The sequence below is a fragment of the Echiichthys vipera genome (genome assembly GCF_963691815.1).
Source record: "Echiichthys vipera genome assembly, chromosome: 6".
In the NCBI taxonomy this organism is placed as follows: domain Eukaryota; kingdom Metazoa; phylum Chordata; class Actinopteri; order Perciformes; family Trachinidae; genus Echiichthys; species Echiichthys vipera.
The window spans coordinates 13,100,576-13,244,754 of record NC_139831.1 but is presented as its reverse complement, the minus strand read 5'-3'; positions in this window follow the sequence as shown (position 1 = coordinate 13,244,754).

The following is a 144,179-nucleotide window of genomic DNA, read 5'->3' as shown; positions in this document are numbered from 1 at the left end:
ACATGGATTGTCCTCTGTAAGTGGTGTGGCTCCAGGGATGGGCAGTTGGTTTACTGCTTTGGTCCAGACTGAAATATCTCAAACATGGCTTTAGACTCTTGTTTGTCACAGGCCCAGTCACAAACAACAAACATGATCATAATGATGATTCATAACTTAACAAACCAATCACAGGCTAATTAATTCCAAGGTCCCTGAATGACCGCTGTGTTTTGTTTCTTTTTAATGAATACTTTTTTTTATACTGACTTGTAGGAATTAGGTTTGTCACGACACTAGAATTTCAAAGTCAATACCGATAACCTGGAAAATACTCAATACTATTTTCAATACCACAGGGAGAAAATTTCATTAAAATGTAGGCAGACTTTTAAAAATAAAGATAAGAAGATGAATATAAATATGACAAATATTTTCAAATTCTCTTGTTTCTTTTATTGTGTTGTATAGCTCAGGGATTTCTGTGTACATACAATTATTCCATGAAGGAGGTTAAACCTTGGATTCAGTTGGTGAATACGTTGTTGTAAGTCAGAGGGCTGTTGCAGGAAACGTAGATAAGGGATTAAACCGGGATATTGCGGTTATCCTGGCTTACTTTATCCATGATCCATTTGCCCGAAAGCACAGGCACCCAAGTTACCATGGCGATTTATTCTGTGCTGTTAGCGTGGTCCAGACCAGCTGCTTTATCTGCTCAGTCAGCTGTCACCCCGATCACAAATCAAACATGTTTCACAATTATTCCATGATTTTTTAGCCTAACTCTATTTTAATTAGCAATATAATGCATAATTGCATTTTGTGCTCCTTTAGACTTCTACTCCACGACATTACCGAGAAAATATTGTACTTTTTACTCCACTACATCAATTTGTTAACTTTAGTTATTTTACAGATTCAGGTTATTAATAGAAAATATTATCAACAAATTAAGTACCATATTTTGTTATAGATTATGCTATTGAGTAGTATTTAAAGTAAATAAAATTAGCCCACCTTTATCAGCATAGAGTTCATGAGAGGTAATTAAAATGACGTGACTTGTTCATTCAGTTGGTCCGATATTGCCTGTCACCCTTTTTCGCATTGTTCAATAATAGCAATACATTAGCGATAGCTCTGCTATTTTTCTGTATCCGTCTTTTTTTCACACAATCACTTTCACCTGATTACATTCATTCTCACATGAAAGCTACACGGCACGGTTACAAATAAATTTCATCCTGCTCAAACCTGATGAAAATGTCATTCATTGAGATCACATTGGGACATTTATTAGTAAATCCCTCTCTGGCCTTTTTTTTGTTATTGAAACACAGCGAGTGAGTGGCCATTTGAGAGGGCGTGCCCTGAAACTATCCAAGCTGCCACTTTATAGGGCGACTGGAAACGAATATTACTTTGCTTGTCTACACCTGAACCCAAATGACTCTCACGCATCTCCTGTTTCCCTCTTTTTTTCACTTGCGTGCATTTTGATGAATTGCATCCAGAGTAATCACAATCACATTAAGAGTCTGACGACTTCTTTATCTGGCGGTGATGTCTGGATAATCAACGTGAGCAAAATCCAACCTTTGTGAATGTACCGTCACTACTGATGTGATAATTGCGTGACAAATGTACATTGAGGCTCCTGTCAGTGCAGAAGCAAGGCACCGATTCCCAATCTGTCTCTATTGTTCTGCGCCCACATCCACAAACACACATACACATGAAGGTCAGTGTCAGCGCTCTATGCTTTCGGCGTGTCTGCACCCAGGGCCAGAGGGCTGTAGTTTTAAAACCAGCAACACAACAGAAGGAGACTTTGAAATGAAAAAGGATTGAGGGGTATTGAAAGATGGTCCTCCACAAACAAGTGTTTCAGGTTGTTAGTGTCAACTCGGTCAACATAAGACTTTGCTTTGCTTCTTTTCATGTTAGTTCAAGTATGGCGTGTTGCCTCCATGCTCTCGACCTGTGACCTCAATCTCCTCTCTTCAACGCACACGCACGCACACGCACACGCACACACACACACACACACAAACACACACACACACACACACACACACACACACACACACACACACACACACACACACACACACACACACACACACACACACACACGCACATACACATACGCACATACACACACACACTCCCTCACAGCCATGAATTTCTGCTCGCTGCATCCTGTTTAAGGGGAGTTTTTTCTGTTGTCTAGAATTCTTGTAATGGTCACTGAAAGTCTCCTGGGGGAAGGGTGGTAGTAGAGGTACATCCTGCTGAACCATCAGGTGATAATCCTCACATATAGTACTGTAACAGGCAATAAATGACATGGTGTACTAAGTTGCACTGTAGCCAGAGACTAGAGGGATTTTTTTAAAGTCACAAAGTTTGAGATGTTGCAGAGGCTTCTCCATAGTTCTCCCCCTTGAAAAGAGGTTTGAAATGTAAGTGAAAATACTCAGCATGTCTCACACCCTATGGCGTTTATTCCGAGCCATCGTTTCAGTGCATGACAGAATTTAAACATGATTGAGTAAGCCGAGTAAATTAGCCAGACAGAAACTGCTGTGTCCACACTCAATGCTTTGTTCAGAGGAAGTCGTGCTCAGCGGATCTGTCTGTGGTTTGGCTGTCATCACACCAGGGCTAAGACCAGAAACCATCTGTGGGTTGGAGAATAATCACATACTTCCATCTGTCTGCCTGTCCATTTCCTCCTTCCATCCATCCATCCATCCATTCATCTGCTTATCATGTTTCCATTAATGTGCTCATCTGAATCGTATTAGTTTGTGTCAGCTGACTTGTGAGCATTCATAATGTTTCTTCTTAGACAACAATCCTTTAGGAATTCATGATGAATCATCGACTTGAAACACTTCATGCAAGCACATTCCAGTGTTTCAATTCTTTTGAATAAAACAGATTATTCACCTGAAATTCTAATGGAGGGACTTTCAGATGAGCCATTTAAACTCTCGCTACCGCCTGACAGTTAGAGATCAGAGGCCACTTGACTAATTAATTTCTAAATGAATTATGACAGGAGTGATGCAGGTTTGTGTTGATACTAGTGTAAAGCCCCTGGAGGTTAGCGCTGTGTGTCATCACCAGCGTAAACAAAAAACAAACAAATGACAAACTTTCTGGTCACATCACATTAGCAATGATCCACAGGCTGTGTACTGAAACATGCTTGGGTCACAAACAATCTGCATTTATCTATTCATGAGTATTTTGAGTGAAACAATTTGGTAAGTTTTAAGAGTCTGTCATACAAATATCCTAGATTCCACGATTCGGTCAGTGTTATTTTTCAGCATGCAAATGTTAATAACGTACACATGAGAAAAACACACATTTCATATTCACGACTCTTACTCCTCTTGACTATCTTCAGTACAGGAACAGATGTGATTTCTACATTAATAAAAATGATACGCACAACATTAATAATCTGATAATTAGATACAGATATGGGGATACCAAAATATCATGGCTAATTTGTTAACAAAATTATGCTCCATTAAAAAATGCATCTTTCTCTTTATTTATGCCTCTTGTCCACAGTAGATAGCCATGGTTCTGTTTACAGATTTCCTCATTTACAATATCAGGTTACCATTAAGCATAGGGTTTAAATCCAAAATTTTGCAGCTTTTGTGTTTTTGCATTGATACCTAATCCTAAACCATCGTCTTTTCAGTAAACTTCTCTATCCTGTGCTGCATGACTCTGCTGCTGATGTACAAAGCAGACGCTTTCAGTTTAACTGAACGGGGTGTGAATTAAAGTTATGATAGATCACCCTCGTGTTCAGAACTGTCAAAATGACAGATGGCTTTCAGATTTTTCCATCATTGTCAAAAAATAAAATATTGTGCATACACCCCACACCACTACAGTCAGTCTTATCAGTTAGGTAGGCTGACATCCCTTTTGTGATTTCATCCTCGTGTGTGGGTACTCCTTTCCCTTTTCCATGGCTTCCTCTTGCGATGGATGATGCACCAAGTAGCGCTTTAATATGTTTCCATGTTTGCTTTGCAATGACTCCCAAACTATGTTTCCATCGCCGTTATCACCTTAAACTCATTTTCAGTTCCAGCCCATTGCCAGTCCAAGCAAATAAGTCTCTGGTCTTAATTTTCACTATTCCTGTTTTTCTTGCGGGGTATCTTCTGTATTTTCAAATTATACATCCATAATTTTCAACTGCAGACTGACTTTAGCAGCTTTCTGTTTATATCGGAGATTATTTCCGATACAAAGCTAAAACAATAGTGTGGACGGAGATCATTTTGTTTCGAGACGTTGTTTTTCAAAAATGAAAGCATACCGTAGTAGTGTGGATGTAGCTTCAGAGCAGCACATTGAAAAATGTGTATGTGAATGTAGTATATTATTACCAGCTATATTGAATACTGTGTAATCTAAATAAGTCTCAGTAGACAAATGGCCATACTTATTATGAAATTCCACAACAGTATTAACAATAGTTGTCAGTCTCCTTTGAATAAATGTTGTTTGAATGCCATAATCATGTACAGACACTGTATTACACCCCAGAGGTAGAGACCTGCTCAACATGTTTCCATAACCTACAGAATTATCCTTTCACAAATACCTTACCGTACGATACAGCACATGAAAGGCTGAGATAGGGGAGGAAAGAGATAAGGGGAGCCTATTTTTAAGTTTAAAGCCCCCGGTGGTTTATTCTGGGTAGGATCCTTTCTTCCTAAACTTCCCATGTCAAGTATACAATCCCTTTATCTCCAAACCATCACACTGATGGGAAATTGATTCTGTAAGAATGTGCAGCAAACACATGCAGCACTGGAATTGCAACTACCAAATGAAAGACCTCTTAAAAAAGGGTTTTCCACTCTTACAATTTAACATACCCAATGCTTTGATACGAAATCAACTAGTGGACCTTTTGCATTTCATAGAAATGTCCACATGAATTTATATTATTAGCTCATTTGCTGATTTGTTCAATGATTAATTGTTTAGTCTATAAAATAACATGATTAACACACTCTGGTGTTAAGGTTAGGAAAATATCATGATTATGGAGAATAAACTATGTTTAATGTATGGTTAAGGTTAAGCAATTAAAACAGTTAAGATGAATCAAGGGGAAACATCAATTTAATCTACTGTAGGATTGGGCGATACAAGATTATCACATGATATGCCTTGTTCAAAGCAATCATCGGCAAGTTATTATAGTTGTTTTAATTTTAACATTGTTTTAATGTTTATAAGGAAGCCTTGTGTGTTAAAATACACCTTTCTTAAGATTTGCGTTCATAAGATTATAATGAAATAGTTTCACTGTTTACCTGTTTGTTTTTAGAAACTGTTCATTTCTACATCCTGTGTTTTTGTCAGTGTTGTGAGAAAACTGGGATGACACTGAGAGCATCCTTGTTTGATCATATGCTCCCACAGTCATTAAAGACCACAGTGGGGACGCAATCATCTTCCTCAGCCGAGGAAAACGACGGTGGGCTAAAACATAATGGCTCCTCTATATTAGGGTTTGTACCACAGCTATGCTATTATGTAATAAGGAGTGTGTTTGTGTGTGTGTGCGCTTGTGCATGTGCCTCTGCGTTTGTGTGTGTGTGTGTGTGTGTGTGTGCGCGTGCGTGTGTGTATATCTTTGGCATAAATTAGGGAAGCCCTAGCAATTTCCGAGGCAGATAATTGGACATGGATTCGTGCCAAGGGTTGGTCAAAGCCCCTGGAGCTTCCAACTTATTCGTTAGGATGCAGAGCATCTTGCCCAGGTCACAATGTTAAAAAATACCCTTCTCCCAACACACATAAACATGCATTAGGCCTTAGATGACTACTTGAGTTCTATCTGATATGAGTTAATTTTTACAAATGTACATTAAATTAACTTCGTTGTTGCAGACATGCATTTTTATTTTCTTGGACAAAGTTTCTGTTGTCACGGTTGTTTAATATTGAGGATATTGAGGAAATATAAGATGTTGAAATACCCAAACTGGAAATTGATCAATTCAAAACAACTGCTGAATAAACATTTAAGTTAAATTAAACACAATATTAAATGCAGAAATACAGTTAATTTTTATTAAAATGTTGTACTTATTCTTTCTTTATTACATCAATTTTAGATGAACATACACATACTACTGTTCATTCAGCCAGCTCACGTGGATTATTATGTATGTCAAATTATTAGCCAAGCTTTCACTGACAGCGTATTTTAACCATTTGTGAATCTCTTTCAAAACATTATCCATCCACAGTAACTGAAGCATGATGGGCATTATAGTTTTACTTAAGTTATAGATCGTGGTCTTGGTTAAGTATTTACCTGACATTAACCAAAGTGCTTTTGTTGCCCAACCCCAGTCTACAGTGTCAAAGTTTGATATATTTGTGAAAGGCAAAATATCTGCAAAAATACCAGTCTAAATGAAGTATTAAATGTAAATTAAGTATAAATTGTATTCTACAGACAAAAAAAATAATACAAAATCACATCCTGGTAACTTTGATATATGTTTCAATGAGTATTATGATGACAGTTATCATTCCGTCAAATATCATGAATCATATTGCACTTGAAATATTAGTAAAAAAAAAGAAGAGATTTTTCATATTGTGCAGCCCTGCACCATTACGATCACAACACAATCTTCCTCTATATCAACTGAATGGTTTTAGTTGCCTAGTTTAGTTGATTTTAGTTTAAACCATAATTGAGTTTCACAAACATATTGGTGGAATAAGCAACTGAAACATGCTGGCAGACAGTGAAAATTTTGCAGTTATGCAATACATTCATGGTTAATATGGCTGCAAGGTTACAGTACAGTAAGCTTAGTCAATTTGATCGGCTACTGTGTGGCTCATAAATTGACAGGGAAAGTTATTTTTAGTGCATCAAAAGACATGTTTTCATCACATATTGGCAGCGTCTCTTATAGATTGTTCTTCCTTTTAATAGCACCACTCAAACCTTTGCATCTTAGCGTAAGTAGTAGATTGAGTGACCCTGCTCCACCCTTTGTGTTGAGCTTTAAAGGTAATGCAGAGGTAGCCCTCTGAGAGTTCTGCCTTGACCGTTGGTTTATGTAACCGCCATTTGTAGAAATATCACTCTGTGGGTTTAGTGAGGCTGAGCCTTTGTAATCCTTAGCACAGATACTTTTACAAATCCTGTATTTAATTAGATTTCCTCATTTAGTCATTTGCATTCCAGGCAAGTCCGTAGATTGGGTTCTGTGTTCTACTTCGGTGTGTTATGGTCCAAGGAGTTCAATTTCACCTAACATAGTTTTTTTGGGTTCAAAGGAACAGCAACTGTCTTACCAAATATTTTCTTTATCAGGATATCAGTGTTAAACAAAGACATTAGCATCCTTTGTATTACTACTACCACTACCTCTGATGCGGATTAGGAAATTACGACAAATGGTTTAAGTCTGTGGACAACTGGAGAGAATGAAACATGTCCAGCTGTTAAATGTAATATAAATAGCCCTGCGATACATGCTACTTTTCTGAAGGTTACCACTCAATATATTGTGACTCTGTAAGGAAGGTGATGTATTAACAATTTTAAAATCTAATTTTAATATAAAGAACATACCACCTTGCATACATTGTTACTTTGGAGCAGTCGGGGGTTAAAACATCACAAAATGAACCACTGTCTGCCACAATTGTTTGCATGTAAACTATTAATTTAAAAGCAATTGGGTTTTACAGAATGATTACAATATCACAAAACATCATACTGCTAAACTGAAGTGTACCCATATTGTCTTACATCTATTGTAAAATGTGATTCAGAAAAGTCTGAAATATAATAGTGACACCTACTTTGTAGGACTGTATTATTTATTCTAAAATAAATTATTGAATATCATAAATCACATTTTGTTTTCTAAAATCAAATATTAACCACCAGTAAAATAATGCAGTCCATGATGGATATACCAGGATGCGTATAAATAAACCTCATTCAACATCTCTGATGTATTTGGCCAGAAATGTGCTCTGTTGCAGCTGTAACTGTCAATTCAATGCAATTTCAATTCAATTTTATTTATAGTGCCAAATCAAACAAAACATCTCAGGACACTTTACAGAGTAGGTAAAGACCACACTCTATGACTTATTTATGATTTACAAAGACCCTACAATTCCTCCATAGAGTACGGTGGCAACGAAAACCTTCCCTATAACAGGCCGAAACGTCGGACAGACCAAGCTCTATGGAAGACAGCAACCTGTCTTGACAAAATCAGCTTTAAATTAACAACATAGCTAAGGGCTCGTAAGCCCTAGCTGTAAGCTTTATCAAAGAGAAAAGTTTTGAGTTTACTCTTAAATATGGGGACAGTGTCTGCCTCCCAATAACACTTGGGAGTTGGTTCCATGGGAGAGGAGCTTGGTAGCTGAAGGCTCTGCCTCCCATTCTACTTTTGGAGACTCTAGGAACAACAAGTAGCCCTGCATTCTCAGAGCGCAGCGATCTAGTAGGGTAATACGGTACTATAAGCTCTTTAAGATACGACGGAGCCTGACCAATAAGAGCTTGGTAGGTAAGAAGAAGGATTTTAAATTCTAATTCCGGCATAATGCTCAAAGTCATAATGCTAAAAGTCAGAGTACATTCCTTGCAAGTCCGTAGATTGGGTTCTGTGTTCTACTTCAGTGTGTTATGGTCCAAGGAATTCAATTTCACCTAACATAGACCTTTGGGTTTTTTGGGTTCAAAAGAACAGCAACTGTCTTACCAAATATTTTCTTTATCAGGATATCAGTGTTAAACAAAGACATTAGCATCCTTTGTATTACTACTACCACTACCTCTGATTGCGGAAGATACGACGGAGCCTGACCAATATGAGCTTCGTAGGTAAGAAGAAGGATTTTAAATTCTATTCTAGATTTTACAGGGAGCCAGTGCAAAGAAGCTAATACAGGAGAAATGTGTTCTCTTCGATTTGTTTTAGTTAGTACACGAGCTGCAGCAATTTTGACCAACTGGAGACTCTTAAGCAGACTTATTGGAGCAGCCTCATAATAAGGAGTTGCAATAGTCCAGCCTATAAGTAACAAATGCATGGACTAGTTTTTCTGCATCTTTCTGAGACACAAAGTTCCTAATTTTTGCGATATTACGCAGGTGAAAATATGAAGTCCTTGTCGTTAGTTTTATGTGAGAATCGAAGGACATATCCTGATCAAAAATAACACCCAGATTCCTTCCTGTGGTGCTGGAGGACAACACAACATCATCCGGAGTAACAATATCTTTAGCTATTGAGTTTCGGAGGCCTTCGGGGCCAAGTACAATAACTTCAGTTTTATCTGAGTTTAACATCAGAAATTTGCAGGTCATCCAGCTTTTTATTTTCTTAATGCACATTTGAAGTTTATCTAACTTATTTTCTTCTGGTTTGATCGACAAATACAATTGTGTATCATCAGCATAATAATGAAAATGTATTGAGTGCTTCCTAAGGAAAGCATATATAATGTGAATTAAATCGGTCTAAGGACAGAACCCTGTGGAAATCCGTGACTAACTTTAGTGTGCATGTAGTATTTGTCGTTAACATGTACAAACTGAGATCTATCTGATAAATAAGACTTAAACCAGCTTAATGCGGTTCCTTTAATGAGCCGGAAGGCACAGCTTTAGATGGCAGAGATCTGATGTTTAAAAGTCCACATTTTATTTTACAATTTTTTTGCAGATTTGGTGTTGATTTGTCTCAAGTTTTTCTGTATAGCTCCTCTTTTCGTGAGGCACACAGCTTTTGTATAGGATACTGACCTGGAAAGTGATCCACAGGGAGCCCGGAGAGGTGTGTAAGACTGCAACTCTGCTTAGTGTCCGTCTGTGGCCTGCAGGACCAGCATGGAGGCCGAGCTGTGCTGTGAACACAGCTGGAGGGCGAAGGACTCAACCTTCCTGACGCGGGCTCCAGGGCGACAGAAGGTCTGGCCGCTGCATACCCTCACGTGCCTGACCACCAAGGTCCCGACAACTAGCACGGAGGGAATGCGCTGTTCCACGGGCTGCCTGGAGGTGCGCCGGCCCGCGGCTGCTCCTTTACCGAGACGAAGGGGAGTGATCGGGTTGGGCGAGTGGACCCCGGCTCCTGGGTTGGCGAGAGCCAAGACCGGCTGTATTGACAGAACTCCCGGGATGAGATACCTTTTATCCAGTGGTAGATCCGGAGGTAGAGGAGGGAGAGATGGCGAGCCCCAGTGCCCCTTTTCACCACTAACCAAGGTTCACTCGGCTTGAGTGCAGTTGAGCCCACCAGAACCGGAGCCACCGCTCTGTTCTCCCTGGTGGAGCACTGCCACTCTTCGGGGCGAAGGCAGGAGGTGGAAGGTGCCGTTGACTTTGGCTTGGCTCCCTGGTGGTGCTATCGGGACTCGGTGAGTGCTGGTGCCGGAGATCTTGTGGTGATGGAACCAGTCCACCGCAGCGTGGTGTTGTTGGCGGCCGTCATGGTTCGGTCACCAGCGCCGGAAGCCTTAAAATGGGCGAGGAGCTTCGCCTGGGTCGTGGCAACGGTGGAGAAATCCAGGAGGATTTTGTCCCTCTCCTCGCACACGGCCATCATATCGCAGCCTGTGCTGGGGAGTCGTCACCCCGGGACACAGAGCCACCACAGGGAGGTGAGTTTAATTCCGGCACTGGAGCCGAAAGTCCAGGGAGACCTTCTTCACTCCTGGGCAGGCAGCCCACTTCACCAGTTGCTTTTAGATCCCACTGAGTTAAAGAAGTTCTTTAAAAATTGGCGCCTCACTAGTACGATTCGGCGTCACGACTTCCGTGTTTTACTTCTCAGGTGTAAACAGAGGCAAACAAAGGCCCGATGGTTAAAAGCTTCAGTCCATGGTTTAAAGAAATAAATACAATAAAAGCTGGGCACGAGTGATTCCAAATATAGAAACGTTAAACTATGTTAAAAACAATATTATCCGGAGCCAAAGTGGCGGGAAATCCAGTAAAATCAAGTAACAGTCACATGTGAGGATGTACTGACATACTGGAGTTCATCTTCTACATCACTGCAGAAAGGAGAGAAGTTAAACAACCTAACAACATTTTTAGCTGTTGTTAAGCTTCTCTTTAGACGAATGTCTGCCAGGTCATTTGGGGACTGCTGAGGGGATGGCTAAACAATGTTGACACATTACTTAAATCCTGCCCCCAAGCAGAGTCCAGTGTTTTTTGAAGAAATGACTGGGAGGCTTTTAAAGCTATTTTCAGGAATCCAAATGTGGCCAATATTACAATGTCAGTGATGGAATCAGAACCACAGGCCTTGTTGTACTCTAGCTTTAGGATGGCATGGTGAACTTCTTCCGGACTTACATACATGTCCTCAGTGGGAGACACATCTTCTACCACAAATATTTCAGTTTTTAAACAGTTAAATAAGTCGAAATAATGCTGTTTCCATAATTCAGCAATATTGTCTGTGCCACTGACCCCATCCATATTAGATGGTAAAGGTGCTTTACTGTTATTCATAACCTGTATCTCCTTCCAAAAGTCACTGTAACTATGACTGCTCAGCTTATTAGCAAGGGAGTCAGACCTCATCCTATCCTCATTCCTGCTGATGAACCGGAGAGCATATTTAAATCTAGCATTAGCATGCTTTTTCTTTTCAAACAGCGACCCCTGTCTCATTCTGCCTGACTCTGACTGTTCTTTGAAAGCTTGCCTGGCCTATGCATGTAGTTCTGAAACATGTGCATTCCATCCTGGTTTTACATGATTTGATACATTATTAAACTTATAAAAAAGCTTACTGGACGCAGACAAATATTCAACAATGAGATCATACATAAGACACAGGTCATTGCAGTGAGATTCATTTTTACAGTTGACATCACAGCACAGCAAAGCATCCTTTGGCAAATCAATGGTACTCAAGAGTAAATCTGTTTTAGTGGAATAATAACAAATGTCATCAGCTGTTAACGCCGACCAGACAAGCTTGCCCTTATGTAGGCCTACATGGTTTGCATCCACAGATGCCATGGGTATGCACTCAATATTTAAGGTAATTATAAAGGGAATATGGTCTGAGGTAGCTAGCTCATAATATATCTTCATATTGGCCAGCGACGCCTGCGCATCCGCTGTTGATATACAGTGATCAAGCCATGACACAGTGTGCCATGCTTCACTTATATATGTATAGCTTCGTGAGGGCAAACACATTTTGCTAGATATTTACAAATTGTTGGCATGACAGAACTGATGGAGTTCTTTTGCAAAGAGGGAGTTACTTTTGGAGATGTCCGCATTAAAGTCCCCCACCACATACACACACGTTGAGCCCGAGTCCTCAATGAATGTTTTTATACACGCCAGCCTGCTACAGTATTCGTCCAGATTGTCATGTATATGTATATATTAAGAATAACAAATGATCGGTTATTAAGCTTAACTTCAATAGCAATAGCCCAGTCACATTTCAGTCTTACCGCAGTCACGGCCGGGTCAAGTTTGCAATTCCACAGTATCGCCACTCCACCTGAAATCCTACCACGAAGCATCTTATCTCGTAGATCAGTGGTGGACTCGCCCACACCGTGAAAATCCGGGTGCAGTGTATTCAGGTCATCAAGGTCTTGCTTAGCCAGCCAAGTCTCTTGAAGGCACAGGATTTCACACTGCTCCAACAGTTTGTCGACCACAAGTCGCCTCGACTTATTCACAGCACTGTGTTAAAGGACAGTACTTTGTGTGAGCGCTTCCGCGGCATCTTGCCCATCGGTACTGGCACTTACTTCCTCAGAAAGTTTGTCAGTCAGGAGAGACATATCTCCCAGGTCCTACGCCTGTATGTTATCTTAAGGGTTTTCAATGGCCGAGATCCAGCTATCAAACACCACTGCGTCTTCCTTAAGCTTCTCGCAAATATGCGTTTGTGTCTCCAAAGCACTCTTCACTCCACACATATCCAAGCTCAGCTGTTGCAGTCGCCCCAACAAGGTAGACACATCAATGTGATCAAAACTGATAGGAGGTAATGCATCCAGGAAATGCGAAACAAACCATGGGATTTCCTCGCCACATTCGTTGAGAATCTTCAGACAAGCTTTCACGTTGTTTGAGTCCTTCTGCGGCCCTTTGTGGGAGACGCTTCATTGTGTGGTGTTTGGACACAACTCAAACAGGAGCTTTTTTGAAGACTCAATCCACTCTGAACTGAAGTTGTTTGTCGCCAACAAAACAATGTCATCGTGACCAAGAGTTCGCATTTTAATGACAAGGAAATTTAGCAATTCATCCTCTACTATGACTTTGCCGTCAGTCGTTCTATAAACTTCAGATTTTGCTCGAGAGGCAGCAGTACGCATGCCTGCTGCCGTCGCCGCCATTACTCCAATATTCTCACTGTTAATAACAAGATTCTATACCAGGATATTGCCGCTGTTATAATCATATTAAGTAATACTCCAATATTCTCCTGCTATTTAAAATTAAATGTTACTTGTTTATACTAGTTTTTGTTAAAACATCGTACATTTTAACAATATGAATATGAATGTATTTTTAGTACAAGTATTTCTTGAAATTATGCAAATAAGTGTTTTAAGGGTGAATTAACTTATGCGTATGATGGGAGAAGCAGTATTTCCAAGTAATTTGCAATACTTTCATTTGTAACAGTTTGTAACAAATCAAAGTATTTAATGTGGGTGTTGGATAAGTATTGTTTTTATTAATTGTCTTTGATTCAGGCACATTTGTGTGAAGGATTAGCACATTGTTTTGTAGTTGATAAAGGGTTGCCATATCTGGTGGAATCTGTCTTCATCTCTGAATGACAATGTATTTATTTACCGAATGCAGGTGCTGCATGACAGCTTTCATAAGGGCAGAGCGGGTAAGAGCCTGTGCTTGCTTGCAATTGAGCAATATCAGCCTGTGTGCTAGAAGCACTGCAAATGTTATCATGTTATTTTGAAAGGCGGATAGTGAACTCGCAAGATCAGATCCTTTGACTCCAGAGACAGCTGTCAGTGGATATGGGTCAACAGGTCTTTCCAAGATATCTGATAGGCCCCAAATGATTGAAAAATGTTATGGCAATATGTTCTTATTCTTGGACAATGCCAGAACATAAGAGCCAATGAAGTTGGTGCCTGTCCACAATGGTTGATGCAGGATTTATATTAGGATACGTTTTGCAGAGCATGTCCAGCATAATACTGAGGAGGAAAGTATTAGTGTAAAGGGATATTCGTGGCTCAGTTATATTTGCTTAGGTTGAGTAATATTTTAAGGTTAGGACATGTGACACCCTACTGTTCATGTGTAGCAAGTGCCCAATTTTACATAGTTTAAAGTCATCAGCAGCATGATAATCATCATCAGATTCACATTTGTTTTTGACAATGTCATTGGCTGTCACATGGAGCACCATAGCCCTGCCATTCAATGACAAGAGAGTCTCAGATGTCATATTACACACACATTTTATGCAGACAGTTAAATTGGTTTTATTGATTTTCTGACAAACTGTATAGTTTAATTATATCTTGCAGTCCTAAAGGGACTGCTGATCACACAATTGCACTAAGGATTCAGAGAGTCAACAACTATTGGGGCTCTATTTAAAAAATCTGACATCATCTGACACATCAACTGTGTTGCTACAATTCAATTGGTTTAACATGAGCTGCAGTAAATATTTCTAGTAAAGAATTTAATTTGTGTTTCTAGTTACACAGGACTTGGATATGGGACAGTTTTTTATATTCACAGACTTCATGTTTTATGTTTTCAAGACAAGTGTACATCTGCTGTGACCCATCATGCACATTTACATTAAAATGCCACCAATGACTGTATCTCATCATCTTAGGATTTTATTAGCTTTGATTTTTATTATTGATTTGGGGATTTTTAGCTTCCTCTTTCTTCAAATCCATGACATTTTTGAAAGAAAATTAATTGAAAGATTAAGCTCAGGGTGCAGCTCCGTCGATACTGCCCTGCAGAAATCAGTGAAACAACAGTGGAAATTTACCCAGTCAATGCAGGAGATGAACATGTCTCTTAATACAGCACCTTGGCATACTTGAACACTGATTTGTAGCTCAAGGCGCCTTATGATAGTTTCCTCATTCAAACCAGCAGTGTGAATGGAAAGTCATTGCTGCTCTGTAAATAATGAAGAGAAGAAAATCCAACAATATTGGATGCACCTGCTTAAAGGGCAACTTGACTCTTTCAGTCAGCTAATAGACATGAACATTTCTGATTTTGAAGGCTGTTGAGAGATAACCTTTAAGCTTGGTGAGTTGCTGCTGCTGACAGACTTTGCAGGAAAAGTTAAAGGTACATACGTCGACTCTTTTGTTAATTGAATTTGCACTGCCGGCTGAAGAAACAATGTGCGTGGGACAACAGGCCCTTCTGTATTCTAAAGATAAGTAAAGAAGAGAATGGATTAATTTACTGCTTTATATTTAGAGTGGACTTCAATTCCCCGTATGGTAAAGGTCATTTCATTATCTCTTACTTCTCTTAATTTATCTGCAGTCCATTGTTTGAAGGTTGGTATCTGAAACATACATTACAAGCAAACCTCAACGACAGAACCAGAGCATTGTTTGCAAAACATTCAGCACAGACACCAATTTCCTTTCACATTTTCTTCAGCTGATTCATCCTTATGTTCCTAAAATGTTTATCTCAAACAATCAATACAACACAATGATTCATAACTGAAGAGGGGAAATAAGTACATCACAGCAGTGTATTGAGTTTGGCAGGAAGTAAGATTTTCTAGAAAGAACCGCATATAATTTACAAAAAAAGAAAAACAGCTGCCAGAATTATGGAAGATCGAAGTTTTCAAAAATGTCTCACAACCGTAAAATCTATGTGTCTAAATGTTCCATCTGAACAGTGTTTGTCTTTAAGTCTTAGTCAAAAGATAGTCTATCAAAGAATCACTGCTGGAACAAGGAAAAAACACTAATTTGGTGAAGTTAGGGGTAATCCCTCTTGACAGGGTATTTTGTCACTGCTGCATGCTTTTGGTTGAGGTGGAAGAAACCTCTGTTGGTGCATACTGCAGTAAACGGCTCTGACTAATCCAGAATAAGTTGAAATCTTTTTCTTTGTTGAGATTAACATAAACTACACAAAAAGTTTCACACACTTGGTCATTAGAGGCAATTAATTGGGCTCTCAGTACTAGTAATATTGAAAATAACTTTTCTGTAAAAGAAAACTAAAATGTGATGCTGTGAGTTTCTTGATGTACAGTAGGTTGATAAAATGTGTGCTATATATACTACACGGTTCATTCAGGCAACTTTATCTCATCAACAGGTTTGTACGATGTCTTGTGAAAAGTTATGCCTACATGCACCCACAGAGAGAGAGAGAGAGAGAGAGGGAGAGAGAGAGAGAGAGAGAGAATATTGATTGTCTATATACTTGTTTATAACTTTAACTGTATGGTGAGGGGAGGAACAATGCTGCTTAGTTAAGTGCAAGGGCATTGAGAGAGGTTAATAAGAAGAGTGCTTGATTAGATGCTGTATAATTTGTAACTCCCTCTTTCTCTTTACAGGGGAAAAGGCATTCATTTTAAGGAGGAAAAAAAAATGTTACCCATGAAATCCTTTTCCAGGCATTCAAGTATACATCATGCATTCATTCATCTTCAACCGCTTATCCCGGGGTCGGGGTCGCGGGGGGTGCTGGAGTCGATACCAGCTGACATCGGGCGTGAGGCGGGGTCCCTGGACAGGATGCCAGTCTATCTGAGGGCACATAGAGACGAACAGAGACAGACAACCATTCACACCTACGGGTGATTTTAGAGTCATCAATTAACCTAACATGCATTTCTTTGGATTGTGGCAGGAAACCGGAGTACCCGGAGAAAACCCCACAGACACGGGGAGAACATGCAAACTCCGCACAAAAAGGCCCAGGCCGGGCTGCGAACAGTGCTAACCACCGTGTAGCCCTCAAGTATACATCCACAGGCTAATACATAATAAAAATACATTATTGGCACACTCATCTTTCTCGGGATTCCTTGACACATAATGAACCCGAACCAATAAGCACTAGTTGCACATACCTTGGCAAAGGTTAAGCCATTACATGCAAATGCATTTGACCAAGAGGGATGATTTTGACCGAGGAAACAATATGGAATTCTTGCTTCAATAGGGTCAAAACTTTAAAATACATTTGTTTATATGCTTATGCTAATTAATGTAAACTAGAGCTGCAACAATTAGTCATTAAATCGATTCATTGGCAACTATTAAATTAATCGACATCTAGTTTGATAATTGTCATTTTGACATTTTGTCATTTTTTTGAGTAAAGATTCCAAATTCTCTGATTGCAGCTTGTTCAATGTGAATAGTTTCTTTCCTCATCAAGGACAGTAAACTATATATCGTTTAGTTGTGGACAAAACAAGACATTTGACATTTATTTGGACTTTAGGAAACAGTGATCCATATTTTTCAGCATTGCCTGCCATTTTATCGACCAAACAACCAATGGGTAATTGAGAAAATAATCAACAGATTAATGCACCGATAATCGATTAGGTTGAGCGCTTCTACTCGTCCCTGTGTATGTAACCCGCACGATACGCTCATCAGCCCTGATGCCATCACTTTTACGTCTTAATCATCCCACCGCCCACTTGAATTAATTTTTTCACTCCCGTGTAAACTGTTGCTTTTAAGATTGTATTGTATTGATGTATGAATGTTTTCTTTAGCGATTTACTTTCATGATTAAAGAGGCTGCTTTCAGTGATTGAAGTCACAACAGAAAATATTACAGCAAAACTAAAAACGGTAGTTATAAATTTGACAGAAGAAACAGAAATAAATGTCTAGCTCTTGAAATAATCAATAAAGTCACTGTTCCTTGTGCATAAATGTGAACATCTCTGCCATGGCCACATTTTAGGGAATGTGATTAATAATTTTCCCATTTATGATGTATGTTTTATTTCACCCATGAACTATATTGTAAATCACAATGTTAATTTTTATGACCCGTAAAGCCTGATCTGGGGTTTAACTGAGGGGCCTAGGATATAACTGCAGTCTGCTCATCTGACTGTCTGAATAATTTGCCCTTTAAATAGCAGGAAAATACTGCTCCATTGACTTTAGATCAGGTTTTTGTTGGTCAATGGCGCGATCACACACTGCTGCCTCAAGATAGCAATGTGCCAACCAAGCGCCTGACCACACCTAATTTTAAGACCAACACACACACCCATGGGCACACAGATGGGAGTAAGCATATTTGCTACTTACACAAAGTAAAGTAAGGCGTGACAATGGTAAATGTGTCAGTAAATGACAGTTGCGCTGCGCTGTGCTGTACACCACTGTGTGCCACAAGTAAGATAGAGCACTTCAACTTCACCTAATAAAACACAGCAGCCCCCAATATTAATAAGACCTCTGGGTGAACCACACTTTGAGGTTGTTGGAAAATGTTAGGGTGTCAGTGAGTCTTCTAGATGTGCCAATTCCTCATGAGAGTACTACCACTTTCTTTGACATGAATCTAAATATTTCTACCCGTCCATTTTGACATTTATTTGAAATGCCTTTGAAACCATTATCACTTACAATATTATATTAACTACGAACTACTACGATTTCTAGATTTATAAAAAAGGATAATTGAAGCATCACATGAATGCCTCTAATGAGCTCATCAGTAAATACAAAGCCAACACAATCGCCCCAAAATCACCTTTTCAGCCTTAACTGCACCCTTGCTATAACAACTTAGAGCAGTTTATCAATCAACTTTAAATAATCTGGGTTAATTAATAGGTAGCCAAAGGGTATGTGCAAACATTAATATTCCTCAGTATCAGCACTACAGCCAGCCAGGCAGTCTATTGGAAAGTGCAGTGAAAGATGTATTGCAGCAGCTGAGGAATGTGAGGGGGAAACAAAAAAAGCTAGGAGAGAGGTTAAGCACCCTGGGATGTTCTGCAACCTCAACCTTGGGCAGTTAATTGAGGGGAAAATACAAGCCAGTGCAGAGTGCTGAACCTGTCTTCCCGCTTCCCACTTTTACGCTCATTGTGCCGTCACTGGATCCTGGTTACATTGTAAATGCACAGAAGCGAGGAATGGTTCCCTTTACTCTTTTGAGTGAAGTTGAAGGCAATTACACATCAAGTATTTGGCTTGATTAGAGTAATAGCTCAGGGTAGCCTGATGGCAGTAAATATATATATTATTATTGAACACATGCTGCACATATCTGAAAAATTTGGTTATTTTGAGACAGGGTCCATATCAGCTTACTGAAAACAACTGTTGACCAAATATGCAAATATTAACACGGTAGTTTGTTTTTAAATGGGTGGTTGCATTCATATTAGAATATTGACAAATAATTTAGCACTTGATGAGATACCAAATGACAAGCACCTTGGTGGACCGTGGCCGGTTTATTCATCCTTTATTCATCTTCCAGCTGATGCATTAGTTGGCGTGACAAACAACACTCGTCCCATTGTTTAAACTGTCATTGTTTTTAAAAGGCTGAATTTTCCTTTCACTATATCATTACAACAGGAAGTCGATCTGGTAACACAGGCTTCTTATTTGCTTCATTTAATCAATACTAGTTGATTAACACCTTGCTGTCTTATCTCATAGCCCTCACTTGTAATAATTGCCTTAGGAACGGAAATCGTATCTGCATATTTTCTCTGCGGATGGAGACTACATGAGGAAGCAATATTCAAATTAATTGAGGATTAAAAGTATGTAACAGGAAGGCATTTTGTATGTTTATTTTTTTATTTGTAAACAGTACGCTACATTATTCTGAAATATTTTGCTCCAACTCTGTATGGATCTTTCCTATTCATTATCCGTAAGTGCCTCCGATGCCCTCTAATTGTTTTATGCTATACTAAACCATAAAGATGTAGAAAATAAAAAATGACTGCTCAGTAGTTCACTGCCCATGATCGCACAGTATTAGCCTCTGGGGGAAATGTGCAATTCTGGGGGAAATAACAGGATGTTCCAGTGTAGTTACTCTCACATGTGGGACAAGACTGTGTATGATTTGAGCTGAACATGCATTGAATCTTTGAAGTTGTTCATGTCCCCTATCCCTGCAGCCAGAAATGTCTTTGCTCACAGTCAATTTGTTTCTTTTTCAATGTAATTTGGCAGGTACACCATAACTCTGAAATGCTACTGCTGATTAAAAACTAAAAAACCTGAACTTCAATATTTTGGTCTGCTGGAGATGAAAAAAAGCTTACTGAATCTTTGCCAATACTTCCTGCCACAGCTGACATACTAACCAGCTGCTAAGTCTGACGTGATTTCAAAATACGATTTCCGGGTCCAAACTCTCCACTGAAACAAAACGGACACAGCAGCCGGACATGGAAACAATTACGATCACCTCTAACGTCAGTTAGACACCTTTTTCATCTATAAGAAAGAGGTAAAATGACAATTACTTTGTTTTTTTAAAACTCAGATCTGCTTAAACAACGGGGAACACAGCACTGCTGTGTTTGGAAACACGAGGCTTGCACAGGCTTGGGCCCGTAAATCATATTTTGAAAAGCGGTTATGTCTCGACTTAACAGCCGGATACATAAAACTGTAGAATAAAATTGTATATAAACGATCAAAGGAATGTGTGATGCAAGTTATATTCTCTTAAAGAATGAATCTGTTACTATTTTTTTTCTTGTTATCAACTTATTTCATGAAAACATTACAACTAAATAGAATCGGACTTCCCTACTTTGTATGTGGCAATCAGACACTCATATATACTTTTAATTAAAAAAAAAAAAGGCTTAGTTGTTTTAGGAAAATACTGTCATTACTAATGATGCCAAATTTCCCCACAGTGTGGTTAGTATTTTTTATTAAAAGGTCACAAATCCATTAACTTTTTTTTTCTTTTTTTACGATTGAATCTTGATTCGTAAACATCAAGACAACTTTGATTTTAATGCCCTGACAACTGTTATTCACATTTTATTGGGGTAATAACCGACCCTGCTTTTGATTTCGATAACTGAAATTGAAAGCTTGTTTTGATCAGTTTTCAATTTAGAAGAAATGTTTGGGGGACTATTTTAAGAAGGAGATTAATATGCATATGGCGTTTTAGTGAGTATTTACAGCAACAGGATGATGTGGGTGGGATTGACTCAATACACTACGGTGCTCATGTTCATCATAACCGAGAGCTGCGATGTGGCTCATTGATTTTGGCAATGGTAAATTAACTTTTACTTATATAGCTCCTTTTCTACTCTTCTGACTACTCACTACTTAAAACAGACATTCATACTGATGTTAGTGGATACCTATCCACCATCTACTCTAAAGAAACCATTCACACTGCATTCACATACACATGCGCAGCACTGGGAGCAATTACGGGTTCAGTGTCTTGCCCAAGGACACTTGCAGACCGGAGGAGTCGGGGATGGACCGCAGATCTTCTGAATAGAGGACGACATCTGAGCCACAGCCGGCCACTATTGTGGACAACAATAGAACTTGATGTCACAGAGGAAAGTGATATATCATGCTTTGGATACACAGACACTAATGACTAGAATCAATTCATTGATGTTTTGGGTCACAATATGCTTTTGGCAATATGAAAATGAAAGAATATTACCAGCCTTATGCTGTGAAAAATAAAGTTATTCTACTGATTTATTTAACTTAATTGACTATTTCTATGTAGGAATACTGTAGCCTAAACATGCAATTAACTGTGTTATGTAGGGCCCCCATCCATACCTGGCATGAAAGAGTGTAACTCCAAAGCATAGTTTTGTACCTTTCCCTGATTTGAAGTGTTACTGTAACTGTTTATTTTCTGTTTCAATGACCCCTTTCCAAATAAAAAGTTAGCCTTAGGCTACCACAGTTTTGAATAGATAATAAAGCAATTTTAGTCGTGTCTTCTTCATTACCCAAGAAAAATGGAAACACACAAATACATTTTCCTGCATTCAGAGGCTGCGGCTATTGACCGCTTTACTGCAGGTTTTCCTAAAGTCCCTGAAAGGCTCCTCATGTTTTCAAAAATACACAGACGATAACCATAATAAGCAAGTTTAATGTGACTAGTTGTACCCCTTCCATAGCTACACAGTTAGCCTAATAAGCACAATTTAAAATGGGTAGCAAATATACGCAATGTTCTCTTTTGATGGCAAAAATGGATGTATTTCTAATACAGTTGCAACCTAAATGTCCTTGGTGCTATTCTAATATGATAATATCATTTAATACATATTTTATCTTTACTAAAAATTATGCAACCCTGAAGCAGAAAAGAACAATAGTGTGTTCAGCTGATGTATACATTTTCCTGGGCATAAGTGGATACTAATAAAGAATAAATAATCTGGTGTTTGTTGGCTCAAAAGTCTGCATTTCCTTTATCCAACTTTGAAAGACATAACCAGCTAGTGTCCCATTATAGACCTTTTTAAGAAGACATTTTTACATGCTAAAAGCACAGGTGTTATTAATAACATTATTATCAAAACCAATACATTTAGGTGTTTCAGTTTGAGATCCCTGTAATGGGGGTTGCTGGCTCAATTGCTTACTGGAATTTGGAATGGACAGAGCTATCATGAATATCACTGGATATACTTTATTATTATTCTGCTATGACAAGTCAAAATGTTTGGTGTGAAAAAGTTCTGCTTGTGCACGGGTCCATAAGCCTTTTTTTCCACAGCAAACAAGTTGTCCTGGTAGGGAAAGCACAGGTGTTACTAAAACTGTTAACAATAGCTCTGTTCTATTCAGGTCTTCCAGTAAGCTGTGACAGTGAGGCAGCATACACAATGCCAGGACCCTGAAACCAAAGCAGCTATTGTCACCTACTGAGATATGTCAAAGTGTATCCTGTGGAAAAAAGGCCAATTAATCTAAAAGTCAGGAAATATAACATGGCCACATCATACTCACAGTGTTCACATTTAGGTGGTCAGTCACGGACATACACAGAACATCTTTTGAAATCTGCTCTATTACTTTGACATTGTTTTAAATGTACTAACTGCATTAAGTATATAAATAGACAGCAATTGAGAACAGCAAATGGTTTGAAAACATCTTACTTTTGATTGAGAACATACTGTAATCCTCTAGCTCAATATATCACCTTCATACACCAAAAAAAAAGGCGGACATAACCTCCACCGTGTGTTCTCATTAGCAGCCTGGATAACCTGGATTACCTGGTTAAAGTGAAATTTCCACAGTCATACTGTAAGTTCTTGTATAATAAAACCTTTCTCATTTTACCACTGGTACTCTATTAACACAGTTCCGTGCCTTGACACGCTTCGTGGTCTCCATCTTTTGGTTGATCCAGCCCCTGAATTAGTCAAGTCAAAGTCAAAGTTAAAGTCAGCTTTATTGTCAATTCTTCACATGTACAAGACATACAAGGATTACACCACAGATAACTTAATGGATGTTCTAGTTACAGAGACTTCCGCCCAATTTTTGCGAACTTCTAAGGAAGGAAGGAAAAGACACTGAAGGAAGGAGAAAAACACACTGAACGCCCTATTTACACTAACCATGGGTAAGGTTACAAAAGTCACAGTTACAAATTGGCTGTTGGACAGTCTGCTCTCTGAAACACACAACTATCATTCTGCCTCAGTGATCTTGACAGCCCAATTCCATATATTCTCCTCACAATGTGCACAGACATATTGTTGTCACAACAACCTTGCTTCAGCAATAAAAAAGTTATAGTTGATATGATTCTGCTGTCCGTGGCAATGAAAGACACGGCCAATTGAGGTATTACTGAATTAAACTTAATACGTAACCCATAAAAGTTGTGAAATGTGTACTTCAAAAACCACCTCAACATTGACATGATTCATATTTATCTTTTACAATTGTGTTGATCCTGGGTCAGCAATCATTTGTAAGCACTGATTGAGGCACAAATACAAGTCTGGCCTAAGAGGCTCTTTGTCACTTTCAACACAAAGGTTTTGATTTAGAAGATGCAAACTTTAATGTATTCATAGCACAGACTGAATATGGTTATAAAAAAAATCCAGACATTAAGTATGTATTGTTTTTCCTCGTCTCCATGCAGACTCGTGAGTCCATAAAGCATATCATCATTTGTTATCAACTTTCAGGTGAACTTTTTTTTTCTTGAACTGAAGAGGTTCCCTATCTACTTATCAGAATTTATGACGGTACAATCAGGTGTATCAGCACAACATTATAGATACTGAACACTAACTTAGTGATAGTATTACATTTTCTAGGCAAACAGCTCACAAAGCAACATTTGATTATTTCCCTTTGAAGGCTCACATTGTACTGTGCCTCATGCATTACAGTAAGCCAAGAGATATAAACTGTAGATCCACAAGATTCAGGTCAAGAAACACATCCCTCAGTCTAATCCAGCTGCTCTATCTTTTATAGCTGCTCTTATGTTGTGGTTTTTATGTTTTTGTTGCTTGCAGTCAGGCTAGTGAAAGTAGTATAATGACTGGCATTACGGGGCATGACAATGATCTTAAAATGCAATAAAATTTTAATGTCTTGTGTAGGCTAAAATGAACCACTATGGGCCATTCACAATAAACCCAATCCACTTGGGAAAGGCAGAGATGCACACTCTCATTCATAATATACCACACCGTGCCTTCTAATTGACGTGGGAGGATGTATCCACTACAAAAAAAGATGGTAGTGCTATTGTGGAAGGGTTGACTCAGCCAGTGTTCAACGTGGAAAACGTGCCATCCAGTGATCTTATTATCTCTCTAAGCTTATGTAGTAAAGCTTTAGTTCAACAGATGTTTCGAACAGACTTCAGTGGGATTGTCAACCCACACAGGTGCTGACCAACAAATCGATCAACATTTATCAAGAACAGCAGTTTCCAAACACAAATGTTTTTGTTTTACGATAATCCAGAGTGATACGGAAGGAGACATTAACACAAATGGATGTTACCATCTGTAACTTAACTGATCTGAATCTCTGAACCCACTTCAGATGCGTGAATGGTTGGTATTAAGGATGTTAAAGAGAATAGACTGATCACCATAGGCTCTTAACCACCTTGCCTGTGTTGCCCCTGAGCAAGACAATTAACCTCCAACTGCTCCATTGAAATTTTATTGTGCAGTTCCCAGTTGTGTTTATTATACTCTTTTCCTCAGGCAAATGCAGGAAATAACAATATTCTTCAAGGCAGCGTGGTTGGCTAGATATGTGGGAATACTCTTTTTTGTTTAAGGTAAAGTTAAGTCGCTCAGTCATGTGCCTAATATCAGAAAACCCACTTTTGCCTCTAGGGATTTTACAATCTGTACAGCATAAGACACCCTCTATTTTTAGAACCTTGATTTGGTCAAGGAAATCTCCCCAAAAACCTTTTTAACTGGAAAATGGAAGAAACCTTAGAAGGAGCAACAGAGGAAGGATCCCTCTCCCTGGACTGACAGATGTGAAAATGACAGAATGACAAAATTATAGATCGATTGTAAACGTATGTGGTGGTCCAGTGAAGATGTTGAGTAACTTTAGGTGTCGCCACACAGGTAGGACCTAGGCCACATGACCTCCTCTCCACCGTGGAGACCAGGAAAGAGCACAGGCTAGAACAACACACATGAGGTAAAGTTCAAACACTCGATTAACAGGTAGGAGATGGGAAAAGGAAAACAAATGCAGAGGAATAGAGAGGCAAATCAAAGAAAAACATGACCTTCAAACCACACATAGAAAAAAAAGGGAATGCTGAAAGATAAAATGCAAAATCCATGTTAAGCGGTAATCTAAATTAATAGTAATTAATTCAAAAGAAATAAAACTGTACCACCTGCAAGGCAGTGTAGGATTGTGAGTCAAACAGGGAACAACCAAGCATGTTTTCAAATATGAGACATGAATACTGATTGACTCTTTACATTGCTGTCGGGTTGTTTCGCCTCAGTGCAGTGGCGTAGTCTTAAGAGAGGAGTCCTATCTTCAGGCAAACACTTTAGCATGTTGACTGGCAGACACCGACAGGAAGGCAACCTTCATTTCTTATTCCAAGGGTGTCTGTGTGGCCCAAGCAAGCACAATTTGGGAGTGACTCGAAAGCAGATTATCACTTTCATCCCCTCCCAAAATCTTTGAAGCTTTGCAACAGTAGACACAGTCCTTGAACCTGAGACGCAAGAATCAGCCTTAAAAATGAGAGATTCCAGTCTGCTTTGTATTCAGTCAAAGTATCCCAGAGGAAATGTTAATTTATATGCACAAGACTGCATCAATATTCAGGTCAATGCATTGTTAAAAGCGGTCACATTTTTGCAGATAATTGGTTTGCATTGCAGTTACTGTATTTAAAAGCAAAAAATAGAGTCAAATTACAGAGAAACAGGTTCCACTACAGGACTGACTTTTTTTTTTTTTAGCTTTCCTTATCTCAAGGTGGCCAGGCAATTAGGAGCATGGTTAGGCTTTTCTGGAGCACCTCAGGGATCAAAATCAATGGGTAAAATCCCCATGAAGTCTCTAATGGTTTTATAAATTTAAGGAAAGCTAGTATAACATTACTGTAAATGCACCAAAGTAAACCAATGAAAAAAGAAACATATTTAGGAGGGTTTGGGTTTGAGGCACACATATTTAGGTTCTCAAATCTCAAAAGCATAAACATACTTTATTTCTCTTCTGATTAATTCCCAGGGACTGTCTGTTTGTATGAATATTATTTATGCTTTGAGAGGAATTAAAGTGGATAAACTACCACATTGAGTGAATGTTCATTTTTTAAAATCACATACAGTGGAAATCAAAATGAATACTTGATTTATTATGAAATACTGTTATTTTTTATTCATCAGAATTTGATAGAATATCCGCTGTGGCTATACCACTGCTGTACTAGCATGTTTTTTAAATAACCAAGGCACTTCAACAAAAACCCTTTTCTGTGAGCAAAATTAGAGAACATTTTCAGATTCCTCCCAGTTATTGGTTGACAATTTACTTCATTGTTGGACACACCCTATTTATCTGGCAGCTCTCCTGGTTACTTTCCAAGATGGCAAGCCGATCTAATGTGACTGAAACCCTCTGACAGCAGGTTGTTCAGATGAAGGCCAAAGGGATGACCCTCTCAGCCATTGCAAGAGAAGTTGGGCGTTCCAAGTCTGTGATTTCAGGAATATTGAAACTTTGCTGAGGAGCTTTCTGTGTGGACAGAAGAGAACTGGCCCAGAGTGCACTTCAATGATGAGAGTAGGCTCAATTTATGTGTGTCTGATGGGAAACATTATGTTCGGCATAGGACTGGGGAAAGACTGAACCCAAAGTGTGTAAAGAAGTCAGTTAGATTTGGAGGAGGAAGCGTCATGGTTTGGGGATTTTTTTCTGCAGCAGGAGTTCGGCCTCTTGCACAGCTACGTGAATGCAAATGTTTATGTAAACCACCTCCTGCAACATGCAATACCTTCACTGCAATTGTCTCCCAATCAGCTCGCAATTTTCATGCAAGACACTTCCCCCCATCACACTGCAAAACAGGTTACACAGTTCCTTGAAGTTAAGAATATTGAAACAATGAAATGGCCAACCCAGAGTCCAGATATAAACCCCATAGAGAACCTCTGGAAAATCCTCAGCAACAAAGTAATGGCTAAGAAACCCACTACAGTTAGCAAACTGTGGAAGAGACTGAAGAAGAATGGACCAAGATCAAATCAGAGCAGTGTGAGAAACTAGTGATGTCCTGTTGGCGCAGATGTGCTGAAGTCATTTAAAGCTGTGGCCCTACACTTCCTATTCATATTTGAATCTTATAGTCCGAAGAAAACATTGTTTAAATCTTATCTTCTGACACAATGGTTACTGTTCTCTAATTTTGCTCATTTTTTCACATAATTAAGGCTTTTGTGGAGGTGCCTTGGTTATTTAAAAAAATGCTAGTACAGCAGTGGTATAGTCACAATGGATATTCAAATTCTGAACAATAAAAAATAACAGTATTTCAGAATTAATACTTTGTCCTCTAATTTTGATCTTCACTGTAGCAATGCGAAATAGCTATTTCTGAAGTGGCATTATCTTAAATTGATACTCTAAAATGACTGCACCCTAATGCTCTCATTTTTCATCGCAAAACTCAAATAAATCGAATTCGTAGATAGTTCGGCTCTTGTAGCAGATCTATATTTGTCGTCCTGTTGGCTAGAGCTTAATGAAACTTCATAGCCACACTCTTACATGAGTAAATGAGAAATTAAGCATCAGAGACAGTTTCTCATTTCAGCCTAATTAAAGTTTTAATTGCTTGATGTCGAATAACACAGCATCTTGTGAAACAGCAGACTCACCATTAGGCACATCACGAATCAGAAAGAGCAGTGAAAACACAAACAAAAATAATACATGGCAACTCATCTGCATAATTGGCCATGAATAGACAACTCCTCCACATTTCTTAACAAAATGACTGGGGTGGGTCCTCTGTTGAGAATTTAAACACACATACAGGGTTTCATCTGTTGTGTGCCTGGTATTTTGATGATTGTGTGTGGAAGACATAACACTGCAGCGATGAGAAATACAGTAGGTGGACAAAAGACCTTGGAAGCTAATCCTATTGGTTTTGCCATCTCCAGGAATCTACATTTCACACGGCTGGGTTGAAGCTAATGGCTGCGGGGTGTGCATGCCAATCTCATTAGAGCCAGGTGTTGGGATTCAGCTCACTATTCCTCCCTTTCCTTCCTTGGCAGGGTGTACGTGCTGTCTAACACTAAGACCTGACAGTGTTTTGCTCCATTTTCTCTCATCCAGAGCCCAGTGGACACCTGCAGTGACAGCAATTGAAGGCTCTCAGATCTTTTGTGATCACTCAGCTCGGTCGTCGTGAAGTTACTGGTCAGCCTGTCGAAGTAAAATGCATGAACTTGTTTATGTTTTACATAAGTGCAACTCTGAACTTGTGGCCTACATTACGGGGGCTTGAAATAGGTTTGATGAAAGTTTTTCACATTATGCATTTTGTGATTCAGCAAATGTAGCTGTGAGGCGTTTTTAGTCTGTGAAGGACAGATAAGACACAACAAGGACATATTTCAAGCATTTTTGACTTTTGTGTCCTTGCAGTCATTTAAACTAAATTGGGTTTGCAGCCTTGGAACAGACACATGTGGAGTAACTGTCGAGCAGTAACTCTGAAGAGCAGTCAACTATATTTCTGCAATGGACAGAATTTTTCCGAGCAGACACTGTGGGGGCGTCATTTAATGTTTTGACTTTTAATATTATCACTTAATTTAAGAAATTAATGAATTTTTACCTGTATTGGTGTTAACAGACTCCTTAACAATTGGGCAACCTATTATTGTTAAATAAGAGCATGCAAAAAAACAAGAAAAGAAAACGGAAAGCTATCCATCCTCTCAATGTCCCCAGGGTTCTACTTTTTGGTTGTAAAGTTTCATGAGGCTGTGATAAAACAACTCCTTTCATCAAGTTGGAAAAAAGACAGGCTCACTACAATGAAATAGCCTACAATGGGGACTAACATCATCACACATGAATACAAATAGGCTCACTCCACAAGAGTCTCAGCTTTCCAATCATACTTTAAGACTGTTTAGGGACCCCAGCATGCAGAAATATTCAAAGACAACATTTTATCTGAGATTATCATTAAGTGGGCATGTTTGTAAAGGGTAGACTCGTGGGTACCCATTTTCGTTCAGATATCTTGAGGTCAAGGGACCTCCTTGAAAATGGCCATGCCAGTTTTACTAGTGAACAGATTTAGGCATTCGGACATTATTTTGTCCCCTTCCTGACAAGCTAGCACAACATGGTACCAAAAGATGCCAAAGTTGTCTAGTTTTATATGATATCAATATCTTCACTCTAGCTTTAACACTAGCTTTAAAACCGCTTTAGCCAATAAGACAGTAATGTCAACCGAGAACAAAGCAGTCCCTTGGGCCAGATCGCAAGCTTTGACGGGCTGTATGTGGCCCACTGCTGGAGTATGGTCTGGCTGCAGTGGCTTATTATCCTAGGATAGGGGGGAAAATGCTTTGGTTTGTTTGTAATTCCTTCACCTAATCATAGTCGTCTTGGGCAGAGCTAAGTGGGTGGTGCCCTTGCAAAATAGCTATGAATGTTTTGCAATCGTTCTAAAAATTGTTGAGATATTTCAGTCTTGACCAAAGCAGAAGACTAACTGACTGACAGAATGACATTGCCATTCACATAGCCACGCCGCTAGTTTGGCTAAAACCCATAGGCCACTTTAATGCTAGAGATAACACCTCATTCACATATATAGTGGGTAAGTAAATAAACCTAACCTTCCCAGACCAAGTTCAATCTACGATTGCACATTGGTCTGGGAAGGCTGCTGTCATTTTCTTCTGCACAAGAGGCAGGCATAGTTCAAATGGCTGCACGCAATTGGACAGTCCTTCAACCAGTCAGACCAACGATCAGGATGATGTACTCCATTAGTTTGGCCACCAGTGGGGCTAACTGGTAAATTAGTTGGCAGTAAAATGAATACATCCTTTCTTTGGAGGAATTTCTCCAGGGCAAGTTTCTTCTCAGTTTTCATAGTGAACTTGCCACTGAAATAATATAAATATGCAGCGACAGCTTCATCAACGGGTAGCAGTTGCTGTGCTTCGGTAGCCGCCATGTTGAATGTAAAATGTAAACACAAAACTGCTTGCGATCTCTGTTGTCATAGGGTTTAACCAGCCAATAGCGTACCCGGTGAAAAAAGCAAGCTTGGTGATTGGATCTAGAAAAAAGGGATAGGAAACAGGAGGAATAGACCTGCTCTTTTGTGCAAAGCGAATTCAAATGGCTGGCAGAAGGGGGTGGGGATACCTAGTCTACATGACAGCAGCAAAACTCACAGAAGCAGATTCATATCTCACTCGTTGAACAAAAAGTTCCTTTTAGTGGATTTTGCAAAACCCCGGATGATGTCATTGAGCCTCACTGGCATAACAGTCTGATGTACTATATACATACTGACAACTCCACATATTTACCTTTTTATTGTGTTACACCACCTCCTTTATCCAATATGAATGTAAGTCCCACAGACACATTTCTATTTCCTTAACACTTTCATCTTTTTTAATTGTATTCAAATATACAACAGGAATGGTCAACCAAAGGGTTTATTTCTCTTATTTAATTATGGGATAAGTCTGTCTTCACTCATGTTTTTATCATGCTTTGAAGATCATAGGGTACACAAAGGCACCAGGTCTGTGGTGAGCATAAGATAAACACAAGGTATGGAATGTGGTGGCTTTATGGATGTCACCTCACTGTTAATATTTCACCATGATGAGTGGCAACTGTTGTGCTGACTACAGTAAGAGACAGGAGGAAGCCAAAGCCAAATATTACATTAACTCCCTAAAGCATGAATAAAAATACCGTAGCTGGAAGTTCATATCTTTGACGGATGTTCTATCCCGACTAAATATGAGGTCTACTGTAAAACTACATCAACAGCAGTCCATCTGAATCCACTATGAATGTGCTGAGCTGTGGAGCTACTGTATGTCAAATGCACGTACCGTTGCAGGACTGCAGACTCATCACCATAATCCAGTCAGTCTCAGTGAAAAGTGAGGAGGAGTTTTTCCTCGCCTCGTCTGACACATTCAGAATATTAGCACGAATACCAGCCGGAGGCCTCATAAATCATCGGAGCCTACAGGACAAAAGGAGATCACATGGCACGGGGCACAGAAGATGCTAAAGGTTTCGACTTTAGTAAAGATAAGAGCCTCCGTACACAGAGCAGGATTGTGGGAAGTAGATTATCGGTACAAGTGAGGTCAGGGGACGGGGGTATAATTAATACTGTATGAGTTAAACCTATGACATGCTTCTCCTGCTACCCAGCGCTATCAGATTTAAGTAGAAAGGACTGAGGAGAAAATGTGGGTGGAGAGCAAAGCACTGTGGGTGCCTCGAAAACAGGGAGGAGAGTTGTAGGACCCTGTGAGGAAACACTTCTCTCCCTTTTTACAGGGCTCAGTATTGCTCTGTCTCTTCTTATTAGAAAGCTAATGCAACTGTCTGTTCTAATACTAGAGAGCAGCTTTTATTCTTTTTTTTTTCCATTGCAACCTTTTTCTATTCTGTTCAGCACTAATCTGTGCAGTGGCAGCAGATGATAAGACGGGGCACATTCCCTTACTCTCTGCGCTTTTTGCAAGCTTTGTGTAGGCTCACGGTGTACAGTCGTGTTTTTTTTCAACAACTTTGCAGGGAATACGAGAAAAAAAGTTTTCCGGGTGAATTTTTCTTAGTTTTTGTAATACTTTAGAGGTTTTCTGTTGATATTGCTCCCAAAACCTGAAAGAAAGCACATTCTTCTATGTTTTAAGCACAAAGAAAGACCATTCAAGGCCTTTGAAGTGCACAAAGTGTTAGAGCTTATAGAGGTATTGTTCTTGGGGAGAGAGGATGAATTTTAGAGTGAATTTAAATCTTCGGGCTTAACTTTTACCGGCACTTGTATTGTAAAGATCAAACATGTTTTACTGGACCTTGAATGCAAACTAAAAAACCCCGAGGCCAGAAAGAAGGAAAAAAGGCATTCATGAAGACTTGTCTGTAGATAATTCTGATGTAAGTCCACTTCTCGTTCAACGGAATTGCAAAGCACAGAGAAAAAGACTGTTAGCTCTGTCGTAAGTTTACGGTGTGTGCAATTTCTAAGTTTCTTTTTGTAAGAACAAAATCTGAATATCTAAAGTGCAAATGTCAGTTTACCTTCATGTGCATGTTAAAGCATATAGGCGATTATAGGTAACAAATAAGCCATGATAAGGGAATACTATTTGAGCGATATGCAGACATCAGGGAGTTCATGGTGGCTAATTTACTTTTGTGTCAGTGTTTGGGAAACAAAAAGGTGTTTAGTTGTTTAATGTAATAGACATCAAGAACTTTGCACAGTTCAACAGCAATGCAGATGAGCAAAGCGAATGATCCTCATTGAGTTTAGTGTCTCTCATATTGTCTGGCCTCCTAAGGGGCGTTAGGATTCACAGTTATCTGAATAATGCGGAAGACTCTTCCACACTAATTTACTGATTATTGTGCCATATTTTAACCCTGGTCCTAATTTAGTTGTTGTTTTGCTGCATGTTGGTTGTTGGATGTTTTCCTATCTGTTGTTGTAGCAATCAAACTGCCCTTTTCTGGCTCACAGGAAGTACTGCTCTCACCCTTTAGTTAAACATTGGATTGAAAATGTATCCAATATTTACTTAGTCAATGTTTGGAGGAAGTTGTTAGGTTAAATAAAACTTTGGTGTGTTGAATAAATGCTGAGAAATGGTTGCAAAAATGTCCATTTATTAATATATCTTATTTTAGCAAAATATATTTAATGTTTAACTACCGAAATCATGCAAATCAAAAAAGTAATACAGGTGATAAAACTGTCTGTAAAAGATTGTAAGAATACTGTGTGCCCATGTGTCCTGATAAGGGGATACAAAATCATTTTTTATTCTTAAACTAATCTTGTTAATTTAAAGTAAAGTTATATATTTATACAGATCTGAGGCAAATACATTCAAAAAATTCAATTTTAAAATTAGAACAACAAATATAAAAACTGAAAGGGGGAACAAAGGTTGCTCAACTGTAAAACCAGACTTTACAAATGTTTCTTGTTGTCGTGGTCATGTTTCATGAATATTAAAACATTAGAGCTACGTGACACAATGCTGTGCACAGTCTTCAGAGCACCATTAGTTTAAGTAAGAGGATGTCTGTGTTGGTTATCCAAAGTCATGCAATGATTAGTTGTTTCAGGCTTATGGCCTTTACACACCTGGGGCGTGGCAAATAAACAACATGGAAATGCGGAATACTCCCCTGTGAATATTTTGCTTATGGTCTTGTTTCCCGACTGCTGAGTGGAGTAATGGGGGTTGGCTTCAGAGTCTCTGTGTTATTGTTTTAGAATCTTCTAATAGATTGGTTGATGCCTTTTATTTGTGGTGTGAAAGCTCAGAAAAACCTCTTTACGGGAAGAAAATTGCATTGCTTTACCGTTGTGCAATATTCAGTTCAAGAGTTAAAGAAATATAATGACATGCGAATTAACCACACAAAACAAATGCCCCCGCGATAGTCTGTCCACAGTTTTTTTTACAAGTCTTTCAGCAGAAGAACTGTAAGGCATGATAATGATGAGATAGAAGAATACATTTTCAGTGTATCTTGATGATGTTGAACTTTCTGACTAACATTTATGAGGCAGTCTGCGGCCACCTGACACCTCAAAACTCTGAAGTCTTGTTGCGTGGGACATTGTGGGAAATCATAAAAGAAACGGTTTGCTGGAGTGGATACCCCACTGTGTCATTTGGTAGGCTACTTATCAGGTCCTCCTTTGCCCTGGTGGCATGATTAAACTTTGGGAAAGTCATCAGATTTGCTGGCACTCTGAGATTAAGCTGATCTCAGACAATCCCTCAAGCAGAGGCAACGCTCCACCATTGTAATTTTATGCTAATAGAGAGATATCTTTCACAATGTTGTAGGCCTTAATTCAAAATCTCTCACTCTCGCATTCATTGCCTTTTCTTTTCTCTCTCTCACTATCTCTTCCTCTTTGTCCCCCTCTCTTTCCCTCCTTCAGACTTTGCTTCAGTTTAAGAAATCCCAGTGACACTATTCAGCTCCAGTCAATCAAATCTTGTGTGTGGGATTGTGTGGTTGTGCAACACTGTCCCAACCTTTTGTAAACACATTGCAGAGATATACATGGTGCATAGTTTTAAAGGATCACATAGACAACTGTGCATTGTTCCTCATCTTGTCATATTTGTTTGTTTTCCATTTTTAACAGTTTTACTGATAGAGTTCAAGAGTGCATCTTATACCTTAAGTGTCTGTAGTTGTTATGCATATATACTGTCCACATTTCTAGCTCCTCTCTGAGCCCCTGGTATTTTCCAAGCTTCTCTTGTTCCTACGTCTTGATGTTGCTGTCGCTTGGGATTACTACCTTTATCACAACTGCCTTCTTCTGCTCTTTGTCGATCACCACAATGTTCTGTTTGTTGGCCATCCTCATTTTATCGGTCTGTAGCAGTATCTTAGCTCTGTCATTTTCAGTCACCTTTGGAGGTGCTGACCACTTTGATCAAGGGACTTCCAGCCCATACTTGGCAAAGATGTTCCTGTAATTTCAACAATTTCCCCCTAACCCAGAAATGGGATGGAGGTACGCAGATCAAACTGGTATTTATTCTTAAAAATCCAAAGCGTGAGGCACAGAGCCAATAAACACAGAACAAAAGGCCACTCCGAACAGGAGGAAAAACAATAATCAAAGTTAACAAATTAGACACAAAAACAAAGTCGCTCTGACCAGGAGGATAACAGGGTGAGAAAAAGAGCTTTCAAAAATCAATTATTAATTATTCTTACTAGGAAAAACAGGGAATACAAAAACCTGAGCGAGGATACTAGGATCTCTTGACATGAAACAAGGCTTTGGAAACGAGCTGGAAACATTCGGCATAACGGACGAAATATTCTGGCAACGAGACAGGGAAAGACACGGACTACTGTATATACACATGAAGGGAGGGGGGCCACAGGTGGAAACAATCAAGGGTCAGGGAATGACGTCAGACCGGTGACACAAGAGGAAGGGCAAGTGACCTGGAACAAGAGGAGAGTTACTTTTCAAAATAAAACAGGAAATTCACAAGACAAAAACCCAAAGACAGGACAGACCTCACCACGGCGTGACACACAGCCCTTTAATAAACATTGCGAGGTGCTGAATCTACCATTATGGCCGTAATTCATATGGATACTGGGCTTGTTGTTTATGTCGGCATATCATTATAATTACAAATATTTAATTTGTACCAAAGACATGAGCTCAGAAAACATGTGTTGACGCACACCTGTGGGTCAGGGGTCTGGACGCCAACTATGGACCGCAACGACTGGTGACGTTTTTTGCATTTCTCACTACCTAATTCCCTGTTCCTATTGCGTTCTAATAAAGGCATGAATCCCCTAAAATAAATAATGAGCCAAAATAATAGCATCCAGCTGTTGAGAGAACAATGATGCAGTCACCTCTCATGCAATGGATCACCTGCCAGGGAGCCAGATTAGAGCAGGTGAGGCTACTTGTGTCTTCTGACAGAGGTGGCCACCCATGCATTTGGTTTGTCCACCACAGACATCTATTTCTGTCTGTTTTTGCATTGTTTGTTAAGGTAAGATCAACCCAAAATCAACCAATTCAACATTATCGTAATGATGTCCTTATTGTTGAAATGACAGAAAATAATAAAAAAAATCAACAGTCACAGATGAGGACTGGCACAGATTGGGGGAAAGTAGTGAAATATCTTGACTTCCCACTGAACCACCTGTAGCATCAGCCAGATGGTGAAGTTGAAAGAGTGTGTGGGGAGGGACATCTCACTGATTATGTCCCTCTTTACTTGAGGGTGCATCTGGTGTATAAGGAGTCTGTTCATGCTGTCTCTCTGCAAGTGGCAACCACTACATTTTTCGTTGTTGGAATGTTTAATATGAACCACTGTGTTCGTGCAATGAATTTGGCATAATGAGGCAGTGCACAAAGATCGCATTCAGCATACTTAGTTGCACAGTTTTGTTTTATAGTAGGATAACTTGTTCTATTCAGAGCTGAAAAGCTTCCTTATTTTTCGATTCCATAAATCTATTGCTGCATAGTGCGCAGACATGATTTGTGTTTACTTTGTGATTGATATGCAAGCATATTTCAGTTTGTTTTTCTATTTATTCATTTTCTGTGATATTCTGACTCAATGGTCAGCAGGTGATTCGACTGAAACTCATACTGGAGCAGTTAAATGCTTTTATGTTCTTCTTTCTAAACCGAACGATCATACGTTTGAGAGATTTCATCAAGGGGAAGTGCACAAGTAATATCTCCGGCTTCAAAGTTCATTCTTTACCTTGGAAACAGCCGTGGACAAATTTAGCTCACTTCATGGTTCAGTTATTATTTGTGTTTGAGCTTCAACTGCAGATGGAGTTTGTCATGCTGTCATGAAAATTGCAGATGCTTGAGAATATCCTCAAGACATTTAAAAAATACTCTCCTTTGAATAATAAGTTGTGTCTGATAGTTTTCCACAAAAAAAGTTAACTTCAAAATTCTTAAAATCTATTCCCACGCCCTTATTAAAAAAACACTATATGTTAATATGCAAATATATTTCATTCCACTAGTTTAAAAATGTCTTCACTTTAAAGCCAGTTCTCAGTGTATGTGCACTGGAGGTTTTAAGTTTCCATTAAACACTTGCATATACATCTTACACTCAGATTTCTGATAAGCTCAGAGAAAGATGAATGTGCAGCCTTCAAGTGTCAAGTGAAATAACTAAGCAGAACAGATTTTAGTATCTTGGGGGGACTTTAATGCATTTTTGTTTTAAATTTTAAGTCATTCTTGTCCACGTTGGCTCACAGAATCAAAATAAAGTTTTGACGTTTGTATTTATTAATCGTAATATTAATAGTTAACTGGCTCTTGATGTGGACATTACAACTGCGTGGAAACACATAATTTTTACTTTAGATCTAAAACAACAATATACTTACGATATAAATTTACATGCCTGATGAATACTATTTGACCTACTGTATAGCAAGAATACTATAGAGTGGAGCCACCACACTGGAATCAGAGCCCCATTATGCTTTCTTTTGCATTTTCTTCCTCTAAGAAAGATGGCCCGTGTTTCATAAGAAAGACCTGTGTTGGGTTGAAACTCATAAAAGCTTGAGGAACCTCTGATTCCAATGTGCAGATACCTTTCTAGTATATTCTAGATGTGGTCGGTACCCATGTAGCACACAATGAGCTCTTGTGTCTATTCTAGCCTGACATACTTTATAGCACAAATGAATCTGAGATAGACAGCTGCTACAATCCAAAGAATAATCCAACATAAACATTAAGGATCATTCCCATGGGCTGTTTCCTCCCATGCAGGTCTGATCATTTGATTTCACATATCCTGATGACACAAAATATTAAAACATCTCGCTAACGCTGCCCTCCTTTTTCCACCATATCATCAGGCTTAAATGATGATTCCATCTACATCTCCCTTCATGAGTGAAATGGGAGCGAAATCAATTAAAGATCATAACATTCCCCTTATCAGTCTATTTCATGGCAAGAGCAGGTGGTCCTGATACTCAGTGCCTTCTGTATATTTGAGAAGCAGCAATCTAATGCAAGGCATCAACTCTCAAGCAGAATTTCTATGTTATTTCTTAGCTAAAGCAATTGAATCCTACAGCTTTAGCTGAACTAATGCTCTAATGTGTGATGTGACGATCGAGAAAACCCAGAGCTGCTCCATTGGCACTGGAGCTCACTGAAGCAGGAGATGGGATTTGTGGAGTCATATAAATGATGTGTAGTATTCCACACCCAAATAAGCTTTATTATATTATATTATATTATATTATATTATATTATATTATATTAGATTATATTATATTATAGGGTTCATTGTCATCGATCAAAAAAATATCCATTTAGGCACCTTAAATGCAAATTGCTAACAAAAGAGAAGGTTTTCTATTTAATACATGTACAGTGCATTCAGGACAATCTATTGATATTATACATCTGTAAAGAACACAATTATAAACTGAACTTTTTGACCTGAACCCACCCGACCCATTATGAGAGCCAATCCACCCCATCCAACAGCAAAATGCATTAAGCAACCACCCAAACCCGACCAAAAAAACCCAGACAGACAACTTGGGTAGGGCTGTGGGCTACTAATTCTAATACTAGGGCTTTTCAGACTGCATTTAGCCCCAGCCTAAAGAAGTTGTTAACCTGGGTCAAAGAAAGCGTTTCGCTGGCACAGACTGCTGGCCATGCTCTGACGCAGAGTTAGCCATGGCTAGAAGTTGCCAATAGAATCAGGGCTAAAGTTAACAATACAATTTGCATCACATCACACAACTTTTTTGTCATTAGGTTGTAACCAGAGTATGACGCTAATGGTTTCAGTATTGTCCATTCACATACATAAAATGGTTAGCATAGCATAAACGTTTTCCTATAAACTACTTACTCAAATAGACCCTAACATTACTTGGTTCGAAAGATTGAACAATTCACAAACAAAATAAAACTGTTTTTTATTGAAATATACTTCACCTAATGTTTGCACATACATAAAACTGTTAGCATTTGAGCTAATGTTACTAACATGATTAATATTTGTACCCCAACCTACCAGAAGCTTTCAAAGGAGGACAGACATGAGGCAGAGGACAGCTCTGGGCTGAGAGTATGGTGTGAAAACACAGCCTTACTGTCTTCTGTTATTTTTAGTTATCCTATGAGCTGTGACTGTTATTGGTTGGAAACAAAAACACAGACACAATGACAAGGAACCTGAAAAATAAAATAACCATGAACTTGTTCCTTTCGCCTTTCCCCGGCTTTTATCAAGATATACACGCACAACTTGCATTCTTGAACCCGGAGTCGATATCAGAGGGGACTGCTCGTGCTCTGCTTCTGAGTCTTTTGATTTTTTAGATGGCATACAGTTGAACTCATAGCTGTTAACATGAAACACTTCCTCCTCAGGCATTCTAAGGTGAAGGTTATGAAGCTATGAGAGCATGAAAGACCTTTCACAAGTATATCATGACTGTTCTGCAGGCGAAAAGTGTCTGCTTTTGTTGGCCTTGTAAGGTACTGTGCTATGCCTTAATTTTGACACTGAACCTGAGGCCTTACTGAACCCTCTAAGTGCAGTATCTGTTGGACAGTTTAGGTGTAAAACAATGTCGTCACAGTTAATACTACTCACTTTAAGCAGGCTATTTTTTCAACAGTCCAAAGGTTTGTTTTCCACTTGAACACAAACCACTTACTGTACTTCACAATTGCTTTTCTCAGGTACCAGAACATTTTCCAGCAAAGGGGAAAACCCTCACTAAAACAGATCTACTGAAGGAAAATGTTTGGTGTTATGTTAAGTTACAGAAACAAAAGCTGCTACACTTCCTACTGTGAATAAGAGGAACCTTTGGTGGGTTTTCTACATTTGCTGAACCCCCAATTCCCCCGGTTTATAGTTCCTGCCGATTTCTGATACTAGAGATAATGCAGTGAACACAATGGGACAAGTAAATTTAGTGAAGGGGGTGGCTCAAGCTAATTGGAAGTTAGTTTGTGGACATGGACTTCTTTAATTTTTACTTTTTGATTTTGTTGATTCAGGCCAGCACAACTGAATTTGGGTAAAACAACACAAGTTTTGCCTCCAGTTTAAGCTGTGTTTAGGTTTTTTTTTTTCAAAAGTGAAAAAAAAATACCAAACGCATTTTGCGTTTATACATTTTCTTTTAGAATTTTGAATTCATCTGGAAAGGAGGGGAAGTGAGGCTATTCTATGTCAAATGTACTGGGGTGAAAGAGGGACAAATAAAAGTCGACTGTAGTCGAATCGGACTCACTTCTTTTGTCAAGTAAAAATTAATTCAAGTTCAAGACAGGAGGAAGAAATTGAAAACTAAAGATTTGACCTCATGTATTTTTGTACTATTGAGACAAAAAAAGTTACATGAAGCAAATACTTCCCAACAGCCCCGTAATGAAAATTAACACAGGACACAGATTAAAATCGCAGGGGGAACAGTGCGCGGTCAGCAGGATGCCATGCAGCAGGAGAAAGTAATACTTCAATGTCTTACTCAAGTTTTCATTGACACATAGGCATGGATGGAAGCCGCATCTTAGTCTCTTCATCTTTGGGTTATAGGCTGACCTTTAACGACCAAGTAATGGGACCTGTGGGAGATGAGACCCCATAGGTGACTGGAGAACACAATTGTTAGAGTGAAACCATCATGAGAGGATGAACAGGATTGAAATGACAGGTGCACAGTTTCATGCCACACTTGAGGCTGCTCACCTTTCTTGAATGCATGGCAACAAAAATCACAGACCTTTCTTTTTAATGTGCATGTGGCTCCCTTTTTGTTGAGCATCTCGGCTGCATTTTTGTTTTTGTTTTCTTTAGGATAGAGTACTAGGTAACAAAATAACAGTTAATAAGGAATTAGCAAAATCTACATTCCTACGATAAGAAACACAAGTTTCATAGGTCACCTAAAATGAAGTAAGTGGCTGTGCCAGGTTTAGAAAACCTTAGAAACATCTTCAAAGTGTCTTGTAAGTACAGAAGGTCACCTCTTTATTTTCGTTTTTATGTGTGTTTCTTTGAAATTTTGGCAAGATGAATGACTTTCCCTTAACTATAAAGTACTTTTCACTCTACCAAATGGACAGGGGGTTAGTAAATTACAAAAAGGCTACATGCAGCCTATGTGCTTATTTGTTGCTGCACTTATTAAATAATCAGTTCATAAACAGCTGCACTAAACATAACCAAGCTTTTATCTCTGTTGAGTGGCTATATAATCCTCTGGTCTGATAGTTTTCTTCCAACCATTTAAATGCAACACTGACAAATGCACCATAAATGTTCTTTAATAAACATGAGTCAACAAATTAACCAATACAATGAGGAAGCAGCATTTAATTACATGCTACACTCCTCCCTAACGAGTTTTTGCCTTTTACATGCAATAAAAAAAAGTAAAACAAAGTAATTTAAAGTCTAAATAAATGAATCCTCAGCTGTAAATAGAGGCAGCAATTTATCCTGTGGTTTTGCAAACAAACAAACAAACAAGTATAAGCTCCTGAGAGCCAAACCTTTTCTTAAATGCAGGGTTTAGCATTTCGTAAAATCCAATACCTTAACAGTATCTGTATTTTGAATATGAATGAGTCTTCAGTGCAAATTACTTTCTGGACCCATGAGTTGCTTTGCACCCCATAAAAAAGGAGCTATGTTGCATAAGATATAAAAGGAGCTGGTGTTTAAACTAAAGAATAAAGAGCTTCTGTGCAGTTGTTGAACCAGAGAGGAGTCTATCCTTTCAATACCTTTTGGCTGAAATGTTGAGCCCATTAGACTGTTATTCTTTTTGATGATATAACACTTCCAATTCCAGTAAAGCTTCCTCTGACTCTTTTTTTTCACTTATTCTCCAACAAAACCATTACGGGTAAAACATAATTTCTGCCCTTTCCCCCGTTTCTGACTCCTTTGAAAGCCATTACCAGAGTGGTGGAGAACGATGTAAAAATTCCACGAGCAAAAAAAGGTAGAGATCAAGGGAATAATAAGACCCACGGACATACAGAAGCTATTATGAAAGGCCTAGTTTATGGTCTAAATGTAAACCAAAGAATAACCCTCCAGCAGGATTTAACACTGCAATATATCCAAAGGAAGTGTTCAACATCTTGAGGGAGAAAATACAACAACACTCAGGTTGTGATTAAGATTTTCGACCCAGCAGTGTGAAACTGTCCTCCTTTTTATCTGATGTCTGATAAGGTCTCCTCATCAGCTTTTGCAGTAACAAAACTCCTAAAATGGAACATTTTCCACCCTGGTGGCTCCCCTGTGGCATCTGTCTGTGGCATCTCTACAGGCACCTGGCCATTATGTCTTAACCGTCTGGCCAGTTATTGTGTTGATATTCAGCATCATTAGGACCTCTGTGCCTCGCTCTCACCTGCAACCAAACAACTTTTTTTTTTACTTACAGTGCAATTTCCAAAGAAATGATAAAGATTTTTGTCACCTGTTCCCAGTGTGAAGCTCAGACCCCGTCACTGCCAGCCTCTGTGTGAACGTTGGCAGGGTGCAGACTGCCATATGCCTCCTCTAATGCATGTTAACTCTAATGCCAGCAGTGCTTTTCAATTGACAGTGGGGAGTTTCACTGCGAGTGCAACACATGTGGAGGTTCCTGCTATCTCCCCATGCCATTACCTCTATTTTGACTCATGACAGAGTGACATTTATACAAGTCTATTCTGAATCATCATATCTCCCTCGCTTTTGGGACTCCCTTTCTTCAATGCATCTTTATTTCAAGCCACATTTCCACTGCCTGCTTTTATAGTAACAGTTTTGAATCTTGAATTTGTAGTTTGCTGCTGTTTTATTGTAAAATTATTTTTATCTTTCTATGGAGCATTATATAAATATGTATTAAAATTGTTGAGAGTTCATTCTTGACTTTGTAAAAAGTTGTTATGATAATTTATTTCATGATCAGGACATAAATTACATTGACAATATAATCAAGTCCCCCTTTTAAGCCGGTGTGCATTATTTCGTATAACTGCATGGTTGCCTGATTATATGTGATTATTGGATATAATATTTTATTGTCTTTCAGTGGAATCGTATTGTGATGAAATCATATTCCAAGATATTGTGATAAAACAATTATGTCATACTAACCTAAAAATTCTGATGTGAAATATTTTGAGTCTATATTTTGCAGTTTACACACGAGCATACAAAATAGCCCTTACCATGAAGTTATTTTATATAGAAGATTTATTCATTGAAAAACAAAAAAACGTCCGTTAATTTTTGTAAGTTAAAACAAGACATAATAATAAGACAGTCCTATAACATATTTGTTAAATAAGATCAAAAAATGTCCCGCTTCGACAATGACATTAAGAGCCTAGCATGGTCTGTTGTACTGTGTTGAGCTGTGTAAATATTTGTTAACCATACCATTTCATCAGTAGTGTTGTTCTACCTTTGTGCCAGCAACTGCTAACCTGACAGATAGATTGATTCGCATTTACTCAGCATATCTATCTGGGAACTCTCATTTGGAGATCTTTTGGGATGGGCCGATAGGGATAAACCATCTGTCTATCACCAACATACGGGCCAAATCAACCAATCAGATGGTCATATGATGTAAACAGCATCAAGGCAAAGCTCAGAAAGTAAATCCGGTAAAGGATATTTGCCGTTTGTGTAACGCAAATTTACGGATTAAAGGCACAATTTGGAGTTCCCTGTCCATATTCCAACAGAAGGATCCAAGAGAAAAAAGTGTTAGCGAGCGGTTCGCTTGATAGCTGCCCTCATCTTATTCGCGGAAGCCACCATGCTGTTGACACTAAATACTCGCTTCTCGTTGCGTTCATCCTTAAATCCGCCTTAAAACTAGACACTGATTGTGTCAGTGGCTTGGGCAAACATCTCCAAATTTTCTCAGCTGCATGTTACCGGACGGATCTGCGAGTAAAATACAATGGAGCTTGCAAGATCAAGATGGTCTCACAAGGCTAAGCAACTGCAACAGTTGTCCGTTTTTCCATTTTGTGAACGCAACATCTCAAGAACACCTGGAGGGATTTTTATGAAATGCAACACAAATGACCACTCGGACTCAAAGATGGACTGATTAGATTTCTAAGCCATAAGTCAAGAATTACTATGCTAATTATGACATTTCACATAAATGTCTAATAGGGTGAAATGACAATGTGATGACAATTTATATCACTGAAGGTCCAAACTCAGCTTCACTGTGACATAATATTCGGCAAAAAAAAAATTTCTGGCCATTATTTAACACCATAACTTAGGAACTGAAGGGGAGACATTTGGTCTGATACTGAATCGGTGACACTACTCTTGGCTGCCCACCTTGACATTGTGGTGGTTGGATAGATCTTCTGTGCTGACTAGTTGAAGATAAAGCATTCACATTTGGCAAAAAACACACTTCATACCTTTCATCAAATTCCTTCAAAGTCTTCACTACATATGTGATTTAAACTGTAATTTGACTGGATGGTGGAGGCGCACAACCGCAAGGCGGTAATTCTAGTTCAGTATAATTCCATTACAGAACTAATATGTTTCTGATTTAGCACTATAAACAGTAGAGTGAAGCCATTATTACCACAGGGAGGTCTTGACCCGTACATTTAAGAGTTAGTCACTGTCTTACTCTTTATTGAACAACACAGAGAAACTCTATTTAGAGCTCCTAAACATCTTCTGTTTTTCCACTGGGAAAATAGAAACATCACCACAATGAAGAACTAATCAGTCAACTCCCAGGCACCTGTCCAGCCGCAGCTTAATTGAGATGGGTTTCAATGACAGAGCATTAGGTTGCCTTGACATCCTTTTGCTTTGGCTGTAATTCTGTGCTGTTTGCCAGGCGTGCTGCAAGCAAGTCACGTAATTGTGACCACAGTCTTTCTCCCCACCACCATAACAGTACGCTGACCTATGATGCATTATCACATTAAAGCCATTGGTCATGTCTGTGCAAATCAATCTAGTTTAGAAATTTAATCTGTGAGTCTGGTGGTCTGGGGCAAGGGGAATCCTGCAGCAGGTTTAACTGCATTAGTTATGTGTGCATATTAAAGTTTAATGGTCATGGAAGCTATTATATGGTCCTGTGCTTCTTTTAGTCTGCTATTATTTTGTACATGTGTCACCCTGTGATGCCCTGCAGCCAACTGTTCCAAAGAAACGCATTAAAGAGACATTAGAGAGTCTGTGTTTGTCAGGTGCTTTCCGTCAAATGCCTTTTGTCCATTTTTCTTACAGTCATGAAACAGCAGCACAGTAACCAGCTCTTAATGCAACAATACTACTGTATTTCTTCTTTGTTAGATTGAGCACAGTGGCTGCTTATCTCATGCCAGGTGCTAATATTAAGAATATAGCTTTATCGTTACTGCACAGCCAACATCACTGTAATTTTTCGACTTAATATGCAAATACATTTGCATTTAGTCAGAGTATCAAAGCATAAAGTACAATTTTCAGCAACACCAGTGTGCTTTTTTTCTCTGAAGTCGACCCGAACTTCTCTCCAAACCCATATTATTTCGGGACAAAATCATAACAGAGTGTGAAATTACCCTGAGGTGTTCTGGGGCTGAGCGGGCATTTGGGGGCACTGGTGCATTCTGAATGGCTGCATGCTGGGCCTGTGCCATCTCTGAGGATTACATGAATTATAATAAGGTTTGCTGAAGATATCCTGCAAAATGGAAGAAAATTCACATAATAAGTGTTTTTGCTGAGTGGATGCATTTCAGTCCAGACTGAATGAAATAGATGGCAAGCAGTCAGGATAAAGACAAATGAGACATTGAACAATGCACATTATCTAGAGCAACTCTCATGCTTACATAAGATACATAGGCACTGTTACATTTTAAAATGTGTATTATTTTGTTTGACGGACAATACAGCAGATATATTTTCATTTTATCATCTGACCCAGAAATATCTTACTTAAAGCAAAAGTGTGAAATTTGGAAAAAATTGTCTTCAGTCTTGCTGAGATTTCTTATATCTGTCTGCCGAATGTGAAGTGATAAGGAAACAGGTGCAACCAGCTCGCCTGGCTATGTTAAAGATCAAAATCCAACTACCAGAGCTATTTTGTGATGGCCATTGTGTTCAGAGGAACAGTGTTTGGTCTGCCTGGGTAAAGTATCTAAGGTAAGTATTTAAGCTCATGACTATATCTACATATATGGAGTTTCTGCCTGGCAAACTCACAGTGACAACAGGAACTTATTTTGTAACCTCCACACAGTGCCAGGGTAGCTGTTCCCAGTCAAAACGTTGAGCCATTCCTTTGGTCCTTTGCCTCTTTACAGGAAATGTTTTGAGATATGTCTGTGTTTCATATTTTGAATAAACATTCTGCTCATATTTTACATGTAGATGATAAACATCTAAGGAGTGAACTGAGCTTGAGCTTTTGACATGATTTGACATGATGTGCCTCATCAGACATGATGAGTACATGCTTGTATGCTTTGAGAACATACTTATCCTTTGCTACATACAAAGAGAAACCTGTCACAGTGAGCTTTTGGGGAAAGCTATCTTACTGTGCCGCAGACAAAAAAAAATAGACAGAGAGCAGAATGCTTGGGGGCTGATAAGGACTGCCACTAGTATTATAGCCAAGCTAATTAGCCAAAAGGAAATTGGGCTCCAGTCCATATCAGTTAGCTCCAGAGAAGCCAATCTCCTAGGGACCCCTCAAGGTGAGCGGCCATGGAACTGGCTGCCTGACATTGACAGTCATGATAGCTGGGTGGGTTCAAGTGAAATTTGGAGCCAAATGAAGGATCCAGTTTTCGCCCATATCCAGTGTGCCAGGAAGCTAGTTTCTCATGGTTACAGTCATTTACAATTTTACTCTGAGGCCAAACGTCTGCAAGTATCATTAGAGTACAACCATATGGACATACAGCATGTAGCTGTACTTTCTCATAAACAACACGTGGTTCAGGCAATTCATATTCATTTTTTGTTCAAAAGCCGTTATTTTATTCAGAAAATGTTCTGACACAACACACTAGAAAACAAGTTAAGGCCACATGGGGAATAAACACTCAGCGGGTCCTCAGTGCTGATGGGAAGTATATGCTTCATTCCTTCATTTACAATATATTTAATTAAGTTTATTTGCATGTACATGAACCTGAAAGAATGAAAGAAATGTTAATTTTGTAAGTGAGACCAATACCCAAGGGCCTTTTAAAAGCACTTCAGAACAAAAGGCAATTTATGGTTTATGCTCAGAAATTGTGACACAAGTGAATTGGACATCAGTAACCGAATGATAAGACTCCCGGAGCTTTGAGACACTGGGGGGTTTCTTACAAAACATGGGCTTCAAAGAAGGCTTTGGATATCACAAATCACAACGCCAAAGAAAAAACGTGAATCAATATGGCTTGATCAACAATGCTTTCAACCCCCTGCATACAAAGTGTAGTTATTTTGTGTCATGGTTGAGTAAATATTGTGCTTTTTGTTTCTTAAAGAAGAGAAAATGTAGTATTGCTTTGTAGTTGGGTGCGCCTCCATGTAAGGTCCTGAACCAACTTGAAGAGCACTTTAGCCAGCAGCTATTCAGCTAAATTTGGACTGTGGCAGATGCATTGTGGAACAGCTGTAGCTCATTGCTTCTTGGCACACAACCCCTTGAGAAGTGCTCGTTAAATGGATTCATTTAAGGGAGAGGGACCAGCTTAAGATGCACAATAAGGATCAGTCCTTGTTTTCTAAGCCCCACCAAACAGCTGAATATAAATGCTGCCTCCCCTCTGGAAAATCCAATATGTTGGAAGCCACACAGGGCAATGGTGTATTTATGAACTGTGGAGCATATATCATTTCAGGCATCAAAGTGTTGACATTTTAATATGTGTCACAATTTAACATTTCTCTTTTTTTTCTCTCCAATTTTGGGTTTGTGTGAGATGTATGCAGGTGCAGGTTACAGAATGTGTAGCCAAAAATAATAAGGTGTTAACCTTTGGAAATGAATTGAAACTGAGGAGGAATGGGGATCGGCTGCAAACATAGACAAAGTAATTGGATTGTGACAAGTGAGCTGTGGTAATTCCAGGAATTTCATTGCTCTTTGCTATTCCTTGTGTTATTTCCCAGCAGCACCGTCTAATAGACAAGACATGATTACTGGTCATGGATGGCCAATTCATGCTTTACTGCACCTGCAGACATCCCCACACAAGTGGAACAAATGGACCACTACTAGAGTTTATTATTATTAATTTTCACTTCAGCTTTTCAAGTAGCAGTCTTGTGAATAAGGTCAGCAATATATTACATTTATGTCCGGGTGTCAATTGATCTGCATTTAATGTTGAACTTAAGTTGTTTTTTTCTACTGGTTGCCTATGCTGCCACTGATAATAAGCATCAGTTTGCTCTTCTGTGTGCTATAGCAAAATATTGGTTGCTATATGCTGTAAAAGCATTCGAGTTAAACAAGCCATCACCTTCCATAAGTGTTCAGCAAACAGAATAAAGAAAGCATGTGAACATGGGGGTTTACTCAATAGAGCCCCATCTCTTGTCTCCTCCAGGAGATGGAGCCAGTTTGCCAACTCTCTATGGTTTCCTGTGTTTCATTTGACATTGGCATGCTCTCAAATGCATCTCTACGGGATCATAGACTTTCTATTCCTTTTTTAAATTATAAGATCCTTTAGCTGCAATTAAGCCTCTGAATAGAATCTCTGCACACTAAAGGTGTTTGTTGACTGACTGCTGTTTCTGTTTCCCACTGCACATGAAGTACTAATGTCACTATACCTTGTCTTCCATGCGAGTAGGTATTCTTACAACTTTAGTTGTTAGTTTCCTCGCAGATCCATAACTAAGACTTTAGAAATGGTGAGATCGAGTCCAAGTCCACTCACATTCCTCACCAGCTTTAGAAAATGTGGACCAGTTACTGAAAAGACAATATTTCGATCTCTTATTATTTGAACTTTTAGCCATGCTAGCAAAGAACGGAAATGTCAAATCTTGGTTGGTCTGTCAGTCCACTTTTGATAACAAAGGTCATTAGATGGTATTGGCCAAATATGAAGACGATCTGGTAAAATTTCTGGGAAGAGTTTGTTAAAGTACTGTGCTTGCAAATGTAACATAAGATTAAAAATTACTGACTTCCTGATTAGTTTAGGATGTCGCTCACAGCAGCTTATTTTTTGTGCATTTGGAGGTATTATTCTGATATTCATACATAAACAAAAATCTGGGGCTGTAATTTGGAGGGCGCTAGGCGTTTTGGACGTGGCCAATTTGCATCGTCCAAAACTGAAACCACTAAAATCTAAAAGTTTTTACCACTCCGGCCAAGTTTAGTCAGTTTTGAAGTGTCATCAAGTCCCTAATAATGCAATGAGCTTGCTTTGTTGTCTTTAAGGTATTTTTTTTTCTTCAAATGCACACAAGTAGGCAGAGGTGCTGATGATTCTCATTTTGAACAAAGGGGAAAGCTAATTTCGATTGACTTTGCATTTAGAGTTGAAATCCTGGCAACCCTAATGTAAATCAACCCCAGATTGCTAAAAAACCCTAATTATATCAAGGACATGATAGAAGTGGTAGCTACTGCCCTATCTCCTGGAAAATATCCTATTCCTAAATAATATATGCTTTGTTTACAAAAAAGCGTCTGGTACTAAACTCCATTTTCAGATTTGCATGGCTGTGTTTGCTTTCACTTGTTGTTCATGTTCTTCTCTGCCTTTTTGATGTCTGACAGTGTACAATTACTCTCACACCTGTCACAAAATTAGAAGACTCCTTGTTGAAGACTGTTGGGCCATCCATGATCACCATCTTCCACTGATGATTTTGCACAATTACATTTCAATCAAGGAAAGCATGTGTGGAGCATAACTGAAAATTGTTACTGATTAGCATAATTATTTTTATTGAGATCTCATCACCCTAGAGCAGGAGCAAACTCAATTTACAAAACTAACTGCATAGCCAGAGCTGGGGTAAAATATTCCTCGTACTACTACAGAAGAGACCAACTTAAAGAGTGGACTTAAAGACATTTAGCGAAGTTCAATTTAAACCACCTGAGCATAGTTATTCTTGGTAGATCAACACGCATGGTGAAAGCTGAAGCATGCATTCACCATTGCTTCAAAGGGTCCAATGGCATCAGAAGACACAAAAGGCAAAGGCTCTTCCACTTCACTGCGTAATATTTCACGGGAAATATACCGTGTATTTCAGATGAGAGATTTACCTCTCGTCTCAGTCTCTTTGTTTCTTTCCCCCCTTGTTAAAAATTTAAACAAGCCTGACAATGCCTGAAAAGCTCAACCTACCATGAAAAGATAGAAAACACACAGGAGAAATTTGAGAGAGAGAGAGAGAGAGAGAGAGAGAGAGAGAAATCTCCTTTGTAAAGTAACTACACATATGCTGTGTGTATAGTGTTTTTTGTGTATGTGCAAGAGAGCGAGAGAGGCATACAGAAGTGTGTAGAGTAATAGAGAGAAGCGAAAGTTAAACGGTTTAGAGCTGACAACTCACCCTCTCAACTTTCCAATAAAAAATGATTCAGTTAATCAAAGTTGTTTTAAACTATAGTCGTGCACTCTGACTGCAGGCATTTCACATGTCTTTGTTTATTGATCCAAAAATCCTATTTCACAAATTGATAAGCATCCAATCCAACTGAACAAATACAATGCACACTGGGTCAGAACACCTCAGGTCAGTTACTCAACCTCTGAGCATTGAAATAAATATAGAGGATACCGGAAATTCATCTAGACTGGACAATAAGTATAAAAAGCTTTGTAACGTTTGAAACATCGGTGCTTTTTCGTTGTGTCTAATCCTAGTTCTTTAGCCACATATACACCACAGTGGGAGAATATTATATGTGTATTTGTTGAAGAAATGTATTTAAAACCCCTTAAGTAATATGCTTTTGTTGAAAGTACTAACATGCATATAATCAGGTATTTTATTTTGCACCATCATTTCCACCATAACAGAACAATAATGTTGGCGCCTTTTCATGAGATGTGAATAAAATATTGAAAAATAGTCAATCAGAGGTGGTACATAAATACACATGTATTCGAAGATAACAAAATCAACAAAAAAAATAAATCAGTTATCTTTCTGTAAATATAACTATAATGCTAGCCTCACTAGCCATATGTAAAGCAAAAGATAATGCCATCAGAAGAAACAATGAATCAGAAGGCATCCTGGTTAACTTAATGTAACTGAAAGTCATAAAATTCACTCAGAATGGTAATTTTGTTTACATTTTCTAAACACTGACTGGATGATGGCATGAGAAAATGTTAGAGTACAACATGTACGTCATGTATGGAATGCTTTGCCATCTTGTCCTTAAGTGCTTTTCAGTTTCTTTTTTTATGTATTCATTGTGCTGTCTGTAAACACCACACTCTATGTGAAGTCCTTGAAATGGGTTGTCAATTTGACATCAATGTCACCAAAGTAACTCTTTGTACATCTACTGTATATGGCAATTAAAGTGATTGATTCCAAAAAAATATATATCTGATCCCTGTAGATTCAAGAGATGCAAATATGTGACCTAGTTTTTTGGGGATTTTCTCCAAAGTTCGTGATCCAGTCAGACTTTGTATTGATTACGTCCACTGTGACCACCTGATCAATCAGGGGCACCTTCCCTACTCCCTGTGTATTGATTACCATTGTGTGCCAGAGGCGATATGGAAGGGTTTCTGTGATGGAGTGAGCACTGCACTTACTGCAGCATGTTGCATCTTAGCATGTATTGACCCCTTCTTGTAGAGGGAGTGTAACTGTTTTTAGTATGCTCCCTAGAATCAATTAGAAATATTTGGTTACTTTTCAGCATTTGTGCATAAATGAAAGCTGCATTAAGATCCTGCTGGGGATACTGTGACTCTTATTGACTGATTTATTTTCTTTATTAGATTATATTTTAAGTAATGATGTCTGAGTCTGTAAGCTATACTTTTTGGATCGTACCATATCCTTTTTGTTTGATCAATGGTGGGCTGGGCTCTTTTAAGGAGAGACTGTAATGGCTCTGCAGCAAACTCATGCCAGCAAGGACAATGCAGGGAAACAATAAGCCAAGAAAAAATAAGAACAAGGCCTGTACAGAAACCGATGCAGAAGATTTTTTCTGCAAAAACTGTCTAACATTCATCTTAGTGCCTGGGGTGACTTTAGGGTGCCTGTTACCTCAGCAGCAGGCTGGATACAGTTTCAAAGTCACCAGCTCATTGGGATGAATGACAAGTGCTGGGGCATGAACTTACCCCACTGAGGTTTGGGGGGCTTAGAGGGGTAAGTTTCTGCCTGAAGGCAAAAAGTTGCATATTGTATCTTCATTTTACATTTTCATTAATGTGATGCAGTATTTTCATGCCCTCTGGGCCCATGAGGCATATTTTAAATCCATTGCATCAATTTAGAAATTCATGGCCATCAATTAGACATTTTTTCCTGGGTCCCTCAGCACATTTCTTGTGGTTTTTCATCCAGAAACATTATAATCATGTATATTATCAGCATGTGAAGGATACGAACACCTGTACAATCTGACACAATCATATACACTACCTTTGCAAGTAACAGCAAGAAATGTTCAGTTTTTACAGAAAGCATGGAAATATTTTTTGAATTGTGTTTTGAATTTCTTATTATTGTTAAGAGAAAGGGATATTGTCTCAATCCTTCCTACATATTAAGTTGGGATGCAATGCAGAGGTGGGACAAAGAAAGGTATAGTTGTTCGTGTGTGCAGCAGTTGTAGACGTTTCCTGTCTTTGATCTTTGTCTTTCTAAAAACATGACATGAAGGTCAAGTCGAGACAGAACATGGGGAATTTTCTGCTGATTTGAAAGTATTTTCACCTGCATACATTGGATATAAAAGCACAACCTCTGATCCCAATGTAAAGAGCTGCTGACAGCAACATTCAAAGGAAAAGATGAACCTGCTATCACACAATATATCTCTTGATACATACTCATTTAAGGTTGCGTTTTTTTGCATCAGTTGTATTGTACATTAGGAAAACAGAATTGCCATTTTAATAATGTGATATTAACACACAAATAGCTTATTCTGTAAATCAAACGCTCAGATTATTTGTGAGCAGACATCAAATAATATGTATCATATATTTAACATATAATTCTACTATTATGTATTCATTGCGCGCACTCACACACACACACACACACACACACACACACACACACACACACACACACACACACACACACACACACACACACACACACACACTCAGCTAGCCTTTCCTGTACATTTGCTAACAAAATTCACATGACCTTCATTATCTAGAGTTCTGTCTTTATTTCAAAAGCAACATATTCTCCATGTTTAATCGATATACAGTGCTGAAAGTATTGACCCCTCTGGATTTCTTCATGTTTTATTATCACTGAGGTTTATAATCACTGAAACTGATTCAAAGTAAGCAACAGAAATAACAAGAAATACCCTCAAAATCTGTACATAGCTTTTTTTCTCTGATAATTAAAGAGTCAAGTGTTCAGTGAAATGAAATGACCAGGAGCCAAAATGTGGCTTAAAACTGGATAAAAAAATCGATTTCTGGCACACAACCACAACCCTGACACATCCGTAAAGGGTATACCATGCCATGGACAGGCATCTGCACTGCGACCAAATGACAGGGAGCACGTTCAGGTAGATAGATAGATAGATTAGCTTTGAGCATGGTTGGAAACATTTTGGATACTTGAAGTACACAAAACTAAAATATATAGCATAAGTCACATAATTTTAAGATGTTTAGAAATTCAACATATTATGTTTTTAGAGTGAAATGCAGCAGTTTTGATCATTCAATTCACGATAAATTGATATTACACTGATTGTCCCGTCTAATGTTCACACCAGCTGCCTTAATAAATTCAGCGCCACATTTGACGTATGACTTGCGCAGATACGCAAATGGCACAATGTGACACCCAATTTGCTTCTTTGCATTGACTTTATGTGAACTTGCCGCACAATTCCCATGAAACGCAGGTGGTGTGAACACACCATAATGTGTTGTCATCGCTATCTACCAAGAAAATGCGCAATACATGTCACAATATGCTTGAGTTCCAGATTATCATGTGGTACCATTTTCAAAAGCTGACAGGACAATCATTTTCATGAGAACACAGGTTAGTTAGCTCATTATAAATATCTCCTAGCAGCAGGCTTAGTTAAAAAGAAGAAGAAGAAATAATTTCACATCAATCCTCTACCAATATTGGTAGAAATCTTTAGAATGAAAGTGCCCCCTTTATACACACACACACACACACACACACACACACACACACACACACACACTTTTCGTTTCAATTAAATATCTGCCGCAGACAATGCGCTGTCAGGCTGTTTCGCTTTCATGCAAAAGGCATTAACTGACTGAAAGAATCCATGGTTGCCACCAAACTCTACAGCCTTGGAGCCCTTTGACTGAACCCAACTGAATAAGACTTCAGAACAAGTCAAATCGTTTAAGACTGTGAAATGAGCATACTGCTTTTCATATCAAGAGATTCTCTATCCTCTCTTTACAGTCCCATGATTATGGGGACCACAGCCAAAAAAAAGACATCTCATTTCATTTGTAGAATTATATCCTCTAGAACCAATAATTACAATAATCTCCCGAGGGCAGACATAGTTTTCTCCCAAACCATTAACCTTGAGTGGCTAAGCCTTGGCTGTTGTATTTTTACCTTTATTTATCAAGGTTAATGGTTTTGCTGACCACACATGCTCTTTTATCAGCACTACCCTGCTTCACATCCATGCATTGAACCAACTGTAAGCAAACATTTCCTCCTTTATATTGCCTATTTAACCATGAGCCCCAACCTGTAAGTAATGAATACTTGAAAGGTTTGATGCAAACATGGCTTATCACAAGCGTCAATCAATCCCCTGCCAGTGCTGGCGTCACTGCAAGCATCAGCCTCAAGTGCAAGAACTGTAATTAATCATTCCCAATGTTGTTTGCACCTGTGTCTCAACACTGTACACTGTGTCACAATAGTGGGTTGAATTGTTGCACGTGCTTTGTGCCACTTTGTATACATTCATCAGGATCCACAATCCGCCCTGGCTGTTGGTTTGAATGATGTGAAGCTCTGACATTCCACTTTAGCCCGACTTGAATAGCACAGACTGTGCTGCATTATTATACACTTTAATTTACACTATCCCATCCAGAACAAGTCAACTCCTCCAGATGCATCTTAAAATGAGATTAATCACCAGGGACTGCCATGTTGAGATGAGTCGTCCACCTGCCATCGGAAATGTGCCATATCAATCAAACACAGCACACTAATGATCATCTAGCAGAAGCTCCAGCAGAGGGGAATTGTCGTCCCCCGGCGCAGTCATTTGCGTCGATCTACGACCGCAAGAGCATTTGGCCTCCTCTGCAGCCCTAATGGCTGTGCTGCTTTGTCGCCTGCCGATCTGCTCTCCTCAGCCAAAGATTAATTTTCCCCATCACTGTTGAAGTTGAAGAGCTTGACAGTGTTCTCTATGAACCTGTCCCCAAACGAGTAGGAGCCAAAATAGTGGAAACATGCAGAAATAATATGCTGGTGAGACAGCACTTCAAAGCAGGCAATAGAGAAGTGGCAGAGTGAAGACTGGCAATCTAGGCTTTTTAAACTTGTTAAAGCATCTGATGAAACTCAGAATCGGCTATCAGTAATTTCAGGTTTGAAAAAATACAGCCAAGCCATTGAGCAACTGGTTTGCTGCCAATGTTGGTAGCAGAGAAGAAACTATCATAGGGGGGCAGGTTGTCCCAAAATAACTAGGTGACTGTAAATGTATTGACTCTTTCACTTATATCTTAATTTTTTTTTCCGCCTGAGGATATATGGCAGACACATTCAGTCTGTCTATTGCCGCCATACTACTTCTCTATACTTTTGCACCATCTCTAGGTTTGGGAGATATGTTAAAAAAAATTTAACGGGCCATTGTCAGACCAGCAATTAGCAGTTGTTGATATATTCACACACGTGTGAAAATGTGCTGGCTTTACATGCTGTTTTTCCCTGCTGTCTCTCCTTGCCATTGCTGGGTTCTTTGTATTACTGGATTAACTCACTGAGCTAGAGTCTGTCACTGAGTACTGAATATCCTTTTCTTGGCGGGCCAGCCGTTGTTTAATCAGAAAAAATTAATGATTAGGTTCGTAATAAAGTCAATCCCCACATGGATAAATGAATCAGCATTAACAGTGTAAATCAGTGTATTGCACAATGAGCTACACTTGGCATCAGAAATTGTCTTTTAAATGATTGTCCAAAAGATCCAAATAATGTTCCCCGACAGAAACAGTCCAAAGTTAAATCATAAATCACTTTATGGTTTCAAGCACAACGAAAAAAGGAAGAATTTCAGTTTGTTAAATTCTGTTTTAGGTGTTTTTTTGTTTGAGTAAACCCTCTTCTCAAACTAAATAATAAAGGATCTCTGATAAGATTCAGTACCCCCCCTCCCCCCCCTGTCAGGAGTGGAGCATCTTCCCAAACAATTTAACAAACGATCTTGAATAAGTGAATCTCCAACGTTGTCTGAGTTTTCTGAGAACTGTTCACATGCAACCATGTAGAGTCAGAATTAACATGCTGTCGTGCAAATAACATAAATAACATATTTAGTTTGTTTACTCAAAGGACAAGGTATAGAGTTGTTCTATAGGAAAGGGATCCTTAAATGACTCCTGTTGTGATCTGATGCTATTCAGAAAATACAATTACATAAAATAAACTTGACTTTCAAGGGGGGACGGGGCGCCCCTCTAATATAATGGTAGGGGAAACGCTGATATTTAACGGCAAAATTCAGGGTCAATGCTGGAAGTATATTGTACCTTAAACAATAGAGGTGTTGAGGTCTGGCATTGACTTTATGTTGCATCCTATTCAGCACTGATATTTAGTCTTAGTACATTTATTGTTAGGCAAGGCAAGGCAAGTTTATTTGTATAGCAAAATTCAACAAGGCAATTCAAAGTGCTTTACATAAAACATTAAAAGCTCTGGAAAGTAACACATATAAAATGACATTTGAAAAAGACATTCAAGTAGAATTATTAAAATTTTAAGAAAATTGTTTGGGAAACATAAAATGACACTTGAGTAATAGAAGTAAAAGATCATTGAAAGCATTATTTGTCAATTAATTGTTCTTTTTAATAGAGGCTTAATGATTGCAGTATTCAGGGCCTGTGGGAAGACACCTGAGAGAAATGACGTGTTTACCATGTGTAGAAGAGCTGAGGCCATGTAGTTTGATACATTTTTGAAAGGGTATGTTGGTAGAATATCGAGGCAGCAGGAGGAGGATTTCAGATGTTGTATGATGTCCTCCAAGGTTCTATGGTTAATCACATGAATGTGCCGAGGTATTTGACTTAGTTTTATTTGGACACATGGACAGCACATGCCCTGCACCTGATGTGGAGGCACTGACTGTTTGCCTAATTTTTTGAATTTGTTTCATTGAAGAAGGAGGCAAATTCATTGCAGGCCCTGGTGGAAAGCAGTTCGGGGGCTACTGACACAGGAGGGTTTGTTAGCCTGTCCACAGTAGAAAACAAGGCACATGCATTATTATGTTTTCTGGCAATGATGTCTGAGAAGTAGGATTGTCTTGCATGTCTCAGTTTCAAGTTGTAGATTTTTAGTCTTTCTTTATAGATGTCATTGTGAACCTGGAGATTTGTTTTCCACCACCTGCGTTGAGCTTTCAGACACTCTCTTCTTTTAATTCTTACCAGTGTGACATTTCTCCATGGACTTGGAAATATAATTCATTATGTGTGACTGACACATTCCTGTTCGACAGAATGCGATTATCTTCATGTTAATGGGTGTTTGCCCCCAGTCTGCCAGGTCTCATAGTCAGCAGGCATTATAATTGAACTATGATCACAACATTTCCCTCACCAACAATACACAAACCTACTTCTATCTGGATACAGTATCTACAATTCCCCAAAGTGCATTTTACTAATTTAAAATGGATGTATGTTACTCTATGATTTTGCATTGTATTTTATTTAGTTAGGTGATCACTTGACTTCCGAAAGGTAACATTTAAAAAAAAGGATAAGGCTGGTGTTATTTATATTTCTGTCAGCCAATTTCCATGGAAAAGACAAAAACAAACAAGCTGGTAGTCTCTTAATACTTTCTCACTTTCAGACCCTGTCTCTGGCTATGTCATTTCCTCACACAGCTATGTACTGTAGTTTTTAGTTGTAGTTTCAGCTGGGAGATATACTCCGTGAAATGTCAAGATAAGAAATATTCTTACAAGTACTTGCCTTAATAAATAGAGGAATACAACCATACACCATTTGAATTCATGTTTGTCTCATTCATTGAACTCAAAATAGCTTAATGTGAAACCTACTTCGTTCAAACTCAACAGAAGTATTTGGTTGGTTAGTATTTGCACTGTTCCAACAATCACCAGCCTTTGTTTGGTCAAAATAAACCCTTAATTCACTGACTTAGATGCGAAAATATGCTGGCTCTGTGTTTCCCTACTGTCTCGTTCTGCCATTGCTTGTGCAGACTTTTATTAAAATACAACCATACAGTAGATGTATGCAGGCAGTCATCGATAGCCAATGTATTTGTAATCACCATATCCAGTGCATTCCACTGCAATGAAAAACCTTTGCTCTGGTTATCTTCCAGCAGTACACATAAAAAAATAACACTGGATACACATGCACTCCTTTCATGTGTATATGTCATACATGTCAATGCCAATAATGACAAGACCATTTGGAGTTTTACTTTGATACATTATCACAACAGTTGAAGAAAGACAGTGTGGTGTTGCATGTTCTCATCCTGTCTGCTTTGGATCCCTAGGACTGCTTCAGTTCCCTCAGATAGACCACAGACATGCAAGTTAGTTGAATTGGAAACTTAACTGCCAGTAGGTGGGAACGTGAGTGTGAATGTGTTTGTCTATATGTGTGATAGACGGGTGATTGGTCCAGGGTGTGCTCACCCAATTCATGATGGGATAGACTCAAGTCCTCTGAGACTCTGAAGAAGAAAAGCAGCTTGGAAAATAAAGAGAGGGATTTTAGAGCAGCCGTTATCGGGAACTTTATATTTTGTGGAGTGTATTTGCAAACTGGGAAAGTATTTATTGGTTTAGTAGTTATTGGTTATGTTTTAGACTTGGATGACTAATTTAATGAGTGAAGCAGATGTGTCATTAAAGACTGATGAAGTTTAAAAAAGAAGTTACGGCCAGTAGAGGTTTCAATTACCACATTCTTAACTTTCAGCAGTGTTTTTAGCTCACAGAGATTCTGTGATCATTCATCAATGAATCATATGTGCCCTCTTTCAGATAATTTGGTTTCAGCTGCTTGAAGTTTCTGTGTTCTGTGCGGCTTCGCCCCTGTGTTTTGTTGCCCTTTTGTGTTCTGGTTTTGCAATACCTCATTGATCCTGTATTAGCATAGGCACGGTGTGTGAATACATATTTACGTGATTGGGCTGACTTTGTTTGCCACCTTTTAGTTTGAGCTAAAGAGAAATTGGCATGGACAAAACTTTTCAACTGTCTCTCTCCGCTTTTATCTTTGTGAGTTATTCCTGACTGGCTTCACAGTATTTGAGTTTGGACCTTGCCCTCACTGCATGCCGTGGTGTCCAACGTCAAGTGTAATTCAGTACTAATCTGCAGTTTGCTTCCTTGTCTTTTTTTTGGCTAAGCTTGTTCCGTGGCACTGGAGGAATTTTTCTCTGGTTTAATGAAGATAGAAAAGTGTTTTGTATCCCAAGACATACCTAAGCATGGATAAGCTAATGTGACATATCTCACATTAGAACACATTGGGTTCATGAACACGTTATTAAAATCTTAAGTCACTTTGTCACACGTGCTACAAACAGTTGCTTGTATAACTCTAGGTTGAATAATAATCAGCAGCATTTGTCAGTTGTAATAAATCTGGTAATCAGCACCTGTATACTGTGCTCACTTTTTATTTCATTTTCTAAAATGTGTAAATTTATTAAAATATGTCTAATTAGGATGAAAGCTGTTGGCTGCACTAAGACTAATACTAGCTTATATTTAGGCTGTAGTGCATGTATAACGGATGATTTAAAAGGTTAGCCTGCCTTTGTTTGTGAGTGGTTGGGAGTCCATACTGATGATGGTGCACTGATGACCCTATAATGAGAACAAAAGCATGCAGACACTGTTCAATGTAGCCCTGGGGGAAACTAGGACCTGAAAAAAGTCAGGCGACTCCTGTGTTAATGTGTTTTCTGTGCATCACAAGACAACTAACAGAGCAGTGGAGAGGCCACACCATCTGTGCCATCATTGCAGGTGCACAAGTCTGAAAACTATACAATTATTTGATCTTTAGTGAGGAACTCCACATTAAATTATGTTTTGTGCTTTGCATCTTATTACATAGATTCTTGTTTGTGTATTAAATAAAAATACAAGACTTTTCTGCTTAAAACTAGCGTGTATGTGTCTAGTTGAAGTTGAAAGGTCAAGTTAAAACCGGAACATTGTCTGACTCACTCTCTTTTGTTCCTTTTGTGGCAAAAATGCCCATATGACATGCAGCCAAGTACTCAGCCTCTTAGCTGGTCATTTGCACTTTTGCACTTTCATTTCATTCAGATGTTACTGTTTGAGTCTACTGTTAACTCTTTTATGACTTGATTGCTTTTTCTGAGGTCAGATGTGTTTTATTATGCCCATGTTCTTGTCTTTTGTGTTAATTATTTACTGTGGATTAGTGCCTGGATCAATGCACTGAATTAATTTCCCGGTATGGGATAATAAAATTGATCTGAAGTCTGAAGGGAGACTTCACTAATCATGCTAGTTTCTAACACAATCTAATATTTTTGAACGGTCTTTATTTGACTTGTGATACATTTCAGAGGATTGATACGCTGAGCTAGCCTTGCGAGACCATCCTGATCTTGCAAGCTCCATTGTATTTTACTCGCAGATCAGTCTGGTCACCTGCGGCAGAGAAAATTTGGAGAAGTTTGCCCAAGCAACGGAACCGTCAACGTTGGTTTTGAGGCGGCTTGAAGTGTGACACAACGAGAAGCAACTGTTCAGTGTAAACGGTGGCTTCCGTGGATGAGATAAACGCAGCTATCAAGCAAGCCGCTCGCTAACGCATTTTTCTTTTGGGTCCGTCTGTTGGAATATGGACCAGGAACCTGAAAATGTGCCTTTTATCTGTAAATTCACGTTACACAAATGGCAAATATACTTTATGACATGTTATTTACTTTGCCTCGATGCTCCGTTAGTTCCTCATACGCTTCGTTTATCTGACTGGTTGATCACTTTGGTGATAGACAGATGATTTATCCAATCAGCAACCAGTATTTCCGCCTCAAACCGAGATTTCTCAAACAATTCATCTGGCGGAGTCCGGTTAACACTGAGCTTATCTTGGTCCAAATAAGGTGAATAATCATGAAGCATGGTTACTATGGTGACTACCATGGATCCAATCAATAAGTAGGCACCCCTAAAAGCCAGGGTTATGCGCACAATTAGTTGGCTGACGATTGCAGATTTATGGTTATCTTGAAAAAAAGAAAACTTGTACTTTAATTCTCACTCCAGACTGTCAAGTTAACAACAGATTTGCATCATGACACTCACTTGGCTAAACTTATTTTTTTCTCTTTAGTTTTTCCCTGCTAGCCTGTTTTCCACTATAACTGCGTCAGAAAACTTAAGTGGTGTTGAGAGAACGCTCCATAAGGCGGGGGGTCTCCTACTTTAATGAGATCAACTCAATTATCAACACACGGAGTGACGGCTTCTTCAGAACAAAAGGTCACGCTGAATGATGCACACAAGCACACCCCTAGCTTTCACATAGTGTGTGTGTGTTTGTGTGTGTGTGTGTGTGTGTGTGTCTGTGTGTGTCTGTGTGAGTGAGTGAGTGAGTGAGTGAGTGAGTGAAAAAGAGAATAGTGTGTTTAATGTATCTCTTTGATTTAACCCTTTAAAACACTTTCAAAGCAATTAGCTCAGTTTAAATGCTTCTTTTAACACCAAGTTGAACAAAATGTATCCAAATGCATTAGCTGTGTTGAACAGGTTGCACGTAACAGGTAAAATGGAAAGCCGAAATTAAACAGTTGACATGCTGTGGAATCTTTTCAGCATAGATGATCTAGAAAAGGCTTAGCCTACTGAAAATGGCTCTCTATTTTTTACTGGGAGGTAGATGAGGGAACTGGGGATAGCTGAGAAGGCAGGTGATTGGGTCAGGTGATGTCCCGATGAGAGAAACTTGGGGTGTCCCAGATCCATACTGCATGGTAACTCTATGCAGGTTATGTAGTTTGTTCACACTAAATTATAAAGTGTAGTATACTCAAACCAAACTGCAAATTTAATAAAATGGGCTACAATTCGATGTGTTTTTGTGAGGTTTATTTGGAAGAAGAAGAAGTATGGATTTTTGTAAGTGCTAACTGCTAAAACAGTATATGATGATCAGTACATACTGTAGAATTAGTCTGCAGTGTTTATTCAAGACACACCAAGAGAGAAGACCCTAGTGAGTAGAGAGGGACACGATAGGTTCAAAATGAGGAAAAGATTCAGGAGTGGAAAGAGGCTGAGAAACAGGAACAGCTCTGGTAGTGAAATGGGAACAAGTCTATTTTCAGAAACAGACTCTGGGTGACGAGTAGCAACAAACTCAGAAACAGTGTAAATTCAACCAGCATTCAAGACACAAGGCAGTGTTGTAGCCAGATGTTGAAAAGGTTTTATTACATCCTTTTTTCCATGCAAATACGTGGAACTCCTCCAAGTGTAAATGTGCAAGTGGCTACAGGATCTGTGCCCTGTGGCTTCAGCATCTGAAGGACAATTAGACTTCTCATTGATGGTACAGAAGGAAGATAACTCCAGCTATTTCAACACATTTGATTATACAGAAGGCGTAAAGAGTTATTATAATATTGATCAGTGCAACCACTGAATGATAAAAAACAGTGAGCAAAATTAGAGAACAGTAACCATTGCGTCAGAAGAGAAGATTTAAACAATGTTTTCTTAGGGCTATAGGATTCAAACGTTAATATTTAGAGGTCCTAGCTTTGAATGACTTCAGCACATCTCTAATTTTATTTAGCACATCTCTAATTTTTTAAAAGGTTTTTTTTGAAGTGCCCTGGTTATTTAAAAAAACATTATTTCAGCAGTATTTCAGAATAAATCAAGTATTTATAATTTGTTCTCTAGTTTTGATCTGTAGAAGTCCAGTTGTAAATTTAAGTTTTCACCTGCAGAGTGCCAAAAGTGATATGTTACAAACAGTGCTTTCAAATGAAAACATTATTACAAGTAATGGAGAATGTTCAGTTTGTGTATCCCCACTCAATTTTGTGTTCAAACTGTCACATGACAAAGCTGTTACACACGACATTTGCTCTGCCTTACATCTGAGGGGGCATTCAAATAAATTCACAGCATTTGACACAATAACTCTTCCCATGGAATAACCTGCTCAAATCATTTTACATAACACACATTGAGGTGTTTCAATCAATAAATTAGATTTATACTAAACCTGCATATAGTACTGCATGTAATAAATGTCTACCTGTTCTTATTGAGGAACAAAAGTGAACAAAAAATATGATGCCTGTTTTTCTGGAGGCAAATCCAGCACATTTCCACAATTATACTCCACCATCACTATAACTCAGTGTGTCCTTTCACTTGTACCAGAATGCCTCTTTTGTTTGCAGAGTTGTATGAACAGCATGGCATTGACTGATACATTCTCCCATTGTATTCTGTTTGGCACATTGGTGAGCTAATCCACCTAGTCTGCAAAAGGTTGTTTATCCAATCCTCTTACAACAAGGACACCTACTCTTCCCCCATGTATTTGCAAACCTTCTCCAAGGACAGCTGTTACAAATGGCTGCCATTACAATTACTAGATTTTACTCATTACTTATTTATTAGAAGGTGCAGATGATGCCAACCAGCTTTTTGCCTGGAATCTTTTGATGTTATTGCTGGGTTTTGACTACTAACTAACTAACTACACACTAACTATAACATTGAAAGGACCAGTTTTTAGTTTGATTCATCTGTGAGAACTGAAAAGTACCTATATAATTTGAATCAATAATCCTGATGTTGGGAATATACTCATGACCGCCTGACATCAGCCGCCACTCTTAGGCGGTTCCGGTTGCAGTCGCCACTCTGAGGCAGGAAATGTACTGACACTTCCATTGAAGTGATCTTTTTCCGTTTGCAGACAAATGTTAAATTGATAAGTCATCATGCACTACATATGTTGATTTCACATTCCTCTATGTAGTCCATAGCACGCGGTTTGGACGTTTTCACTTCATTAAATGGCCGTAATCAGTGGTTATCAACCTCATGGTTATTGGCGGAAGATTCCTGCGACACCTCCCAGCAGCTTCAGAAGGCTGTTCATTTATTCACATGATAACGGTTGCCATAAGGAAACCCTTGGCTTCACGTTTTAATAGTCCGGGTCACATTGTGAATTCCAACAAAACGGATGTTACTTGGTTAGGTTTAGGCAATTAACTACGTGGTTTGGATTAAAATACCGAAGAACCATAGGAATAAAGTTAACTCAAAAAGCCATAATCTCAAACTGGACGCAAACTCGGGCCTCGTGTCTATGTGTGTGTGTGTGTGTGTGTCTGACTTATCCACCACGCCAGCCTGCTTCTGCAGTCCTATAGTGATACATCATCACACAGCAGTCAAGCAGTTTACAGCTACGTTGATGACAGATCCAGTTTACAATTACAATATATGTTAAAAAGCCTTCTGAGGAAACTAGCAGGTAGAGTAGGGTATAGCTACATATCTAATGTATTGATAACAACTGATAACAGCCATTCAATCGCCTGGCCTAAGTTTATGCTTACTTAACTTTGGGCTGGGTCAATGTGCGCATCCCACGTAATATAAGTTGGCAAAAAAATATATATATATATTTTTAATGTTATGTGTACATTTCCTGCCTGAGATTGGCTCCGCCTTAGAGTGGACTCTCATCTCTCAATATACTAACAGAAAAATATAATCCTTGCTAATATGATGAGCAGAATTTCTAGTAGTGTTTATGCATTCATTCACTGCACTGATCTTCAACCAAAGGATCTGAAATATGTACAGAGAGCATAGGTCGTTCTTGAATTATTCGCTGCGCTCTTTCTGACATTTTAGCTTAAAACACCACTGACAGCAGTCTGACTTGATTTGTGTATTTTTGACATATACGCTACCTAACACGCTGTCAGCCACACTGTCAAATTGGCTCCAGTTGGTTGGTTGGTGGGTCGGTCCACCCCTTTGGTGATCCTCTTTTAATTTAACACCAGACGGATTGTAATGATGCACAGGCTATGCCTTCACTTGCATATCTTTGCTACGTCTTCTTACTTAATGTATAGCGTATGTTTTTTATTTACTTTAGTGCAATGTCTAAGACCAATGTCCAACAGTTTGTGGCGGGCAATAGGATTTTTCTAAATCTTAATTTGAATACTTTCTGTAGTGAAAATGGTTCATAAAGTAACTGAAGCTTTTTGTTTTTCAAACTACGTTTAGGCCCAATGCAATCTCTCATTTTTACCCCAATCTCTTGCTCCTTACCTGGGTAGGATTTGAAAATCTATCACTATGAAATGGGACATCCCTTCGAAAGCAATACATCAACAGAAGCCTACAATGGCTTTACGTAAGCAGACATGATGTGTATTTGAGATTCAACATGCCGTCCTCAGCTGTTATCACTTGCGTGGGGTATGGGCATCCTAATGCACTTGTCTGCAGCAAAGTGAAGACAACGCCTTAGAGTCCTGGTGAACCAGTTTATGGCATGTAGTTTACTGAAGAAACAGTAAAATAGTTTGCCTAGCTAGACAACACGCTTACTAATTTAGGGTTCTAATCTTAATCTCTGGTTTCTATATAATAATAAATAATATCTCATAGCCCTCGATTTGGAGTGTGGGTCTGGAAAATCTCTGTTTGGAGCCCCCCCTCAGCCCTACCCCTCAATGCCAGAGGGAATGGAGACACCCCTAGTCAGTTCACAAAACTAGGGCTAGGGGCAAGGGGTGTAATGGAATTGAGCCTTAATGTTTTTATGCAGCTTTTTTGATAGTCTGTAGGACATTATTGCATTTCCATTTTCTTACTGTAGATCACAGATATCCTTTGTAAGTTATATTTGCATACAGTTCAAACATTCCGTGAGAGTTTTACACTTCTCAAAGATCTTCATCTTAATTGAGGTCATGCCATAATTTTGACTTTCCTTCAGTGTATATCAGGGATTTGTTTCTGCACTTTTTCAGGTTAAAATCTACTGCGACAGCCTCAATGGAATGGCAATGGAAGCCAAATGTTGCGCTATCAAATTCTTGGTTTATCTCATTTTATCAACTTACTTGGATGTCAAAATGAATAAAATACAGCGATTGAATATCATTGAACAAAAGTCATCTTGATCTTAGGGCTTCCAAATGTTTTATTTCATGCTGCTTAGGTTATCTGTGTGTGTTTTTTAGGCTTTATAGTGATAAAAAAATAATCCATCAGAATGATAATTCCAAAGTTAGGTCTTAAACTTTAAGAATCCACACTGAGTTAAATGATTTCTTCCAGGATATGTGTGGGCTGAGACATGAATCTGACTAGGCGAGTAGAGGAGTGGGAGAGTCTTGGCCAGTGATGTTTACAGTTTGCATTTTTTAACGTGTTGATTGGCTGTTCATGAATTGACCTTGAACATGGGTGCAGTGGGATTGGGCTGGAGATGTTGGCCAGTAAAGGCAGCTGATTTTTTTGCTGTCCCTAGGAATCATAGACATTTATTTTTCATATGTTTTTTAAGTCATGCAAGGTCCAATGTCTCTGTCAGTAATTAGCTTCTTAGAAATGGCTTTGGTACATGTCTACACCATATGCAATTATACATGCATCTGCTTACTTGAGAATGAAGGTTCAGCGTATTGTTTACCATGTTCACTGCCTCTTGGGATTTGCCATGCATACATTTTCAGAAATGCTGTTGTAGCTCATGTACCTTTTAGTCATTTTTTTAAAGTCATCCCACACTGGCAGACACTTGTTTGGCCATATATTGTTTTTGTAGCTGCTTACACTCAGAATCAAGCTGTTTTTATAATGTAACTATTTATTACAGAATACCGCTTTGTTTTCTGTTGCTTTGCTTTGACCTGTTAGGTCTTAAAAAAAAACAATATTAATTAATATGCATGTTGTTCTCAAGTAGAACACATGTAAAAACAACAATTTTGCAGACAATAGATGCAACTAATTATTTATATTTCTTTGAATGGCCACACACACATATATATATATATATATATATATATATATATAACCAAGGATAGATGAGCCAGGGGAAAAGATAGAAAAAGAAAAGCGTTCTGTTATTTACTCAAAAAATGGCATGTAAAGTCACCTTGAATTTGAGGCTGAGATAAAGTGTGTCTATGAATGTTACAAGTAGTTATGTAACTCGTTTCCAGGCATTTTTAATGGATAACTTGGTTTCAAGTAAAGTTTTATCCAGTCTGCAAAAACAATTATCTAAAAAATATAAAACGGGAAAGTAAACCAAGCTCTTGCCAAGTCATTTAGACAGTTCTGAAACCATTTTACAATGTAATTCACTCTGTGAAAGCAATAATTATTTTCAATTAATTACGGTTTCAGCACCAGGAGCTTTGGGATTGTACATTAGTCTGTCAGTTTCCGGAGAGCGTGATCCTTAGTTTCCCTTATTAAGCCTGTTAGATTTAAATTGCTGCACATATGAAGGCTTTAGAGAAAGTAATGGCATAATGAGACCTTTCACCTTGGACTTATTTGAGAAATGAATCCTGAACGTGGCAAAAACTACATATGATTGATGGGTTAACTGAAGATCTCTTCATTGTGTGCAACTGCCAGTGTGCGTTGATAATACGGAGCCGGACCAATTCCTAAAATGATACTCATGATATAATGTTTATGTACACATTCTGGTCAATTTTCTCTCAAAAAGACTGTTTTTGACGTGGAAAACATGTATTTCAAAAACACTGTTTTCAACAGCTTGTTTAGTATCTATGTCTGTCTGAACACATTCCATAAATCAGGATACATTCACCAAAAAACAAAATTATAGTTGGAAATTACTTTTTCTATAAAAAAATCTAGGGAATCAAGGAATAGACGCTCTCTTGATTGAGCCCTTGTTTGTGAGTAAAATACAGCAATACTAAGGCCCTGTTTAGAAACCTGAGAAACATGCATGCATTGAATGCCTGATCAGGTGGATGCATGCGTTTTACATGTTCATAAATACATGCTCCACCGTCTAATGGATTTCGCTGTTAGTTGTACCCAGAGGCGAAGACCATAAGGGATAAGATGAACTCCAAGCTGGGCTTGAACATACAATGACGTGCGTGAGCTTAGGCCCTAGGCGGTTGAAGGTTATTAAACAGTAGAGCATCGCCCACCATACAGACTCACCTGTAGCAAAGAGAGCCAAAAGGAACTAGTTTGAAAGAGAAGTTCAGATATTCCCTGTGAATGGTATGTACTGTATGTTCCCTTCTTTTATAAATGTGATCAATTTGCAAGGACATTCATTCAAGAAGTTAAAGAATGTAAAAAGTGTTGGAACTTGATAAAAAAAACAACCTAGACCTCTTCAGAGTGGAAGATATGCAGCATAGACTTGAAATACTTAATTACATTTTTTCTTCAGTCTTGCACAGCCAAGCACACCTGTGTTCAGGGCAACAATCTACAATGAATAAAACCACACAGCACCTCCTGGGGAGGAATCTCAGTGGTGGCTTTCTTCCTCAGGAGAGAAGCCTCCATCTCAGCATGGTTGAGAGCAGTGTGGAAGGCTGACCATAAGGGAGAGGTCTGACAGCTCAATTGGAGTGTATATCCTCTCCTTAATGTCTTGTCTGGGGAGAAAGGAGCACAGATCTCCAACTACACAAAGTCACACTTTTTCTCCCAATGAGGAGGGAGACACATGGGGGTCCTGGTGAAATGGGTCACTGCAACAGGGAAGCGCTGACAAAAAGAGACACTTCATTTACTTCTCTCTCAATGAAGCACAGTAAGTGGCAAGAGTTAAAGAAGTCACTGTTACAGAGAATTAATTCCACCCACTTCTCATTGGCAGGTCTTATCGAAGCAAAGACCTCCCTTTTCCAGCTCAGGTCCCTGTGCTGATTTGTACAGCACACACTGTTCTTCTGCCATTGATAGAGAAGGCCTGCGATGTCCTTGGGGCTCATTCACACCAGCATTTATTACTATAGAATGTCATACTGAAATCAATTAATTTCATTGGAATCAACTGAGGCAAAATAGGTTTGCACCACTTTTGCATTGAGCTCAACTAAGAGGGACAAAGAGTCCAACATGGAAGGAGCTATCATATTAGTGCCCAAACAGGATGTGGCATGCTTTGCAGGAGCAAACTGTATGAACAAGTTCCTTTGAATAAACTGGCTTAACGTTTTGGCAGGTTAACGGCGGAGAGTGCAAGTAGCCACTATGTCACTATGCCAACTAAACGGGCATTCAGAATAGATCAGGCAGCCCAAGTCCTCCGATACATTTTGAATGGGTGTATTGCATTTAGGCTGCGGTGCTGGAGACAGCTGATGGGTAAAAAGTTGAGAACTTTTGGAGAAATGTAACCCAATTCATGCCAATCACGTAACTGGTGGTCAGACTTGTCATGGACTCTTTTGCGGTGGTGTGCATCAACAGTAAACGTCCTGTCTCTATCACTGCCACAAGCATTTAACTGCCTGAGGGTTTGTGTAATAGCGGATTGTTTCCTACAGAAATTCCAGCAAATTTGTTTCTCTCTCTCTCGGTGAAATGATGCTGCCTTCGGTTGCAGTCGGAAATGTTGTGATTATAGCAACAATCTGATGAATAACAATAATCTGGAAACATAAAGTCTACTTGCGCTACATCAGGTAATTGAAGAGCACAACAGGACATCAAACAAACCGGCCATTTAAGCAATGCGAGGAAATGTTTGGAAATGCGAATGCGGCTGAGGACTGCCAGATAAGTCTGAATCACTACAATAGGCAATTTCGACATGAACTGCACCTCACCTAGAAAGTGGAGGAAATCATGTGGCAGAAGCAGGGACAAAAATCTGCGCCCAAGTTGGACAGTTTCCAGCATTCTTCAGTCTGTATAAGAAATCACATGAAACACTCATATTCTGTTCTGTTCATGGTTTAACCTCAATTTTACTTTATCATTTAAATCGTAGACTTTATATAACAATGGAAAACGCAGCTCCACTTGCTCTCGCTGTACAAAAGTGAAGCCATCATATCATCGAAGTGACGTCTATACATCCGCCGCACCAATAGAGAGTCAATCATGACGTTTCACCCCGTTTTTATAGCATCTACCTACATTGTAAGAAACCATCTTTGGGAAAATATTTTTTGTTTTTTGTTTGTCCCGTCTGCGAACTACACAAATAAATAGAAAACATCAATATAGCTAAAAGGATTGAAATAAAATAAATTACAGTGAGAAGCAAGATATTTAGTCAGGGCTTCGTATTTGTACAGATGTTATTTTAAGAATCCTCACACCAGTTTACACTGTTTTTGTGTTGCTTAATACTTATACCAGACCTTTGTTAATATACAAAGGACTATGTATAGTTTACATATTTGTAATATGGATGTATTAGTCTCTGACTACTAAACACCACCATCGGCTAACATTCTGTTAACAGAAGAAACCTAAAAATATATATTTGTGTTGATTCTTGATTGGGAAGTATCTTAATGGTTGAATGCACAATGTAAAAAGTTTCTATAAAACATCATATTGTTGAATCAACATTTGAACCATTGAGCTGATCATGAGAGAGTGAGGCATTTACCATCATGCTCTGGGATTTGCCGTTGGTGGAGAAGCAGCTCTTGTGCCTGACTCTTAAAACTCTGGCCACCTCGATCTTGGGAGGTTATTGTTGCCCACATGTGCATGATTTCAGAGCAAGTTGGGATCAAGTCGGACACAAATCTAACTGGCATGCATTGTGCATGCATGTCTTAGGGCGCGCTCACACTATCCTCCCGGACCGAGACCCGGACTTTAGGGTACTTGTCCCCCCTCCCTCTCCCCCCGGCGCCCCAGCCCCGTTTGTACTCACACTACCAGGGCCTCGGCCAATGCTTCTTGCTGTCCATACGCCATCACGCCGTAACACGTCACACGCATTGATCGCGTGTGTGTGTGGCTTTGTTTACAAATCTTTCCATAGACCTCTGAGTTTTTGTGCGTCTTGTCGACTGTTTTTGAATATTTTCATCCGACCAAATCTGCAGTAAACACAACGTGAACCTTTCACCACCATTGTTGTTGTTGTTAAATGTCCGCGCATGGTCCGTCCTTCTATTTACATGTCCGAATAGGCGGACATAACGCTACTGCCGTAGGGCTCGTGCTCGTGCTCGTACACGTGCGCACGCTCGTGCTCGTACATGTGCAAACGGCTCCGCTAAAGCCCACCGATTTCAAGCGGGCCGTGGAGGGCCAGCTGGCCCCAGTTGAGCGCGGAGCGGGTGCGCTCACACTACTTAAAGGTACTAGACTTTAGCTGAAAAACCGGTTTTGGCCGCGGCCAAAAGGATAGTGTGATCACGCCCTTAGCTTCTGTACAGGCTCATCTCAAACCTGATAGATGAGAAGGCTGTTAGGGTGTGATCACACTGTCCTCCCGGACCGAGACCCGTACTTTAGGGTACTTGTCCCCCCTCCATCTCCCCCCAGCCCCGTTTGTACTCACACTGCCAGGGCCTCGGCCAATGCTTCTTGCTGTCCATACGCCATTACGCCGTAACACGTCACACGCATTGATCGCGTGTGTGTGGCTTTGTTTACAAATCTTTCCATAGACCTCTGAGTTTTTGTGCGTCTTGTCGACTGTTTTTGAATATTTTCATCCGACCAAATCTGCAGTAAACACTCCACCTCCGCATCACACCAACGTGAACCTTTTACCGCCATTGTTGTTGTTGTTAAATGTCCGCGCATGGTCCGTCCTACTGCCGTAGGGCTCGTGCTCGTGCGCGTACACGTGCGCACGCTCGTGCTCGTACATGTGCAAACGGCTCCGCTAAAGCCCACCTCTTTCAAGCGGGCCGTGGACGGTCCGCTGGCCGCAGTTGAGCGCAGAGCGGGTGCACTCACATTACTTAAAGGTACTAGACTTTAGCTGAAAAACCGGTTTTGGTCGCAGCCAAAAGGATAGTGTGATCACGCCCTTAGACAGTGTTACAGCCTTAAGTTTTATTAGGATAGCAGCAGTCAAACCCTCTCCCGTTTCTCTCCAGGGGACTTAGACCCCGAATGTGTCCTCACCAGGTGGAACTCCTTCGTCCCACTGCCAGATGTCCATGGATTAGTGAGTTTAGTAGTTCAAGGCTTGATTTGCCATTCTCACAACAGACATTTTGCCTTATCAAAGTAGAAAAAGCACAGGTGTTACTTATAACACTTACGATGGTTCCACTCTATTCAAGTGCCCCACTGAGAGTGACAGTAAGCCAGCATGCACGATACCAGGAACCTGCAATCAAAGCAGCTAAATGGAATTCAGCCATTAATAGTTTCATTATTTACACCTGTGCTTTTCCTGCTGCGATGTGTCCATATGTCTTGCCAGAAAAAAAGCCTATTTAGTGAAAAGTTGGTGCCATCAAGGGACAAACAGCTGGATATAAATATAAACAGAGCACGCATGTTAAAAAGCTAAAGAGGCATTTAACAGCCCAATGCCCCCAAACAGGTACTTAAACCTCTTTTCAGGAACAACAAAACTAACAGGGGAGTCATGGAAACTTCCCTCAGTAATGGTCTGTAGATGCCCACACAGTCCTGAGAGGAGGTTTAATCAGTTAGCATAACTTGAAACCCTGTGGAGGTGTACTATGGAAGTGAAGGGGATTTAATGCTGAGATGTAGGTTTTTTTGTGTTTAAGATCTCAGGTGAATGTTGAGTACATTTGTATCCTTTGTTTTGCCGTCAATCAGTTAATGTCATGAAGAACTTGTGTCAATGCTGCATTTGTCAGGCTCAGGCAGGAATGAGGACTCCGATGCGGAGGCTTGCGGACCAACACTGAATTTATTAGCTTGACGACAGGAACGTGGCGCAGAGCAAAAGCCACAATAAAAAAAAACACTCCGCACAGGAAGAACAAAAAGAAAGTCGCCAGTAATAAAGTAAAGTACAGAATAAAGTCGCTCCGTCCAGGAGGAAAAAACTAAAGGCAAAGTTAACAAAATAATTAATTAAACAAGGACGCTCCAACCAGTAGGGAAAAACAATGGATAAACAAGAATTCAAAAACACTACACTCACTTTAACAAAACAAGAAATACTATCACCTGAACGTGGAAACAATAAGCTCGATGGCAAGGACAAGACTGTGGGGAAACACCGCTGGATACATTCGACACAAGGTACGAAATATTCTGGCATGGAACCGGGGGGGAGACACTGACTTTAAATATATGAGGGAAGGGGAACCACAGGTGGAAACAATCAGGAATCAGGGAATGACGTCAGACCGGTGACACAAGAGGAAGGGCAAGTGACCTGGAACGAGAGGAGAGTTATCCTTCAAAATAAAACAGGAAATTCACGAGACAAAAACCCAAAGACAGGACATTTTCTTCTGTAGTAAATGCTGATTACTGTGTGGCAGAATAAAGCCAAATTTGTTTGAACTGCAGGTATATCAAACTAGTTTGTTATTGTCATGTACAGTGAGGGATAAAGTAAGAGTGATTGTTTTGTCCCCTGCTTTCTACCATTCTAATCCACAAAAGACATCAAGACAGTAGTGGAACTAAAAGGTTTTCTCGCTTTCCCACTCCTTCCCAAAAACGTCTTCAAATGACAGTCACAACAAAACTAAAGCTCCCCACTCTTGCTCACTATGGAGAATCACAATTTTACATATATTATTTAAAAGTACAAGGCCTCTGTAGAGACACACAAGAGTCAATTTGGGATGGGCTTGAGCCTTTTTGTTTTATAGACTGGGCTGCGGTTGGACTTGGATCCATTTAAAGAGATACTTTACCCATTTTAGTCCAGGTCTGTGTTATGGCAATGTGGGCATTGTGTTCAGATGAACAGTGTTTGGCCTCTCTCCGTGGCAGATTTCCCTGCAGAACAGAGCTTCAGACATCTCTGAAAACTTTATCCAGCGGATTTCCACTGCTTGGATTTAAATTGGTAGCATCTTTAAAAGTTAAAGTATCTCTTTAACTTCTGTCCTTAAATCATCCCCACATACACCTCTGTGCCGTAGAGCACACATAGGCCACTGTATGAAATATTTTTATGTTAATTCAATTATCCATATAAATATTATACATCTGCATTTCACTCATATATTGTGAGCATGGTTGTCGTGGCATTGGTAGTTATGTTTGAGGCCTATGATACGTCAGAGAAAGCTTAGTGGTTGGGCTTGTGCCACAGTTGGGCTGAAAAATTGCAGACAGAGGCCTGTGCAGGGCTCTAGATCTATGGGCTCCTCTAATGGAAGTTAGAAAATAGAAAAGAGGACAGCTGATAAAACTGACGTCAGGATTAGTCTTTTGTGGCTCCTTCAGGTATTCAGAACGAAGAATGCCTCAAAACATTAAAATAGTGAAAAATAAAGTGAGGGGAAAAAGTACATTCTTGTTGTTTTTCATTCCACTGAAAATCTCCCAAAGAGATGAACACAGCTACGTGTCAGCAGGAAGTCTCTCTCTTCTCCAATGCATTTCTTTATCAACGGAAAGCAACTTCCTAACAATGCTGGGACTATATCTATCTATTTATATATATATATAACTCAAGTTTGAATAGAATTTAAACTTGAGTAAAGGTGCTATGCTTCAACTGGGTTTTGTGCTATTGCATAGCAACAGGGGCAGCTGAGACTACCGATTTTCCCTAAGAACTCCTATTTGGAAGAGAGGTTTTATGGGAGCATTGTGGAAACCTTTACAATGTGCTAAAAATACAGACTTTTTGTCTTTCTTTTTTTCATGAAAATGGTAAGGAGGCTTTAAAATCATACAAAAAAATATTGAAACATATAAAACCTCTGAAAATATTACATCTTGACCTTCGTCACACAAAGCAGGGAACTCTTTACTGTGGCGTTTAGGTTTTTAGCTGTTTGCTGTAATTGGAGGGTCCACTGGTTCAAAAATACACATTGCTACCAACAGCGAGACTCAGTGTGGCCTCTGCACTATCTATCCCCAGAATAATAGGTCGCTGTTTGGGTAATGAGCAGTTTGCTTGTTTTAAACATGAGTTTATTTTGGAAAGCATGTTTATTTCCATATTTACAACTGGTTACTCCATTAACAGCAACTGTGCCAAAGACATTTGAAGGTAGCCAAACCCGGGGCTCATTATGGCTCCAGACAATGCCGCCATTAATGTCCAGTAGAGTCTTCACAATATGAAACCAAGCGGCTCCTCCAGATGGCTCTTAAGTCTCACCTGGCTCCCTCTGTGCATCTCTCAGCACTCCTACAGGAGTGGGAAGTCAGCCAGAGACCCACATCTTTCCAGGAAGTGAGAAAATATTCAGCAGTAGATTTTATGTCCAAGACCGTCTGATCTGAAGGCTACAAAGGATCCACTTACGGTAAACAGAGCTTTGGGAGGAGGAGGGATGAATGGTTAAAACTAAAGCTACTAAAGAGCATACTTTATAATTTTCTCTGTCAATATACAGTATATATGTTCAAGGTCAGTTTTGATTCATATGCAATAAGAATGAAAGACCTCATATTGAGTTGAGACTTTCAAATTACTTTTGAATAAAATTTCCAGTTAGTCATAGACATAATTAGACATAATGATTCCAATCCTTGCTTGAAGTTGGTAAACAAATATTGGTTATGAAAATGAAATGCCTCAACAGCATCCTTTATCAGATGCATTTACATTTTATATTCTATTGATCTATACATTTTGTTTCCTTGCTAAGTAATGATGTTAAGTGAATTTTGGAAAACATGGTCCAACATGCATACTCTTTGAGATTTAATTCAATTCAATTCAATGATTATTTCGGTCTTAAGCTGTTTTTATGCTTCCCGGAAGACACATGCAGATGTGAACCTATGCAGAGAAAGGTGTTATAGGTACACTGCCTTTAGAAAGTCATGAAACCCTTTTGAAATAGACACTTTTTTGTTTTACAGCCTGAAATGATAATACATAAAAAATATATATATTTCAAGCGTGATTTACACATTTTGCCTTACAACATTCAAGTGAATTTTTTTTCAAAATTTCTGAAAATTAATAAAAAAATCAATAACTACAATAGCAAGGTTGGAAAAGTGATGAGTCCCCAGATTTAATACTTAGTGGAGGCACCTTTTGCTTTAATTAAAGCCATCAGTCTGTTTGGATATTTCTCTACCAGCTTTGTGCACCTAGATTGGGGAATATTTCCCCATTCTTCCTGCAGAACTGTCCAAGTTCAGTCAAATTCTATGGTGAGCGGCGATGGACTGCACTCTTCAAGTCTGTCCACAGTCTGTAGGATTCAGGTCAGGGCTCTCACTAGGCCACTCTAGGACATTAACCTTCCTGTCCTTTAGCCACTGTGTTGTTTTTATGGCGCTGTGTTTTGAGTCGTTGTCATGCTGGAAGATGAACCACCTGCATATTTTCAAGTGTCTAACAGAGGGCTGCAGGCTTTCCTCAAGAATTTGGGTGTACTTGGCAGCATCCATCTTCCCTTCAATCCTGACCAGTTGCCCAGTTCCTGCTGAAGAGAAACAAGCCCACAACATAATGCTGCTGCCACCATGCTTCACTGTAGGGATGGTGTGTTTTGGGTGGTGGGCTGTGTTTGGTTTCCACCAAACATAGTGCTTAGAGTTTAGCCTTAAAAGTTAAATTTTGGTCTTATCTGACCATATAATCTTTTGCCACATGGCATCAAGATCTTCTATATATATATATATATTTATATATTTTTCATTTTTTTTTACAAGACTCAGCGTGACATTTTTGGGTCTGGGTGGTGCCATATGCCTTCCACTTATAATAAAACTATAATACTATAAATGGTTCTCCTAACTTGTGCCTATCCAAAACTTTATCCCAGAGCTCTTTTGAAAGCATCTTTCCAACCATGGTGAATTATTATTTGTGTTACCATGCTCTACCAGGAGTGGAATCCTCAAGGAACAGCTGATTTATTCTTAAGTAATCAAAAACACCACAGCTGATGTCAAGTGGAGGCCAACAAAACTTGGTGTGTAACCTGGAAGGTGATTGGTTATACCTGAGAATGTTTATAATTGTTATTCTATAGGGATTCGTCACTTTTCCAACACTGCTTTTCTAGTTTTTGATTTTTTATTTATTTTCATAAAGTTTGAAAAAAAAATTCACTTGAATGTTGTAAGGCAAAATATGTAAACCACGCAGGAAAAAAAAATATTTTTATGTAATATCATTTCAGGCTGTAAAAAAAAAGTGACTATTTCAAAAGGGTATCATGACCTTCTATAGGCACTGTAAGATCGCAGATGATCTAATGTGCACACTAGTATTCATAAAATTTCAGGCATTTATAGTTTTTCTCTGTCGCTTTGGCTTTGGCTCAGTCTTAACATTCTCTAAACTGTAAGGGCACTAGTCACAACTGTTTCATGGGACATTATAATATTATAGGTATGTTAAATGAAGTTACTCACCCAAAACATTTAATACATCCTTCAAAACCGAGTGTCAGAAAATTAGCCAATACCACCAAAATGAAAAGTTGTTTTGTCATCATGTGAGCTGTACTGGTCAAAATGTTTAGCTGTTTTTTGACCAAGCAGTCAACCCTGAAAATTTCTAGATACAAATCTATATCTTTGTTGTATTTTTTGTTGACACTGAGCTTTCAGTTTTGTCTACGTAGTTGAATACTATCATGTATCGCACTGAGCTTTTTAGATTCTTGTTTTAATAGTAAGTTCAGTGGGAAATGTTAATACTGTACAATACTGTAGTACACAGAAAAAAGGATATGCATATTGTATGTATATGTATTTCTGTAGAACTGTGTTAAATGTACTGTACACACAAAATTCAACGGTGATATTTCATGTAAAGACATTGACACTCATTTACAATTTGTCACAATGACATCCATGCCAAAAAGAAGACAAAACCTGCAGCAGTAAAGTAAAACACTTCCTGAGAGTATAACACTACAAGTTTTCATCTTTTTTGTGGCTGATTGCTATTCCTACTTCATTACTTTCATCTGGCAGTTATGATTAGCGAACCATGTGAAAGTGGTTATTGTGCACTTTTGTGTACTTACTCTTCACACATGAGCCAAAACATGAGCAATTTCCTTAAATTAATGTGAAATTCAAATCTGCTGTGAACAATGAAATAATTGCTCAGAATTTCAATCTCATTCAAGAATTGAGCCAACGTGAATGAGGAAAGCTGTAATAACATCTCTGCAGTAACAAGGTAGCATACATACAATTGGAGCTGGGTGACTTCCTGCTGGGTCCCCTCAGATATAATTTTCTTTTTTTTTCTGAAAAGATTGTTTTGTTTTGTTTGTTTTTTACAGAAAAAGCAGCAAAAGAGAGAATAGAGTGATGACGCAAATTAATTATAAATAAATAATAAAAGCAATAAACATATGACAATAAAAAAACCATCACATTCAAAAAAGGGTTTAAGGAGTGATTTAAACAAAGTCACTGATTCTGCAAGCCTCATCTTCTCAGACAGGTCATTTCAAAGTCACAGGTTCCTGATGGACATTCTTCTTTCTTTAGAGTGTTCAGAATAAAAAATGTTTTTAGGCTTTGTTGCAATGATTGTGTGTCAGACAATGTGACCCTACAGCCGTACTGGTTTTAGCCACAACTTATTGTAATGAACAAAGACCCAAATAAATTACTAAATCCATCTTGTAAAACATGAAAACATTTAATGGATTCAATTCACACACAACATGCAATATATCTTTTTTTACTGCCTGCAACAATTTCATTATGGGAAAGTTGTATTTCCCCTTCTCTCATCATTTAAACTGAATTTATAAAGCCCCAGGAGGCCTTTAATGGATGTGATCAGCTTCTTGTTTATTTCACCTGCATGTTTTTTTCATTCAGCATAAAAACTAACCAGCTGTTGTCGCAATGTATGGGTTTGTTTTTATCAAACGCCTCCACAGGAAAATGAAGCTTCTTGTTTTTTACTGTACTTATTTGAGCTGATGTAGTATACGATTCTGTTATAAGATTCTGAAGGTGACTGATCTAAAGTGCCCTCCTTACAGGTATAATTTTGTAACCACACTGTACTGAATAGCTGTTATTTTTGAGCTGAGACTGGCCCCTGTGCCAGCTCTCAAGCCAAGCTGGTTAATCACACTCCCACACACAGTGCATTCTGCTAGGAACAACAATTATCATCTCTGCAATGAGCTGTAAGAGATATTGTTTTTCTTCCTGGAGATTTTCATCATCATGAGGCAGAGAGTTGTGTTGCATCTTAGCGACACCAGTGATGATCCCCATATTACAGCAGTTTTCTTTATCTGCATTTTATTTAGATCAAGACTGGTTAATTAATGAAATAATAGGAATTTTTATCCAAGAGAACCAATACATATTCTGTCTCTCCCAGTTGACTAGTAGGAGACACTTTTTAATTCTTTTTTTTTTTTTTTTGCTCAAATTGCAAATCATTTTGTTCATCACCTCTGAAATGTCAGTAATGTATTATGTTATTTAATCTTTTAACTAGCAATTCTCCTCACCTGACCTTAGCTAACTATCTTTGTTATGTTAATAAGCACGGTAATTACAAGAAAGCATTTGTTTCTGTAATGTAGAATTTTAGAAATAAATACTTTAGAAATTAGTTATCAATACAAGGGGATCTACTGGGCTGGGTAATCAAATACAACTGTGTGCAGCGTTTAAAAAAGCATTTCAAAACTCTGTGATTCAATTGTCACAAAACACATTACTGCAGCAGATTGACTCTGAGTTATACATCATCCACACAACACACAGCGTCAAATGAGAGGATGTAAAATTACAGTGAAATGAGGATACAAGTTAAGCCAAGACACTAAGAAAAAGGCTGTTGAGGGACTAAATGCTACATTTTATTTCATAGCAGTCAGTGTTCCTCACAGAAAGTTTTACAGGTTCAGAAGAGCAAGATCAAGGTGTTGGAGGAGATCTGGTCCTGCAACAAGAAAAAACGTTACTGTGTGCATGTGTGCACAACCCCGCTGCTACAAAATGTGTTAATGGTCAAATATGTTTGGTAGGAGTCAAGATTTCTGCCGGAACTTTGTTTACAGGATTTACAGGACATCTATTGTAGTGTTTTCACTTCTGAAATAGAACATGTTCCCGTATACTCAAAACCTTCTCCTGGGTGCTCTATGTGTCATCTGTATCGTCTTTCACTATTCATTGTCTCTGAAGCAGCTCCACACTTTCAAATTTGAGTTTTAGCACTCTAGTTTTTGGATTTGGCAGAGAGTTCTCCGCTATATGCTCCGTATACTACACTATTATATATTGTAATTTGTAGCAGACAGATATATCATGCTTTCAACATACGCATATCATATATGTAACTACTTCCAAATTCAAGATAATCGGAATCAATTTCTGTTGCCATTATCTAATTGCATTATCTCAAGAAAATTGCAACAGAAATGGATTTAATCAAACGACAGTGTCCTTGATGAATTAGGAGTTTCGAACAAAGCTGCAACACTATCAAGTCTCCTTCACACTCATTCACACACTCCGTGCTTTCGAATCTTCACTCTGGGAATCAGCTATGAAAATTAGCACAGCTCTTTATCATTGAGCCCTGCTGGTGTGTCATGTCACTGAGACTTGCATTCACAATGAAAAACATTGAGACACCCAACATATTCTTATGAGCTTCTCAGTGTTCACTTGCATGGCTTTTAAAACTAACAAATTCACACAAAGATGGGTAAATTTAAGTGGTGGGACCCGTCTCATCTTGAGTCTTAATTAATCTGAATTATGTAATTAATTATATGAAATAATTTGCGCTTGCTAATATGCTTAAGTGTAACATGAATCAAACCGATTAATCAATTTTCAAAATAGTTTAACTGAATAATTGACAACTAATCTATTTTTCGCTTAATGGCGGCAGGTCTACTCTTAATGACTAAAATGTTGCCATTTGTTAAATGAAATTGACTTCTTTACATATCACACATCAGAGCTACCTAATGTAATGTTGTAGTAAACGGAAAGTCTTCATAATATTTCCTTGCCTCCAAAATCCCAGTCAACAATTGGTTTATGGAAATCCTTTGTGAGTGCCAAGAGTATTGTTAAGTAAAAGGAGAGGGGGAGTTAAATCTAAACAAAACACCTTGTTCTGAAGTGAGCCAGGGTCACACCAAGTGTTCACCCCACAGGCTCCGTATAATTGCCTTCATGCTCATGCCTCTGCCAATAAAAATACCCAGCAGTGACTTTGGAGTAGAAGCAGACGTACCTCCTCTCAGTAGGTTTAGTAGCGTATAGGCTTGTTGGATTGCTGCTGCAGATCTATTTTTGATGCTGGTGCCGAAGTGGGGCATCAAAGCTAATTTGAATAAGTGACACTGTTAGTCAGACCATCAACATTAGAATGAATGCTGCATGGCTGTAAAAATATAAATAAACACTGCAGGGGGATTAATCATTAAGATGTAAAAAGAAAATTATCCGTCCATCATCCTGAACGATTCGGAAGGTTGATTGCTCTGCCTGTCAACTCTCTGGATTAGAAGTTGCTGTCTGGGATGTCTCTCCCATTTCCTCTATTCCAGCAGGGTTCAGAGAGTTATTTTGAAACAAATTCTGAAACAATTACATGTTTAAAAATGTAGCCAGTAACCTAATCCAAGTATCACAATATTAAAGTAACTTTAAGATTACCGAATACCCAATATGGGCTCAACTTTAACAGTGATGTTCCCATTTTCTGCCATGATAATTAATTTGCAACTGCACAAGCTATGGTTTTACTCGAGACCAGAATGGTGTCGTGTGAGAATCGTTGTAATGTGTGTGCATGGTAGTAAATGGTTCTTCGTTTTAAAATTGTAGTCTGCTAGTAATCCTAATTTTTGCATAGTAATTATGTAGCACTCTTCTTTGTTATTTTATTTTATTCATTTAACCTTTATTTAACCAGAAAAAGACTCATTTAGATTAAAATCTGTATGAGAGTGTCCTGGCCAAGACAGGCAGCAGCATAGACACACATACACACACATACAAGGTGGACACGAAAATTCAAAACACTTAGCAACCAAAACGGCAAACATTTCAAGGTCAGCTACAATAATAAAAGCCTCAGGCAAAACATCCACAGCCAGATGTTTCTGCCTCCAGGTCATCCAATTTCCCCTTAAAAGTGTTTAATGAGACCAACTCATTTTCTTTCACAGTTTTCTGAAATGTATTCTGTTACTCCCCAAGACAGCATTTCAGATTAAAATTATTTTTCTTACTAAGTTCAGAATAAATAAAACAACTTCAACAGAGTTGGTAGATAATATACACACAGTTGCAAATAACATATATATAGAAGAAACAGCAATTCACATATCTAAGCTGTCAGAAAGACTTACAGCTGGTAAACTGTGCATATGACTCAGTGAAGAGGTTTTAAAAAAGTGACGCCATCCTCCTCCTATTCCTTACAAAATAAATTTTACGATACAAGAAGAGCAAATCCAGAATTGTGCATATGACATGGGTACTAACTGAGAAACCACAGAAAATAATCGGCTTATATAAACATAATTTATGTTACACTCAAAGTTATATAATGTGTGTGACTTGACAGACAATCTCTATTTGCACTCTATGATCAAAGCTGTTTGGCTGGACACTATTTTAAAATATATATTTTCAATTGTATTGGTTGATGTGTTAAAGTAATCACTGGTAAACTATACACCCCCTAATGAAAGAGTACTGGTTCTGTTAAATTTTCATTATATCATTTTAAATTATCTCAAGAGTACTTTAATGACAGAATCAATTGCACACACGCAAACCAGCTAAGTGTCAAGGATTTTTGTTCATGTTTAACATTGGGATGATAAATAAGTAAGGGGTTGCAGATGAGGGAGTAGTATGTTTGACTTTCATTTTTTGTCCCGTGATAGACCTTTCAATTAACATTCACCTTCTAATCAACCCTTACCAGCATCTTAAGTATTTATTTCCCAACCCTTACCATCCCTTAGCTATAGTTTATTTGTAATTACCCAATTTTTTCTGACCTTACTGTTCAGAAAAATGTCAGCATTGAAACGCTGAACATAATCCCAGGTATGCAGATGCATCTATTATTGTCATTTTTGTGTCCCAAAGCTAACACACAAGCTTACACAAAGATGCAACTTATAAACGTACATTGCATTCCTCGGATGCTTACCTAAATTATTACACGTGCATGCTTAACCAATAGCCTGGATCTATATCCTTAACCTAATTCTAACCTTAAGGAAAGGCTTCATGAAAATCTGTCTTCAAAGTATGTACTGTATTATTCAACCACTGTTGGCTTTAAAGGTTAAAAGAATACCAGCTTAGATTCTCAGCAGTGACAATGAATTTCTGGTGACCCAAAACAAATGCCAAAATCTATCAGAACTCAACAACGTAACTATATTGCTACTTCTATTTCATGCTATTGCCTCATATCTCGGAAGCTCCTGTGGAATAGCATATTTGAATAATCCTGCGTCCAGAACACGGTGCCATTCAGATCAACAGCAAAGAAGTGAATTATGGCATTTTGACGCTTTATTTATTTATTGCAGTGACTCTGGGTTGCTACTGGAATTAATTGTAACTACTGCGACTCCAAGCAGTCTTCTATGAATGAGCAAGCTGACCTTGACCTGACAGAGTATTAGATATTCAAAAGATGGATTTTCAGTGAAGCTTTTTTGCATTTAATTAGAATTGCATAGAATTGCGTTCAGGCCAACAAATCTTCTCTTTTCAACAATGTGACGAAGATGAGAGTCCCTAAAATGTGACTGTGATCGAATGTGACGTTTGACAAGTATACACATAGATACATCATTGGCACACAAAAACAAAATTAATGTTTAATTCGCTTACACTGTATATTTTATCACTGTGAAGAATCAGTTTCTCTGCCTCATCACTGTGTTGAATAATACAGAAGTGAATAATACAAAAGTGTGAGACTAAGTGCCATGGTGTTCTGGCCCCAGCCTCAAGGTTACGTCCCTCTTTGAAATGAGAGCCAGAGGGCACAGAGACTTGGACAGCGCAGGGCACATCTAAAGAGAGTTTCCACACATAATCGGCTCTAACATGCGTTGCAGAGAGAACAGGGGGTTTTTACTTTGTTGACTGACCGTACTCCTAGACATTGTGTGCATATGATTTCTTCTGGCATCCGAGCATCCAGTTGTCAGAAGCAGGGTTAAAGAAACAACACATGCACACTGACATAGCTTTATTTCAAAAGAGTTTTGTTTATTTCTTTTTGATAGATTTATTTGACAATGGAAACAACCTCTGTATTTAGTGTGTTTGATTGGACAAGACTTACTAATGGAACAAGAAGAGTTAAAAGGTCTATACGACATTGGAACATTAATATAGCAGCAAACAGCAATTTGCTATTTAACGAAATAGTGTAATGGCTTCCTAACACTACAATGCTACAAGCTTCTCTGTAAAGGACTGCATTAGGTTCCCGCAAGTCCAAACACAAGTCTTGTGGGAGTGGGCAGTTTTCACGTTGCGGTGGTCCAAAACTGAGAGTGTGCTGCGTCTATGGCGGGAAGCCACGCACCGTTCATCTGCATACATTGCTCACACTGCCATTACACAGAGCTGGATTTAAATCATCAAAATGTCTCTTTAAAAAACCCAGGGCAACAAAATAAAACAACCTGAGCAAAACAAACCACAGCCAACAACACCTGTTCATTCACGTAGGATGGGACACCTCCGGATGTGACACCTCCGGATGTGACTTTTGACCTAGTTATTATAATTGATCCATTATAACTGACCTATGTCTGTTTTTTAACAACAATCCTTTAATGTTTCCAGCCTCTGGCAGTGTACAATATTTGGATACTGATGCAGTGTGCTGATGCAGTGATTACGATCAACTCCTGCTGCTCTTGGATTTGTTAAAAAATAAGACATTATATCAAACACTTTAATCTCTTTCCAAACGATTGCAACCCAAAAACTACTTATTTAAGACATCTATTTGCATAAAGAATAAAAACGCCTGATTTGGTCTGTCTAAGTATTTGGATTTTGTAACTTAAAAACACCTTCAGCTCCATTTGAAAAGGCTTTGAAATGCAAACAGCAAGTTCAGCAGATTTGACAAGAGACAGAGCATGATAGATCACCTTGAGAATGCACAGCACTACTCACAAATCCATTCCAATGCATCAACCTTTGCATTTATGCATCTAATGGTAAATATTTTCTTCTTTGCCATGAAGGCTGAGGTAACAATAACAAATGAACACAATCTATATCTATGTTTCCCATGATTCATTCTTCATACAAGTAGTTGTTGGTAAATAAATAAAGCTTTTTCCCCCTGATGAATGAGAATGAATGAATTCAACATAAATGACAACAGAACAGTTTTCTTTCCTGTTGGGCTTCTTTTGTTGAAAACCTTGAGAAATGTTTTTTTTTTTTTCTTCAAACTGTTGCAAAGCTCTCATCTGAATTTGATGCCTGTCAATTATTCTCTCCACACTGCTGGATCACCTCAGGCTGCATCAAACTTGGATGATGTGGTTTGAGAAACCAGCATGTCAGGTCCAAGACCAAGACTTTTTTTTCTTGTCAGCTGTTTACAATAATAATGCAACTTCTGTGCCCAATTGGACAGACCTGCAACCAATCAGAGCAATGAAGTGATATAGCATTGAGCAACACATGCAAGGTGGGCTGGTTAATCAATGCACTTAGCTCTGCATCAGTGAAGTGTCCCTTCTCCCCTCTCTCAATACCTTAAAACATCCCTGAAAATAATACATTTACTCCACAGTGAAAGATTTATAGAAGCAAGAAGATATATGGACATTTAAAACTGTTACCTAGCATGAGTGATCTTTTTATCAACAAAAACTATGAATGAAAAAAATGAAAAATATTCAATGATCCATGCATCCATAATACTCTGTATCAACTCCTGATTAGAAAAGCGGTATCCTCCACCACCCAAAAATATCTCAAATTTACTTGATTAGCTAGCTATCTGATGTGATAGAACATAATTCCTTTCATGCACATGCTTTTCAATTCTGAAGAAAAATGAATTATTGAGGTGCAAAAGAGACACAAAAGAGTTTGCTACCAACTTGGGTTGAAACTGGGTTACTGCATACCGCTAGGGCACAACACTGCTTTGTAGCTGGCAGGGTTTTTTAAAGATCTGGAACAGGGATCTACTGTAAATAGTCAAGATAGTTTATGCTCCCTTACTAAAACAAGGAAAATGAGTCCCATGCTGGACCTACACCTGCTGAACACCTGCATGATCCTTTTTCAGAGCAAACATTTGGACTTGTTATAGAGCAACAGGAAAAGCACAGGTGGTGCAAATACCATTAATGATAGCTCTGTTTCATTTGTGTCTCACTGAGGCACGGGTTCATAACTAAGTCCCTGGCATTAGCACGACCATCATGTTTTTAATGTTAGTAGTTACATCTTTGCTTTTCCTGCTATGACATGTCAAAATGTCTTCTGTGAAAATGGCCTGTTGTGTAAAGACTGCAATTAAGTCACCCCACTAGGCCAGTCATCTGAGTAGAGATCCCACTTTATGAGGATCAGGACAAAGGCAGCAGCATCTCCAGTATTTCTGTTTGGAATGTGTACTTTAAAGGTTTGCACCTGTGATCCTTTCAGATGAAAACATCCATCAAATACCAAAGGTTGGGTTACAGTACCTGGAAATATAACGCCGCAGAAACAAATAGCACTAAAAGATGCAAAGTGAAGTTCAATATAGTCATGCACAGTCTCCTACATACATCTGTACAGAGAGCTTTAGTTAGGAAAGTTAATACCGTTACCTAAATACTGAAAACTTAATATAATGCTACATTTTTTGTCCTTCTATTTGAATAGCAATCTTTTCATTTTTTATTTAATACTTTACTATATTATAACTTATTTTTCTTAGCAACAGTACAATATGTCTATGGTGCTTTTTATATAATACAAGACATCATGCCATGGCTGAGCATTTGTGCCTTAAAACTCACAGTGTTTTCTAAATTCCTGATTCAGACAGCCAGGGCTTCATACGTTTCATACCTAAAGTCCAGTTCAGACCAAAGATTCGCAATGAGTCGAGTTGAAACTTGCAACTACTTGCAGCATGCAGGACTGCAACGTTCTGAAACCTACCCGTTCTAACCTCTAACTTTTCAGGCTTTTTTTCATAGCTGGATATAATTTGTAGCATTATAAAATTTAAATGAGGACAGATAGTGAGATCCTTGCTACAGCTGCATTTCTTTAGAGAAAATACCGTTTTATTTGCCTGATTCACTGATTTGTTCTGAATTACGGCTGGCGCTCCTTCTCCTTATTCATTGTATTGCTCGCTCGACCCTCTCTCTCTCCATCTCTTTTTCCTCTCTTTCTCTCACACGCTCGTTGAGCCTCCAGTTGATTGGTTGGCTGTTAAAACAGGTGACGTGTGTTACGTTCTAAAACCAGCTGCTGGCGATTTGACAAGCTGAATCGCTGGCAACCACATCAGCCGGCTAGATTTGCAAGGAGACAGGTCAGTTCACACTGCTGAAACTTTCACCTGCGACGTTCTAAAGCAGTTTTGTTGCATAGCGAATCTTTAGTCTGAACTGGGCCTAAGAAACCAATCCTGTGATCTTGTTGCTGGGGCATTCCATAGCGTAACCATGGCAGTGGTGGTGGGCTGGGCTAGAGGCCAGATTCAGAATCTCTCACTGAGGGAGAAGAGCTTCCATACCCTTCTTTAAAAACTATTTTTTTTGTGGGAAAGCCATATTAAACAAAATATGAATCGCAGTTTGATATACAAACTTTAGAACCTTAGGGGATGACTTTTGTAAAACCAAATACAGTCTCCTTCTCTCAGTCAAATGTGCTTTGAACAGGTGCTGTATGTGCCCACATGCACAATTCCGGGTGCACTACTACACAAAATCCCATGATGACACCTCATCAGCCAAGGGCAAACTGCCAAGCATCTCACATTCCGCCTGTCTCAGAGAAAAGCTGTGGATTTGTTGAGGTGCACTGGGGTGGACGTCACTATCACACAGCCACAAAACAGACTAGATGTGTTCTGGCATACACAGCGAGACAAGTCTTCTTTGTCCAGTGCCAAAAAGGGTAAAGTCTTAACACTTTGCCAGCTAATTGTGAAAGTGTTCCAACAGTGTTCACTGTTGATCGAATGGAATCTGTAACATCCTACACAGTTGTCTTTACCTTCATTTTGCTGTCAGTTTTGTATTTTATGTAATACTTTATGGATAGAAAAAACATGTACATTTTCTCTCCTCCAGGTGGGAGGTTTAGTTACAAAAATGATGTAGGTGCTGGAAAGAAATGTGTCATCTAACTCAAGATTGCTTCAACAGCGTGCAGGTTTGCTGACATAAGGACCTGAGTCAGGTAGGATGTAGACCTCAGCAGGCTGGTTAAAGCAACCTAACGAAGGGAGGAAATAACACCTCAAGACTGCAGTAACTTATCTAATTTGAATGTACTGTTTATGACACTGAATTTGAAAGTTTATAGTTGTTAAATGTATTCATTCACACTTAATAGGGATATTTCCACCTCACATGTATAATTTCCATTGTTACTATGTGGCAGTGGCCTGTAGCCTACACATTCACAGGGTGAGAGAAACAGACATCTCATTATCAAAATGTTCACAGCTTTGGCAGCTCAGCAGGGACAATGTAACCTTAGTCATGCTGTCAACAGGGCAGGAAAAAAAAAAATATAGAAAAATGTACTAAAAACTAAAAAACTTTTAATTCAAATACATTACTTCTGTTTCCTTCCCTGGCATCACCAGACAAATTGCAAATGCGTATTTGTCTGGGCCCTCTCAGAGCAAAATGCTTTTGGATGCAATTTGATAGACCTACAACCAGTCAGAGTCTGAAATGTGAAAAAAGAAACTTGCAGCCAGGTCACAAACTTTGTCAAACAACAGCTAAATAATACAATACAGTTGCTGGAAACATTTTTTGCAAGAAATAGGCAATACAGGATAGGAATATTGAGTCACTAGCATGGTTAGACATAAATGAATAGCACTTTATTCTAAAGTAACTGCACTCTACTATTATGTGTTGGGTAATTATATCATAATTATAGGTGGCAAAAGCTGGTGCTCAAATGACCTTAACTCTGGTACATATACGTAGGTCTGTGAAATAAGATAGAAAACCCACCAGTAATATGACTTGTAATAGTGAATGTAATAAACATGAGCATTTTCAGGTAAAATAAATCATATCATAGAATCAAATAATAATAATTAAAAAAAAATCAAAGTAACCTTACCATACTGTGTGTAAAATGGCTATGTAGTTATACACTTCTCATATAATTTATTATAAGGGGTATTATATTGACAGCTTAGAAATAGCAGTGAATGTAACACCATATAATATACCTACTGGCTTGGGAGATATGCACCAATATTTCCATTACTTTTTTCAGTTCTTATCCAAAATACAGTTAACCATAATAACAGGGTGGGTGGGTATGACACAATGTAGAAATCTTCCACCACCTACTAACCAGCACCAGGGCTGTAATCAAAATGACTGTAATCACTTTAATAGATGTAACTACTACTTCAGCCAGTATGCAGAAACATAATATTATCCTCTTCATCCTCAGTCATTTAGTCTCCCCTTGCAGTGATGGTAATTCAAGGCACTATTGAGGCCAGTATTGGCTTTGGCTGACATTTGTAGCGCAGTGATTCAGCGACATCGTATTGCATCTATACTGGCGATCAAACTTAGAGAACAAAGGATTAATACTTGATTTGTTCTGATATACTGATATTTTTTAGTGTTCAAAATTTGATAGAATATACGCTGTGGCTATACCACTGCTGTACTAGCATACTTTTTTAAATAACCAAGGTACTTCAACAAAAGCCATTATTTTATGAAAAAAACAGTAAGCACAATTAGAGAACATTAACCATTTTGTAAGAGAACATTTAAACAATGTTTTCATAGAGCTATAGGATTCAAAAAGTAATAGGAAGTGTAAAGGCCCTTGCTTTGAATGACTTCATCACATCTGCGCCCACAGGACATCACTAGTTTCTCACACTGCTCTGTTTTAATCTTGGTCCATTCTTCTTCAGTCTCTTCCACAGTTCAGTAACTGTAGTGGGTTTCTTAGCCATTACTTTGTTGCCAAAGATTTTCCACAGGTTCTCTGTGGGGTTTAGATCTGGACTCTGGGCTGGCCATTTCATTGTTTCAATATTCTTAACTTCAATGAACTGCTTAACCTGTTTTGCAGTGTGACAGGGGGCATTGTCTTCAGCACTCCTCCACAGGTCTTTTTTGATTTAAAACTAAAACTGTAGCTGCTGCGCATTCACCAGATATCTTCACACGTAGATTGATAAACTTTATTTCTCCTCTGCTCTGATGGCGCTCTCTCATCCAATCAGAACACACCACCTTTTACATGTTCATGTCATTTATTGGTCAAGCCCCTGGAGAAGAAGGCTTTGTTGCTCTATCTTTTGATTGGCCCCGCTGATGTTGTCAAGGCTGAACCTGTTCGGACTGAAAAAAACAGCTATTTTCAGGTTTGTAACGAAATTTCCAGGTTCTGAACCCAGTTATTTTTGATCGAAATGCTCCAGCCGGTGCAAACTCTGGTGCACGAACCGGAACGAAACCTGTTCCCTGTCAGCGGAAAAGGCTATGTGAGGGTCATCCCTATGGCCTTCATCTGGACAACCTGCTTTCACAGGGTTTCAGTCACCTTAGAACAGCTTGCCATATTGCAAAGTAACCAGGAGAGCTGTCAGATAAATAGGGTGTAAATTTCACCAGGTGTCAGATTACCAACAATAACTGGGAGGTATCTGAAAGCTTTCTCTAATTTTGCTCAATACTTTTTCCCACAAAATAAAGGTTTTTGTTGAGAGGCCTTGGTTATTTAAAAAAACATGCTAGTACAGCAGTGGTATAGCCACAGCGGATATTCTAATAATTTCTGAACAGTAAAAAATATCAATATTTCAGAATAAATCAAGTATTAATAATTTATTTTCTAATTTTGATATGCAGTGTAATCTCTTCGTCACCTTCATTGCTAAAGTGGCTAGATCTCTTTCCATTCTGCATGGATGGTAAACCAATGAATTTGTTCCTTATCAATCCATGAGCTCCTTCCCAATGCTTTTCATCATTCAGATGATTAAAGGGGTTCAGAATGTGAGTTCATAGTTTACACTCATCAATATGAAATGAAAAGTGTTAATAGTTTTATTTAAACTATAAAGGTGCCATTATATCACAGAATAATTATTTTATCCAGTTAACATTCAACTGGGACATAGCAGTTAGATTGAGAGGTTGGTGATACAAACAACACACCTCATACCACATGGGCTACACTGAAACAAATCCTCCTTTTTCCCATCTGTAATTGCGATGCTGCTGGATACGTTGCCATAGCACATGGAGGGTATAATTGAGACTACCTGTCAGTTCTGATGCTGGTGCATGACTGTCATACAGAACACACCATGCTGCAGTTTTCAGTCCAGGGACATGAATGTTTAACATCACAGCAAGGCATCTGAGCCTGCACTTCTAAAGTGGCAGGTACCTACATGTGACTTGTAGCTGGAGTGCATTTACCCGTCTAACAAATGAGCTATCCCCAGTTGTTTCTTCCCAGTCCACACTTGAACCTGTTGACGTCCCTCCGCTTTATTTCCTGTTGTGTTGTTTCTCATGGAAAGCACTTTAGTACCTGTCATTTTTGTGCCAATGAATGCTTGATGTTATTTGGCGCACATTTACAGGTGCAAGAACAAACTGTCACTATTCGGAGTGCAGGTAACGGGAGTAGAATCCAAATGCAGATAGATGAGGAGGCAGCAGGAACAATTCAATGATTTATAGTTGATCGCCCACAGGTCTTGTGTCCAAAGGGCAGACCGGGGAGCAGCAGTAGGATAGGTAATGGGCAAACTGGTAACTCCAAACATAAGGAAGAGAAACCGACAAAAAACAAAAAGAACTGGGCAGGTATAAATAGTGAGTTACTGATCAGGATGGGCTAAACAATCGCAAGGGAGGGATTTCAGAATAGTCAGGAAGTACATCGGGTGTGTATATCAAAAATAATATAGGAAACATGTAATAATTAATGAAACAGACTATCGGAAATGAAAACCGTTTCATCCTCTAGATAACTATAAGTCAAATGTACAGTCAAACAAAAACCAAGAAAAAAGCCAGACTGTGACACAAGCAATGTAAACACCTTATTAAAATGCACTTGTGAATGTGAAGTACCTTAATCACTGCATCAAACACTGCTACAGAGCTGGTGTTAGGTTTAATTACAGTAAGCATTATAATAATAATAAATATAGTTGTGATTTTTTATAGTGCCTTTCAAGGAAGTTCTTCATTAATGCAGGAAAAGAAAGTAACATCATACAAACAATGAAACAAAACGAAACAAATATAGATAAGTCGAAAAGTGGTGGAAATGGTTGCCAGGTTACAGTATTTAACAGAGCCTGTATGCTGTATAGTATTTATTAAATATAATATGGACAAATATGTGTAATTGGCATGTGCCTGACTCTTACCAAGCTACAATATGTCAACAGATTTTACCCAATTGAATAGATTTTTTGGCCATTTGGGAGCAGTGAATAAACAAGCTATAAAAAAACAAATCACATTTTAAGCTGATATGGTGAAAGTGTTGGCAAACTGTTGTATGTTTACATATTCAGCAGGCACTGAGAAACATTAACACTCGTTTTGTAGTTATGTTTGTTTCATTTCTCCTCTTGAAGTTCAAAATTCACACTATCTATTTTAGCTGTTTTTTTCTCTCTGGAGGGAAATATTTATCTCTTTAGATGCCACATGCTCCACTAGGTTAATCAACTAGTTTTTAATTGGTCTGTCTGTCGAATGTTGATGCATGCTTAGCTTACAGCCGGTTTGTCATAGCTTTTTTTTCTGAAAGCAGCTGGTACTATGGCTGCAAACAATGCAATAAGCTTAAAGATGCTGAAACACACAACTGAGGGGAACTGCAGAGTTGGGTAATTTGTCACTATGGGCGACTCCTTTTACATACAAATAGTCATATAATCCATTGTTAAAATAACAATATTGATTATAGCAGCTTTGAAGCCACTAGTAGTGGCTTTTTAACGCCTTCTGCATCCACTGGAAGTGTCAGGAATGCACCGCCACCTGTTTTGACCGTGATCGTTATTTTTTTGACAAACAAAAACATAAACCCTCAGATGCCTTAATTATGTGTCATTTTTCTACCCCTTAAAAACCTGACAAACTTCTGGATACCGTGCATCTTAGGCCCTCTACAGAAGTGGTTAAAGCCCATTGGATTGCTGTCCGACATTAATGCATCTGGAATACATTTACATCTGGATTAGTATTATAAAAAAAAACTCTAGTCACAAATTTTATAATTTGACATCTGAGTGTATGAATTATCAGCATACAATTGATGCATTACAAAGGGCCATCAAAAATATGTAATGTTACAGACTTGTTTGGTCTAGGGTTTTAAAGCTAAGGCTCTATCAGTCGACTTAACCTGGAATCAGCTGAAAATCATGAAAATGTGGAAAGTAATAAACATAGGTTGACTTTTTTTCAACAAACAGAGGGCAGCTGAGGTATGGGAAGCACCGAAGCAGCACTGAGTGCAGGCTGCACAGAGCTTTTGAAGACGCTACTCAGACCACACTACAGTTTCACACCTTTTCAGCTCATGAAGACCCACACTGTCATCTTTGAGAATCCATTCACCAACAACCTAAACTAAAACAGTAGTAACAAGATGGAGCTTTCTGCTCACTACAAATACCAATGCTGGCGGGGCCTTGTCTGAGGGACGTGTTTACAGCTAATCCAATAGGTTGGCTACCTGGGTAAGCTAATCCAATTTAGCTGCTTTGGTTGTCGAAAAGTAGTCTATAACAGTATCATCCACTGGGACATGTACAGACATTTTGAGAGGTTGTTGCTCTAATCTATATATATCTACCGTATATAGATAATTAAAAAATGTGCTGAAAATGCAACTCTCAGTTACTAAGCTTTGAATGAACTCATCGTATTGCTGACTTGCTTTGTGATTTTAGTGACTTTTAAACTGGGTGCTTTTGTTGCACTTGCATGATTGATCTAGAAATGTAAGATTTAGACTTTTTTGTCTGCAGAATGAGCAATTTCAGTGATTTTGTTAGTGACAGGCAATCAGGTCTAGTCCATCATGTACTTTTCATATCAAACACAGCTGAGCTGCGCTGCCGCAAGTCTATTAGGATGTTTGGAAAGTCCCAGAGGACAGAGCAAAATGGATGAGGTTTTCCAAACTTCTAGGGGCCATTTTCATTCTTCTGCTGTCCACCCCTGCCTGCTTAATTCATTGGTAAAAGTTGTTGTCGTTTGACACCCATGTTAAGTGGCTAACCCGATCTTGTTATTTCCATCAAAGAAATATTACTAATGGTCCGCAGTTTCAGTGCCTTTCTCTTACATTGACTACTGTAACACTTTTCTTCTCACTTACTATGGCTGCTCTTTATCGTCTCCAGTCAATCCAGAATGCTGCCGCAAGGTAAACTCACTAGGTCTTACATTACCCCCATTCTCAAGTGTTTTCATTGGCTCCTGGTTGCATATAGGATCCCGTTTGAGATTTTTACCCTCACTTACACGACATTGCACAGTCAGGCTCCTGCACATTTGACTCTGGTACTCATCAGTTTTGTTCTCTTAGGTCAAATGATAAATTTGCTGTGTGTCCCGGGCACCCACTTCCTTGTAGTGATTGAGCTTTTGAGTCCGTATCACCTAGTCTATGGAATTTTCTGCCTGTGTCATACCAGTCTGCTGTTTCTATGGATTTTTTTAAAAGGCAGATGAAACACACCTTACAGGTGTTTGATTGACCTGTATGCACCAGGTCTTCACTTTGTGTTACTGTATAATTGTAGTTGTGTATTGCGTGTTTATTATTGCATTATGTATTCTGTTCCTTGTTTTGCATTTTTCAAACATGGCTCATGTGGTCACTATATCTTCTAAGATTTCCTTCTTTTATGTTGCTTTATGTCCTTTTAAAGTACTTGGTGGCTTAGACAGCGCTATTTAGCTCACAGGTGCATCATCGCTTGTTGCGTTCCCTTGCACTTGTCAGTTTCGCTCTTGTAAATTTCAGACCACATAGACTATATACACTCACACATACACACACACACACACGCACACACACACACACATGCACACACACACACACATATATTATTATACATATATACAGTATATATATATATATATATATATATATATATATATATATGTATATATATATATATATATATATATATATATATATATATATGTATATATATATATATATATAGTTTATTCATCAAAAACTGGACTGACAAAAATGAACGTAACATAAATGCAGAGTAGCATGATTTTTCTGAAAATGCCTTCTCAACTTAAACTCTTTACACTCAGATATGGCTGCAGAGTAAACACAGGCGCCACAGTGACAGAAACTAAAACTTCTCTGTCCGTTCTCTAGTGAACTGAAGATTTTCTGTGACAACTTTTCTTTTTTTCAGAGTAGAAAGAGACATTAATGTGGTGATTTAACCACATATTTAACCAGACAGAAACGGTTGAGAACAACAACAGAGCGGGGCTTAGCGAGCTGTTGCCAAGAGGATTCAGAAACCCACGTAGAAGAGCGTAGCGGGAGTGCGAGTTGTGGCCGCGCGCCTACAGGGAGCGCATGGAGCAAGTCTCCCAGGGCGCCGGGATTTGACCCGCTGAGACGTAGCGCTGAGACGTAGCGCTGAGATGGATACAAGAAAGGACAGTGGTCAAACGTTCAACCCCTAATATATACAGTATGTATATGTATGCCACCCTGGTAGATCAGCCACTACATTTTTTTCATCAGAGAGGCAGCTCAGCCAAAGAGGGCAAATGGGCTGTTGCTCAGGCGACTTTAGCCTAGCCGTGTGCAAGTCCCTGAATATCCACACCATGTGCACTGCTTTTTGACAAAAAATGTTTTGCCTTTTATAGACATGTAAATTACAGTTATGCAACACTGCATCTGGTAGTGATGGTACACAATTATTGCTGATGGTGATTGTTTATTATGTAGAGATTAGTAAATATGTGAATAAGAAATTGATCTCTGTTCTCAGCCTTGATCGATGTTATAGTAAAAAGCAATTATATTTGTTTTCATCAAGAAACATCTGTATGAAACAATGACAGACATCATGGACCTCATTTATCAAACGAACGTACGGCAGAAAAACGTGCGTACGACCATTTTACTGGCGAACATCGGCCTTTATCAATTTGGACGTGAGCTAAGCTACGATCAAATCTCACGTGTGGTCTGAGGTGGTGTACGCAAATTTCAGCCTCTGTATTTGCGGTGCAGCACAGCAAAATCTGGCTGAAAATAATGAACAAACCTCAGCTGTCATTAAGCATAAGCAGTCACATATTAAGAACAGATCAAAACAGATTCTTAAAATGAATAAAAAAAATAAAAATTGTGGTTGGAGCGATTGATTGTACTCATGTGCGTCTGAAGGCACCATCCATGAATGATTACGCATTCATCAATCGCAAAAACTACCACTCGATAAATGTACAGGTGATTTGTGATGCCAAGCTATCGCTTTTAAACATGGTGGCCAGGTGACCAGGCGGAACACACGATTCTTTTATATTTCAAAACAGCTCTGCACCAGCCCCCCGCGACCCTGACATTGAATGAATGTGTTGGCGCGCGGCTGCAGCAAGACGCACTGCAGAGCCAAAGTCAACTCTTCGGTTCGTGGCTACCCTCGATAAATTGCATTAAATCAAACAAGGTATCAGATGATTCACATCTTGGTATGGTTCTTCTAGATGACAAAGGTATCCTCTTACGGAATACCTAATAACCCGCCGGTAGCGCCAGTGTTGTGCGGTAGAGTAGTAAATAAACTACTCCTATAGGTGGAAACAACAGCCTTCTGATCCAGAATATCACCTATAATGCGAGGGGGTGCATTTCCCGGCAGGGGTGCTGAATACGGCACACCTGTTCAACAGTGCGCACAGGCGCACACGGGTCTCAGTGGAGCGCTGCCTCGGTTTGACTTCCTCCGTTATTCTTATACAGCGTTTTTATGGGTCCCTTTTATTCCACTCTTAAGACTGCCAAAAAGCTCAGCTTAATTTTGCTCCATCTCGGATGTCAGGATGCCGATCTGTGTGTCGGAAAAGTTTCTTTTCTAACCTGCGTTCCCTCTCTCCATGTTTGACCTCAGTGGGCGAGGCCTCCGAAACAGGAATATTTAGGGGCGTAACATGTTAATGACGATCAAATTCAACCGCTGCATTTATCAAGGCCCGCTCATTCATACGCTGAGATTGGTCGGATACAAATGTTTCATAAATGACACGTGGGTCCTGTCGTACGACCAATTCTGCACCCGTTTCCACGCAAGTTTGATAAATGAGGCCCCATATGTGTTGACTCAAACACCTTTAAAAATAAAAGTTTCCCTCCCATCCAGTAAAACACCACCACAGCTGCATCATTTGAAGAGACCTAACATGGAGTGGTCAGCCTTGCAGACTGCAGCCCTTTGCTCCCTCTCTCCCTCCATCTCTTCCTATTGAATATTTCATCCTCACTCACCTTCTAGTCATTATAGAGACTCCAAATGTCACTGATTTTTATCTTCCAAATCCCCCAAAGCCATCATATGGACATTATAGCAGAAACATCATCCACCACTTTAGATGCTAGAGCACCACACAAAACCCACCCGTAGGTGCTACACACTGTTTGTGATCTTTTTCACAATTAGAAATCAAAGGTCTCCCTTGGTGAGAAATGTCAGTTAGATTTGAAAGAGTTCAAATTTTTTTCTCTGCCTGGTGTGGAAATAGATGGAGAAAGGATAGAGAAATTATTCTCTTTTTGATATATTTCTTGACCTCTTGGTTGTTAGTGGAAGAGTTACAGTGGTACAGTAAATTAAAAACTATTATGAAATGCAGAAAAGTTTGTAGCACTGATGCTTTAAGGGGGCCTATTCTGCTTTTCCTTTTTTTGTTTCATATGTTTCCCAAAGGTTTACAGCCTTGGGGCAGTGCTCTCTGTCCACTGCTGGGAGCGTTTTCTTATCTACCTATTTCTGTTTATCGTTTTTGTGGAATCTGCTTGTCGCAGGTCAAAAGGTGCACCTGAATGCACCATGAAGTCCTGTCATTGCACTACTGTTTGTTGTTTGTTTACAAAACTCACGGAGAAGGCAAACATGTTTCCACACCGGTGACTTTAGGGAAGCAGGAGGATTTCAAAGTTCTGTTGTGTCTCCGTCATCTCTGACAATGACAGTGGCCATGGTGTCTGAAAAAGCGCAGCTTCAGGCTAATGCTAAGCTAAAGTTACGCTAACGTTACGTAAGGAAGGAGGCCGTGGACTAGTGAGCGTGAGATCCACTTTCCTGGATGAAACATCGAAGCTCCATGAATACATCAATGATAAGGCCCCCACGGATGACGTACGGCATATACCACCGGAACATCACTGAAGTGGGCTGATCTCAGGAAGTCCTACCAATAGCTGGAGAGCTGGCCTACAGGACAGCACTGAGGCATCATGGCTGCACAGGAACAGGCCCTGTGCACCAGAGCGATAGAGGCCCAGATATACCACAAGAAAGCATACATGGAACGGCGTAACCAAGTGGCTGGCATAGTGTACAGAAACATCTGTGCAGAGTATGGACTGGAAAACCAGATCCAAATTTCAAAATCCAAAAATCCAAATGGGAAACTCTTCCAAAGGTGGTGGAGAATGAGCGAGCGAAGATCCTGTGGGACTTCCAGATACAGACTGACAGGATGGTAATGGGAAACCCACCAGATAGTGGATGGTGGTGGATAAAGGACCGAGGAAAGCCGTGGTGGTGGATGTGGCAATACCAAGCGATGGGAACATCTGCAAAAAGGAACACGAGAAACTTGAAAAATACCAAGGGCTCAGAGAGGAGCTGGAAAGAGCCTGGAAAGTAAAGGTGACAATAGTGCCCGTGGTGATTGGAGCACTAGGGGCAGTGACCCCCAAGCTAGAGGAGTGGTTACAGCAGATTCCCGGAACAACCTCCGACATCTCGATCCAGAAAAGTGCAGTGCTCCGAACAGCAAAGATACTGCGCAGGACCCTCAAGCTCCCTGGCCTCTGGTAGAGGACCCGCTTAGAGAAAGGGTCAAACACCTGCGCACCCGCGGAGGGTGAGGAGAAGATTGTCGGACCTGCCCAAAACATCAAATAATGAGGGAAACATATGTAAAAATAATCCCAGTGAGCAGAAGTTTTTTCTACTCTAATGTCAGATTGAATGGATTAACATTAACTAACATTACTGCATATCACTGAAATGTTTGTCTTGAATTGATAATTCGGACCTGCCTTGTGAATCCAAAGAGTGGAAGTGGTGATTTGCACAAAATTGAAATACATCTTTGCACCCAACAGTCAGATATATGGCTTGATTTTATCGGAAAATCAGAAAATGGTATATATTCTAGATAAGAAATAGAAATAATAACGCATGGGAAAAAAAGCACCCAAAGTTCGAGATTTTAGTCAGGCTTGGGCCCAAAACAATTTAGTTTGAAATCAAACAGGAAAGTAACTAAACTAAAGTAAATAAATATGGGAATTAATACAAAGATAAATTAAATCCAGAGTAGTAACCAAATAATGAGTAAATAACAAATCAGGACCCAAATTAGAATTAATAAAATTATTTATGAAATATAACAAAAATATAAATGGCTGATACATCATAGAGACAGTAAGTGTACTTTGAAAATATAAATCCCATTCAATAACGGATAAGGCACCATGTTACAACTCTGCAAAACCAAAAATCCCTTCAGGGGATTAACTTCAGGCAATTGTCCATGTTATCCCTCACTGCTGATCTATAAATATGTCACAGCCACCAAAATATTGGCGTTATATGGGAGGATGACATTTTTCTTTGTGTTCAATACTCAGATGAGACAATTAAAACCCCTGCATGTGAAAGCGTAATAAGACTGCTCCCACTAACTCCTGCTTATGCTAACGTTTAACATGAGAACCGATAGCAGAAACAGCTCTCTGCTTAAAGTAACATATAACTTGTCAAATCTAACAATCCCCTGTCATTAAGCAAGTGAGAGTGCAGCATCTGCAAGTAACAACTGTATCAAAATCTGTAACTGTTAGTAATATCCCTTTTATTCCCCACTTTAGCTCCACTTAAAAGGTTACATAATCCGCAATTGCATATAATCATTTAGTTGATTGTTTCTACTGTTTGCATTGCATATTGAGTGCTACAACTATCAGTGCTGTAATAATGCAATTTCATCAAACTTTATCCTCCAGGGCATCTTAAAAATGATGATGCCTTAAAAAACCCACCTAATGTTTATAGGAGCTGTGCCTGTGAGACAACAATATGGCTTGAAACAAGATGAGGACATCTGATGTTTGTGCATGAATCTCCTCTGTTTTCCTTTCGAGGCTGTGCAATTTTAATATGTTGGAATTTGTAATGATCATTACACAGTTCTAATTTTCCCCTTCATAAGTTGCTGTTTGTCCTCAAACAAAGCATCATCATGTTTTGCTAATGATCTGCATAAAACAGTTTGTTAGTCACAAATGTAATCTCATTCACAGTATAATGTAGGAACAGAACTTTGGAGGACGGAAGCCGACAAAATAAACAATAAATAAATGAATATGCCATTAAATGTACTGAAAATAATATGAAAAATAGAATACATTTAATTGATTAAATGTGACACAAATTGATTTTTCTGTTTTTAATTTGCTTCTTAACTCGTTTTGTGTCAGTGCTTTTGAATTACAACTTGAACTTAATTCCTACAATTATCTAATCCATTATAACTCTTGAATGCAACTATTGAGACCAAATAATTATTTGTCATGTGTTGAAAAATCCAGTTACAAAATGCATTTATATGAAGTTGTGAGTGTGTTGTGAAACTGTTGTGAAAAACTAAACAAGCAGGCAGGTAAAATAAAATTGAGTTTTTTATTGACAGATGAATCGTAGGAAAATACTGTTTTTGCCAGTGTAACAAAGCCAACATCAGTAGAGCCCTACCAGACGTTCTAAAGCTGAATAATGGCTCATGGATGGTTAACAGGTCCAAAATATAGCCTGGAGAAAGGCCTTGAACACCACTAAAAGTTATCAATCAAATTTTGAAATCAATCATGAAACTGACAGGCAACCAATGTATGGATGCCAGAATAAGAGTAATGTCTTTTTGAGCTGATAAAAAGCCCTGCTGCAGCACTGAGCCACAGCTTGTTGCTAAAAAAAAACTAATACCAGAAAAATATAATATAAAAGCATTTATGACTCTTTTATGTTAGTGATAGACATGGCTAATCTAATTTTGGCAATATTAAAAACTACAGAGAACATGACTGGATTACTGTAGCTTTAATGTTTGTCAAGGTCTCACATTGATTGAAGATGTTACAGTGTTTTAGGTGCTGTCCTTCTAATATCTGTCAAAGATAGAGAGACTGCTCCTTGAAGCTCTTACACATTCAGCCCTTATATGGCTTGAATTGAATGAATTACGGTATGTCTGCTGAAATATTTGTATCGTTTTCTTTTTCCAGAGTTTTCAGGGTTGAGAACATTGCAGTGTGCATTGTCACTAGTGTAGTTTATGAGCTGACTGCCCAAGAAACTGGGTTTATTTATTCTTTATTCAATGGCAGTAGCTACTGAGAATCATGAAAAAAAATGACAAAAAGGACCTTTATTGTTTTATACGGAAAATCAGTACTCAGCTGTGAGTAACCTCATCTCTCTGACCTTTAATGCGCAGCAGCCTGTCTTGTTCATGGTTTTGTCTTGCACACAGAATTTTCCAAGGTTTTTTCTGAATCAGCCTCAATCATGAAGCTGAAGCAGTTACAATAACTCTTTATGAAACTGACCAACTTGACAGACTCCCACATCTAGTTTTGAGAAAACGAGCTTTATATCTGCATTAGTCATAATGCTTTGTCTATTTTCCTGTCTGAATGATCTAACAGTGGTTGAACACACTTTGATGACATGAGTTGGCCAGTGGACCGTTGCAGTGTTTCAGTCGGTAGAGTGAGACATCAACAAGTTCTTTTGAAGGGGTGTTAAATGACGGAATGAATGATGTACCGGTATTATTTTTATAATGCGCCATGGTGCTAAAAATGTCATGACGTTATCTGCTTTTATGTTTCTTCTTAGAAAAGTTATTTTAAGGTGGCTTTTAGCAATTGGTGAAGGGCTCAGTACATTACAGTAATTATTAATACATGTAAATCGTTACACATGAGACCTTTAAGCAGGAACAAAAGGAAAAACAGTCGTTATATGTGATAACTTGGAACAAGACAGCAAGTCTAAACTTTGTGACAACCTTCTGTTTTGGACAAAGGGTTCATACCAATATTTTTATAGCAAAACATGATAGCCTCATAGTTTTAATGAACCGTAGTGGCTGCATTTGATTTTCTAATAAAAGTATTGCTTTGTATTTGTAACAAGTCTCAGGTAGAGCCTGCCTTCAGCATCATGATATATACTGCAGTGGACTGAGATAACCTCTCTACACATGCTCACTGCATAAGTAACCTATTGGGTCATTTTACTGGTGCATCGGAAAGATGCAGTGTGAACTAAATTGAAACTTGCTGACTAATTAGTCATCAACATTTGACATAATATATGTCTGGCTTCGGGATTTAATTTAAGCCATCAATAAATGGACTTTGAGAAAAGATGTCTCATAACAGCCCGTGTGATTCTTTGCAGTATCTCTAGAAGACTATGTCAAAGGAAGTGTTCCTCAAATTTAAAAGACGATATTAAAAGGAGTGTTCTTTAAGATAATAAAAAAAGTCCAAGGATTTGAGGCACTCGTTGGAGAGCCATCAAGATAGAGACTTAGACTCCTTGTCTTTGGAAGTGCTATATCTGTTTCACAAGGTAACAATTAAATTGCAGCTGTCAGCAGTGGAGATATTAAACTCGTTCCAGGTTCTGTCTTACTTTCTGCTGACAGTGACCTTGGTGGGGAGACGGGTGCTGGTGGCTGAAGCCTCATGCTGGTTGAGAGGGTTCGCACGCTCCGTCTCGTGGAGAGTCAGCCATCTGGGATAGGGATATTCATCACACTGAAACAGTACATACACGGCCACTGGCACAGACACTGTCATCATCACCATCATCATCATCAACACTCACCAGCATCATCACATGTTCCCAGGCTCTGTGAAAATCCTATACCCCCAGCACTGTCTCACAAGCTGATGTCACACAATGTCATCTAATCACCCAAGGTGATAGTATTGACTGACTGCCAGATTATCTTTATCTGAGGTTTTCTTTTTATTTGAAACAAAACACTTTCCGCCCTGCTCATACATATACTCTAAGTGGATGATTAAAGGTTTTATGTCAAACTACAGACCAGGGTTTAATATCATAAGCTACATAACCTACAGCATGTTTGTTTCAAAAACAAATATAGCTCTTAGCGGAAATTCATGGTAGACAGTTCGTTCCTATTTCGTCATTGCACTGGCAATAAACCTTACAGAATTATTCAGTGATTTAACTGGGATTTGTTCACAGGCTCCCTGTCAACCAATTCTCATTTTGTCCTATTTCACCTATTTTTTTATCCAGGGCATATCCCATAAACGTGTCTGTTACTCACCACTTCTGTTGTCAGGAACTTTCGAAGATCACTGTATATCGGACTACTGCAAGTTGTACGACGTTTCTACAGCTTTCCAAATAATGCTAATTACATCAATCATTTCAAACACACATAGGGTTACTTTTTTTTTTTAACTTTTCCTTGTATGTCTCTATACCGTCTTCTTTACCTTTCACTCTAACCAGTGTTTGTTTTTGTGTCTAACATAGTCTCCCTCAAGGATAAGTCTGAAATAGCAAGAGGCGATTTGCTGCCATTAGACAGCGATGGAACCAGTAAGTGAGAGTGGGAGAGAGGAACGCCGGGAGGAGTTTGTTTAGTGGAAAACGTTGTGTCATCTAAATGATTTTCATCGTCATCGATGAATATTTAGCTGATTTTGAGGAAGAGTCCACAGTAGTAAACCTGTAGGGTCCTTTTCATTGCCAGACACCTATAATAACAATCTGAGCCTGTCAGTGGCAAACAAAGCACTTTTACTGGACGTAAATTGACAGTTTGTAATTGCCCAGAAGAATTACATTGTCTGTTTCGCTGCTGCAGGGCTATGGGGCTCTCGCTCATACTGGACCAATTTCCAGAAATTGTTGTCCCCATTACTCACTCAGGCATAAAAAAGGGACAATAAGAGTGCAAATTTGAAAATATTGAAGTTCCCCTTTAACTTATATTACTACTCTCTGTTCTGCCACCCCTGTGGTTAACGAAGCTAAGGTTAGGGAAAGCTTGCCTTCATATTACAAAGAAACCAACATTGACTGTAGGACAATAGATATAATTGTTTTCAGTGTCATATTAAAAAACATTTTACATTCAAACTTTCACCACAACCTCCTTTCTTACATGCTTACTCTGTCCTGTGCTACTGAATGTAAATATATAGTTTGAGCTCAGGGTTTGACATTAAATTAATCATCACTGATAAGATTATGTGTAAAGCTCCTTTTGTATGAAAATATGTAACCAATTAAGACACAGACAGGAGAAGAGTAGCTTCTTATTACATTAGAGGTGCAGGGGTGTAGGAGATTAATTAAAATGGTTTGGAACCAGCGTTCACATATCACTCAAGCAGAGTCAGCAGCTGCTCCTGTGTCGGAAAGTGGCACAGTTCTTCAGCGACGACTGTTAGAATAATATACATATAGGCCTATATGCCACTAACCAAAGTGGTTTGTAAGAATCATTTTGTTTTTTTCTACCTGCATTTTGCGGGTGGGCGGCTTCTAATGTCAGACCCTGTTTGAGCTCATTAAAAGTGTCCTCTTCAGACCAATGTAACAGAGAGATAATTTATTATTATTATTATCAGCACAACCACACTTGTAAATTGTAAGAAATAGGTTGTTTATTTGAGTCATTTTTCTAGAGAGTACTGTGTCAAATATTGATGATGATATATGTTATGAGTTTTTTTCAATGGTGAGTGGAGAAAAATAATGGATATATATGTCCTTCCTGCCACAAATACACTCTTACCAAATCATTCTCAAAAACCTGCCAATGTCTCTTGAAGTGTAGACTTAGTAGAAGTCTTGGTAAAACTCCAGCACAGTACATGCCAATACGTGCCAAAGAGGAAAGACCCTATTTCAGTCCGCCTTGCTCAAGACAACAGCCTTTTTCTGCCTTTACTTTGATCTTAACTACCCATCTGTAAAGTTTCGTGACTGTATCTTGCACGCTTGCGGCGCTATCGAGGTGACAAAATCTGTCCACAAACGAATAGACACAGCGAGTAAAATACAGTACTCCTTTTACCATGATGACCCACACACACAGACTCACAAGGCAAAAACACTACCAGCATTACTGTCGCGGCTAGTAGTTAAAAAGTTCCCATATTTATAAACGTAAAACCAACCTCTAGTATTGAGTATATCTGTATACGCTGTATATATTTTTTGTGACTGTTATTGTGTGTGTGTACTGTGGGTTTCTTTATTTTTAAATGTAGGTTAATCATTGTTACCCCCATTGTGTTGTTGAGTTTCCTGGATTAGCTGTTTCTCCCTTGAGTATTTATGAGACAAGTAATTATTGATTGACATTTGTCAGGTGTGTGGGTCCTTGATTGACTGCGGTGACAGCTGGCGATTGGACCATTAGCTGGAGGCACTTGCAGCTGATTGGCTGCCCAGAAAACATCAGGCTATATATAGAGCTGGGCTGATTTGTCATGTTGGGGTAGAGCTTGTTCTTCCTCATCCCCTGACCCAGCGTCAGCCTCATTCTTTGTATGCAGCATGGTGATTGTGAGATGTTGTACAAATCTGTTGGAGATCTCTGTTGCAAATGTGAACTGTTTAATGTTATCTTCGTTTTCTCCTGTGATGTTTATTTGGTAGGTCAGAAACTGCTATTTGGTCTTCTTGGAGTTTGTTTTGTTATTCTTTCTCCGCACAGTGTGTATAATTTCTGAATACACAAGCAAGTTGTGTATCAGCTACCGTGCGCTGGTCTATTTTTGGGAATTGAACAAAAAGAGTTGTTTTCATGTTGTGCATTAGCCTCTCCCAGAACAACAATCATACCATTAAAATATGCTCATAGTTCATGAAAGAAATGATGATGCTTCATCAAAAACAAGATGGTACACTAGAAGGAAAGTTAGTTATACAAGACATTTAAAGAATTGTAATTTACACACTTAATATCAAGTGTAACAGCATGCTCAACAAGGAAAAACTGTAAAGACAACAGATACTGTAGATATGTCGCTGTCACTGTTATCTGTCAATGAACCTTCAGCTTACATTGCCACATGAAGGTAGAGGTTTGTAGATAATTTCTCTGAAAAAATACACTTTAATAGAGAATTAGATGAACTCAATGCTCACTGAAAAATGGGCTTTACTTGGTGTACTTGTATAATCCTGCACTGCACCTCTACAGTAGGTTCTGACACAATTTAAACAATGAAATTGGAACTTGAAACACATTCTCTGAAACATGAAACTCATGTACCAAATCCCCAAACCAAAACCCCAACACTGCAAAAGTGCACAATTCCTGCTGTACACTCAGTCTTCCATTCTTAAAAACACTTTTCTGCAAAAACAGTACACACAGTTCTCTACATTAGGCACAACATTAACATATCCTGGGCTCCTCTGGTGAAGCAATGCCAGTCACAAGGTTGAGCTTTATTTATCCATTGACAACACTGTCCTCATAAGTGTAATCAATACATGCTTAATAATTGACTTAGAAATCAGAGGTTCGCCACTATAAAAGGCCACTGGTGAGCCTTCCTGTTGGAGGATAATGGAGGTTACTGGTGAAGCGAGAGCTAGAGGTCAAGGAGTGAAGGTAAGATGAGAAGGAGGAGGACAAGGGTGGACAGGTGAGGTCGGGACCACATTGGTTAACTATGTCCTCAACCATGGATTTAGTATGAGGGGAGTTGGGCAAAGAGTTCATGCAAACTTGAGCCCCTACACAGTCGCATCTATCATCGTATTCATTAAGAAATGATTACCGTACCGACCGCAACAGCGACACTGGTATTGTTTTTACCTCATGAGTGAGTGTGCGTGTGTGGCATCCACATCGTATGACTTATTTTTCAACTGAAGTTGTAAAAAGCTGTGTTTTTATTTAGTTGTCTAAATTTTTAATACTGCAGAAATTGTTTATATTTTTAAATACTGCAGAAATTCAAGAAATATGTACGAATATTTTTAAATGTGTTTTTAACCATTTAAAACAGTGTCAGCATTTTTAAAAATGTGCTGTAAATACATACAATTTTGAAGGTGGTGGAGTATGAATGAGGGAAGAGTTCATGGAATTTGTGAAATGTGGGGATAAATGCATTTAGTGTGAAAGCAATAAAAGATTATTCCAAATTTGGTCCACACAGACTTCAGTTTTGACCAATGCATGTTAGTAATTGTGAAAGCTATAATGTGAAAAATTATTAAAACATCACAGATAAAAGTCCATCAGTTATGTAATGTTTTAGGTCATTGTGTTATGAGTGACAATGTATGCTTTGTTTCTTTGATCATCAATGCCTTTATTAATCATTTTCAAATAATTTCCAAAGAAAGAATAAAATGTTAACAACAATAAATCATCATCATATGTTGCAAATCAATAGGGAGAAAAAAAAAATCGAATTTAATTATTTTAGAAAGGGGTTCCCCTGTTAAATCCATGTCATAATTTTATTATTTTTTACATTGTGTAAAGCTCAAAGACAAAGTTCACATGTAACAGAATAAGTATTGAAAAAGAGGTAAAATAGGCAACTGCAGAGGACCACTTACATTAACACCTCGCCCACCACATTCATCACATTCCTTAGATCGAAACTCTCTAAATATTGTATGAAAGGACCCCAAAGAGTGACTGTTTGATTTAAATAATGTGAGTAATCATTTCCAGAAGTAGATGCACAGTTCTTTGATCCAATGAATGAACTCTGGTTTAGCTGTCTTTTTCCAAGAAAGTCAGAGCTCTATTTGCAAGCAATAAACAAAGATTTAAGGCAACACTATCCTTTTTAGATGTATGATGTTTTATCAGGGTGCAGACCTAGAATGAAAAGCTTTGGCCCAAATGTTCAATGTAAACCCAGTATACTCTCCAGAGCATCTTTAATCTCCCTCCAGAACTCTTCCCCAGTATCACACCCCCAAACACAATCACACTCCTGTCCACACCTAATACACAGGTCTGGGATAGCACTACTATACGTGTTAAGTTTTTCTGGTGTCATGTATGTCCTCATCAGCGAATTATATTGCAGTAATCTGAGCCAAGTATTAACACTTTGTGTTTGTGCTTCCCAGCCCTCCAAAGGAAAGTGTTCTTATACCTCATTTCTCCAGGCATTCAATTTCAGTTGACAAGTCTCAGAGCATTTCTGTTTCCAAAGTAGATAACGGGGGAAATAAACAAAGACTGATTTTGAGATTATTTAATAAAGTTTTCACATGAATATTTGAAGAAATGCTTACGTGGGATATCATACTTGACAACTAACTCTTCAAACAACATCACGGTCACATTATCTAATAATAATGCCATCAAATCTTTGAGTGTTCTTCCAAGAAGGAGATTTTAAAAATGGAACATCATTATCCGCAGTTGGACTGCCCAATAATTCCAAAATGGATTGATCTTCCTCTATCATAGTGGAGGGAGAGGAGTGATGAACATTATCTGGGGTGGCTATTATTCCAAAGAAATCTCCAAAGACCTTCTTTAAGTTTGAGAATATGTTAGTTGGAGGTGGCAGCCAGGGGTTCTGACAATAAATACAGGAGTTTGGGCATTATGTTGGATTTAAGAATCTTTATTCTACGAATAAACTAGGAAGGGAGTATCTGTCTATAGAGGCGGTAGTTGAATTACCCACAGGGTTATAATCAACCCTAACAATGTACCCAATGCATGGAGCTATCTTTATATCTAGGTATGTGAAACAGTCGACTGCCTTGAATTCATTCATTTTTACTATTGGCCTTTAACAATGTATACTTTCTAGGTAAGATAATAAGATGCCAAGATACATGTTGGTAATGCAGACCGAAGAGTTTTGAAAAAGTGGCTTCAGTACTACATATCCAGTACTGGATATGTCATATTGTTAATATTGTATTGCAGCAATCATCGTCTTACCATAGGATAGAGTGCATTGTGTATCCCATGAGATCCAATTGGACCAAATTCACAGCCAGCTTCCCAGAGTCATACCATGAAGTTATCGTTGATACTGCAACATTGTTAGAGTTCTGAGAATACACAATTGCACTATTTTTGGTAAAACTCACAGTAATTACACTGATAAGCAAAATGAGAAACACTACCATGAGAAAATATTTACACTGTCCTTTCGGGGATTTTAAGATAAAATCAGTGCATAGATACAAAAAGGTAACAGACAAATATTTGTCACTGTAGTACAGTAATATGTTCAGCTGACTGCACTGACTTCAAAAACTAAATGTTTTAGTAACAAGGTGAGACATGAGTGAGGCCAACTGGTAATTATGTTTGGCATCGCGAAGGCCACTGTTTTCCAGGTGAAGTCTGCTAAATGATGTGATTTGTGCTTGGAGTTTAACAAAAATGTAATTTTCATATTTCTATTTGAGTGAAAACAGTGGAATTGAAATATAATATGTTTTGATGTTTCCAATGAAGAAAAAGTTCATAATGTGTCAAAATACACCCACCATATCTTCTTATTGTGTAACAGGATAAAAGCAGCAAATTGCTGTTTTCTTGAGAAGAAACAAACTGTCCATACTAGTTCACTGACCCTTCTCTCTGTCTGCTTGAATGAGCGGCTGTGAAGGATGTTTACTGTTGGATGACAACGGCTCCACTAGAATGGCACCCTGAATCACATGCATTATTAAAAAACTGTCAGCTCTGCCTGCGTGTTTGCTTCCCCACACCAAGTGACAGGCTGATCACCCAGATGTACTTGTCATGCATGATCATGAACCCGTTGTGAAAGGGCTGGAGATTCAAAGAAAGCTAGGGAAGAAACTTGTTTTAATAAAACTTTTATAAAAATCGACGTGTTTCCTTAGATGTTCACTATGTTTTCAGCCAGAGCAGAAAGTGTGTTTACTATAACAGCCTGTTTTGGATTTGATCTGTATTTGTAATTGAATGTTGTTCTAATGTTTCTAATGTGTCTTGAGGTGTTAAAGACATCCTACTATTTACACATAGTGTGTATTTATAGCACATTACACTTTGTCAGTGACTTGTTTAATGGGCTACTTTGCCTCTGATTGGCTGGTACTCGTCGCCTTCTTTGGTTAGATTTGTAAGGGTTAGAGCAAGAATATCAGGGTACGCCCATCAGAGAGAGAGTTGGAAAAATAGAGGCAGAGTCGGGCTGGTCATGCCTTTGCCATGCTAGGAAAAAATATATTGCCTACCTCATAGGTTTGTTTGTTTTAAAAGAGGAAGAGTTTGTAAAAGAAACAACTTTAAGATTGCTGTGATCCATTGTTTTTCAATGGAGAGAGAAAAGACACTTAACCTTGCATCACTGCTGTCTTGGTTGTTTTTATTTCCTGTGACCTTTTAATACTCAACTAAAGAGGGGACATCTATTTGTGACCTTACCAGAAAGCAACTTAATGAAGGTAAAAGTTGAAAAAGATTTTGTGGACTCAAAACCCTTTTTATCGTGGCACTCCTGCCATAATCTTCTTCTGTGATACACTGACACACATATTACATAAATAATATGTCCTAAATAGGCTTGTTTCATTTTTCCTATCCCAAGTGTGTTCCTACTACCTGGCACAATCTATACTTTGTCCGGTTGGAATTAAAAAAAAATAATCTTTGCCATGATGGTTGATGCTTTCACCCGGACACCACAGATATTTCAGGGTGCTGAGCATCTGCCTAGGTGGCAGTGAACAGGAAACCAAACCCCGGACATCTAAGCATCTTTATTTAAAAACCGTTGGGCCATATCTAATCTCTGCAGTCTGTGGTTGCTCCTCATATTTTCAGTGGCACAGTGGCAGTGTGAATGGACAATTCAGTGCTGCTCATAGCTCGTCAAGGACAAATGTGTCTCATTGATTTGATTTTAATTATATCAGCCAGGATGATTTAGTTTCCTAGGGAAGTTAACACCATTTTCCTACATTTTTTCTCCCCGTGTGTGTACCATGTAAGACATGTATATATACATATAACATATATAGTACTTGAAATTCATAGAGGATTGTGGTGCTCTGGGTGAGAGGTCATTTCGGAGATGCATTACTTTATTTTTCCATGTAGCTGTGTAGTGTGTGCTTTATTAATACAGGTGTCACACCTGAGGTGCAATGATCTCAGATGTTCACATACTGTATATACTAAATTACTTTATTTAGAATAGGCTGCATCTGGCTTGCAGTCTGCAAACTCTATGGGCTCTACTGACATATTTCAAGATATGAAATCAGTCAGAGAATGATTCATGGAGATGATGGCTGTTGGCTTCTTTTTAATTAGACTCTCTTGCAAGTTTGTTACATCATTGTAACTAATCAGGATTGTAAGGAATTTCGGCAATTAGTGAAAATGTTTGTTATATCTTATGCAGAGGGTCTGTCTTAGGGTCCCAGAAGCTTTGTAAAACTTTGATACAAACAACCAAACTGAGGTTGTTAATTTTCATGAACAAATTAGTGTAGTCACACATTGTGAATATTTTACGTTGCATTAAAACTCAGTTTCATTATCTTCTTATTGCTCCATATTGCAGTGTTGCCTTGACTGAAGTAAACGTTTGCATGGTCATGTATGCACTGAATCATTTTCATGACCTTTTGACATTAAAGACTGTGACTGTGTGTATAATTTAAAACATGTATAAAGGATGTTTTTTAGCCGGCAACAGTGTTGCATTGTTTATGCTGTGATCCATCTATCATGATCAATGATCCCTAGCAGCTAACTATTGCGACCGAAGGATCAATAGTGTATTGTGCTCCATCGCAAGCTCTGCCGAACGGCTGATAATTAAGAAATACCATACCATTTGAGTCAGGAGGTATGTTGTTTGATCTTGTATTCTGAAATAATTTCTGAAGCTTAAAAGGAAGTGGGAATTTAACCTTTCAACATTCAGTCAGCCTGCCAACGGGCCGGATGCCTTTTTTGGAGGCTGTAGTGGACTGGCACTAGGGCATGAGTAAACTGGCTTGGCCATTTTTAAAGGGGTCCTTTGACTTGGACCTCAAGATATTTTATGATAATAATAGTAGTTGGGGCAAAAATATGCAGTTTTTCTCATGCACTACAAATGTGTTATTTTCACTTATTCTTAAATAGAATATTTAGATATTTCTGCATACTCAGGGTCCCAAAACAGTGTTGAAATTGAATAAATTGTGTCTCACTGGAAAGCTGTGACACTTCAATGGAATGGATTCAATGAGCCTAGCTGTGTTGATTTGTGATGATGTTAGTCCCCAAAGGAGTTATTTCATTGCAGTGAGATTAAAAAAACAAAAACAACTTGACCTCGCTGTTGTGAACTCCAGGATAATGGCAGCCTCATGAAACTTTACAACCACAGACAAGATGATACATGCCTTTACTAGGTTTACTGAAAATAAGGGCGTTTCTGAGCAGTTTCCAGAAGAGAAGTGTTCGCCTTCTAATGGCCGGAAATTGTAATTCTTGCAAAAATCTCAAAAATGTCGGTTTTTGATACCAAATCAGAGCATGGATTTTTCTGTATCGGATATGATACTTAGTTGCAAAAGTATCAATACCAACAGTGGCGTCATCGCCTCCTCCAATTTACAGCGAATGCTGGATCAAGTTGCTTGCGAACGCTAATCCACCCTAACAACACTGAGCTGGATAAAAATAACAAGTTCTGCTGCTGGAGGGCCTTCAGGGCCGGTTTTAGTAATAAAAGGAAAAAAGCAAAAAAGTGCCATTTTGAAGTATTTTGCATACGAGGCTAACAACCAGGGAAATTTTAAGGACACCGACAAGCCGATATATAAACAATGCTACAAAGTGGTGGCGACAAAGTCGAGTCGAACGTCAAACTTGGCGAGACACTTTAAACTCCAACACCCTGGTCTTAAGGGGGAATTCGAGAGGTGAGTAAAGCTCCTGTTGCAACAACATTGAAGCATTAAACAGTTAATGTTACGTATGTTAAGTTATCATCAAGCTAACATTAGTGGCTAGCAGCGTTTGCTAAAAACAACCCGACTGTTAACGACGGAACTAAGCAGCTAACAGTCCCGTCTGTCTAGCATTAAGAGACATCAATTTAACAGATTAACACAAGTACATGTATCTGAAAAGTGTTATTTTTCTGTTCAAGTCCCAGACTGGCAGTGAAGCCACCTAAATGGTCATACACCTGTGTGAAGAGTGTAGACTGCACACTGCATTCTGATACCTTCTGTGTATCTGTATACTATTCTGTACACTTTTCAGCAAGTTCATTTTTAAACTTTTTTTTATCTGACATGTCTTAATATTTAGTGGTCTTACAATATAATTTAATAATATTGTTGTCATTGTTGCTGGTTGGTGTTGTTTTTGATGTTTGTTTTGTTCTTATTTTATTTTAAAAAATTCTGCCTCTTGATGTTTGGTCATTTTCTCTCTGCGGTATCAAAAATTGTATCGTGTATTTTCCTGGGTATCGGTATCAAGTTTGAAATTTTAGTATTGTGACAACCCTGGTGCTATAGACCTCCATTGCTGTCCAAAAACTATTAACAACAAATCACAGCCATGTTAGTAGCTCTTTGAAGCTGCACTTAGGCCCTGGGGCTCTTTGAGCTAAATGCTAACTTCAGCATGCTGTCTTGCTAATATTTAGCAGGTTTACCATGTTCACCCTATGTATATTATTTTAGCATGCTAACATTTGATAAGTTAGCACTAAACACAAAGAAAAGCTGAGGATCATGGGGTGTTTTTTGAGACAGTGAGATTCATCCTCTGGTGATAAATTTAATTTAATTTATTAATTAAACCTAAATCACAACAAACAAAGCCTTTCCTTTTCAGGGAAACCATCAAACACACCCCTTTCTACAGCTAATGCAACTTCCCACAGGGCTCTACACTGTAGCTGTTTTTCATAATGTGTTTGTAATTCAGATTCTTACCAAGCATCAGCCAATCTTTCCTTATATATCATGAACAATTTGCTCTGAGCTGTGAGTCTCATTATGATATATTTATATTTCACATGAAAGTAACGTTAGCTTTCATAAAAAAAAGAAAAAATCCTGAAAGATATAAACACATGCCCATTAACATTTAGTTTTTTCTGACATCTGTGGAGAAGATTGGTACTGTACTGTAAGCCACTTGTTTCCTTTAGAGAAGAGAAGGCTCGGCAACACAAACACACCTAATAACAGGGGCACTCAGAGCCTCTCCGGCCATGATGTTGGAAAAATACTCTACTTGAGTGCCCACGCTGCTGTTGCTCCCCTCCCCCCAAACCTCTATCCCCGCTGCTATCCACTTTCCCTGCCCCATTCTCTCTCCATTTCCTGTGTCACTGCTTCCCCAGCTACTCCTACTCCCTTTCCCCTCTGACACCCCTTCTTCATTTCCTCCCTTTCCTGCATCTGTCTCTGCTGTCTCTCTGTCTGTTTGAAGTTTTTCCTTGCTTTCTCGGGTAAGGAGGTTTTGAACCCACATCGTGTGTGGGTGAGTGACCCCTAAAAGCAAAGGGGCTCCTGTTGCCACAGGTGAATCACTTTGCTTTGCTTTGCTTTTATCTGGCTGCCACCAAGTCCCACCAAGTCAGGCATTTGTGCGTGAGCAGGAGCAGAGGGTTTCAAATGTTCGTATTGTATAGTTGGTTATGAATATGAATAATGAAACAAAGGTGAGATATAAGAGGTAGACATGACATTCAATGCACTCTTTCAACAGGTTTTCAAAGAAGAACCGATATTTTTAGATCTTCTTAACTAGTTGGAGAGGAAAAAGACATACAGTACCAATAATGTGCTGCATATTTTAAACAATTTGATTTTATAACTGCTATTAATATTTGAATACACAATTAAATATCTTCTTAGAGCTGAGAAGTGCATCATTTTTACTCTTGTACTCAAGATTGGAAGGTGGCATATGTATAATTCCTATCCAAAAATGATTCACTCCCCAAAATTCAGATTTATCTCATCAACTTGCTCTGACAAGTAATGCTGCCGAGCTTCCAAACAGTAATACTGGCCTGCAATATTATGAGCGACATCTCAAGGTCTTCTGGAGCAGCTCTCTAGGGTTGCCTAGCTACTCAGCAATTGCATGTTCACAGCTCCCACTCTTTTTTTGTATCTTGTTCAACATGAACTGAATGTTTGCATCTCTACAGAGCGAGCTAGGCCAGTTGCCAAACACTACAAAGGAAGGCACATCAACACATGTTAATCATGCTCAATAAAAATCCCTGTGCCTTATCGAACAAAAGGGTCTTTCACTAAATAATAAAGACCGACTGAGATTGATGATGTCAATATGTCAATGCAGCCTTTAATAAACTTTTTTTCATTATTTAGCTGAATGGCTCAGCAGCACATGTAATGGAGGCGTGATTGGTGTTGGATTGACACTATGATTTTTAGCATTAAAGGTGTCCTATTATACTTTTTTTCAGGTTCATACATTTATTTTGTGTTTCTACAAGAACATATTAACATGCTTTAAAAACACATTATTTTTCTCATACTGCTCATGACTGCTGCACCCTCTGTCTGAGACGCTCTGTTGCGTTTTAAACATGAAATGTTTAAGTTTTGTTACTACTCACTGTGCACGTAAAGAAGTTAAATAAAAATGGTTTAGCTAGTTTCACATTATTATCAATTTAACACAGATGGCATACAGTTATTAAAGGATGTTGCAGATAAGCTCCAGTTTAAAACTAGGTGCAGTAATGGGAGGGGTCAGCCCCCCAGGAGGCGGGATACTACAGAGTAGGGCGTGTTCTTTTTCCAGTAACTGCTGGTGTATTGGAGGAACTGTGTGATCAGGGGGCGGAGGATTTGACTTGTGAATGAATGAGAGCCTGTGTATGAGAGTATTAGACATTCTAAAGCCTGAACCAGGGACTGCCTCAGCAACATTCTGAACCAATCACAACAACAATGGACGTTATTGCTGTATCAAAGCCAAGATGACTGCATTTTCTGACCCCAGAGAGACCCCTTGGCCAAGGAGAATATTCTTTGGTATTTCCATTAAAACAATTTTTAAACTTTAAGAAGTGGTAGTGGCTTTCCTTGAGTAAGAACAAGTCAAGCTATTTTAAGCCACCCTCCCAATAAGCCCAGTCTGTGTTCTGATTAGTCAGGCACTTCTTGGTCTCCTCCCTGCTGTTCCATTATTACATTTGCTAGCATGTAGCTAAATGTCATTAGCAGTGGACTGTTGACCAATAAAGCAGCAACTTCTACTGTCAGAAATCACAAATAACAACCTTGTAGCAGCCGTGTGCCTCTAGCCTGTAGCTACATGTAGTAAACAGCAACACATTCTACCAGAGCTGTTTGAGCTGTACTTGCCTAGCCTGAAGCAGATGACCTTAGTTGAATATCTGTCTGATCCAGTATTTCAATGTTCATACTTATACCTACGAAAAGTATGCACTGTTTAAATTGTATTTAATCCATGCAATCAATAATTTGACTGTTAAAAGACAATTCGCAGCTTCTTGTTTTTGATAAAAGCGGTGAGTGTTGCGGTAAAAAATAGGCGATTCCTTGAATTCCACTGGTATTATTCCCATTTACCTCATCCTAGTTCCTTCTGATCAGTTTAGTAAAGGTCAGCCTTAACAGAATGTAAAGTGTATTTCCGACTCAAAGAAAAATATGTTTGTGCTCTCCTCTTGAGCTTCTGAAGGGAAGTAAGACCGAAGTGCAGACCAGCTGTGCAGGGTGTGCTCAATAATAAAAAAAAATAAATGAAGTGAGGCTTGTGACATTCAAGGGTCAACATCAAAACTCAAGACATTTTAAGGCAGTTGAATGATATACCACTGTATTAGCGCTGAGATTACCTGCTTTAGTTTCTGGCAAACTGCATTATGCTTTTCAAAATACTGTACATTGAAGAATTATGTTTATTTAGCTTTTTCTAGAAATTACCAGTACTGGGGCAAAAACTGGTAACTTCCATGACTGTTGAATTAGAGCATAGGGCATGGAGGATATTAAAAGAAAAAAAAATAATCCACTTGGAATCATGATTGCAAATTTCTAACAATCTGGCCATCACTGACATTAGATTATGATATATCTTGTCGGTTGATATTTTGGCCAGAGGGGTGTACTATAAAAAAACAGCCATAAAAGGACTGTGACTTTTATTATTTCCAGTATCAATCAATGCATCAATGTATTTCTTGTTTAACTGTTTAGTATATTAAATATCCAGAAATACTCAAAAATGTCCTTCCCCAGAGCCTGAGGTAATGGCTTCAGATAGCTCATTTTGTCCAACCAACAGTCCAAAAACCCAAAATATTTAATTATCAATCATACAAAACAGAGAAAAGCAGCAAATCCTCAAATTTGAGAGGTTTGAACCAGAGCAGATTTTGAAACATATTTTTTGTCAATCAATAATCAAAATAGTAGTAATTAGTAATTACATAATTGCTCTAGAACAGGCATCCAGTCCTACATTAATTGTACACAAGTGAAATGTCTCAATCTAAGGGTTCAAAACACCAAGATCCATCATGTGGGGACATGAATGTACAAAACTAATTTCCTTCAAATCTGGTCATTGTTTGAGATACCATGTCCTGAGGGAATTTTACCCGACAATGGGACTATGTGAAGGTCAGGAGGTCACGAGAATCATTGAGATTGATGCTCTAGGCACATCATCCTGGTCTGTGCTGTGAGTAGGGTTAAATAAAAATATTTGAGAAATACATTGGGGACAGCCATAATGTAACCTTTTTTTTTCTAACAGCATTAGTTAATTATTATTATTATTTTTAGAAATGACGCATGTTCCTCATACTGATTTAGAGTAGGCAAGAGGCTTACATTAAGTGTCACAAAGAGAGGATCCAAATATTGCACATTCCATCTCGCTCAAAATAGCCAAACAAATAAATGAAAGATTTTGAGTGTAGTTAACAGACCATCAGCAAATGCAAACTGTAAAACCTTCTAACAGGTTTCAAAAATTACAATCCACGCAAATTATAACTCTCTATATCCTCATAAAACACTCAACTGCGGATATGTGCTTCATGCTCTGCTTTTTTACCCCTGAAGTTTTTACCTTTAATCAAAGAAATACGATTCACACCAGTAAAATAGCTTGAGATCACTTGACAGTATTTTCAGTGACTCGAGGTAACCCACTTTTGAAGATAATTTGTACTAAATGCGGCTATTGTGCTGCAAGCCCTAGAGGAGTCCTGGCAGCCAAGTCTTTAGTGCAGTCATCTAATTTCTTTGGTCATTTTATCATGGTGTGTGATGAAGGTGATTCAAAGTTAAGTATGTTTGTGCTCCTTCTCTGTCTGGGTTTTAATGTCCTGTTTGATAATTAAGATAAACCGATTTTAGAAGGCCCTTATGTTAACTAAAGGTCTTTTGTAGATAAAATAAAACCACTACTACTTGAAATTGATTACTGTTAGACAGAACAAGTTAAGGGTGCTGAATATGTGTGTGTTAGTGTGTAATACATTAGTGTGTGTGTGTGTGTGTGTGTGTGTGTGTGTGCGGTGTCGATATATGTGATCATTTTTTCCAGCACAATCTCCTGAATTTCCGCCATTTAAAACCACTGCACAGACATCAAGTGCTATTCCTTTTGTTTTGTAAAGATAACCATTTGTAGACCTTTGACACAAATTATTGCCATCACTGTGATGGGCAGTCTCAAATTGCATGCTGGCAGTCACTCCTCACCTATATTCTGTTGCAGGCTTAAATTGCCTTTTTGGTCTCAGAGTAAACATTTCCAAAGGGACATCCAATCATCTGAATGAATAGTTCATGACAGCGAAGGCCAATTAAGGGCTCTGGACACCCACCCCTCCATGACATGGCTGTTGGCTGACTTTCACTTCCTCACACCTTTGTGTATTTCTACACAGATCTGTGAAAGACAGATGCGTGAGAATAAGTGGTAATATTTTTTCTGCCATGCAGTCCAAAATGACTGCAGTGTATCTCCAGTGGGTTCAGAGGTACTGATCAATAACAGTGACTTGACAAAATGGACCAACAGCTGGAGAATGGTTGGTTTTCAATATACTCTCCAGACATACTCTGTTGTGGAACAAACATTTAACACCAGTGGAGATACAAAATACTCCACATCTGCAATAGTTCAAGCTCTGAAAACAGCTTTGGTAATAGGTTTAAATTTTTTAAAGCATATTGGACTATGGAACACTGAAATATACTACATTCCCAAAAATGTAATTTTGTAATGTCTTTCATTAGATTAGTCCTTCCCAAAGTTAGGAACAGGACCCCAAATTGGTTACGGACCTGTTCTTATTGCATCACCAATTAGCAGAGTAAAATGCATAACAATGCTTTAATATGTGAATTAATTTCCCTAATAAGAATATAAGAAGATTGTTCTTTTTTGGTATGCATGTCTTCTCTGCTGTACTACCCACTCTAGCTGACATAGTGAGTCTATTGCCATACTGCTTCTGTGACCTAATTTTTCACTGCAAGTTCATTATGGTTGTGCGAAACTTAACATTACACTACGCAAATTTAATTATTTCTGTGATGTACTTTTCATTTCATATCCAATTTAAAATAATGGTTTGTTATGTTCTTTATAAGTAATCTATAAATGTAGATGTCATGGCAATTCATGATGTACTTATGTAAGTTTGGGTACATTTCTCTTCTGGGGTCTCGAACTAAAAAAAGTTTAGGAACGTCTGCATTAGATTACTCAAATAAATTAGTATTCTGAATACCTTGGATTACTTTTGAAATACTTAAGGATTTGTCTTACTGAGCTCATTTGTGTGGGTCATTTAAAACAATGCCAAACAAGAGCCACAGACTTTGAACAACAGCCCACATTAGCTTTCCTGCTAAAGTCTCCTTCGTATCTAACTCACAGACATGAACACACATCTTGACCTGCAACCTAGCTTGTTTAAAGAGCAAACAAACAAATATTCACTGGGGAGAAGTGCACTCTAACTTCACTTTGCAGGAGAGATAGCTAATTAGTGTCTGCAGCACATTAAACAGCAAGTTACATACCTGTAAATGCCCCATCCTTCCAGTTATATGCTGGTGTGGTCTCTACTCTTCATGATGAAAGCATAATGTGAAATTCTATAATCAAAAGATAACATACACATGGTAAAAGTACATGTGAAATGTCAAGAATCAATTTGTCTATATGTGGATTAATCATATTTTAATAATGTGTCAGATAAGCACACAGCTGTTTTTTTATGGCTGATTGGTGAAAATGACTCAGTCATAAAGGCTGAGCGTCTGAGAAGTATTTGCCTGAAGAAATTCTCAAATATTTTGGGCACATTCTTTGCCCACCTAGATGACATTTGATAAGTCACAAAACCCAGTGAATAACCTTTACTCCACACTTTCTGTGTACTTACATGGCAGCACTGTCTCTTATCTTATTTGCATATTTACCTGCTGTGTATTAGAATTTCTTGCTTGTCTTTGTTTGCAACCTTGTTTGCAACTCAATGTTGTAGTTGCTAAGAGCAGATATTATGGGAAAACAGATGAAATACATTGTCAGTAAACAATTTGACGATACATTCAGTTTTTTGAAATTAAGCATCTTATCAAGAACTTGAAAGTGCCAATATGTCCCCATGCAGAAGGAAAATTGAATCCCTTCATTATGTTCCCTCCCTACTAAATATTTGCTGTTGCTAATGTGTGGTTAAAACTATTAATTTAACTTCTTGTAGACAGGGTTCTTGTTTTGATAGAAAAACAGAAATCATTCTGCAAAGGGATCACACCACCCGCCAAATTGGGCAAGGAGTGTAATGGACCACTGGTCCTTCCCTACTTCCTACCCCCTCTTCCTCTGGTGCTCTTGCTTGGACCTCAACCACCTTTTAACTCAGCCTTCATTTTGATCTGAATTACACACCTGTAAAGTCTTGAGACTGCATCTTGCACGATTATGCAATCAAGTCTCATTCCCCAGTCATAACCATACCATACTATGATATATTATGCTAAAATGTTACAATGGCTATTGCACTTTATCCTATTCTATTCAATCTGCAGTCTGCAACATTTTTTTGATCATATTCACTGAAACTGACCCTATGTTCCGATAGAACAACATAAATCCTCCAGTTTTAGAAAAAAAACACGCCTCTACGTGTACCTAGAGCCTGCAAAAATCAACCATGTCCGTATCATCCTGTCCACTCAGCGCACAGCTGAGAGCTGACTGTCATTCACAGTTCGTGCACACCAAAGATCCCCCCCTCCCCCCTGTTACAATATCTAATGCCCACGCCTCAAGCTAGGCATACGCTTATTGACGTTGGCAATTGCTATCTAGTAGTGGGTAGAGTAGTGTGTACTCAATGCCATTTATCGATGAGAGAAGACACGGGTCATGTACAGGAATCTGGTGCACATGCACTGCAAGCACTTGATAGGAGGGAGCTGAGGAGCTCAGTGGTAGTGTGGGAAGGGCATGAGAGTTGTAAACATTCGAAAATTTGAGAGTCGGTCAATCCGCCAGACTTGTCAACTGCAGCTTTAGAACAATATATTCTCATCAACAGATTCACATAAGTTTAAGTTTAACGTGTTTCTAATATTTTTTTTTTTTTTTTTTTTTTGCGACCAAACGTGGACCGCATTGAGATGTTTTATGTCAACTCAGTCCACAGTTTTTTGTCATTGGGTGGGGAGTTGTGCTGAAATCTTCAAGATCTAATGATGTTGCATTGTTATAGTTAACTGAAAAGTTCACAGAAATGCCTAAGAATCCATCTCTGTGGTACTAATGCAAGGACACTGACAACTTTTGTGCAGCACATTTTGACACTCACAGTACTCTGCATGCATGATTCGAGCTTAATCTTCCAAATTAGAAGCACAGACAGCACCAAAGGCCACTATTATCAGTGACACTGAAATTAATCTGAGTTTCTATCTGCTGCCAAAGTGATTTACTGGGACAGACTATTTGCTCTGACTTGCACATTAAATTAGATCTATTTTCCACCTTTTGTGAGCTCTCGAAGAACACACAGAGAGCTGACATCATCGCTATGAGTGGTTTTGAAAGGTACATCAAAAGAGTGTATCCGAATTGCTTAAACATAACAATGAGATGCCTGATTTTCAGGTAGCTTTGATGTGAAATTTCTTGATGTCCTCTTGTATTTTTTTCTTGTAATGCAAAATATCTGCACAAAGTGAGAAACAGGCAAATGATAAGATGTGGCACGACTCTTGTATACCTGTAATACTTTCAAACCTTTGCTCTCATGTCATTTTGGAAAATATGTCACCTGAACATGCTGGTGTGCATTATCAGTAGCAGAACAAAATAATTCCTACCAGTAAAAGTTGAAGACATATGTATAAAAACACATTCATAACAGATGTCTTGTTTACCCCTCTAATGCTCTAAAAGCCACTGATAACTGTTCAGCAGGCCCCTATTACAATTTTTAATTGGGAATTTGATATAAAATCCTGAAATAAAGACATAAATATTTATTAACTACTCATCACCCATTTTTAAACATACACAATGGAAATCAAACAAATCTTTATGGATAAGAAAATGGTTTGGTTGCGCAGATAATATAATTCAGTCATTATAAGCTCATGAATTGGTAATGGAGCAGGCTAGTTTTCAAATCAAGATTTTTTTCACTTCCAATAAACTCGTGGAATGACCTTGGTCACATACTCAAGATAATTATCTCCCCAAATCAATGGTGGGGCCTTTGACAAATGTGATCATCAAGGCGACTATGTATGCTTGAGTACCACTTCCTATTTCAATCACATATTTTGTTGCAGGTCTATACTCTTAATACAAGTCCAAAATAGTCAGTGTATTGTACGTTCTAGCCTGGATGATAAAGGGCTTATGCAACTGAAATCATACAAATTCATAAGAAATTGTCATGACTACAGAGAGAGAGAGAGATTTGGGCTAAAACATGCAAATATCGACATATTCTGTGATCCCTTAACCTTGTATTTTTTTCACTGAAGGTTGATATTTATTGATTACTTCCCTCCCCCCCTGAGTTTAAAATTAGATGACACTCTTGCGAAAACAATTTATTGACATTCACAGTCTATTTGATGCACATGTACTGTAAACACAAATATACTAAATTTTCAGTAAGTATAGCTCAGATGAGATGAGATACCTGCGTTATGCTGTTCTACGCAACTGTGATCAGAGACTGTGCTGCAAGCAGGGCACAAATGATTTTCCTGGTGGACTGGTGTTTCTTACCTTGATGACATGTTGGAAGTGTTAAATCACCCACACTGCAAGACACTCTTGTCGCCCTGCTCTTCATTTAATGAGTTGACTTCTGGTGGCATCTTCTTTATCTTTCTCACAACATTCCAAAATCATCTCTGCCATTGCCAAAAGCACTAACAGAAAGTTTTTACCAAACAGAACGCTGTTTTATGAAACTTATTCTTTGGCTTAAGGCTACATATATGCTGCATGAAAGTATGGATGAGAAGGTAGGAGTAAGACATAACTTGTTACACAGGTGCTGCAAAATCAGAGAACACTGTAAGCCTTGACCATAATCCTTTTAAATTTGTGTTAAAGGTGGACTGTTACTGTTTGGCTCGAAGATGGCAAGTCAAAGGGATCCGTCGTGAATATGAGGATAGAGCAATGCGTCAATACAACTGGAAAACGTTCTAACACATTTTTTTCAGGATAACAGGTGCCTCAATGTATCTGTGTTATCTGCTCTACTCAGCGTGTGACTGAGCCCTCACACAAAAGGGCCACACTCTGGACTTAACCATTTCAAAGATGACCATCTCTGTGCACACAAGTCATCACATCCATCACTGAAAACACCATTGAACTATTCATTCAGGCTTTCTGTTTCACACCTGCAACTGATTGAGGCCCGGACATTGATCTTGAACGATAATTTCAGTCCTAAAATCACAATTGGTATTGATGCCATTGCTCCCACTGTGTAAGAGGCAGTCTGTGGAAAGAAAATAGCACCATGGATAAATGGTAAAGATGAATGCAGGTATTGAAAAATAAAGCCCCATATTAATTATGACATCTACAAAGACTTCACAATTTTAATTTGAAACAGAGAAATACAAGGCAGTCTTCTTTTTCTGACCAGGCTGGGACTGGTCCGTTGTGTACATCAACTGATGAAGCCTCTTGGATGAGAGGTGAAACGTCTTTCTAGACAAATATCCAAGTCCAGTTGCTTTTGAATGAAATTGCTTTGGGTATAACGATGACCTGGACAAATGAGAACATTCACAGCCCCACATCAGTCTACAGAAAGAACTCCGGTAAAATTTAATGTTAGCTGTGGTAAAAAAAAAAAGAAGAAAAAAAAAAAGAAAGAAATGTTTGCTTGCCATTGAAGTCAATATTTTCTGTCAAATGACTCTGTTCTTTCACATCAGGGCTGAGTGCTTTTCTCTTTGCCACTGCATTTTATTGAATTCAATTTGTTATTATATCTTCATGTCTTGCTACACTGTAACATTTACTCTCCAGTTTCATTCATTTTATTTTCATCCTCTATTTAATCTTTCAAATCCCTTTTTAAATGGATCTTTTAATGTTGCCATGTTTCTTTTCCTTATGCGCTATGTATTATGTTAACAACTTTGAATCTCCTTGTTGTTGAAAGGGGTCATACAATAAACTTGTCTTCCCCTGCATTTGATCAACATGGATTACTTCACCGTAATTTTGAGTTATCAACATTTAGTACAATATAGTCACCTGGATTCTGTATTTGCAGAAAACTTAGGTAAGTGCAGCTCATCTGTGAGATTCTTAGATCTATATTTCAGCCCAGGGCTAGACTTTTGAATTTTATATTTTCTTTAATTGGCAGCACTTTTACTTTTATTGTTTTGTTACTGAAGTATCTCTACAGCTTGAGAAAATGCAATCAACCGTCCAATCCAATTACTGTCATCATTATGATATATTAAAGGCAATTCTGTAGTGCTTGGCTTATCACAGTGGATTCCAGGGGTCATTTGCTGCTTAATTGACTTGTCAGAGAACAGGAAACCACATAGCCAAAGGATTTTCTCGTTGTTTACGTTTCCCCTGTGGTAGCCTGGCTGTTGATCATGGCAGCAGGTGCATATCGCTGGATTACTTTCAGGTGATATGAATAGCCTTGGGAAAGTGGGGAAGAAATGGGCTCTGAGAGAACGAGGAGTAACTGTGCATTTATCCAACACAGAAGAGATAGAGAGAGAAAGAGAAAGCACACTGAAGAGTGAGGTGGTTTGCTTAGCAGGGTCAAGTAGAAAATGCTGAAAAAGCTGAGTGACAGTCAGAAATAATTTACTGCGAGCGGCTAAGTTGTTGTAATATGTGATAGGGTTTTGAGAGAATGTAATTGGTCTGCAGGGAATTACAAATGTTGGTATAGCTAGTTTTGCAAAATTTAAGGACAATTTAAATGAACCATGATTCAACCGTAGTATAATAATATATTATATATATATATATATAATAGTATTTGAGGCAATAAAGAGATTTGAAGTTGACAAGCCTGTATTTTGAAAAGAGACTAAAGGGATTTAAAAGTCAGCTGCATTTTGGATATTTGGCAAGAAAGCAACAATTTATATAACTGCAAAATGTCCATTCAATAGCAAGAAAATAAAAGTATTAGGTCTATTTAAAGCTTGGAAATATTGACTATCATGTGAAGTAATTCAATCCTCTGTGTAAATGTTGCATAATACCTCCTAGGATATATGAACTGTATCTGATGCTGTTTTTCGTTGTAGATAAATTAATTATAAAGAGGATGAGCTATCAACCAGTGGGACCCTTCTCACAAACTCTGGGGTCCTCCAGAAACCTAATTACATCACTTAAAACATCTTCAGATAAGATTTTTAATGAAGTTCCGAGAATCACTTCAGAAAGCCCAATTGGTTTTGTGTTATGAAGTTCAGTCTAGTATCACTGATGGCTGGATGAGGTGTGGGGAAGGGGAATACTGTCAAGAGCATGACTAAGAATCATCAGACAAAAAAAACAGGACCATGAAATATGCAGTGTACAACCTTTTCCAATTGGCATCTGACTATGTTGTTTCATTACTCTGGTGCTGTGATGTGTATTTTCTGATGTACTGTGCTGTGTGGGCAACAGAAGAATACCATATGCTTAAATTGCTGAGACAGTCCCAGCGTATACAGAAACTTTACAATTTTTTAACAAAAACAAAATGGAGTAGGGATGCTGCTGGCTATGCATTTGTTTTCCCTCTGGGAGTAGTTCTTACATCCTTAGATAGCAAGATCCAAGATCAGTTAGCCAAGATCCACTGGGCATACTGAGCTGTGTTGAGTGATCTTATCTAAGACTATAAGCCATGTAAGAAGCGTTGAGTTGGGATACTGTCCTGCCAAATGGAAAGACAAAATAAATTCCACCTTGAATCCTATTTAATTTTACCCAAATATTTGGATATTGCTTTGAAAAAAATAGCAAGTGCTGCATTGCTAATCTTTATGCAAAACACGGAAGAGGGAGAATTCAAAAGGAATGGTTTGAATAATAAATGCCCACAGCTGGAGAAAAAAGAGGGAGAGGACTGCATCAGCAGATCTGGGACAAACAAGTAGGACAGGGGGCTTGGCACAGGCTGCAAATTTTGACTAGTCACCCTGTTTTCCTACAGGCTATGTGAGCAACTGGAAAACAAAGAACTCAGCACTTGACTTGTACTGCTGAAGCCCCCTTCACCCCCCCCCCCCAAGACTAATTTGCACTCCGCTTACTGCATCATATTCATGTGCTCTCTTTGTCCCCCTCCTATCACTTCCTGTGTCTTTACCTCACTCTCTCCAGCTTTTAGTCCTTCAGAGTCAGTTGAGAGACAGCTTACACTAGCCCTGTCCCAGCTGTCGCAGATAAATGTGATTGTACCTCATAAATCTCTGCCTGCTTTTTGCCTTTGTTCACTAGGAAAGTAAAAGTGACGTCTGCTGTTGCCTCCACCGCTGCTCCCTTCCACACAATGCAGTGGAACGTGAAAAACATCTGCAAATCTAAAGCTACAATGTTGAAAAAGCTTTGGACATCAAACAACAGGGAGGACAGAAAAGCCACCATGTAGAGCAGAACTGCCGTGATCAATGAGTGATGCTTGTTATTATTAGAAACACTATATAAAGACTGCCGTTTACGGTGCAGTGGTGTTCAATGATAATGTTGAATTGGCTTTGTTTTGGCTTGAAGGTTTACCCCTGCCTGTGTAAATGTATTGTCTCCATTTGAAGGTCTATTGGACAAACCAGGGGACACCAACTCTTTTTCATTGACATTCATTTTTCAAACAGTAATGTTTGATAGTGTTGTCAGAATGTCACAAAGCTGCCAGTGCCATTATAGAAAAAAGACATGTGATATAAGGCATGCCTCCCCGTCTTTGGATTATTACTATGGTCAAGGTCACATCTATTGACCCCACTTTACACAGACATCAACACAGAAATAGTTTACATTTTCATTTTTGGTGAAAATTCAAGACAATACTCTTCAGCTTTGTGAGGTTGTAGTCAAGCACAGTGGTGCATGCTCACAATGACAATGCTAATGTGCTCATGTTTAGCAGGCAATGTAAACTAGCTATGTTCACCATCTGAGTTTAGTGTGTTAGCATGCTAACCGTATAGCAAATTAATAGGCACTAGGCAGCGCTCATCAAATAAGAATCAATATTCTGGTACTGTATTACCTATTTCTCACAAAGTGTTTTCAGGAACTTATTCTAATGTACCAACTACTCATACTTGATCAGCGCTGCCTAGATTCACAGATTGATCAGCCTTCACAAGCCTTCACATTGACACTACATCAAAGGCTCTAATTGGTTGCCGGTCGAGTGCATTGGAATCTAGCAGATGCCCTTAGGAGCAGACAGGGAGAAGAGAGTGGAGGTAGAGGAACATTACTTTTTTACATATTTTCTGTCTCATTGTGATGTCAGGATATAGTGACAATAAATATTTTTAGCTAATATATTATAGCTTTAATCTGATGGTCACCAAAGTTATTAGACTTCATCCTGCGGGGGCTATGAATGTCAGCAACACATTTAACGGTAATCCAATCAATAGTAGTGAAGATGAATCACTCAAGAACACCAATATCAACCTCATATTGGCACTAGATGAAAAATCAGGGAATCATCAAACTTGATAGAACTCAGTGGTGAGCAACTGACAGACTACTGTAGCATAGCTAAATCCAAACTACAAAAAAAGTTTTTGCAGGAAAGTTATGCAGTGCAGATATGCAATGTGTCTGCTTCTACAATATGTGAATGACAGATTGGTATGTTTTGTGGAAGGTGAACTACATTTTGCACTCTGACGTGTTTGTTTTCAAAATGAATGCGAGGACAGAGATGCAACCAGGCAATAACAGAAATCAGCCTTTCAGAGTGTCAGGCTACTTGCATGCTTTGGAAACACTCACAATAGCTTAACTAAAGGATGATACAGGGCCATTATTTCCCTGTGAATACCCCTTCTTAGACATTTGAAAGCAACGTTTATTTTCATGCTGATGGATTTGTGCCCTCAAAGTGCTTCAAAAGACAAAAGTCCTCAGTTTCACCGCTCTCTATTGAGTCCTAAGCTAACCGTTATCTGGCTCTACTAGCACTCAATCAAATACTTTAAACAAATTTACAGATAATTGTCCAATGACTGGTGCAATTTGATGATTTTCATTAAAATCATCATTTTGCCCCTCTGCTCTGGACCACACATAGCTAATAATCATTAGATGGGCATCATTAATTATGTCTTTCCTGCCAGACTGAAAACTATTTGCAGCTGGTGGGTTTCATGCCAATAGACCATGATTTTAAAGAGCTGCTAAAGTCTCCCTTCAGTCTGAATAAAAGTGTTTGAATAATGGAAAAGGTTCATGATATTCCATAATGATTGGTCTAACGCTATCCCTTCTTTGTCTTCTAAACACTTTGGTATAACCATTCTCTATCTGGATTGGCCAAAGGATTTTGTGGGTTTTAGAAAAGGCCACCAAGCCGTCAGTTGAATGTGCTAAAAAATAATAACTGTTTCCCTAAAGTATGCAATTTTTAAAATCCAACACCACTAATTTGAATCAGTCTTGAGTTTGATCCTCCTCCAGTTATTTCCACAATGACAGTAAGTGGCCTGCATTAGTAGAAGAAGAAAGAAAGTATTAAGGAAGTATAAATCTGCAGTCCTGCTTAGATATGCAATATGTGCGAAAATTACTGTAATTTATTTGTGTCTACACAACATCGTCTTGAGCAAGCAGCTGCTGACCTCTCCTCTTATTTAATGTATAACATTAATTCACCAACTACAATCTACTAATCACAGGCTGGATGTAAAAAAGGGAATTGAACAAAGTGTGTAGAAGTCTTTATGAGGTATGAGTTCAAGGCTTCCATCATCAGTGTGTTGACCTTAATATGTGTAGATTATGTGGGAAAAGCAGACGAGGTGTCAGTATTTGACTACCTTACCAGCTGTCACCTTAGTGAAGTCTCACACAACCTGCAATTCCTGTAAGCGATATTTTTATTGAGATGACATACAGGGGAGGCTGGTGGCACAGTGGTAAGAGCAGTAGCCCCATGTAAAAAAGGGCTGAACGTCCTGGAGGCAGCGGCCTCGGGTTTGACTCAGACCCGCGGCCCTTTGCTGATTGTCTCCCCCTCTCTCACACCCCATTTCCTGTCTGTCCTATATAATAAAAGGCTTGAAAAACTGCCCAAAAAATAATCTTTCAAAAAAAAAGACGACATACAGTATATATGCATCAAAGCCCAGATAAATACATTTTAAAAAGCTAATAAAAAGCCAAATCCTAAAAGAATTTTACCCAATGCATTCCACTTATTTTGCTCTCTACATGGACTATTTACCTGGAAGCAACCAAAGCCTGCTCAATCGTGTTTGGGCAATACTTCTCAGACTCCATGGAAAAACCAGGACGCTTCCAGTACTAGAATCTTGGCATTCATATGCCATCTGTTTATAGAGACATCTGCACCTGAACTACTTGTCAGACAGTTTTAATAGTTTCAGATCTTAAATGGTTACAAAGAGAAATTTAAATTATTCAGAATGGCATCTTACTGTAAGACTCAACTTTTGTTTTGACAAGTATATGTACACTAAACAACTGCACCTCTCTCAAAACAGCCAGTATAGTTGAGTAACTCATGTTGATTGTTTGTTGGTTGTTTTAATTTGTTCACTTCCACTAACAGGGTTCAGACATGGAGGATTTGTCTTGGAGATGGAGTTCTTCACACGCAGTGGCTTATGTTGCCAATTTGTTTTCAGTAACGTGAGTGTATTATTCAGATCCAGTAAATATTAAATGGCAACTCACCACTTAAACTTTGAAAACTGAGCATGTTTCTGAGCGTTTCTTTCCACAAGCTTATTAGTAGCGAGAGAATACCCATGGAAGTTTTGTTTTTATTTTACTGAGCTTTTGATAACTCTTGACTTTACCCAAGGGCCTCACATTGTTTTGATTCCTTGCTTTTTCAAGAGAAAGAAAAAGACAAAAAGAATAAAAAAAGAGAGAGCTAACAAGGCTTAAGTTATGGAACAGCAGATTAAAACTTATCGAGCCAGAAGGTTAGATACATATTTTTTTGATTGTGAGGTCACTGGTTCAAATCTAGAGCTGATTGTAAAACTGAAAAAGCCAGTGAAAGAGAATGAGTAATGTTCTCTGTTAATCAACTGTCACTGAGGTATCCTTGAACATGTCACAACACCAGAGATGTTCAGTGGTCCCGATGCAGTATATGACAGTGATTGCACAAAGCGGCTCCCAGAAATTTCTTTCACTGGACAATATCAAACACAGGTATTCAAAGGAAAAAAATCTCAATACTAGAATGGGGTACTCCAACAATTTAGTATTGCAGTAAAAGTAAATTTAAAAGAAAAAAGGAAACAGCAAAAGGCCAGATATCCTGACTTAGAGGCCCAAAGAACACATTGGTATTAATATGAGATCTGTATCTGGATACATTACCTGGATAATGACATCCGCTGCACAGGCCTTGCATTTAAACCTGGTATTATTAATAAGTGTTCTCGTTATTTTGCCTGCTTTTTGATAGGATCTCTATATGTAAATTAGTTAAGCAGATCTGGTGACTTGTCAACATACATGACACATCGCCAGGTCAAGGGAAGAGGGGGGCTACTTGTAACTTGATTGAGCTAGCAGGAAGAGGCAGTTAGGGAGCCTTTCAGCATGATACAAGTCAAACCACCTCTAAATTTTGTGGGACAAGTGTGTTCTGCTTGCATTAACATGTGAATTTCTTATCCACCGAGGAGGTCCAAAAATAAATCTAATACAAGGTGTAAATGGGGTCTTATATGTATGAGTAAAACTCAAGAAATGCTTTCTCCTGCAGTCCCATTAATGCAGCTCAATATTGTTTTTTATTAGCTCTGACTGCCTGTGTCTTTCAAACTCAACACTCAACTTAACAGTTATTTTCTCATACCGAAGAAAGCTGTTCCAGAGGTCCAGAAGACATTCTTAACTGTAAAGGTATTATAACTTTTACATTCATTTTCCTTCAAACCACTTTTATGTTTCCTGTCTTCTTTCTCTCCCATTACAGGAACCACAGGTTGGGTCAATGAAGCCATGAGGCTTCATCGAAGTGTTCCTCCATACTATGATAAGCCTGACCCCCTGGGTTCCTTGCTACAGCACCTCCAGGCATCATCTATTGATTTGCATTCAACTATTCACTCATCTCCTTGTGCACATATAGGTGTTTTCGGATCAATCATGCTAATGGTTAACAGAAACTAGTGTTAACCCATTTGGTCACCCATGGCAAAGCACAATATTTCATTCATCCACGCTGATGTCTTTCCTTTTGCGGACTGTTGCAGCTCTATACCATTACACTACAGCATTTGTGAAAATGATTGAGGATGTTGTTTTCCTTGAGAGGACAGTCTGATGGAGGTTGCACCTGGAAATGTTTCATGCAATCTTTTTTCTAAAGCACAAATTCACTTACTAAAATATGAATAATACTGAGGCACAAGCGATTTAACTGCAAGCTCTGAAGGGCAATATTTTTATTTTCTTTCTTGACTGACTTGCTACTTTTAGCACAGGTGTATTCATTTTAAGTGTGTTGAAGCAGAATGTAATTTCCTTTTGAAACTATTGAAACTTAAAATGAACTTCAAGAGAGGTGTTTGTTTTTAAAATGTATTACTGTCATTACACAACCAGCAGCATGCTACGATAAGGTTTGATTGAGTGAGTAAGAAATGCTGATAACAGGAGAATTAGGTTGCTTCATTCTCTATCTCTGGCTATGCAAATCAAAGATACTCAGCTGCGAGACACAACAGCCCCATAACAAAGAGACGCTGCAAAATAAAAGACATTTCCTATGTAGTATTTCACCAGAAGCACAGCTAACAAGCTCCAGCATCAATGCGCTCACTGCTGCTTTGCATTACAGATGTAAATACATCCTTAAAAAGATAATGATTCAAGCAGGAAGAGTATTAGTATGCATATTATTGGAGGTATGAGGATTAGTGGAGTACAATTACACAGACATGGTTAAAGTGTCACAATGATATACATCCAGTGCCCTATTTGTATAACAACTAAAAATGTCTTGACAAATATTAAAGTCCCGCTCCACACAAAAATGTAATCCAAAACCATAGTTGCAGTTTGCAAGCTTGCGGCGCTCTGCTGCTTTAACCCAGTATGATTCCAGACCCTTCTCTGAGTTTTTTTTCTTTAAACTGTCAATGATGAAAACCATGTTAAACAAAAATATTAATCACAATTGGAGTAGTTTTTACATATTTTAAAACTTGTGTGGAGTGTGACTTTAAAGCAATAATCCCTAAGATTTGAGATACCTTGTTTTTAGCAGCCTCTAGGGTGGGGAGATGTAATTACAGTAGAGCCTGTTCTTTCAGAGCCCTCCATCATCTCACATTTGCAGTTGCTATGCTTGTGGACTTCCTATTACACTTCTGCCCTTACTGCAAGCCTCACTTAGAAGTTGAAAGTTCCTGATTTCCGATTACAATGAAACGCAGCATCACCGGCAGTAACAGGATCCACTGACAGACCAACCGCTGTCAGCAGAGTCACATGAGTAACATGGCGATGCATTTGCATTTAGGGAGGGAACGTCACCACAGACACACAGATTGGAAAAGTTTCATTAGTGGGTTATACAATCAATCACCATTGTTTTAACTCACTCGTTGATAGATACTAACTTAGCAGACAATTAAATAGATGAAAATCTTACAGATGACACACAAGTACACACAGCTCCACCTTTCAAAACTAATATGACTGGGAAGCGAAACGTATTTTTTCTAAAAGTGAGAGCAATACTCACACTGACACGATTTGCTGCACGCACGCTGCAGTTTGACACAGTGAGGTTTTCTAGTCTTTCTGAATCGTCTGCTGCAATTTTTCTGCTTCAATTCATGATTATTATCCCAAGCTAGTAGCTGAAGTGAAGTTTTTATTTTTATTTTCTTTCTTTACTTTTCTTTAGTCCATCAGCTTCAAACCCTAACCTTAGCAATGTTTTCCAACTCTTCCTGCTGAACCCCAAGGCATTCCCAGGCCAAATTAGATTTATAATCTCTCCAGCATGTTCTGGGTCCAATGTGGGGTCTCTTACCAGTTGGACATGACTGAAAACCCTCTAAGGGGAGGCACCCAGGAGGCATCCTGATCAGATGCCCAAACCACATCAGCGGGCTCTTTTGACATGAAGGAGCCGCAGTTCTATTCCAAGCTCCCTCCAGATGTCTGAGCTCCTCTGAAACTCATTTCGGCCACTTGTATCAGCAATCTTGTTCTTTCGGCCACTGCTAAAACCATGTTGCTACCTGGATGGATGTTTCCTAACCTTAAAGATACAATGTGTAATCTATGACCAGATTTTTAGTTCAAAACATTTACAAAATTAACTAAGATTATCAACAGATTGTGCAGCAGTTAAAGAAGAAGTACTTGGCCTGCGTAAAGTTAAACAAGGCTTTCTCACGGCAAGGTAAAGTGGTGAAAAGCATTCCTGTCCACAACAGTACAGTGATTGGCTTTTATGTTGGAATTCCTGCCTGCTTCTCCAAACTGGGGGGCGTGCCAACCGCCAGCTACTGTAGGTAATACACTGACACCTAAACAGTATAAGCCCACTAAAAAACTTTTGAACCATCCCTTTAATGTCACCTCCTGGATCATTCTGTCAATGGATCTTGCAAGGCTTTAAAGTCCCTCATTGACATGACTGACAGCTTCATGATTCAACAGCTTGCCCTGTTTGACTGGAAGTCTGTTGTAGCCTGACATGTTTAGTACCTCCTGTGCCAGACCTGACAGGGTTTGGGCGTGTTTGTCAGGGTTAGGGGTATGAAGATTGCTCAGTCATGTGTGGAAACTGACATTTCGCAAAGACCTATTTAAAGCCATTTGCACCCGCTTGTTGGCGCGGTCACCTGCTGGTTGCTGTGGCCCGAGTGATTTGATGTCTTGTCAGTGGTCGCTCCATTCATAATGGTAGACTGATTTAGCGCAGAGGAGGTGACGCATGAAAAGCCAGCTGCTGTCATTTTGAGTTTTAATGAAAATGCTAACTTGGAGTTTAGTCCCTTCTTGAAATATATAAAATGAGAGAATCCAAAGATGGCTGCTGCAGCATCTGCAATATCACATAATCAAGTCAATAATTCAAAAAATGTCACTCAAAGGCTTCCGAGGCAAGACAATAAATAACAGTCACATTCCTGAATGGCATAATCATTCATTTTCATTGGTCCTCTGTAATATACTAATTACTTTGTTTGCTTTGTATTTTTTTCACCATACTTGTTCCTTTAATGCGGTAACAAAGCTACTTATGGTGCTGACAAAATGCCTAATGTTCCACCCTAGTGATTAATGGTGCTTGTATCTAATGAATGTAATGAATCTGTCTAACAAATTGGGCATGATTTCTTTTTCTTTTTTCTGTACACAAGAATTATGCCGGATGAAAGCAATGGTTTAATCTATAAAGTAACATATTGAATGTATTTTGGTCGCATTTAACTTAATTGTGACATTATTATTCATGAAGTTTTGACATAACAATCTAGCTAAAACTTACCAATGCATTTGGAAGAGGATAGGGCAAGTAAAACATTCTCAAATACCAGTCAACATCTAGGGTAAAGGTCTGCACTTAATGTAATAGAAACACTGTCCACCACCAGTGAAATATTCAAAAGACAGAAAAGCTCAAAAGGAAGGAAAGAAGGTGCACCATCAAAACAGAAATGTCATGGATTCTTTTCATAGTGCATAGATCTTGACAGAACACCAAGCCAGGTTGTGGTATTATGAATTAAACTAGCCTTACATTCTTTACCATAAAAACCTTTTTGTTTTTTTCAGAAGATGCATTACTTGGTCCTCTTTACCATAACGGAAACTCAGATTTTAGCTATGCGTAGCCTTTCCTCTCTTTAATAAATTAATTTTGACAGTGACATAGAGGTCTAAAAAGAGGAACATGGATAAATCCATTCTGTTTTTTTTTTAATATCTTCTTGTATAGTAAATATTTTTATTTTTGAAAAATATTTAATGAGCCAACATGAATGCCTTGAGTGAAATGTCAAAGTGTGCATTCCAATATGCTCATGGATGTTCAAATTCAGTTGTTTACAATAATTATGAAGACATGTCACCCAAACCCATAAGTGGATGGTGGTGCTAGTGGAAAATTCTGGGGATCATTTACGTTTTTAGGATACACTGTTTTAGGACCATGCAGTTGAAAATCTTACCTTCTCGTGCAGCAAGAAAAACTTTTCATGGGATCACTCAAGTCATTGGACCATGAAAGTCTTTACAAAATGTCATGGCAATCTATTCAATATTTGCTGGGATATTTTAGCTAGGATACCCAAAATTTTGCAAAAACTCTGTCTGTGTTTGTGTGTGTGTGTGTGTGTGTGTGTGTGTGTGTGTGTGTGTGTGTGTGTGTGTGTGTGTGTGTGTGTGTGTGTGTGTGTGTGTGTGTGTGTGAGTATGCAAATACTTTATAGAAAATAGAAATAAAATAAAAATGAAGTAATTAAATAAAACATACTGGAGTACATAAATCATTTAAAAAATAGATGAAACTAAATAAACAAGACTGTATTAAAAGCCAGGTTAAAAAGTTCCATTACAGTAAATAATTAGACGGATACAAAAATAAACCATCATGGGTTAACACATTTCACGTAGATAGATTGATAGATAAGACTACTTTGTGTACAGTATAAGGGATTGCCACCAGAAACTATTACATACATACTTCTTGCTATGTAAATGATCTGCTCTGTCTGCTGTTAATATGTCATTATGGAAATATGGCAATTGGTACACAGTCTCTGCTGCAGGGCATGTGAAGTGTTGGTTTTCATGAAGAGTGGCGATTTAAAAGAGTTTATAAAACACATACTGTACTAGCTCTCCCAAGGGACTATGCAAATGAGATTACAGAGAGTTCCTTATCCAATAACAAGATTTTTTTCATCTAAATATTTACTATCTTTCCCTGAAGGCTGTTGCATGTGTCTGAGCTCATTTACTCGATGGGGCCTGATTCCCAGATTGCTAAATATGCTTCTAAAGGTGCAATCAAACATTAAGTCCATTATCAGGGGTCTGAAAAGTTCTTGTTTCTTCAATAGGCGGGGTGTTAATTATCACTGTGACACATTATAGAGTCCCAGACTTGCTAACAAAGGTCACATGACTTCTTAAATACCTCATGTATTGATCAGACATATAGTAACTCAATATCCCACAAGGTTAGAGATGTTGGCCCTGGGGCCAAACTAATCCAAGGCTAGCGACTGCAATTTGCTTGGAGGACAACTGAGACTTGCCTTTTCAGACATCTTGGTGCCATTATTTGGTGAGCTCTTTGTTCTCTAAAGTTTTAGTGTACAAGCTTGGTGTTTGGCAGCATACTTACCAACCCCAGTGGTATTCATGGTTATAGATATGCATTAGCCAAAATTGGGACAGAGGACTGAAAATCAAAATCCTACACTTGGACACAAGATTGAATGCCATTTCAAAAAAACTTGATTTAAAATCAAAACAAAGTGTCTTTCCTTTAAGTACAAGAAAAAGAAGCAGGAATGGATCTATTCCCATGAAATAAAATGTCTTGTCACACATCTTTTTCTACCTCAAAAAATGAATTTAAATTCAACCATTCAGAAACCCATCAAAACACAAAACTAGCCCGAATGTCTTTGAATGCTGATCACTTTGGCCCATTGACAATTGTGTCAGGTAATCCATGTCATCAAGTCTTAGCTGAGTTCAGACTGATTGGGGCATTAATAGATTTTTTAAAACTGTACATTGATACATGATTCCGTTCTCTTTTCTAACACTTTTTAACACACAGGAATTCAAACTGTGATGCTCCATTTACTGCAATTTTAAACATGTGTTAAACATTGTTAATTAAAGCAAAACTAAACTTAGGTTGAGGGAAAGCTCATGGTTTGGGTTGAAATGTAAACATTTTTTAAAAGGATGTTGGTTATGCAACATAGGTTACCTAAGTAAGTTGAATAGGCAATATAAACTTTGATTTCATGGGACAAAAACTGTGGTCTGTAGGGGGAAAGTCCAAACTTTGACCAATCAAAACAGTGTTAGTTACAAAGTTAGTTGCTGCTCGGGTCAATGCGTAAGTTTAAATGTAGTCCTTTGCAATCACAATAATATTACAGAGGGAAACTGCTTGAGTGATAGCCTATTCATTTATTTCATTAAGGTGCAACCCCGCGGGTCAGAAGCGCACTTGGCAGCAGCTTAAGATGAGACATAAAAACATTGTTCAAACAGGTAAGACCTCGGCATAATCTCATGGGGGTATCTCATTTTGATCATGTTTTACATTGTAAAGTAAATATTCAGAATCAGAATCAGAAAACCTTTAATGTCCCGCAGACGGGGAAATTCCTTTGTCACAGCAGCAACAGAATATTACAAGCAGAAACATATTACAAAATAAGATAAAATAAGATAAAAAATAAATATAGAAATGGCTGTTTGACTGTACAGTTGTTCTATCCCCAACATAATGCTGATTTCACATACATAAATGTCTTCTCATCTATATCATGTTCTGTTAAATAACTAAGCATATTTAAACTAACACAGACTTCTACTCAGCCAACAGAAAGAAAGCAGACGCCCGTAAAACAGGTGGTGGCCCAGCACCGCCACCTTTAACGCAGGCAGAGGAGCTGGCCCTAAGCCAGAATTTAGGAAGGCCAGTGGCTGAGGGAATCCCTGGAGGAAGCACAATTTCGGAGCTCACCCCCCAAGACACAAGTGCTTTTATAAAATGTAATATGCCTAGACCTATAAATATAGGTCTAGGCATGACTTTTTTTTTTACTTTTGTTCCAACAGATTCTGATGGTGCTGTCTCCCTGGTGGAGCCCCCTCCCGCCACAACAGACCTTGTAATTGTAAGTAGGCAATACTTAGAAAATTTTGTCAAATGGTAGTTTAAATGTACTGAAAAGTATCACTCATCTAGGATGAAGAGTGCGAGGAAACTTTATCTGCTGCCTTTACAGAGGGGGATCCAGAAAGGCCTACAGAGGTAACATCTTGATATGTTACTGATAGCTCTCTTCCAATTTACATTTCTTAACATTCTGGTGGAATATAGAGTGACATTTAGCCTACACTGAAGTATTAACACATTCTCATCCTTTTTTAATAAGGCATGGCTGGGCAGCAGCAGGAGGGTCCCTCAACTTCCACTGCACAGATTGACACAGTGAGATGGATGTTCAGTAAACACCAGATATTTTCGTTCTGTGGAATTCATGTGCAACTCTATAATGTCCTCCTTGTATGTATTCCCAGTTACCAATCAAAGACATATACAAAATTCACCTGCTGAAAAAAATACAAAAAACCGACAAAGAAATGCACTACTTGGACCGGCAGATTAGGAAGGCAGACATAGAAATTGAAATACTGGAGCACAAGTTAGAGGTAGGTGCATGGTCACATGTGAATCATGTTAAGTATGTTAACTATATTGGAACATTAATTAAACTAGCTCTTGTATTTGCAGGAAATAAAGAAGACCAAATGAAATGTGTAGTATATCTTTGACTGCTGTGGTCGTGGTGGTGGTGGTGGTGATGGTGATTCAATCACTAAAGTGATGACGGCATATGGTGTCTCTGACTGCTCTGCCGTCCAGCATATCTGACAGGTGGATGGGGTCATCATCGGGGTCTTCAATTTGTAGGGCAGGGTGTTGCTCTCCTCTAATAGTGGCAATATTTTGAAGAACAACACATCCCACAATAATATCACAGGCCCTCTCAGGGGTCACTCTGAGGTGACGTAGGCACTGGAAACAGGCTTTCAGCAGGCCTATGGTCATCTCATCCCGGGCTCTCGTCCTGCAGTGAGCCCGGTTGAAGTTCTGTTGGGGGCGTGGTTCAGGGTCAGGGTAAGGGGTCAGCAGCCTAGGTTGACATGGGTAACCCCTGTCACCCAGCAGATGGCCATCAAACTCTCCTGTAATGTATAGTGGATACATTAGATTATATTAAAAGGAGGGAGACAAGTGAAGTATTATGCAAATCTTTAGGCTGCTTACCACGTTGCAGTCTTTTGCTCAGGTTAGACTCTCGATAAATCCCTGAGTCATGAACAGACCCAGGCCACTTGGCCTCCACATTGGAAATATTATATGCAGCATCACATACGATCTTGACAGTGCAGAGAATGACAGATGTTGAACTATGATGCAGTCTTTAACATTTTGAAACAGTAGTCAGTCCACATGTACCTGCACATTTATGCTGTGAATGGACTTCCTATTCACATAATCTGCTTCATTATGTGATGGAGCCGTGATGGGGATGTGTGTGCCATCTATGCAGCCAATCACACTGGGAAATCCTGAAAGAAATTAAAATGAATAATCCCAGTCTAAGGTTGCAGCACAACGTCATTAACAGAATATCATTTGATATTAATTTAATAGATCTCTACGTCATTCACCTTCAATCCTGTGGAACTCCTCCATGATGGCTCTGACAGGTTTATGTCCAGGGAAAATTACAAAGATGGGTAGTAGCCTTTTCAGGGCGAGGCACACTTTTCTGACCGCTCGGCACACAGTTGCCTTACTCAAGTGCTCTGCATCTCTGACGTTGTACAAAAAAACTCCCATTTGCAAAAAAACGCAGCTCAACACACAATATCTGCTGGGATGTGAGAGAATGACTGCGGCTGGTAATGTTGGAAATGTAAGGACGGATAAGGTTGTGTATGTAAATGATGGACTGTGACCGCTCAAAAAGATAATCGTCTGGAAATGCAAGAACATCAATGCGCGGTCTGATAATCATCTCCCGACGAATATTTAATTCTCTGTGCAGTATTGCTGCACCTTCATCCACGGGATCATTATCAAAAGGACATGCTATGGTAGTGGAAATAGTCGCCACCTAATATAGCTTCTAATATGTGATTTGTGCAATGATTTTCTGAAAAAACAGACGACAGAACTATACTACGCCAAAACTCGCCCCCTGACTGAATGAATGAGGAAATCAAATACTGTGTGTGGCTGCAAGAGGGCGGAGACAGAGAGAAACTCAAGGTTTTCTGAGGAAGGTTCAGAGGTAGGTTCAGAGAGCATGTTACCATGGTAACTGACTGAGAGTTTAAGTAACCTCTCTTTGTGAAACAGGCTGGAGTCACCCCTCTTTCTCTGGTTTGAGTTACCTCCCTTTGTGAAACGGAAAAACTCAGAGTTTCCCTCATTTCAGGGTTAACAGACTCAGAGTTTTCACTAAACCGGCTTTGTGAAACGGACCCCTGGAGCATCTCAAAAACAAATGAAAGAGTGCCGAGGGCTGTGACAAAGCGTTAGTATAATCACCTTATTGAGTTGTTATGGCGAACATCTGAGCCAACAGTTGACTATTTACACATCCAGCAGACACATTCCCAGTCATCTTTTCTTGTTTGTATCCAATATTCACTCTTTTAGCTTAGCTTTTCTTTTATTTCCATCAACTGCTGAGAAATATCTTGTTCTTTAAATGTTAGGTGTTTCACTTTCTTCCATAACTATCTGCCAACTTTGGCTGTGTGGCGTTGGGCAGGCATATTATGGGTTTGACAGAGTTTTTTTGGTGAGACTAGCTGCCTGCTGGAAATGACCCTCATTAGAGCACTGAGTGAACCAAAACAGTAAAGCTGTGGGACTTAAAACCAAAACAATGATTGAATAAAGAGCTTACTTCTCAGTTGGTTGAACACTACAGTACAAGTAACCTCTTTCACACTACACATAGTCCTTTAGTTCATTGTTAATATAAAATGTGTATCTGACAATAAGACTCAAAGACATGGATGATTATCCCCAGAGAACCAGGAACAAAAACACACAGATTATTGGAATATGCTGAGATGATTTAATCACCCGTAAATTCATTGGGAACATCTTTTCATTCAACAAAGACACATTCAATGAGTCCCGCTGTGAATTCGTACAAGTCTAAACAAATTTCACTTTGGGTCCTTGCCAGTCAAAGAACATGTATAAGACATGTCAGCATATGTTAAGTCAAATAATTTAAGTAAAAGACGAGCAGTGCCACATTTTGTGTACTTCTTATGATTCATGATTTATGGTACTCAAGGAACATCCAATTCACATCTCCCACTGAGTATTTCATCCATTGTATGCAGCATCAAATCTCTGCCACACTTGTCTGGAAGTGATTCAGCTTACAAAGGCTTCTCAAGGCGGTAGGGTTTTCCTGGGGAAAGTGCTCTTGCATGTGGATATAGGGCTGAATAGGAGACTAGGTAGCATAACCAGATATTTCTTGTTTTGTCTGTAAGATCATTTAAAATGTCTGTGTGGTAGACAGAACACTTAGTTGCACCGCAAATATAATAAAACTCAAAATAATGTAGAGACATTCAAGCCTACAATTATTCTGGATAATTCCTTGAGAAAAGCACCTCACCTGGCCCTCCTGCCTACCAACACAATGCTCAACAGGATAGATAATATGAGCAAAGCAAGCAGAACTTTATTTATATAGTACATTTCATTCAATGGAAATCGATTGTTCTTAACAAAAAAGCAATTACTGGTAGCCTACCTTCAGTCTTAGACATGGGAAATTAGATACTACAAGACACATGGTCTTGCAGTCATGGTAGATGTTAAAACAATAAACACAGAAAATAAACTGTCTCTTATACATTGGTGTTGTGTCGCCGGGTAGCATCACCTGTTTCCAAAAACCTTGATGGACGAGTGTCCTAGCATGCAGCACACAGCATACAGGCTCAGTGATCGACCAAAGCGACGTTCTTTATTCTGTATTATGATAAGACAATAGC